The sequence below is a fragment of the Quercus robur genome, chromosome 5 (genome assembly GCF_932294415.1).
Source record: "Quercus robur chromosome 5, dhQueRobu3.1, whole genome shotgun sequence".
Classification (NCBI taxonomy): domain Eukaryota; kingdom Viridiplantae; phylum Streptophyta; class Magnoliopsida; order Fagales; family Fagaceae; genus Quercus; species Quercus robur.
Window position 1 is genome coordinate 60973351 of NC_065538.1, and position 144179 is coordinate 61117529.

The 144179-nt window shown below is 35.3% G+C and overlaps 2 protein-coding genes, 1 long non-coding RNA gene and 2 pseudogenes across 11 annotated transcripts in view; 3 read left to right on the forward strand and 2 right to left on the reverse strand.

The window, feature by feature from the left end:
• LOC126729132 (uncharacterized) overlaps window positions 1–2132 on the reverse strand; it is a 6754-nt gene extending 4622 nt beyond the window's left edge. The window contains exons 1-2 of the long non-coding RNA XR_007656521.1: window positions 1556–2132; window positions 1330–1437 (exon numbers count right to left, since the gene is read on the reverse strand). This is a non-coding gene — a long non-coding RNA (uncharacterized LOC126729132). The remainder of the gene's footprint in view (window positions 1–1329; window positions 1438–1555) is intronic.
• Window positions 2133–9925: 7793 nt separating this feature from the next.
• Window positions 9926–110443, forward strand: LOC126726546 (phospholipid hydroperoxide glutathione peroxidase 1, chloroplastic-like). Of its 9 annotated transcripts, none has more exons than XM_050431807.1 (6): window positions 9926–10290; window positions 10839–10915; window positions 11039–11100; window positions 11959–12077; window positions 12163–12330; window positions 41570–42020. In XM_050431807.1, exons 1-6 carry the CDS (start codon window positions 10033–10035, stop codon window positions 41669–41671), a joined length of 786 nt encoding a protein of 261 aa, XP_050287764.1. In that variant the 5' UTR covers window positions 9926–10032; the 3' UTR covers window positions 41672–42020. The 9 variants fall into 9 exon arrangements, with proteins under 9 accessions (XP_050287764.1, XP_050287767.1, XP_050287763.1 ...); XM_050431810.1 differs by having other exon boundaries at window positions 41585–42020; XM_050431806.1 differs by lacking the exon at window positions 41570–42020 and adding an exon at window positions 26943–27393.
• Window positions 64302–98932, forward strand: LOC126724712 (phospholipid hydroperoxide glutathione peroxidase 1, chloroplastic-like; annotated as a pseudogene).
• A 27861-nt stretch (window positions 110444–138304) lies between the features above and the next one.
• Window positions 138305–138904, reverse strand: LOC126728492 (PR5-like receptor kinase). Its single transcript, XM_050434302.1, has one exon. It carries the CDS (start codon window positions 138902–138904, stop codon window positions 138305–138307), a length of 600 nt encoding a protein of 199 aa, XP_050290259.1.
• A 4323-nt stretch (window positions 138905–143227) lies between these two features.
• LOC126728493 (wall-associated receptor kinase 2-like) overlaps window positions 143228–144179 on the forward strand; it is a 3105-nt pseudogene continuing 2153 nt past the window's right edge.

Genomic DNA, 144179 nt, shown 5'->3' on the forward strand with positions numbered 1-144179 from the left:
AAAATTTAATGAAATTCCAAACAATGTCTCTTACAAAGTGGCACTAATAAAATATGAGGTAAACTACCTCACGAAAATATAATTTCAATCCTGCAATCTTGTTTAGAATAACCAATTGAATGGTTCAGACCAAAAGATATTTAGCCCAAAGTCAAAGCATTCCTCAACCGTTAACATATTATAGCATTCCACCTATTTTATCATGGTACAAAATTTAAAAGAAACCCATAGTTCCTTTTCTTTTTGGATAGGTAATAATAATTTTAATGAAGAAAGACGACTTCATCTACAATGGAAACAGAAGCCTAAAAATTAACAATAATAATAAAAAAATAATAATAATTATACCTGCTGTAACTCTTATAAAGTTACACATTTTTTATACAGTAAATATCTAAAAGATGAGACTTCCAGTTATTCAATTCATGATACATGCCATGAAGGGGGAAGATTTTAAGAAGTTGGAACTACGATCAAGAACAACACAGTCAGGCCAAAAGGCCAGACTCAAAACAACAAGAGCCTCCAAAGCGGTTAACAGCATTAGCAACACCAAGTTCAAGCAGGCCAACAAAAATCTTAGTTCCAATTTACCACATTCATTATGTCATCAACTTATAATTTAAAAAAAAAAATATTGATAATAACTTTAACATCTTTTTCAATAATAAGACGAAAAATTCAAATAAGTAATAGTAAAAGAGAAGAGTGGCTCTGTGGAAGGAAAATGAAGAATCCTTTCTGCCATTTAATAAGTTCTTATAAAATTATATGTATATTCAGGTTTTTTTCATAGTTTGTCATGACAAACAATTGAAGCAGTTTCTGTTTCTTATACTGTATGTTAAAATTTTTGGAGACATTTGCAGGGGATGGGAACCCTATATAATAGTTGAAGTCTCTCTCTCACAGAAACATTTATACATACTCCCTTTCTACTTCAAGGAAAACATTAAATCTCAAACCATAACGCAGAGGCCACAAAATGAAGAGAAAATGCATGACCTAGGTATAAAATTATAACAGCACAAGCACACATGATTCACTATAATTTTGTCAAATGAAACTTACACTTACACCTACTGATCTCAAGTTCACATCAGCAACAACACAGAGGCCAGAAAATGATGAGAAAATGCATGACCTAGGTACGAAATTTTAACAGAACAAGCAAAACTGATCATTAACTATAATTTTGTCAATTGAAACTTACATTTACACCTATTGATCTCAAGTTCACATCATCAACAACACAAAGACACAAAATGAAAATATTTTTTCAATTAGCTAGGTACAAAATTACAACAGAACAAGCAAAAATAGACCTACCAGTAAGGGAACACAGTGAGGGGAGGAAGCAGAGGACGAAGTCGAGGAGGAAGCAGATGCTCTGTAATGGATGAGAGAGGTGGATGAGGATGAGAGCAAGGGTTCCATCTGAAAGAAGATGTGGGATTAAAAATTAGCCCTAACCTGGAAAGCAGTAAACTGATCTGAAATTGAATGGGATGTGAAAGAAAGCTGCAACAAGTAATTAAGAAATTGAAATATTTACCTGAAAGCCCTTCGGACTGTGTGAGAATGCAACAATTTTCCTTAACAACAGAGCTTCATAGGTGACGAATTAATTGTGAGAAAGGGATTACTGTGATTGATAGGGGTTATTGGTGATGCAGTGTGTGTAGAAGACGCGTGACCTTCGGTTCGGTTGATTAATGGCGTTGGGCCCATGAGGGGTGAGGTGGAATGGCACTGGGTGAAGGGAGGTATGGAGGTGGGTGGAGAGTTCCGGGTTCACTGCAACTGTGTGATCTTTGTAACAGTAGAGAGGATTTGGGGCGTGAGAAGAGACGAGAGTAATGAGAGGAGACAAATGACCAAAAAAAACTGACCAGGTGGGCCCCGTTTGAATCTCATTTTTATTACCGAAGTGCCACTGGAAAACAATTTTGTTGTTTTAAAATCTGCTCCGACTTGATTTCAAAACACGCTGTTCAAACATGGTTTTTGGAGCAACAATTTTCAAACAACCCAAAACACAGTAGGTTGACCAAACGCGTTTTTTAAAATTTTGGACACTAGTGTTCAGTGTTTAAACACTGAACACTGTGTTTTGGAAAGGGTGACCAAACGGCCCCACAATCACTCAAAGAAACAGCGGGAAGTATCCATCAAAAGAGAAAGACAATGGTGTCCTTCAATGATTTTCACTTGGACAAATTATCTAAACTCATATCAGCAAAAATGCAAATTAACCAAAAATCGTGTGGGCTTATATCTACTATATTTTAAAAAAAAAATTAATTATTGAATCCAAATTTCTTTACAATTTTTTATCGCTGAAAACTATGTCTATAATATTTTTACAACAAATCTTGTCATAAACTTAATGTTCAATAGTTAATTATTTGTTGATAAAATTTAATTTAATTATCAAAAATGAAAAGTCGAAGGATATATAAAATTGATACTCAAAAGTCCAATTCACAATGATATTTGTTTTTAAAAAATCAAATTATAAGAAAGAATAAAAAAGTAAGCAATCAAATTACAAGAATGGTGTAGATTTCTTGCTAGGAAGGAGGGGCAGTGAGCACTCAGTACTCTATTTTTTTGGAAGGTCCCAGGAGGAAATTTCTAAGTAACCTAAGCATTGACTTGGGTGTTTAATCCCTGTGCCTAGTGCAAAGGATTATTATCCTAATACCACTACAAAAGGAGCAATCAATCAACCAAGATCTTGAAGCACATCCAAACACAACAGAATAAATCTCTGTTGAGAAACATATATATAGTTTGCTCAAGACCAACTATAGTAGAGATACAAGGTTATTGGTAATTATTACGAATTTTCACTATCATGCATCAATTTGAGTGTATAAGCCTTTAAATAAAATGTCATTGGGATAAGATAAACTCTAATCTTAATTCTTGTATTTAATTTAAGAAATAAATTTAAAATAAATGTTTGTGACTAAATACATATTTCTATAAAATCCATAGTAACAAACATTATTTAAAAAAAAACATTATTTATATTGACATAACAACAAACATATTTGACTCTAATTTGATCTTAAAACAATTAAATTTATGGAACGATTATAAAATGAGATCATCTATATATACATATAAAACCGAAGCTTTTGAAACTCCCACAAATTTCCACATCAGCATAATATTAAAAAAAAAAAAAAAAACGTAATAAAACTTTTTGAAATCCCGACTCTGCCTTTCCCTTTCACGAAACTATGCTAAAGGCCAAACCGGCTCCCCAAATCCCAGATCTCCACCCTTGACAAACAAAATGCAGACCATCTCCTTCCTCCAAAACAAAAAAACAAAATCCCGATTATTAGCGAACTGAAAACCAGTGTAAGAAACCTCCTCCTCTCCTATTCCGGTATCTATCTCCAATGATCCAAAAAACCCAATCATTGCTTTGAGGTACGCTTCTTTTCAATCATTGTTTTCTGTTTTCAACTTTTCCGGTCCCAGCTCCACCAAACCCGTTTCCCATTTTTCAAATTTCAAAGCATTTGATAGAAGAAGAAGAGAATAAAGAAAATAGTGGATCTTATTGTGGGCAAAAGAAAATAAAAATAAAGAGAAGATGAAAGAGATGACAGAGAGATACGGAGGGCACTGTGAGAGAAAAAAAATATTTTTCTTTGGAGTTATGGAATTTTATATTTGTAGCTTTGGGTGATACCAACGATGGCAGAAATATTGCTTCAGCATCGGCGTTGAAATTCGAAGACTTTCAAGAAAAGAGTTTGGAACATTACACCTGGTGCTTAACATGGAATGCATGGAGGGATAGGAATGGGCTCAGTTTCTATTACTATAAGAGAAGAAGAAGAAGAAAAAGAAAAGAAGAAAGAGACGAAAAAGAGTTACAGTGAGAGAGAGGAGATAATAACGTAGGGAGGGTAGATTTTAGCAAAAGTGAAAGAGGGAGCTTCTTGAAGTTGCGTGATATATAAACACCATTCTATATTTACTAAATTACAAAAATACCAATTTGAGTATTAAACGTTGGTGGCCAACCAGAGAACTTGATTTGGCCTAAGCAGCTTTTTCAATTTTTTATTCTTTGCTTTAGTCATTGTCTTGGCCTGCTGCACTTTTGTAATTTTTTATTTATTTCCTTTAGTCATGCCTTATGTTCATGGCAGTGTTTAGCCTGCTTTTTGTCCTGTAGCCTGGGCGGATAGGCCTGTTGTGGCTCAGGACCCTATTCTTATACTTTTGTACTCTTGCCAGTTTTTAATATATCAACTCTACCTTCTTCGGTCAAAAAAAAAAAAAAAAAGAGATATCTTTTTACTCTGCATTAGATTAATAATAATAATAATAATAATAATATATTATTATTATAAAACGAATTTATATATATTAGCAATAACCCACAATATATATTAGCAATAACCCATAATATGTCAACTCTGAAATATTCTACAAAAAATGTTAAGGACACAATTTTTGTTTTGTGGCGTTGTGGGATTTTTAGTATCCTTAGCATTGCCCATATTCTATTCTAATAGACAAATTGAAATAGGCATCGAAATTACATTCATAACATTAGAATGAAACTTTTTAATATGTACATGTTATAGAAACTTTTTATTTAAATGTGTTACATTTAGTATTAATATTATTATTTTTGCTAGATTTTGTTACTGTCAAAAAAATAAAAAAAAATAATTCAAAGGTTTATGTATTATGTTTTCTTTTTAAGAAAATATACTATAGAAAATGCAATTATCTATGAATATATGTTTTAAACTATCCAATATACATTTTTTTTTTTTAGTTATACAATGTTATTAAGATTTGTTTCTTAAAAAAAAAAATGCTATTTATGACTATAACTTATTTTAGAATGAATGCAATGTCTATTGGATAGTTTATATCAATAATTTTCAAATGGCATCTTACATTGTATTATTAATGTCATTTCCTATTTAAAAGCATTTCATACATTTATGCTAAATATTCCTCTCTTTTTTTAGTTATTATTATGCTAACTATTTCAACTTAATATAATGATACTCTCTTCTAAACTTATTTTATAGTTTTTCCCGTGCATCGCACGGGTTTAGCGACTAGTTAGTTTTAAGCTCCTTCTTTTCGTATATCAATTTCATTCAAAGTGCAAATATTTCCATGCTTACCTACTTGCGAATAAGTGGAAGGTGTTGAATTTGATAGAAAATGTCTTTTTTTTTTTTTTTTTAATAATTCGATAATTGAGGAAGGGTGATTAAACCTTGAACATGTCTATTGAATATTGATATATTAGGGGGTACCGCTAAGCCAAGGCTTTGAAATAAAATTTCTTAATTAAAAATTTTTCATAAAACTTTGTAAACTCAATGCACATTGTCATGATAAGACTATAACAAACTTTATCTTTGACGTTTCTATGCCGCTCTTTGAGTTGTTGTCATTTTATCATTTTATTTGTGGTTTAAAATGGGGGAGAGTTAGTAAAAATCTAACTGACCCATTGGACAAACAAAAGATTGAAAAGAAGGAAAACAAATGATTTGACATTGTTAAACCTTCTTTTTCAATTCATTTCATATGCAAATATTTGTGGCCAGGCATATCTGCATCCGTGAGAATACAAAACGCAATATAAGATAATTTAGAAAAAGATTGACCAAGGCTTGGGTTGATCATGTTTGCTAAACGCACCATAACAAAATGCACTATAGTAATTTCATAATTTGGTGTATAGGATTCTCTCTCTCGCTCTCTCCATATATATATATATATATATATATATATATATATATATATATATAACGCACCATAACATAATTTAGAAAAAGATTGACCACCTAAAATAGAAATAATATCAATCAAACACACCCAAAATAATAAAATGACACTAGTTAATAGTAAAAGCCACCATGCCAAATATTCATATTTTAAACAATCATTAAAGGCTCTTCATCTATAAGCTCAAAATAAAAAAAATTCACAAAGATCTTCACTAGCAATGTTTCATTAGGTTTCCTTCAAAAGAAGAAATGCATTTTTGGACAAAATAGAGACATATCTTAACAAAATCGTTGCAGTTGAAGAATCTACTGGAGTTCTTGGTGGGGAAGACAAGAACGGCTTGGGAGGCATTTGCAAGAAATCAAGGCTTCCTTCCAACATATCCACCACTTTACTCATTGATGGTCAGTTTGAGGGATCAGTCTATATGCACCACAATTACTCACTATTATCATCTTCCTTGCACTTTCTTCATCCTCTTTGTTAATGAGGCCTTGCAATCCTAGTTCTTCATCTAGTTCAAGACGTTTGCAAATCCAATTTGGAAAATATATTTCACTAGTATGATCAACACTAAGATGAATATTCTTTCTTCCCCCAATCATTTCTAAAACCATCATTCCATAACTGTAGACATCTAAGCTATTCATAAGAAATTACTATTTCATGTAATAAAACATTAAAAAATTATAAAATGACTTCTTTTTTTTGAGATACCATAGGAATAAATATTACATTACTATTGTGGACCCTAAACCTTCTGTGACTAGGTGACTGAGCGAAGGATTTGGGCTCCCAATTAATTTATTTGTGGGTTTTCTAGCAATCTTATGGGTAGGACTCCAAGCAACAACTAGATAGTCCAAGATGTATCTTTTTTTTATAACCTCTAAACCTATAAACCTCACCTTCTCACAGTTATTCTTTCTCTCTTGTTGCTTACAATCCCTTCCTTTTGTGTTTCTCCCTCTCCTCCCTATGTTTTTCCTCTTGTTTTCTCCAATAGCCAAAAAAAATCCCCCTCTTTCCTGTCTTCCTTCCCCTTTTATAGTATTTCTTTAATGGGATTTTAATCATTATTGTTTCACCAATTTACATGAATTTCCATTTTCATTAGAATCCCAAGGAATCATCATTCCTTCTGAGGATTCTCTTGAAACTTATTCAGACGCCAAATAGCATTCAGTATCGGGTTCCCTAAAGGCACTAACAACTCTCGACTACCAACCTTAGCTTGGTCAATTCTTTGTCAGTCCCTCACTATCTCATCAGTTGGCACTAGGCCAAGCGCTATAGGGTTTCCCCTGAAAAATAATTTCTTTGTGCACCTTAACTCCTCTCCCTCTCTCTCTCTCTAAAACTTTTCTCATAGCAAAACGGTGACCTCCCATTTTTCTTTTGACTTGGGCTTAAGGCAAAAAAAATAAAAACAAAGAAAGAGGGGGATGGGAGGAAGGCCATTAGAGTGGAGGGGAGAATTTTGATCTAGGTAGTGGAGTTGTGTGGAGAAGTTGTGGAGCAACGATCTTGGAGGGTGGATGAGCACAACAACAGAAGGCAAGGACGATAGTGGCAATGGAAGCATGCTGTCAATTGATTTCCTCTCTCTCTCTCTCTCTCGAGTTTGTGTGGGACTATAGGTAGAGTTTGGTTTGGGAAGAAATTGGGTTTGTGGGGAGATATTAGAAAGAAAACAATATTCAAGATTAAATATTAAAAAATTAATGAAGTAATAATATTTAAAATGGGATATAGAGAAAAAATAAAGAGTCGGTTGAAAAATGTATTTGAAAAGTAAGTAGGTAAAAATGTTTGCTCTCCAGATAATGTGAAAATTTAACTACATTGCTAGAGATGCTCTTAGAATCTACCAAACATGCCTTAGAAATTTTTAGAATAACGAAAACACATGTTCTCACCCCTTTATGCCCCATATCTCCTATGTCCTACAATATAGTTACACATTGCCACAGATTAGAAACTACAAGTAATTAGGCTCTCAATTTCCTTTGAAGGGATTAACAAAATCTAATTTTTGCAAACCCATCTTTCTTGCTTGATTCATAACCTCCCTCACAAATAGGAACTTAATATTTTTCTTACTATCACAATACTGCAACTAATACTGCGGACAAAAATTCTTAAGCCTTTTCTAGACTTCGCCACAAATCCAACCCCCCCCCCCCCCCCCAAATGTACTCATCTATCTATATGTGCCTGCCACAATAATCAATGTTTGCCAATCTGCCATTGCTTTGCCTTTCTTGTTTCCATTATTATGGCCATTATATTGGTTCTCCCTTTGAATTTTACTCTTTGTAGATACCAACCAAAGACTTAAACATTAACAAAATGAGATTGTAACCCATGTTTATACATGAAAACATTCAGTAGTAATAATGATAAGGTGGTCATGTTGCTTCAAAATAGTATTCACTTCTTTTTTCTTTTTTTTCTTTTTTTATAGAGAATTTTATTCACTTCTATTTGATAATGTAAATGTGAAGTTAGATATTTGATAAGGACTTAATTACATATCCTTGACTATTGGTTAATAGAGAAGTAATTTCTTAAGTAATTCTTACTTTGATGGGCAAGTAGAGATAAATTGAACAAATAATTTAGTTTTCTCTCTATACCTATAAAAAATATCTTTAGTTTTTCTCATCATAGTGATTGAATATAAAGTATATAGTAAAGAGAGTCAAGAGAGAGAAACGATTCCTATAGATAATTATGTGTAAATTGAGAAAATTGAAGCAAGGAATCAAGCTAAGTCTCATAGTTATTTAATCATGTGTTGACGTACATGTGAAATTCATCATAGTTTTAGATCTCTTGAAATTTGATGTAGTTGTTAAAGGTTTTGTAACTGAATTGGCATCTCCCCATGCACAAAGTGCTTGGGGGTCTAGGGGGGAAAAGGTTCGAGCTACGCGGTTAGCAACATGTTGTAATTATTTCTCAAAAAAAAAAAAAAAAAATTTGACGTAGTTGTTAATGATCTAACAACATTAATAAAATTTACACTAACCAAAAATATGGTAATCTAATTTCATAGTTAGACTAAAATACATTTTTGGTCCTTAAATTTTGTAGTTATTTTTGTTTTGGCCTTTTATGTTTTCAAAATTTCATTTTGGCCTTTCATGTTTTATGTAGTTTTCTATTTGGCCCTTTATGTTTGACTTTGTTTTCATTTTTGGCCTTTATATTTCAAAATTTTCATTTTGCATGTATGATTCAATTTTATGTTTAACCCTTTATATTTGATTCAGTAATTAGTTTAATCCTACATGAAAATGAAAATTTTGAAACATAAAGGACAAATATGAAAACAAGATCAAACAATGCAATGGTCAATATGAAAACAAATTAAACATATAGGGCAAAATGAAAATGTTGAATTGTAAAGGACAAAAATTAAAACAATCTCAAACTTTAAAAGAAAATTGTATTTTATCATTTGCATTGCTCTTTATCGTCACTCATCAACATCAATTGATTTTTAGTATAAGTGAAGATTGAATTTTAGTCTCTTATTCTATAATAATAAACTTTATTAGCTGCGCTAACCCCTAACCCAAACTCACTTTAATTAATAATATAATTTTAGTTATAATAAAATCTTAAATTTATGGACATTTAGATAATTGAATTTTACATATTATCTTCCCAATTAATAAGATAAATAAAATTTGAGTAATGCTTTAAGTACAAATTATTTTAAAATATTCTCATAAACTACTGATGTGAAAAATTCTTAATAATTCTAACATAGACCTACCACTAACATCATACCTTTTCTTTTTAATAATTATTAGAAAAATGCTAAAACTATATCAAGTTGGTTATAAAAATGTTATGAAAAAGTTAGTATATATAACATTACTCATAATTGTTTTTATAAAGTTTCAATTTAGAATATTCGTTTTTAATAATTGTATTCTTTACCTCTAAATTAAAATACTAGTCGATTTTTGATGGAAGTAAGATTGACTGCAAATGTCTTACTCAACCATAAAATTTTAGGTTGCTTCGAATTTTGTCTTTACAATGTGACCCATGTGGGAGATGACATATAAAATACCACATGTAAGCACAAGCTCCACTGAAATAGCTACGGGACTCTGGAGTCCACGATTTACATTCAACTAACTAGCAAGCTCCTTGATTGATTACGTTGTGCAACTCCGAACTCCAAAACCAAAGTTCCAAACCAAAACAAACAGACAAAGAATGGCTTCCATGCCTTTCTCTGCTTCTCTTCATGCTTGCTTGCAACCCAAAATGATTCCAACTTCTCCAAAATGGACTTCAATTGCCTTATCGATCCCATCCATCAAAACCTCATTTCGGTCCTCCAAATCAGCCATTTCTCAACATGGGTTCTCCTTGCAATCCTCAACTTTTCCTGGGTTTCTTCTCAATTCTCGTTCTTTCTCAGTCAACGCCAGAGCCGCTACAGAGAAGACTATCTATGATTTCAATGTCAAAGTAAAAGTGTTTTGAGGAACAATAAAGAACTCATTTTTTGTTTGTTCCCTTTCACTTTTTTCTTTCTTTGTAGTTTTAAAATTATGGTCATTGTTTGAATTTGGACTCTTCTTTGATGTTTTTGAGTTCTGGCTTATGGGTATTGGGTGTCGAATGACTTACAAGCATTTGAGAGTATTTATGCCATGTAATTGAATGGGTGTGTGTATATAGGAGATTCAAGCATTTAATTAGATGTGACAAAAGGAAAATATCTAAATGTTTGAATTAGTGCACTTGGACAAGTAAGGAAGAAATAGCCAACTTTATAGCTGGCTCGCTGAGAAACGAAAGTCTAGAAGTTGGTGTGTGTGTGTGTGTTTTTTAGGCAAAAAAGTCTAGTTGTTTTGGATGGGTGTATACGTGAATTGGTATCAATGACTTGAAGTGAATTCAATTGTCATTACATTGCTAATTTCTTTATTGATTTAAAAAAGAATATGTACATGTGGTTTCTAATGTGGTTTCTAATAGTATATCGTGCTTATGCATGGAGATTGTTGATGCAGGATATCGATGGGAAGGATGTTTCTCTTAGCAAGTTTAAGGGAAAGGTTCTCTTGATTGTCAATGTTGCTTCAAAATGGTATGCACCCGTAATTGATGATTTGCAGCTTTGAAATTCTTTTGTTTAAACTATTGAAAATCCCTGTCTCTATGTCAGTCATTCCAATTTGTGATATAACTGGATTTTTTTTTTTAATCACAGTGGTTTGACGACTGGAAATTACTCAGAACTGTCTCATATATATGAGAAGTACAAAACTCAAGGTATACAATGGCAATTGGAGATAGTTCCCCGATGTATTTATAATTATTGTAAAGATCTTTGAAAAATTGGTACTTACACCCAATTGAACCATAATTGATGTGTCTGGCTGTTTATGTTTAACTTATCAGAAAATGTCTTCCTGAGTATGTATCCAAAGGCGCCCATAAATTTTAAGTTTCTTCTTTTTTTCTCCATATTCATAGCAATCGAATTGAAGATGGAGGAAACTCTAAAGTTTCAAGTATAAACAGGACAACATTGATAAAGTCTCCTAGTATTTGTAGGCATTTATTTTTATTAATCCTTAACATCCAGGTGCATATTTTAGTATAACAAAATCAAGCAAGTTTTCAGTGGCTGTCAACTATGTTTACCTTTAATGTTCGTGGATGTGGAGTTCATTTAAACATGTTGGGTTGTATTTCTGTATCGAGTTGTCATAAAAATATGCTATCAAGTCATCATGGCATCAACCCTCCCTGTTCCATTGCTGCATTTTGGTACATGTACTGCGAGGCATGAACTATATATTCATCAAAATATTGCTACTATATATCTCATACACAGCCAACACATGGTCCACAACTACGAGATGATAGTTGTGATAAATTTTATTGGTCCTGCAAATCTATGATATCTTTCGGGTATATCTGATCAATCATCGTTCTATTCAAACTTAGGACAACATAAGTCATTTCGATGTAATGCATATGAGAAGTTCCAGAAGAAAAAAAAAGATTTTGTGTTGATTATTGATAAATCCTATTGATCTTTTCTTTGACACACTTGGAAAATTTTTAAGGAAGAAATTGTTTTTCTCATAAATATAGTACTCCTAAATTGTTTTCTCATTGCAGGATTGGAGATTCTAGCTTTCCCTTGCAATCAGTTTGGTGGGCAAGAACCTGGATCAAACCCAGAAATCAAGCAGTTTGCTTGTACAAGGTTTAAAGCAGAATTCCCAATTTTTGATAAGGTGTGTCAAATGCATTGTTCTTCTCTCTATATATAACATAATGTGCTGAGAGCAGTACTCAGATACCATAAATTGTGCACAACAGGTTGATGTCAATGGGCCAAGTACAGCTCCAGTTTACCAGTTCCTGAAATCGAGTGCTGGAGGGTTTTTAGGTGATCTTATAAAGTGGAATTTTGAAAAGTTCTTGGTGGACAAAAATGGTAAAGTTGTTGAAAGATACCCACCAACAACATCACCTTTTCAAATTGAGGTATTGTTTTCCCTTTTTCTTTGCATTCGGTTCAGAAGTTTTGGAAGTTCCTTGTTATTTATATACCGGTTGAAATAACAATGGTGATGAATCTGTTTAGCCTATTTGAAACATACCAAGACTCCTAACTGTTAAAAAAACTAGTGTAATTTCTTTGGAGATATGGCCAAATGACACACTTTCATAATACAAGAAGGAAATATAAAATGGCTTATCAGAAAAAATGAAAAAAAGAAAAAAAAAAGGAGATATATAAAATGAAAAATTTTCAAACTAGGTCATGTTTGGAAGTTAACATGAGAGCTACCATCTTTTTTAGATCACCTGCTTATTGACACTTAGAGCTTTGAAAAAGAGTGTTACTAAATTTAAAAACATAATGATGTAGGACAACCTGGGCTTCCCACCTAGATTAGTCCTACCAAAGAACCTTAGGCTTCCCACCTAAGGTGTTTGGAATCACCACCAAACAAATAAGATGCAATCTCTGCAAATAATCTCAATAATAATAATAGTCTATCTTACGAAAGAAATCATCTGGAGCTTTATATGCAACTTCCAGGAATCACAAAGATAAAGATAAACTCTCCTAAACAAATCATAAACAATTTCAAATATTAATTTGATAATCCTAAACAATCTCAAATACTAATCCAATAATCCTAAACAAATGATAATGATAAACTACTAATCCTAACCAAACTCAAATACCAATCCAAACTAAACAAATAACTACGTTACAATATGAAATTATCCACTGAAAATATAAAATGAAATATTGAGATAACTTTTGGTATGCTCTTGCATTATACTCCCCTGGTTTAAGAAAACTCGACCTCAAGTTTTGTAGTGATGAAGAATTAAAACTTTGGTGCTTAATACTTCCTTTAGATTAGAAATCACCCTAGGAAGCGCTGAGAGTAGAATAACCTTCAATTCCATGACACCATAGAACTCCTCTGGAAACACAAAATCAATGTGTTGAACAGGCACAATTTTATCTTGAATCATAGTATCAACCTTTTGGACTTCAACAACCTGTAGATGTTCCTCAACCTCATGGATCATGAAGGGCTCAATACCACTTTCATCAGAATCAACCTCCACATCAAGTGCACCCTCTAAATCTTCGCTCACTTTTTGAAATTTCTCTTCTTGTGTAGACTCTAGAATAGGTTTTTCTTGCTGCATGAATGTTGAAACATCATCTATTGGCACTTGTACCTCTATTTCAACATTAGTCTTTGGTGGAACCTGAGCATCCTTTTTCTGAGTAGAAGAGTCTAGCAAAACCATTATTTTTCTTAAGTCTTGAGCTATGGTAGTGAGTTCTTGACAGAAGGATGAGGTGTTTTCTTGCTGAATACTGTCTCTGTGGTATAGAAAATTCCCAGGAGAGGATTGAGGTTGATAATTCTCTTGATAGCATTGGGGAACATATTTCTCTCTAAGTATTTGTTTCATTTCATTCCAATCAGTTATGGCAGGCTTGCTCCTTCCTTTGAGATTATTCTCAATACTACGCCAAAAGTCTCTAGCTCTACTTCTCAATTTCAACCTGGCAAACCTAACCTTATTAGCATCTGGCAGACATATTTGATCAAAGAATTGATCCATCTCATCTAACCAATTAATGAAGGTCCATGGATTTGGACGTCCATCAAATATTGGTGCTTCTGAGATTACCATGATTCATTGGAATGGACTTTCAACAATCTGAAATGAACATGGGCTTTGGCTGGTGCTCTGTACTGATCATTATGTGGGGCTTGATAAGCGTGGCTTGTAATTGAACTCTAGTGTCTGCTGGAACTTTTCTGCCTTTGACTTTTTTTTTTTTTTTTTTTTTGAAATACAATAAAGAAAGACTACAATATAAAACTAAAATTTGCTAGTGTCAAATAGTAACACGTCAAACTGAAACATTTAACACTGAAACTAAAAGAAACTAGAAACAGAGGAAAACTAAAAGAGAAGAAGTGGCGGAGCAATCACAAAACATCGCTGGAGTTGACGGCAAAGAGGCAGCATGGGCTCGTTGGCGATGACTATCAGCGGCACTCGAAGGTGGAGATCAGAGCTGGTGAGTCAGATTGCAGTGCTTCGTGAAGTGGCATGGCGGCGGGTAGTGTTTCGGCAGTGGGTTGTGCAATGGTGTCATTCCATTGGTGGGATCGGCAACATGGTGTTGGCTTTCAACTCTCTTGTTCTTAATCTGTCAGGTTGAAGTTGTGGATCTGAATTTTTATTTTATTTTATTATTTTTATTATTATTATTTTTTTTTGGTGGTGAGTATGGCAGTGGGTTGTTAGTCATGATTTTGGGTTGCTGAAAGGGGTGATCGGGTTGGGCTGTGATACCAAGTTGATGTAGGACAACCTAGGCTTCTCACCTAGATTAGTCCTACTGAAGAACCTTAGGCTTCCCACCTAAGGTGTTTGGAATCACCACCAAACAAATAAGATGCAATCTCTGCAAATAATCTTAGTAATAATAATAGTCTGTCCTACAAAAGAAATCATCTAGAGTTTTATATGCAGTTTCCAGGAATCACAAAGATAAGGATAAACTCTCCTAAACAAATCATAAACAATTTCAAATACTAATTTGATAATCCTAAACAATCTCAAATACTAATCCAATAATCCTAAACAAATGATAATGATAAACTACTAATCCTAACCAAACTCAAATACCAATCCAAACTAAACAAATAACTTTGTTACAATCTGAAATTATCCACTAAAAATATAAAATGAAATATTGAGATAACTTTTGGTTATGCTCCTGCATTACATAACATGTTTCAAATGCATCTAATGGTTTCCCAAATTTACTGGCCGAGGAAATTTTATTAGTATTCTAGTATATATTAAGGTTTCATATCCCTAATATGATGGTCAGGTGTTTACATTTGCTCTTCACTGCAATCCATTCAAAATATATGATTATTGATGGCATTTCACTCCTCCAAGTTGACTTTTAGTAAATGGATGAACCTTTTGGGATCTGGTATGAATTGTTGACTTCTATTAGAATTGTTGTTTACCAGGTATAAGTTTCAAAGTATTAATAACCTTCAATCCATAAGTACACATTATTCAGAACTTTATAATTTATGTAGTCAACCAAGACTGAGATTTAAGCCACTACAAAACTCTCTGGTTAGTTTACATTTAATAAGGCCGTTACTCGCCATTGATTTAATTTCCTCTCCTTTTTTTTGTTTTGTTGGGGGGGGGGGGGGGGGGGGAGGAGTTTGTTTTGATGCTAAAGGTAGTTAATTCACTTACATAGTTATCAAAGTAGCACCCTTAGGTAGAATCAGTTCTGAAATTGAAACCTTTTGTTCTTTTGTGACATATCAATGGTACTATGTGAGAGTTTAAGATACAAAGGCCAATGAATCATTGGTATCATGTGATGGCATGTGTACATAAAGGTTTTTTTGTGTTTCTGAGACTAATTGGCATGGAAACTTCAGATCAATTGTTTAGTTTTTGATAATGAGTGTGTATCCTGTCATATGTAAAGAGCACTGGAAGGAATTGTTGTATGCTTCTCTGATTCATTGCATAAATTATTTCAGAAGGATATCCAAAGGCATGCATGCATTATCTGTTGAATCAAGGGCAAAAGAATGTATGGGAATATGTAGATATCTGGATTAGTCGTTCATCTCATAGTTGTATTTTCTGTGAGTTATTGGTGATATATATATATATATATACACACACTTACAATTTACAGAGTTGGTTTCTTCCTTTCCTTTCCCGACCCCTAATTTTCTTTTGTGTTATTAGTAAAAATTGCTTTAATTTAAATCTACAGCAAGTGACTCTCTTGGGGTTTGTATTAACTTGCCTTATTTGTGAGGCTGAAAAGTGAAATTAAAAGTTGAATAAAACTTAGTACAGTTTCATAGATGTAGTATGTTATGAACAAATAATAAACTAACAACGAGTGTTTGTCTCTTAGTTTCTTTGTTACTAAGAGAGAGTGGTTTTCAACCATCTTCTCTTAGGCTGTAGAATTGTTGTCCCATTTATCTTGAAGGTGTTTAGTCCTCCAAAGGCAACAAGCATGTCTCTTGAGCTTATGGGTTCTTTCTTCGTGGTTTTATTGGGAAACAATAGTTTTTTATTTTTTCTTTCATGGAGAACTTAACAAAAAACTAGAGCAACCTTTCTCTCAACTAGAGCAACTTTTCTCTCAATGAAAGAGAAGGTGTAGGCTTCACCCTTAGAAATCAATTTCATTCTTCTAAGTTTATTATAGCTGCCAAGTTGTTGACGAAATATGTCTTAAACATGGATATGGTGGCTAGAACTTTTAGGCAGCTTTGGTGATCAACCGGTGGCTTTAAGATTCGTAGTCTTGAGGACCACATTGTTTTGTTTGTTTTCAGTAATCCTGTTGATGTGAATCAGATTATCCAAAGTGAACCATGGTGTTTTGACAAACACCTGATGGTTATGAAGAAGTATGACAATGACGGCCCGATATGTGATATCCTTTTACTCAAGCCACATTTTGGGTTCAAGTTCACGACATCCGTATCAGGTTTATGACCAAGACTGTGGCTGAAAGTATTTGTGATACTATTGAGCTAGTGTGTTGATCCACGGGATGTGCTAATAAGGAGGGAGGTAGTTTTATGCAGGGTTACTCTGGATGTTTCCTTGCCTCTATGCCGAGGTCGTGTGGTGACTTTGGAGAATGGGAACAAGGTTTGGGTTAGTTTCAAGTATGAACGACTGCCTAATATCTGTTTTTGGTGTAGTTGCCTAGACCATGATGATAAGGATTATGTGCTATAGATTCAAAGCAAAGGTACCCTATCTCCTGACCAGAGACAATATGGGCAAAGTTTACATGCGTCCTTGTAAAGATCCTATAACAAACCTATGGTTTTTGTCCCTAGTTATTATGATAAAATTGACAGTTTTTAAGGAGGAAGACAGTCGAGAAAGGTGGTGGCTCAACCTTGAGAGCGGAGGATGTTGGCCACACTCCCCCGGAGGTGAATCATCCAAATATGGCAATGGATACTCATGATGGAGCCACTAAAGAGGAAGATTATCTCTCCCAATCAATCTCAGTATCGGGCACTAACCCAATAGTTGGTTGGGATCAAGTTTCCTCCAAGTCCACTCCTCATATTGAGTCATTCCTCAATGGAGGCCAAATTCCAGCTTATGCTTCTATGTCTAAAAGAGATACTTTGTTGGGAAGTCCACGTTTTTGAATAAAATTTTGTAGTGAAAAATTCGGGCCAGTTTGAAGGTGGTGATCTTTTTTGGCTAAGTTGCAGGAAATTGATCGTGATCTTCAGAAATTTGATAATCTAGTGGGCAAGAATCCATGTGGTGATAATGTGGTGGTTGAAAAATCATCCCTTCAATCACTTGATATTCATCCTGATTATGGTGTTGAGTTCTTGGGGATCATCAAGGCAGGTGTGGTCAATAATTTGTCATGTGATAAGGTGCAGCAAATCAAGGGACCTACTAAAGATCTGGGCCTATCAGATGGAACCTTGGCCTATTTTGAGTTGCTAGCTAGGCCTAAGCTAGTGACTCCCACCATTCCTCACTTAAGCCCTTATGTTACTAAAGCCTAGAGATCCTCTCCAAGATATTTCAAACTATCTCTGGCCAAGAGTGAGGTAAAGTCTAAAGCGTTCCGCACTTTGGGGCTTAATCTCATCGTACCTATCCATTCGCCCTTGAACGAATACATTTGGGACTTTGCTGAATACATTTGGGACTTTGCTGCCACTAAGTAATTTAATAAGTGGGCGGAAGAAACTCCACTCAAGAAAGCAATGGGAATGGCTATAGGCAACTCCATCAAGGAGTATATCAATCGGTGTTTTGGCATCTCGCAGAAGATCATAAGCGACAACAATATATCTCGCTCATACCAATTTTCAGGGTCAAGCACTATGAAACATTAAGAAGCCTATGAACTATCTTATTATCCAAATATGGTGAGACCCTTACATGTGAAGGTGTAATGCCTTCAATAAGGTAGGGAAAGCCAATGCTTTCTCCCAATGAAAAACCTATAATTTATTCTTACGGCAATGCCTCTGCACGAGAGTGAAAATACTCTTAATAAGTTAAGGAAAGTCAATCACATACTCCCACAATGGTAAGCCTTATCTAATGGTTAGGAAGCCAATAATACGTTTTATTATGGCGATACCCCTACTTGCAAGGCACAACTAGCCCTCGACAAGGTAGGAAAGCCAATGCATCCTCAAAGGCAAGCCCTACCAAATGATTAGAAAGCTAACAAGATGTCATATTATTCATACGTGGCAAAATCCCTACATGCAAGGGTGAAATGCCTCCAACAAGGTAGGGAAAGCCAAAATTTTCTTATAGTTCAAGTATGATGATCCACTACATGCATGGACATAACCATCCCTCAAAATATGGGAAAGTCGTCGCAACAAATCCACACCTCATTGCCACATGATAATTCGTTATATGCGAGGATAAAACTCCTCCTCAAGAAAATGCCAAAACTGTGCATTCTATAAGTCGCTATATGAAAGAATGTGATATCTTCAAAATGTGATCTCAATACAAGCCACTATCTATGAGAACGCAATCAGCCTTTATAAAATGGTGACACACAAGTGCACCATGACTTGCAACACAGCCCATATGTGGGGGCTTGTTGAAACTAATGAAATAGCAACCTAACACATGTCAAGTATAAGTCTACTACCAAGCAGCAAGGCAAGTTTCAACATATACAAGTTGTTTGCGAAACTAAAATATGCCCATCAATAGAGCGCTGAAAAAACGGTGCACAAACGGCAAGATGTACATTGCACCAATACTTGTCCGCAACAACGTAGCAACCACGTGTCTACTAACTTGCCCAAGCAAATGTAATGACATATCAAACAAAATTCACTTCCAAGTATACACTAAACTAGTCAAGGCAAGATATCCAAATTGACAAAGTATTCACATCTTGTCGAAACAAGTCGTTCTCAAAATGATGTACACAACTCATCAATACATAGGCGAGTCATTCTCATGTGCTGATGCGATCATGAGTTTTCAAAACTATGCTACTCAATCACAAGCAAAACGTGCTCAAAGCCTATTAAGTAGAGATGCAAATCTATTCACATGGTACACCATACAAACAATTCACATCATTGAGGTACAAATCATTCTTTTCATTCCAAAATTCCAAATTATATGTTGAGACATCATATATGTGTTTCTTTGTACAATATACAAATTGTATCTACTAACCATGACAGCACAAGCTCAAAGTTTCAAGAAATACCACTAAAGAAGAGCTACTCTATACGTAAGTGAGCTATCTACAAAAGTGAAATACAGGAGAATATGTTTCCAAGGTAGTATCCCCTATAACACATTACAACTAACTCGAGTTCTCAAGGTTTCAACAAATTCAAGAAACAAAAGAAATGAAAAAGAAAGGGGGACTCAAAAAAGATCAAGACTTGCAATAATATCCAAATTTATTTCATTTGAAACACTCACTTGCAATTGATCTATCTCAGAATTCAAGCTCCAAGTTTCTATCTCTAACCAAAAAAATATGATTGTCAAAAGACGCAAGTTGAACTTTAAAGCCTCACTTGATCCATGTATCGACAAGGCAGTGGAGGTGTGTGTTACTTGCCATTGATTTATTTATTTTTTTTTTTTTATTATTATTATTTTTTTATAACTTTGGGGTGGGGGTTTGGGGGGGGGGGGGGGAGTTTGTTTTGATGCTAAAGGCAGTTAATTCACTGACATAGTTATCAAAGCAACACCCTTGTAGAACTAGTTTTGAAATTGAAACCTTTTGTTCTTTTGTGACATATCAATGATACTATGTGAGATTTTAAGATGCAAAGGCCGATGAATAATTGGTATCATGTGATAGCATGTGTATATAAATGTTTTTTGTGTTTCTGAGACTAATTGGCATGGAAACTTCAAATCAATTGTTTAGTTTTAGCTAATGAGTGTGTGTCCTATCATATGTAAAGAGCACTGGAAGGAATTGTTGTATGCTTCTCTGATTCATTGCATACATTATTTTAGAAGGATATTCAAAGGCTCCTCGCGGCATGAACATAGAGCTGCAAAGGCATGCATGCATTTTCTGTTGAATCAGGCAAAAGAATGTATGAGAATAGATATCTAGATTAGTTGTTCATCTCATAGTTGTATTTTATCTACGAGTTATTGGTGATATACTTAAAATTTACAGAGTTGGTTTCTTCCTTCCCTATCCCGACCCCCAATTTTCTGCTGTTTTATTAGTAAAAATTACTTTAATTCAGATCTTTAATTCAACTTGGTGTAATTTTAAGAAATTTTACACAACCCAATAATATGTTACTGAATTCATATTTGAGAAATCTCACCATTGGATTACATGTTCTATTTATTCTTAATATGCATGTCAATTTTCATGTCAATCAAATGCTATATACCATTCAATCAATAAATTCATATTTTATGCATTATTTTAAATTATAAAAATCTTGAATTTAAATGATTGATTGATGACATAGTTATTGATCTTTGATCATCTTAAAATTTGGCAAGCATAGAGAATATACGAAGATAATATTATCCAACAGTAGATTTTTCAATTAAAAAAATTTTGGTGTAACATACCTTAAAGTTACACTAGGTGTAACTTGAACCCATTAAAAAGTACTATAGTTTTATGAATTTGTACGGTCAGATCTCATAGTCTTAATACACAACTAATATGAATTGATAACCATTTATATTGTGGATTACTTGACTAAGCAAATACATTATGTTGAAATGAGAGGATCAATGATAATCAAAGTAATTTTTGCTAGCTTAATCAGTTTATGATTCTCTTCTGTTACCAATGATTCACATATAGAGGGACTCCTTCAGTATATATCTTCACAATCTATAGCTTAATCAAATGTTGTCTCTCAATAGAGAAAGTTAAAGTAACCACAAATAGCAAGATGGCAAGTTCATCAAATGTTCGACGCCAACAAGAAATGGACCAAAAAGGGTTCAAAGTTACTAATGATAGCCATGGTACCATCTATTGCAACTTTATGTTGTTTGCAGTAACTTCAACCTTAGAAGGTGATGCTTTGGCAATGAGATTGGACTTTTGAATGAAAATCCCAATGGCGACACCGCGATTGTCTATACCAAAGTCATCCTACAAGAAACCATAGTATAACACACTCAGTATACTATTATACTCTATAAAAAATGAAGAAAATATGTGACTTACCAAGTGATATACTATTATATGCGCTTAGCAATGGTGTATCTCCCAAAGTACACTTATTCTACGTAATACGACAATGCAACGCACTCAACAATCCCTATTGGCATGAAAAGGGGTTGGCAGTAATGTTGGCACTCAAACAAACGGAGCTGATGCCTGTGTAAAGCATCGAGTTCATCGACAATTATATAGAAGGAATAATGCTTGTAATATTGCCACAAGCAGCCTAAGCATTGCCACAAACATAAGCATCTTTGTACTGAACGAGAAGTACTCTAAGCATGATCAAAGAATAGATGCTTTATGGAATCACCAATCTCGGCTTTGCCAACACTCTCTAGTAACAAAGCTATGGAAAACATGCCTTATGCAATAGTCTTAACACTCAGTGCTTTACAATGGTGAAGAGGCCAAACAAGCAATGATAATACTCTAAACATGATATTTCTTGCATATGTGTAAGTTCCTAAGCATTTCAACACTCGACTACCCTTTTCAGCTTTAAAAACATCACGTTTTAATGCATAATGCTTGGAGCGAAGAGAGGGAAAGCTGCTGAGTGCGCCCCTCCTACCCTTTCGTAGTCACCAACAACCCTGTTTTCATTCCCGCACAATCAATGACACCTTCATGTGTCTTAATGTTAACACCCACCCCAATGGTGTCTCAACCAACTATTTCTTCATCATTACAACAAGCACAAAGCAACTACTTGTGACCCTAACTTCCATTTGCATTTTTCTCAAAACCACGATATAAGGGGTTGACAGCCCACATAGTGGCTACGCCTTATCTCTATACTACATTGACAAGTGATATCTTCACTTCATTCCATCTCAAATGCACTATTCTGAGCCGGCCAGAAATATCGCTTAGCGCTCATGGTTAAGGCTTCATCAGAAATATTTTCTAGCTAACACAATATCATCAAATTGGCCAATAAGCAAGCAGCTCATAAATTGACGCATGCTCGATGCAGTCCAATTTACATAGAGATGCAAGATAGCCTCTCGTTCATCATATTCTTCTCATATGGACCCAAGCGGAGCTTTCACTTTGCTTCCTCGAATTGTTAGCCAAGCATATTACTTATTCTATTCCCAACACCAAGGCTAACTCAATATCATATCAAGTGTGGTCGCTGATTTCTATGTCTTGCAACTATTGGAATCAATGGGGAGTCGATTTTGACATGAAATTAGGCTTCAATTAAAACAAGGACTCAACCTCATGAGTTGGTACCTTGCTTTGGGTCTGTGACTTCCCAAAGAAAATCCATCCTACACAATCAAGGACACAAATTATTCAACACATCGCCAAACATATCCAAAGAAAAAAAATTTTAATTTTGGTCTTCATGATCAAACATAACAAACTGTTCTTGAAGGAAACTATTCTTGGGTCCTTCACAAGAACCTGGTTGCTCTTTCACAACATTAGTGTCACCATCAGATATTGTCTCTTCTGCAACCACCTATAGATGCAAAGCTTGGATTAGTAATATATCATGGAGACACTAACTATAATTGGAATTCGTGGAATTCGTAATTGAGACTGTCAAAGACTCATAGGCATCAGTCGTCAGACACTAAATTTGCTTGTTAGGACTTCTGAGTTCTGACTATATTTGCTTGTTGGGACTTCTGAGAGAAGGTGATCCTAATGCCAAACGAACAATACTTCCTTCACCAGAGCTATAAAGTAGAGGAACATAAGTGGGCCCACCACTTACTAGCGTTAACGAATGAGCGAGCCACCCATTTGTTTTGGTATTATTCAGACTTCTACGCATCCAAGAACCATTAGGTCCACATTATGCTTTAGGCCTCTAATGAGCCAGCCTAGTTGTTAACAAATGAGCCAACCCAATTTTTAACAAGCTGCATTGACAAAGAAAAGGCTATACAAAATTACAAATGCAAACCTAAAGAAAAATAAAAAATGAAGGGAAAATGGCGTGGAGGCTATAGGTTATCTAAAGAAAAGTAATATAAGAACTAGTTTCATCATACGCACTTCACACGTGCAATGAGGCTTTTTTTTTTTTTTTTTTTTTTTTAGTGGTCGTAGCAAAAAAAAAAAAATCTATGTTTTTTTATTTTTTATTTTATATATATAATTTTTATTTTGAGAATCTAATTTAAAAGTGGATAAATATATTTAAAAATCAACAAGAGAGTGACCCTATTTTTTAGGCAATGTTTTAGTGGAAGTTAGGGTTGTATTTTTACCGGATTGTCCTTTAGTTTTGTTTCTACTTAAACATAGGGATGTAGGGGTATTTTAGAACAAAAAAAAAAAAAAATCCAGTTCAAATAGGAGAAGCCCTTTAAATAGCAGTATAGATAATATGATTCTTATATGTGAAAGCCTATCGACTGAATTGATACATGGACATGAAGCTTGAAGCTGGCAAAACACAACTTCAGTTGGTTACTACACAACTCTTCTTGGGTTTCTTGAATCGGTGACCTTTCTACAGGTGGACTCCACGAGTCATGATACTTCTACAAATGGGCTTCCTTGACCCATATTTTCTCAACCAAAAAAAAAAATGGAGCATTTGGGTAAACTAATTCTCAAACTTGCAACATTTTCAAGTAATGGGAAACATCTACTCACACACATGCTGCAAGCATCATGCATGCTCGAGGGGTTGATCAGTAGCGGATGATCAGTAGGGCTAAGGGGTGTCTTGGCGCAACCACCCCCCCCCCCCCCCCCCACAACAAAATTTTGAAAAAAAATTAATTATTTTTTGGAATTATCCTAAATAATTTGAAAATTTTTAAATGAACCTTATCATTTTGGCCCCCCATACCCAATAATATACATATATATATATATATATATATATATATATATATTTAAGAAAGTCTAAAAATAAACATAAAATTCATTTAAATAGAATACAATTCATAAATATATATGTCAAAAAATTACAATAATTAAACATTTAACATCTTTAAAATGAACACGTAGGTATTTTAACAATTACCTCAGCAAATGAAAGGGAAAAAAAAAAAACTAATTTTCATCCCAACACATCTAGGGCTTACTTGTGCTACAACAATAGAAAAATTGAAAGGTCAGAAGTTTTGTTGATTCGCCGCACCACCAAGTCCCCCACACATTTTGCAGAAAATTTTGCTCTTAGTGCTCTCACAGGTGATTGTCTCCCTCTGTCTACGTTGGCATTGGCCTTCTTCTTCTTTTGTTCGTTTAGTTCTTTTCCTTTTCCCACTACTACAATTTTGTGTTTACAATATAAAAAGTAAAAGTTCTGTGTGACTAGACAAGACAAAAAATAGTGAAAGACAAGCTTAAACCTTCTGTGGCCCTTCACCCCTATGTAGTGCTCTTGTTTTCCTTTATATTTCATTTGATTTGTTTTGATTTCCTTATAATATATTATTTGTTATTATAATAAATAATATATTATATACCGTATGGCATTATAATTTACAAATACTTGATTAGTTTGATTAAAATATACCATATATACTACTATATTAACATGCATTTAGTTGTTGCTTATAGTACATATTGAGTTATGAAGTATTGTACATTACTCCAAAAATATTTTATACATGGGCCCCCCAAAGATAAATTTCTGGCTTCGCCATTGGGGTTGATGTTAATTCTCATTTTCGCCTCACATTCTTTACAAGCCTGATTCAACCAAGCTCGACTTCTTTGAGAGCCCAATTCATGTATTATATTATATTTTAATCTTTTAAGCATGGTCCAATCCCATGTGACATATTGGGAGAAATTGATAAAATGTGGTTTGGAGGGTATAGGTCGGTCTTTTTTGGACCTTTTGCATTAGCCCAGACCATGCATGCTACCAAGTGGGTAAAAGACACTAGTAGCACCTCGAGCTCATGAAGGAGGCCTTGTATCTAAAATTTCCACCCCAAAAGAGCTTTTATGCTCTAGGTGACTGTGACCCAAAGTTTCTGCCCGAACCCATTTTTTCCTTTAAAAATATATGGCTCTCATAGGCCAACTCCAACTGCTAGCCCTCACTTAAGTGAGCCTCCCAAGAGTTTGAAACAACTAAAAATTAGGAGCCAATGGGGGCTTAGTCAAATCTTTCCTAAATTATGCATAAAGTAAGCTACCCTTTTACCCAACTAAAGCAAATTTGAACCAAAAATCAACTTAGCACTTTGGGATTCAAAACCTCTTCTATTGACCAAAAACAAATCACTTACAGAGTACCTTAAAACTCAATATATAAACCCCTATTTAGATTCAAAACTGGAGGAAAAAAGAACCAACCACGTTTTACCCTTAGAGTTGAAATTTTAGAGCAAAAGCACTTTATGCCAGTTAACATTCTCACAATTTCGAAGTTTGGGGGTGGAAATATGGGTACATGGGAACATTCCCTCTCTTCCTCACAACCTCTCTCAATTTCATTTTCTCGCTAACTCCAGGTTGAAGTTTTGAACCTATTGTGTTTCTAGTCATTTTTCAGCATTTTTGTTATTGGCATTTTGATTTCTCCCTTGTTAAAGCACCATTAGCCTTTGTTTGCTATACATCGTGAATTTTGGGCTTGAAACTCTCTAGAAATAATAAATTCTGAAGAACCCAAGGGGAGATTTGGCACTTTCTCGCATTTTTGGCCCTTAATGACCCAAGGGTGAAGATCAATTGAGAAGTGGCTTTTAAAGAATTTAATGAGTCAAAGATGTGTCGAAACATAAAAGGAAAGAGAGAAATTCATTTGAGCCAAAGATAGAAAAAATCCTGGTATGGAAATATTCTGACTAGTTTTGGTATTTTGGCCATATCTTTTTACTTTGATATTGGATTGATTTGATTCTTGTGGCCATGGAAAAAAACTTAATGATATAAAACCTTATAGTTTGTCAAAACTTCAGAATCTGCTGTTTTCAAGGCCAAAACTGACCTGAAAGTGACCCACGGTTGAAATAATGTTAACACAAAGATGTATTGAATATAATGCAATAATACCATATTTATTGAGGGAAAGAGAGATGGTTACAAATATATATTAATACAAGTATGTATTTATTGATTATATTTTTTATATAGTACCCCCAAGAGGTAGCAATTGAGTTACAAGAACATTAGCAAACCTATTTTTATTATAGATCACATGAGATTATGTTGACAATATCTTAAGATCAACCTATCATTGCAATTATTTGATTAGCAATATTAAATAGCTCCACTATATTGTAAGTGAGCTTTGATATTGGTGATTCACGTTTTGGGGGTTTCGCATATTCATTACTGCAGTTTGCAACTTTCACAAATGAATCCATAATTAACGTTTTCTCTTCACTGTAAGATTGTCCTCCTGCAGCGTTTCTTGCGGCTTTCATTTGCTCTTGTGCATCAGCTAAATTGGTTTGGCAATTTGAAAGTCGAGACCGATCCAGTGGGTCTGTGAGTGATGCAAGAATATTTGGGATTCGACTATCGGCTTCTTTGAATACTTTCAAGTTCAAATCAACAGTAATAATTCCCAGCATATATAGATTAGCTGTACTACTCTGTGGGTCTGAAAATAATTCTGACAAGCAAAACGCTTTGTCCCTCATCTCTTTGCAAATGCTTTCAATAAGGGCTTGATCTGCATTAGAAACATGGTAGAAAAGAGAGGTGACTAGTAGAGGGATAACCAAGATTGATAGGCAACTAATTGGAGATGCCATTTTCTTTTTCTTTTTTTAGTTCTTTGTCAAGAATGATATTGTTGGTATGGAAAACAATTCAATCGAGAAGTGGCTTTTAAAGAATTTAATGAGTCAAAGACGTGTGGAAACATAAAAGGAAAGAGAAAAATTCGTTTGATATTGTTAGTTCATGTATCTTTTGGTTTTCTATTTATAATATATTAGGTTGGCACCATAGAAAACCATGTGTACAGATAGATTTCTGTGTTTTCCAGTGTTTGACAGCATAAAAATAGATGAGTTAAAGGAAAACTATCTTTGATCAACATAAAAAGTATGACTTATTGTTAGAGATTGTTTTCCATTAAATATTTTTGGAAAACAACTATATCTCACAGCAAGCTAAATAAGGGAAGTTAAGAGGATGTTTTTCAATTCATTTAAAGTTTCTACCAAGCATTGGAAACTAAAATAGTTTTATAGAAAATGATTTTTAGAAAATGACTTGTTTAGCTTGACGTGAAAAAGGTTTTGCTTCTCTTCATGCTTGCTTGCAACCCAAAATGAATCCAACTTCTTCTTGAAAATGGACTTTAATCGCAACCCAAAATGAATCCTCATAGGCTAAGAAAGTATTGACCCCTTATGATGAATTAATCAATTAATTAGCCAAGTTAATTAATTAATTCAATTTGCATGCAATAAGCATCGTAGTACAAACAAATCACCAAATAACTAAATACTGTGGAAATTAAATTGACATGGTGATTTGTTTATGAATGGGGAAAACCTATACGGCAAAAACCCCACCGAGTGATTTTAAGGTCACCACTCCCGAGAATTCACTATTATTACAACAAGCGGTTACAAATAAAGGAATCTCAGTACCTTATACCAACCTATAGTTGAACCCTTATCCTAATACCCAATTGGACTTATTCTGTAGTGATAATCTCTCATTGTAATGCACGGCTCCCAGTACGTGACTAATCAATTTGATGCGCAAATCTCAGTACACGGCTTACTCACCAACTTGAGAAAGATGTTGGCTGCAAAGTTCTTCAGTTCATCACACGATAAAGATCACAAAACTCCTTGGTTACAACACCCTACGGTGTACAAACATAGTAGCTTCTTCAAAAGAAAGATGAACTAGGGCAAATTCTGTCTCCGGTCACAATTTGCATGAACACAACTTTGCTTCACATTTGCACCACCTTTGATGACCCTTAAAACAATCCTTATATATATTTAGGGTTGTGAGAAAAGAAAGCCCAAACATGTATTCATGGATTGGATTGAAATCAGCTCTGAAAAACTGAATTTCATAAACCTCAATAGATAGCTTATCTGTCGAGCTAGCTGTCGAGCATCGGACTTCAGCAACTTTTTAAATCTCGATAGATACTAGCTGTCAAGCTTTAAAATCCAGCACTTCTTCACTTGTTTCTTGGACAGACTTGCATTGCTTTAACACTTAATCTTGAAACCTTATTTCTTGAAGCATTAAACACATCCTAGATCTACCCAATTACAAGTAAAGTACGTTTTGTCAAAGGATTAGCCAATTCTATATTGACATATGTTCCTAATATTAAATCACATATATCCTAACAATCTCCCCCTTTGGCAATCCGTGACAAAACCACAACAAACAAATAAACATATGAGAGAATTCATAAATCACTCAACTTATACTCATTTGTTGAATACAATAAAATCTATCCTAACACAAACTCTTGAAAAACTTTGCAAGAAGAGTTTATGGCAAGAAGACTTTGACAACTTGTATTTCTGAAACACTTTAAACAAAACTTATCACGATATGTTAGTGTGAAACAGAAATAATAGATTGCATACAATATAAAAGAATCATGTGCATAAAGAGAGAAAAGAAACAACACATGTAAAGATAGGTGAATAACATACATTAGTAGATATAAACCAAATGTAAGTACAATGTATGTCAAATGGTCAAAGACCAATATACATAAGGTAAATGTAAAAGAAAGAAAAGAAAATACATAAAAACCTCACTACATCCTTCATAGACACTCCCCCTATCACAAAAATCTCCTATGCTAACTCTCCCCCTAACTCTCCCCCTATGTATATGACTACTCTCATATCAAAACTACTGCCCCTTTTTGTCACGAGTGACAAAGGGTAAGTACATCAAGTAGACATCTCGTCATCGCTGGGCGAGCTAACATCATCGTCCTCATCAACATCATCACTGCTGGAGCCATCATCACATTCATCCTCTGAAGCCAGTGGAGATGGAGAGGTATAAGTAGTGAAACCACCCATAGCAACCTATCATCACTGAGTGTGTCAAGGCAAGCATCCATACGCACAAGTTGTGCCATGATGGCCTTGAGAGTCACTCCACCCATAGCAAATGAAGGAGCGGAGGTGGATGGAGCAGTAGAAGCTGGAGGAGTCACCGTCTCGATTCGGGGCCGCCTCGGTCTAAGTTGTGCCTCGCTCCGTCTAACGATAGCAATGTCTATGGCACTCATAACTGAAAAATGAGGTGACTCAGGAAAGGATACAGAAAAATGGAGAAAAAGCCTCGTGATAGCGGAAGGAAAAATGAGCTTATCACGAGTCACCGTATCCCTATAGACATCTATAAGGGATAGAATAAAATGAGAAGGGAAGTCAATAGAAATGTCCTCTAAGAGGGATAACAAAAATCGATCACGAGGCTCTATAATAGAGTTATAATGAGACAAATGATGAAGAATGAATGTCATCACCATGTTAAGGAATCTCGAACCTTTTGCAAAGCCCGAGCAAGAGGTGTTTTGACGGTCACCCCAAGATGAGGGTGTCTTACAAAATAGAGACGAGAGTTCGTCTTTGGACATAGTCCTCAGACGATCGTAGCTAGGGTAGTCAGGATGTGCTACCCTAGGAACATGTAGTACATCGGATACAATATCCGGAGTAACTACAATGCGCGTACCTTAAACACGAGTGACAAAATGAGGTATAGAAGTGTTGAATCCGTGCATGTTGGAGTAAAACTCCTGTATGATCACGAAAGGATAGGTGACCGGGATGCTACACAATGACTTCCAACCTTGACTATAGATGACGGTGGGAAGGTCAGTATCGAAAAAATCGGATAGGATGACTTGGCGTTTCGAATGAATGCCTCGTCGAGAAAAGTTCTCCGAAAAGTCCTTCCGGGCTTTATCATCACAGAACCGTACGTGAGAAGGAGTGGAGTTAGAAGAAGTGGATGCCTCAAAACAAAGAGAGTTTTGGGATGGAGTGGATTTGCGTTTGGGTGCCATAGAGCAGACTAATGCAAGAGAGAGAGAGAGAGAGAGAGAGAGAGAGAGAGAGAGAGAGAGAGAGAGAGAGAGAGAGAGAGAGAGAGAGAGACACGCAGAAAAGCACCAAACAAATCAATATAAAAGAATATAAAGAATTGAAGGTACATATGCATGAAAGTGCATGAACATGTGACTTGCAAACTTAAAAATATCATGGGCTTAGCTCAATCCAAACCTACTAGCACACAACAATTTAACATAGTAATCACACATCTAAAATGCATGAACATATAGTTAAAATGCAAATGTGATGCAATGCATGAACATTTAGGATCATTTACACAACCTATCCCAAAAATTTCACCAAAACTTCATCATTTCGAAAAACCCCAAAAAAATTTCAAAAGCCCAAAAACCTAGGTCTAATGCATGAAATGCATGAAGAATGAAGGATTAAGGACCCTTACTAGTGAAGAAGAACAAGATCTAGGCCGAAAATCACTTGGGAAAGAAGTTTAGAGTGAAAGAGAAAGGTTTTGGGAGGTGAAGAGACAGGATCTATCGAGAGAGATTGGGGAGAATGAGAGAAAATTGCGTTAACTGGTATATATAGAAAATCATAAAGCTCAACAGATCGAGAGGTGTCGAGATTTAAAACGCGTGAAATTCCTGTCAAGGATCTGTCGAAAGTGTCCACATTAAAAGGATCTCGATGGATCGAGAAGCTATCGAACATCTATCTAGCATCCAGAAAGTTTCTCGATGGATCAAGTAGCTGTTAACAAGCTATTGAGAATGCGATAAAAAGAAGCCGAAAGGGCTTAATAGATAGTCTAGCTTTCGAGAGGTGTCCAGCAACTGTCGAGATTGCTTAAAAACAGTTTTTCAAGAAAGGAAAAACACAGACATGAATGCAATTAAGCATGCTATACAACCAAAGATCCAAATAACATTTTAAGCTCTCAAAATCATCTCTCAACAAGAAAAAATGTCAAGCACATAGATCCAAAACACACACACACACTAAACAGGTCTAACCAATTTTCTATTTCAAAAACAAGTTGAGACAGTTTAGTGAGCATACATTAACACATGTATTCCTTGTGATGGCCAAATCACATTGTACCTACACATGTATCAAAAGTAGCAAAGAATATTGCGTGTGAAAAACATCGCAAGATTGCATAAGTGTCTACATATTATGACTATTTGAGATATGAGAAAATCACTTTAACTCACACACAATCATAACTATTTGATGGGGACTATCACCTTCTAGGTACATCCTATAACTCCCACATCTCCTAGAATACATGCTTGCAATCATATATAAAGCATTTTGATTCTTTTTGCATTTTATTTTTCTTTGCATATTTTTCTTTTGAGCAAACCATGCATGAGCCTATAAGAGATAGAAAAGAAATATCCAATGATGTTAAACATTTGACATTCCACTTTTGCCATGCCGAAGCATACAAATGTCATTTCATGATTGGCAGGCAATAGTGGTGAGATGGTTATTTATGCCTTTCTCTTAGGATTTTTTAGTCATTCTCGTCAAAAAGAGTGATACGAGTGTTAAGTACAAGAGATTACTTAATCTTACTCATCATAAACACAAGCCACAAAACTCACTTGCTTAGTTGTACATAGAGATGCTCATCTAAGCTACAAATGATACAAAGTTTAGAAAACTTTGTTTCAATGGTCATCCAAGGTACACAAGTACCCAATGTACACATATACACACTGTTTTTGTATTTTTCTGATTTTTTAATTTTAATTTTTATTTTTATGAAAGGCAAGATAAAATAAAACTGAAAAATAAACAAACAAAAACATGTTAAGCAAAGCAATGCATAAAACTAGATGCAAATGCATGAGGAAGAAGAAGGAGAAGATGAGATTAGTCCATGGAGATAACACTAATGTTTTGGCGAAGGAATTCAAACCATTTGCTATCAAGAGGTTTGGTGAACAAATCAGCCTTCTGATCATCAGTGTGAATGAACTCAAGAGTAAGAGTACCATCTTTGACAAGCTCCTGAATGAAGTGATGTCAAATCTCTATGTGTTTAGTTCGAGAATTTTGAATCGGGTTCTTATGGATATTGATGGCACTGGTATTTTCACAGTAGATAGTGAGATGCTTTTGACAAATACCGTAATCATGGAGGAGTTTTTGCATCCATAGAAGTTGGGTGCAACTACCAACAGCAATGTACCTAGCCTCTGCAGTGGATAATGTGATGGAATTCTTCTTTTTGCTCATCCAGGAGATAAGATTATTACCCACATAGAAACAACTCCCCGAAGTACTCTTTCTATCATCAGCATTCCCAGCCCAGTCTGCGTCAGAGTACCCAGCTAAGACATCATTTGTGTCTTTGCTATACCACACACCAAAATCGGCAGTGGTTTTGGCATACTTTATGATTCTTTTCAAAGCAATCATATGAGACTCTTTGGGGTTAACCTGATATCTAGCACACACTCCTACACTGTAACTAATGTCAGGTCTACTAGCAATACGGTAAAGAAGACTACCTATTATGCTTCTATAAAGAGATGTATCAACATTCTTACCTAACAAATCAACAGTGAGTTTAACATTTGGGCTCATAGGGATTCTAACAGAACTAGCAGATTCCAAACCAAACTTTTTCACAAAGTTCTTAGCGTATTTAGATTGAGATATGAATATACCTGACTTTTGCTGACAAATCTGCAACCCAAGGAAGTGAGTCAGCTCTCCAATCATGCTCATCTCGAACTTGGCTTGCATGAGCTTTGAGAAACTATAAGCAAGTTCATCATTTGTCGACCCAAAGATGATATCATCAACATAGACTTGAGCAACTATCAGCTTACCTTCTTCCCTTTTGATGAAGAGAGTTTGATCAGCTTTTCCTCTTGTGAACCCATATGACACCAAATATTGTGTGAACCGATCATACCAAGCTTTGGGGGCTTGCTTTAAACCATAAAGTGCCTTTTTGAGGTATAATACATGATCTGGAAAGTGTGGGTCATTGAATTCTTTTAGTTGAGCCACATAGACATATTCCTTAAGGAATCCATTTAAGAAGGCAATCTTTACGTCCATTTGGTAAAACTTGAACTTCAAGTGGCATGCTAGGGCTAGGAGAATTCTAATGGACTCCATACGGGCTATGGGAGCAAATGTCTCATCATAGTCTACTCCTTCCATCTGAAAGTATCCTTGAGCTACAAAACGAGCCTTGTTGCGGATCACTTTACCCTCATCATCAGTCTTATTGCGGAATATCCACTTTGTGCCAATGATGTGCTCACCCTCCGATCTAGGTACTAGAGTCCAGACATCATTCCTTTGAAACTGAAGCAGTTCATCGTGCATAGCTTCAACCTAGCTTTCATCCTGAAGAGCTTCCTCAACTTTAGTGGGTTCAATTTGTGACAAATAACAAGAATAAGACACAAAGTTAGCAATACATTTATCAATTGTACGCTTCATTAGTGTAAGTTCATTCATGTTTCCCACAATAACTTCAGGAGGATGATTCAATTTGATCCTTGAGGAAGGTCATTTCTCTTTATGGGATTCGGAATCAGATGAAGTAGATATGTCTACTGAATCTTCTACAACACTTGGAGTACCGGGAGTACTTAGAGATGCGGGCTCTTGTTCGATAATTTCTTGAACTTCCTTGGGCTCGGAAGGAAGAATTTCTTTAGGGATTTCCTCACTAAATTTCTCAGAACCAAATTCTAAAGATTCATCGATAACAACATTCATAGTTTCCATTACCTTATTGGTTCTTTTGTTGTATTCCCGATAAGCCTTGCTTGTAGAGGAGTATCCCAGAAATATTCCTTCATCGCTTCAGGAGTAAAATTTTCTCACATTCTTTCTATCCTTGAGAACGAAACAAGTACTTTAAAAAATTTTGAAATACTTAACATTTGGCTTCCTTCCCTTCCATAACTCATATGGAGTCTTTTTGGTATCGGGTCTAAAATATACCCTATTAACCATATGACAAGTAGTGTTAACAGCTTCTCCCTACAAGTTTCTAGCCACACCATTGTTATGCAACATGGCTCTAGCCATCTCTTGAATAACCCTGTTCTTTCTTTCTACTACACCATTCTGCTGAAGAGTAATAGGAGCAGAGAATTCTTGAGATATACCTGATCTCGTGCAAAAGGACTCCATGTATGAGTTCTCGAATTCTTTACCATGATCACTTCGAATTCAATCAATCTTCAAGCTCTTCTCATTCTGCAATTTTTTGTGCACAAGGCTTCAATGTGCTCAGGAGCTTCAGACTTGGATCATAGAAGGATGACCCAAGTGTACCTAGTGAAGTCATTGAATGTTCAAATAGTGTGTAAAATACCTTGAACATTTAGACCCCCAATTTACAAATTACCAATTCAAGCTTATTATCAAACAATTTATGTGTGGAATATGAACATAAGCTAAACATAGATGCAAAGGCTCTTGAATAAGGATTTAAAGGCTCCTCGCGGCATGAACATAGAGCTGCAAAGGCATGCATGCATTTTCTGTTGAATCAGGCAAAAGAATGTATGAGAATAGATATCTAGATTAGTTGTTCATCTCATAGTTGTATTTTATCTACGAGTTATTGGTGATATACTTAAAATTTACAGAGTTGGTTTCTTCCTTCCCTACCCCGACCCCCAATTTTCTGCTGTTTTATTAGTAAAAATTACTTTAATTCAGATCTTTAATTCAACTTGGTGTAATTTTAAGAAATTTTACACAACCCAATAATATGTTACTGAATTCATATTTGAGAAATCTCACCATTGGATTACATGTTCTATTTATTCTTAATATGCATGTCAATTTTCATGTCAATCAAATGCTATATACCATTCAATCAATAAATTCATATTTTATGCATTATTTTAAATTATAAAAATCTTGAATTTAAATGATTGATTGATGACATAGTTATTGATCTTTGATCATCTTAAAATTTGGCAAGCATAGAGAATATACGAAGATAATATTATCCAACAGTAGATTTTTCAATTAAAAAAATTTTGGTGTAACATACCTTAAAGTTACACTAGGTGTAACTTGAACCCATTAAAAAGTACTATAGTTTTATGAATTTGTACGGTCAGATCTCATAGTCATAATACATAACTAATATGAATTGATAACCATTTATATTGTGGATTACTTGACTAAGCAAATACATTATGTTGAAATGAGAGGATCAATGATAATCAAAGTAATTTTTGCTAGCTTAATCAGTTTATGATTCTCTTCTGTTACCAATGATTCACATATAGAGGGACTCCTTCAGTATATATCTTCACAATCTATAGCTTAATCAAATGTTGTCTCTCAATAGAGAAAGTTAAAGTAACCACAAATAGCAAGATGGCAAGTTCATCAAATGTTCGACGCCAACAAGAAATGGACCAAAAAGGGTTCAAAGTTACTAATGATAGCCATGGTACCATCTATTGCAACTTTATGTTGTTTGCAGTAACTTCAACCTTAGAAGGTGATGCTTTGGCAATGAGATTGGACTTTTGAATGAAAATCCCAATGGCGACACCGCGATTGTCTATACCAAAGTCATCCTACAAGAAACCATAGTATAACACACTCAGTATACTATTATACTCTATAAAAAATGAAGAAAATATGTGACTTACCAAGTGATATACTATTATATGCGCTTAGCAATGGTGTATCTCCCAAAGTACACTTATTCTACGTAATACGACAATGCAACGCACTCAACAATCCCTATTGGCATGAAAAGGGGTTGGCAGTAATGTTGGTCCTCAAACAAACGGAGCTGATGCCTGTGTAAAGCATCGAGTTCATCGACAATTATATAGAAGGAATAATGCCTGTAATATTGCCACAAGCAGCCTAAGCATTGCCACAAACATAAGCATCTTTGTACTGAACGAGAAGTACTCTAAGCATGATCAAAGAATAGATGCTTTATGGAATCACCTATCTCGGCTTTGCCAACACTCTCTAGTAACAAAGCTATGGAAAACATGCCTTATGCAATAGTCTTAACACTCAGTGCTTTACAATGGTGAAGAGGCCAAACAAGCAATGATAATACTCTAAACATGATATTTCTTGCATATGTGTAAGTTCCTAAGCATTTCAACACTCGACTACCCTTTTCAGCTTTAAAAACATCACGTTTTAATGCATAATGCTTGGAGCGAAGAGAGGGAAAGCTGCTGAGTGCGCCCCTCCTACCCTTTCGTAGTCACCAACAACCCTGTTTTCATTCCCGCACAATCAATGACACCTTCATGTGTCTTAATGTTAACACCCACCCCAATGGTGTCTCAACCAACTATTTCTTCATCATTACAACAAGCACAAAGCAACTACTTGTGACCCTAACTTCCATTTGCATTTTTCTCAAAACCACGATATAAGGGGTTGACAGCCCACATAGTGGCTACGCCTTATCTCTATACTACATTGGCAAGTGATATCTTCACTTCATTCCATCTCAAATGCACTATTCTGAGCCGGCCAGAAATATCGCTTAGCGCTCATGGTTAAGGCTTCATCAGAAATATTTTCTAGCTAACACAATATCATCAAATTGGCCAATAAGCAAGCAGCTCATAAATTGACGCATGCTCGATGCAGTCCAATTTACATAGAGATGCAAGATAGCCTCTCGTTCATCATATTCTTCTCATATGGACCCAAGCGGAGCTTTCACTTTGCTTCCTCGAATTGTTAGCCAAGCATATTACTTATTCTATTCCCAACACCAAGGCTAACTCAATATCATATCAAGTGTGGTCGCTGATTTCTATGTCTTGCAACTATTGGAATCAATGGGGAGTCGATTTTGACATGAAATTAGGCTTCAATTAAAACAAGGACTCAACCTCATGAGTTGGTACCTTGCTTTGGGTCTGTGACTTCCCAAAGAAAATCCATCCTACACAATCAAGGACACAAATTATTCAACACATCGCCAAACATATCCAAAGAAAAAAAATTTTAATTTTGGTCTTCATGATCAAACATAACAAACTGTTCTTGAAGGAAACTATTCTTGGGTCCTTCACAAGAACCTGGTTGCTCTTTCACAACATTAGTGTCACCATCAGATATTGTCTCTTCTGCAACCACCTATAGATGCAAAGCTTGGATTAGTAATATATCATGGAGACACTAACTATAATTGGAATTCGTGGAATTCGTAATTGAGACTGTCAAAGACTCATAGGCATCAGTCGTCAGACACTAAATTTGCTTGTTAGGACTTCTGAGTTCTGACTATATTTGCTTGTTGGGACTTCTGAGAGAAGGTGATCCTAATGCCAAACGAACAATACTTCCTTCACCAGAGCTATAAAGTAGAGGAACATAAGTAGGCCCACCACTTACTAGCGTTAACGAATGAGCGAGCCACCCATTTGTTTTGGTATTATTCAGACTTCTACGCATCCAAGAACCATTAGGTCCACATTATGCTTAAGGCCTCTAATGAGCCAGCCTAGTTGTTAACAAATGAGCCAACCCAATTTTTAACAAGCTGCATTGACAAAGAAAAGGCTATACAAAATTACAAATGCAAACCTAAAGAAAAATAAAAAATGAAGGGAAAATGGCGTGGAGGCTATAGGTTATCTAAAGAAAAGTAATATAAGAACTAGTTTCATCATACGCACTTCACACGTGCAATGAGGCTTCTTCTTTTTTTTTTTTTTTTTTTAGTGGTCGTAGCAAAAAAAAAAAAATCTATGTTTTTTATTTTTATTTTATATATATAATTTTTATTTTGAGAATCTAATTTAAAAGTGGATAAATAAATTTAAAAATCAACAAGAGAGTGACCCTATTTTTTAGGCAATGTTTTAGTGGAAGTTAGGGTTGTATTTTTACCGGATTGTCCTTTAGTTTTGTTTCTACTTAAACATAGGGATGTAGGGGTATTTTAGAACAAAAAAAAAAAAAAAAATCCAGTTCAAATAGGAGAAGCCCTTTAAATAGCAATATAGATAATATGATTCTTATATGTGTAAGCCTATCGGCTGAATTGATACATGGACATGAAGCTTGAAGCTGGCAAAACACAACTTCAGTTGGTTACTACACAACTCTTCTTGGGTTTCTTGAATCGGTGACCTTTCTACAGGTGGACTCCACGAGTCATGGTACTTCTACAAATGGGCTTCCTTGACCCATATTTTCTCAACCAAAAAAAAAAAAGGAGCATTTGGGTAAACTAATTCTCAAACTTGCAACATTTTCAAGTAATGGGAAACATCTACTCACACACATGCTGCAAGCATCATGCATGCTCGAGGGGTTGATCAGTGGCGGATGATCAGTAGGGCTAAGGGGGGTCTTGGCGCAACCACCCCCCCCCCCCCCACAACAAAATTTTGAAAAAAAATTAATTATTTTTTGGAATTATCCTAAATAATTTGAAAATTTTTAAATGAACCTTATCATTTTGGCCCCCCATACCCAATAATATACATATATATATATATATATATATATATATATATATATATTTAAGAAAGTCTAAAAATAAACATAAAATTCATTTAAATAGAATACAATTCATAAATATATATGTCAAAAAATTACAATAATTAAACATTTAACATCTTTAAAATGAACACGTAGGTATTTTAACAATTACCTCAGCAAATGAAAGGGAAAAAAAAAATCTAATTTTCATCCCAACACATCTAGGGCTTACTTGTGCTACAACAATAGAAAAATTGAAAGGTCAGAAGTTTTGTTGATTCGCCGCACCACCAAGTCCCCCACACATTTTGCAGAAAATTTTGCTCTTAGTGCTCTCACAGGTGATTGTCTCCCTCTGTCTACGTTGGCATTGGCCTTCTTCTTCTTTTGTTCGTTTAGTTCTTTTCCTTTTCCCACTACTACAATTTTGTGTTTACAATATAAAAAGTAAAAGTTCTGTGTGACTAGACAAGACAAAAAATAGTGAAAGACAAGCTTAAACCTTCTGTGGGCCCTTCACCCCTATGTAGTGCTCTTGTTTTCCTTTATATTTCATTTGATTTGTTTTGATTTCCTTATAATATATTATTTGTTATTATAATAAATAATATATTATATACCGTATGGCATTATAATTTACAAATACTTGATTAGTTTGATTAAAATATACCATATATACTACTATATTAACATGCATTTAGTTGTTGCTTATAGTACATATTGAGTTATGAAGTATTGTACATTACTCCAAAAATATTTTATACATGGGCCCCCCAAAGATAAATTTCTGGCTTCGCCATTGGGGTTGATGTTAATTCTCATTTTCGCCTCACATTCTTTACAAGCCTGATTCAACCAAGCTCGACTTCTTTGAGAGCCCAATTCATGTATTATATTATATTTTAATCTTTTAAGCATGGTCCAATCCCATGTGACATATTGGGAGAAATTGATAAAATGTGGTTTGGAGGGTATAGGTCGGTCTTTTTTGGACCTTTTGCATTAGCCCAGACCATGCATGCTACCAAGTGGGTAAAAGACACTAGTAGCACCTCGAGCTCATGAAGGAGGCCTTGTATCTAAAATTTCCACCCCAAAAGAGCTTTTATGCTCTAGGTGACTGTGACCCAAAGTTTCTGCCCGAACCCATTTTTTCCTTTAAAAATATATGGCTCTCATAGGCCAACTCCAACTGCTAGCCCTCACTTAAGTGAGCCTCCCAAGAGTTTGAAACAACTAAAAATTAGGAGCCAATGGGGGCTTAGTCAAATCTTTCCTAAATTATGCATAAAGTAAGCTACCCTTTTACCCAACTAAAGCAAATTTGAACCAAAAATCAACTTAGCACTTTGGGATTCAAAACCTCTTCTATTGACCAAAAACAAATCACTTACAGAGTACCTTAAAACTCAATATATAAACCCCTATTTAGATTCAAAACTGGAGGAAAAAAGAACCAACCACGTTTTACCCTTAGAGTTGAAACTTTAGAGCAAAAGCACTTTATGCCAGTTAACATTCTCACAATTTCGAAGTTTGGGGGTGGAAATATGGGTACATGGGAACATTCCCTCTCTTCCTCACAACCTCTCTCAATTTCATTTTCTCGCTAACTCCAGGTTGAAGTTTTGAACCTATTGTGTTTCTAGTCATTTTTCAGCATTTTTGTTATTGGCATTTTGATTTCTCCCTTGTTAAAGCACCATTAGCCTTTGTTTGCTATACATCGTGAATTTTGGGCTTGAAACTCTCTAGAAATAATAAATTCTGAAGAACCCAAGGGGAGATTTGGCACTTTCTCGCATTTTTGGCCCTTAATGACCCAAGGGTGAAGATCAATTGAGAAGTGGCTTTTAAAGAATTTAATGAGTCAAAGATGTGTCGAAACATAAAAGGAAAGAGAGAAATTCATTTGAGCCAAAGATAGAAAAAATCCTGGTATGGAAATATTCTGACTAGTTTTGGTATTTTGGCCATATCTTTTTACTTTGATATTGGATTGATTTGATTCTTGTGGCCATGGAAAAAAACTTAATGATATAAAACCTTATAGTTTGTCAAAACTTCAGAATCTGCTGTTTTCAAGGCCAAAACTGACCTGAAAGTGACCCACGGTTGAAATAATGTTAACACAAAGATGTATTGAATATAATGCAATAATACCATATTTATTGAGGGAAAGAGAGATGGTTACAAATATATATTAATACAAGTATGTATTTATTGATTATATTTTTTATATAGTACCCCCAAGAGGTAGCAATTGAGTTACAAGAACATTAGCAAACCTATTTTTATTATAGATCACATGAGATTATGTTGACAATATCTTAAGATCAACCTATCATTGCAATTATTTGATTAGCAATATTAAATAGCTCCACTATATTGTAAGTGAGCTTTGATATTGGTGATTCACGTTTTGGGGGTTTCGCATATTCATTACTGCAGTTTGCAACTTTCACAAATGAATCCATAATTAACGTTTTCTCTTCACTGTAAGATTGTCCTCCTGCAGCGTTTCTTGCGGCTTTCATTTGCTCTTGTGCATCAGCTAAATTGGTTTGGCAATTTGAAAGTCGAGACCGATCCAGTGGGTCTGTGAGTGATGCAAGAATATTTGGGATTCGACTATCGGCTTCTTTGAATACTTTCAAGTTCAAATCAACAGTAATAATTCCCAGCATATATAGATTAGCTGTACTACTCTGTGGGTCTGAAAATAATTCTGACAAGCAAAACGCTTTGTCCCTCATCTCTTTGCAAATGCTTTCAATAAGGGCTTGATCTGCATTAGAAACATGGTAGAAAAGAGAGGTGACTAGTAGAGGGATAACCAAGATTGATAGGCAACTAATTGGAGATGCCATTTTCTTTTTCTTTTTTTAGTTCTTTGTCAAGAATGATATTGTTGGTATGGAAAACAATTCAATCGAGAAGTGGCTTTTAAAGAATTTAATGAGTCAAAGACGTGTGGAAACATAAAAGGAAAGAGAAAAATTCGTTTGATATTGTTAGTTCATGTATCTTTTGGTTTTCTATTTATAATATATTAGGTTGGCACCATAGAAAACCATGTGTACAGATAGATTTCTGTGTTTTCCAGTGTTTGACAGCATAAAAATAGATGAGTTAAAGGAAAACTATCTTTGATCAACATAAAAAGTATGACTTATTGTTAGAGATTGTTTTCCATTAAATATTTTTGGAAAACAACTATATCTCACAGCAAGCTAAATAAGGGAAGTTAAGAGGATGTTTTTCAATTCATTTAAAGTTTCTACCAAGCATTGGAAACTAAAATAGTTTTATAGAAAATGATTTTTAGAAAATGACTTGTTTAGCTTGACGTGAAAAAGGTTTTGCTTCTCTTCATGCTTGCTTGCAACCCAAAATGAATCCAACTTCTTCTTGAAAATGGACTTTAATCGCAACCCAAAATGAATCCTCATAGGCTAAGAAAGTATTGACCCCTTATGATGAATTAATCAATTAATTAGCCAAGTTAATTAATTAATTCAATTTGCATGCAATAAGCATCGTAGTACAAACAAATCACCAAATAACTAAATACTGTGGAAATTAAATTGACATGGTGATTTGTTTATGAATGGGGAAAACCTATACGGCAAAAACCCCACCGAGTGATTTTAAGGTCACCACTCCCGAGAATTCACTATTATTACAACAAGCGGTTACAAATAAAGGAATCTCAGTACCTTATACCAACCTATAGTTGAACCCTTATCCTAATACCCAATTGGACTTATTCTGTAGTGATAATCTCTCATTGTAATGCACGGCTCCCAGTACGTGACTAATCAATTTGATGCGCAAATCTCAGTACACGGCTTACTCACCAACTTGAGAAAGATGTTGGCTGCAAAGTTCTTCAGTTCATCACACGATAAAGATCACAAAACTCCTTGGTTACAACACCCTACGGTGTACAAACATAGTAGCTTCTTCAAAAGAAAGATGAACTAGGGCAAATTCTGTCTCCGGTCACAATTTGCATGAACACAACTTTGCTTCACATTTGCACCACCTTTGATGACCCTTAAAACAATCCTTATATATATATTTAGGGTTGTGAGAAAAGAAAGCCCAAACATGTATTCATGGATTGGATTGAAATCAGCTCTGAAAAACTGAATTTCATAAACCTCAATAGATAGCTTATCTGTCGAGCTAGCTGTCGAGCATCGGACTTCAGCAACTTTTTAAATCTCGATAGATACTAGCTGTCAAGCTTTAAAATCCAGCACTTCTTCACTTGTTTCTTGGACAGACTTGCATTGCTTTAACACTTAATCTTGAAACCTTATTTCTTGAAGCATTAAACACATCCTAGATCTACCCAATTACAAGTAAAGTACGTTTTGTCAAAGGATTAGCCAATTCTATATTGACATATGTTCCTAATATTAAATCACATATATCCTAACAATCTCCCCCTTTGGCAATCCGTGACAAAACCACAACAAACAAATAAACATATGAGAGAATTCATAAATCACTCAACTTATACTCATTTGTTGAATACAATAAAATCTATCCTAACACAAACTCTTGAAAAACTTTGCAAGAAGAGTTTATGGCAAGAAGACTTTGACAACTTGTATTTCTGAAACACTTTAAACAAAACTTATCACGATATGTTAGTGTGAAACAGAAATAATAGATTGCATACAATATAAAAGAATCATGTGCATAAAGAGAGAAAAGAAACAACACATGTAAAGATAGGTTAATAACATACATTAGTAGATATAAACCAAATGTAAGTACAATGTATGTCAAATGGTCAAAGACCAATATACATAAGGTAAATGTAAAAGAAAGAAAAGAAAATACATAAAAACCTCACTACATCCTTCAGAGACACTCCCCCTATCACAAAAATCTCCTATGCTAACTCTCCCCCTAACTCTCCCCCTATGTATATGACTACTCTCATATCAAAACTACTGCCCCTTTTTGTCACGAGTGACAAAGGGTAAGTACATCAAGTAGACATCTCGTCATCGCTGGGCGAGCTAACATCATCGTCCTCATCAACATCATCACTGCTGGAGCCATCATCACATTCATCCTCTGAAGCCAGTGGAGATGGAGAGGTATAAGTAGTGAAACCACCCATAGCAACCTATCATCACTGAGTGTGTCAAGGCAAGCATCCATACGCACAAGTTGTGCCATGATGGCCTTGAGAGTCACTCCACCCATAGCAAATGAAGGAGCGGAGGTGGATGGAGCAGTAGAAGCTGGAGGAGTCACCGTCTCGATTCGGGGCCGCCTCGGTCTAAGTTGTGCCTCGCTCCGTCTAACGATAGCAATGTCTATGGCACTCATAACTGAAAAATGAGGTGACTCAGGAAAGGATACAGAAAAATGGAGAAAAAGCCTCGTGATAGCGGAAGGAAAAATGAGCTTATCACGAGTCACCGTATCCCTATAGACATCTATAAGGGATAGAATAAAATGAGAAGGGAAGTCAATAGAAATGTCCTCTAAGAGGGATAACAAAAATCGATCACGAGGCTCTATAATAGAGTTATAATGAGACAAATGATGAAGAATGAATGTCATCACCATGTTAAGGAATCTCGAACCTTTTGCAAAGCCCGAGCAAGAGGTGTTTTGACGGTCACCCCAAGATGAGGGTGTCTTACAAAATAGAGACGAGAGTTCGTCTTTGGACATAGTCCTCAGACGATCGTAGCTAGGGTAGTCAGGATGTGCTACCCTAGGAACATGTAGTACATCGGATACAATATCCGGAGTAACTACAATGCGCGTACCTTAAACACGAGTGACAAAATGAGGTATAGAAGTGTTGAATCCGTGCATGTTGGAGTAAAACTCCTGTATGATCACGAAAGGATAGGTGACCGGGATGCTACACAATGACTTCCAACCTTGACTATAGATGACGGTGGGAAGGTCAGTATCGAAAAAATCGGATAGGATGACTTGGCGTTTCGAATGAATGCCTCGTCGAGAAAAGTTCTCCGAAAAGTCCTTCCGGGCTTTATCATCACAGAACCGTACGTGAGAAGGAGTGGAGTTAGAAGAAGTGGATGCCTCAAAACAAAGAGAGTTTTGGGATGGAGTGGATTTGCGTTTGGGTGCCATAGAGCAGACTAATGCAAGAGAGAGAGAGAGAGAGAGAGAGAGAGAGAGAGAGAGAGACACGCAGAAAAGCACCAAACAAATCAATATAAAAGAATATAAAGAATTGAAGGTACATATGCATGAAAGTGCATGAACATGTGACTTGCAAACTTAAAAATATCATGGGCTTAGCTCAATCCAAACCTACTAGCACACAACAATTTAACATAGTAATCACACATCTAAAATGCATGAACATATAGTTAAAATGCAAATGTGATGCAATGCATGAACATTTAGGATCATTTACACAAAACCTATCCCAAAAATTTCACCAAAACTTCATCATTTCGAAAAACCCCAAAAAAATTTCAAAAGCCCAAAAACCTAGGTCTAATGCATGAAATGCATGAAGAATGAAGGATTAAGGACCCTTACTAGTGAAGAAGAACAAGATCTAGGCCGAAAATCACTTGGGAAAGAAGTTTAGAGTGAAAGAGAAAGGTTTTGGGAGGTGAAGAGACAGGATCTATCGAGAGAGATTGGGGAGAATGAGAGAAAATTGCGTTAACTGGTATATATAGAAAATCATAAAGCTCAACAGATCGAGAGGTGTCGAGATTTAAAACGCGTGAAATTCCTGTCAAGGATCTGTCGAAAGTGTCCACATTAAAAGGATCTCGATGGATCGAGAAGCTATCGAACATCTATCTAGCATCCAGAAAGTTTCTCGATGGATCAAGTAGCTGTTAACAAGCTATTGAGAATGCGATAAAAAGAAGCCGAAAGGGCTTAATAGATAGTCTAGCTTTCGAGAGGTGTCCAGCAACTGTCGAGATTGCTTAAAAACAGTTTTTCAAGAAAGGAAAAACACAGACATGAATGCAATTAAGCATGCTATACAACCAAAGATCCAAATAACATTTTAAGCTCTCAAAATCATCTCTCAACAAGAAAAAATGTCAAGCACATAGATCCAAAACACACACACACACTAAACAGGTCTAACCAATTTTCTATTTCAAAAACAAGTTGAGACAGTTTAGTGAGCATACATTAACACATGTATTCCTTGTGATGGCCAAATCACATTGTACCTACACATGTATCAAAAGTAGCAAAGAATATTGCGTGTGAAAAACATCGCAAGATTGCATAAGTGTCTACATATTATGACTATTTGAGATATGAGAAAATCACTTTAACTCACACACAATCATAACTATTTGATGGGGACTATCACCTTCTAGGTACATCCTATAACTCCCACATCTCCTAGAATACATGCTTGCAATCATATATAAAGCATTTTGATTCTTTTTGCATTTTATTTTTCTTTGCATATTTTTCTTTTGAGCAAACCATGCATGAGCCTATAAGAGATAGAAAAGAAATATCCAATGATGTTAAACATTTGACATTCCACTTTTGCCATGCCGAAGCATACAAATGTCATTTCATGATTGGCAGGCAATAGTGGTGAGATGGTTATTTATGCCTTTCTCTTAGGATTTTTTAGTCATTCTCGTCAAAAAGAGTGATACGAGTGTTAAGTACAAGAGATTACTTAATCTTACTCATCATAAACACAAGCCACAAAACTCACTTGCTTAGTTGTACATAGAGATGCTCATCTAAGCTACAAATGATACAAAGTTTAGAAAACTTTGTTTCAATGGTCATCCAAGGTACACAAGTACCCAATGTACACATATACACACTGTTTTTGTATTTTTCTGATTTTTTAATTTTAATTTTTATTTTTATGAAAGGCAAGATAAAATAAAACTGAAAAATAAACAAACAAAAACATGTTAAGCAAAGCAATGCATAAAACTAGATGCAAATGCATGAGGAAGAAGAAGGAGAAGATGAGATTAGTCCATGGAGATAACACTAATGTTTTGGCGAAGGAATTCAAACCATTTGCTATCAAGAGGTTTGGTGAACAAATCAGCCTTCTGATCATCAGTGTGAATGAACTCAAGAGTAAGAGTACCATCTTTGACAAGCTCCTGAATGAAGTGATGTCAAATCTCTATGTGTTTAGTTCGAGAATTTTGAATCGGGTTCTTATGGATATTGATGGCACTGGTATTTTCACAGTAGATAGTGAGATGCTTTTGACAAATACCGTAATCATGGAGGAGTTTTTGCATCCATAGAAGTTGGGTGCAACTACCAACAGCAATGTACCTAGCCTCTGCAGTGGATAATGTGATGGAATTCTTCTTTTTGCTCATCCAGGAGATAAGATTATTACCCACATAGAAACAACTCCCCGAAGTACTCTTTCTATCATCAGCATTCCCAGCCCAGTCTGCGTCAGAGTACCCAGCTAAGACATCATTTGTGTCTTTGCTATACCACACACCAAAATCGGCAGTGGTTTTGGCATACTTTATGATTCTTTTCAAAGCAATCATATGAGACTCTTTGGGGTTAACCTGATATCTAGCACACACTCCTACACTGTAACTAATGTCAGGTCTACTAGCAATACGGTAAAGAAGACTACCTATTATGCTTCTATAAAGAGATGTATCAACATTCTTACCTAACAAATCAACAGTGAGTTTAACATTTGGGCTCATAGGGATTCTAACAGAACTAGCAGATTCCAAACCAAACTTTTTCACAAAGTTCTTAGCGTATTTAGATTGAGATATGAATATACCTGACTTTTGCTGACAAATCTGCAACCCAAGGAAGTGAGTCAGCTCTCCAATCATGCTCATCTCGAACTTGGCTTGCATGAGCTTTGAGAAACTATAAGCAAGTTCATCATTTGTCGACCCAAAGATGATATCATCAACATAGACTTGAGCAACTATCAGCTTACCTTCTTCCCTTTTGATGAAGAGAGTTTGATCAGCTTTTCCTCTTGTGAACCCATATGACACCAAATATTGTGTGAACCGATCATACCAAGCTTTGGGGGCTTGCTTTAAACCATAAAGTGCCTTTTTGAGGTATAATACATGATCTGGAAAGTGTGGGTCATTGAATTCTTTTAGTTGAGCCACATAGACATATTCCTTAAGGAATCCATTTAAGAAGGCAATCTTTACGTCCATTTGGTAAAACTTGAACTTCAAGTGGCATGCTAGGGCTAGGAGAATTCTAATGGACTCCATACGGGCTATGGGAGCAAATGTCTCATCATAGTCTACTCCTTCCATCTGAAAGTATCCTTGAGCTACAAAACGAGCCTTGTTGCGGATCACTTTACCCTCATCATCAGTCTTATTGCGGAATATCCACTTTGTGCCAATGATGTGCTCACCCTCCGATCTAGGTACTAGAGTCCAGACATCATTCCTTTGAAACTGAAGCAGTTCATCGTGCATAGCTTCAACCTAGCTTTCATCCTGAAGAGCTTCCTCAACTTTAGTGGGTTCAATTTGTGACAAATAACAAGAATAAGACACAAAGTTAGCAATACATTTATCAATTGTACGCTTCATTAGTGTAAGTTCATTCATGTTTCCCACAATAACTTCAGGAGGATGATTCAATTTGATCCTTGAGGAAGGTCATTTCTCTTTATGGGATTCGGAATCAGATGAAGTAGATATGTCTACTGAATCTTCTACAACACTTGGAGTACCGGGAGTACTTAGAGATGCGGGCTCTTGTTCGATAATTTCTTGAACTTCCTTGGGCTCGGAAGGAAGAATTTCTTTAGGGATTTCCTCACTAAATTTCTCAGAACCAAATTCTAAAGATTCATCGATAACAACATTCATAGTTTCCATTACCTTATTGGTTCTTTTGTTGTATTCCCGATAAGCCTTGCTTGTAGAGGAGTATCCCAGAAATATTCCTTCATCGCTTCAGGAGTAAAATTTTCTCACATTCTTTCTATCCTTGAGAACGAAACAAGTACTTTAAAAAATTTTGAAATACTTAACATTTGGCTTCCTTCCCTTCCATAACTCATATGGAGTCTTTTTGGTATCGGGTCTAAAATATACCCTATTAACCATATGACAAGTAGTGTTAACAGCTTCTCCCTACAAGTTTCTAGCCACACCATTGTTATGCAACATGGCTCTAGCCATCTCTTGAATAACCCTGTTCTTTCTTTCTACTACACCATTCTGCTGAAGAGTAATAGGAGCAGAGAATTCTTGAGATATACCTGATCTCGTGCAAAAGGACTCCATGTATGAGTTCTCGAATTCTTTACCATGATCACTTCGAATTCAATCAATCTTCAAGCTCTTCTCATTCTGCAATTTTTTGTGCACAAGGCTTCAATGTGCTCAGGAGCTTCAGACTTGGATCATAGAAGGATGACCCAAGTGTACCTAGTGAAGTCATTGAATGTTCAAATAGTGTGTAAAATACCTTGAACATTTAGACCCCCAATTTACAAATTACCAATTCAAGCTTATTATCAAACAATTTATGTGTGGAATATGAACATAAGCTAAACACAGAATTGATAAAACAATCTAAACCAAATAAAATCATAACCACAGCATAAATTAAATGGCAAAGATTAAGGGAAGAGAGATGCAAACACAAAGACAATATAGCAATGTGTTATCGAAGAGGAAACCGAAATTCTAGGTGTAAAACCTCTCCGCCACCCTCCAAGCAGTAAATAATCCACTAGAGAATCAAGTTGGGATATACATGAACAGCAAAAGACCTTATAAGCCTAATCTATGCTTTGTATCTAAGCACTCCAAGCTCCTACTCCAACAAGATTACGTTGAGCCTTTGTCTTCTCTAGCTTACCAGATTCCACTATAGCCCATAACAACAACCAATATCAATTGGTCCCTTTCTAACTGCTTTCCAAGTACCAAAAAGCCTTCTCACAGATATGGGTATGATGAGAAAATGTTTTGGCTAATGTACCTCTCAAGGATGTAACAATGGAGAGGGTGAGAGTTGAGGAATTTGAAGAGTCACTATATAAAGATTGTGGATGAGTTAATCTTGTTTTTTTCTAGGGTTTCTCTCTCAAAATTCTCTCTGGAAGCTCTCTACATTTTTTGGGTATAAGGGGTATTTATACTTGTGTGAGAATGGAATGCGAAGAGTCAGTTTTTCAAAACAGAGCTAGCTAGCGACTTAGCCTCGCGACTTGACTGAGTCGCGAGTTCAAGCTGCAAGCTAACTGAATGGCCAGTCTGGACTTTTTGTCCTATAGTGCTACAGTTGCATGGCAGTTCAGCTTCTCTGCATGATTCACTCGTGTGCATCATCTGGTGGCTTGCCAGTCGCGAGCCACCTACGAGATCCAGTCGTGAGTCCTTGCTTCAATGCACAGTCTTGAGCATTTCTTCACACTCTCTCACACACTACCCTTACATGATTCCCACCTAAATACAAGGTTTCTAAGTGTTGAATTACAAGCAAATTGGCATGGAATAAAGCCAATAAAATGGTTGATTAAATTCAACCTTACAGTCATCTACCACAACCATGATGTATCTCTTCCCACCAAGAGACTCGGTTCTGGTTGGACCAATGAGATCCAGATGCAGTAGCTCCAATGGTCTGGATGAAGTGGATGTTTGAGTGCACGGATGTTTAACTTTCGTCTGTTTTCCAAGTTGACATGGTCCACACATCACATTGTTCACTCTACTGAGTTTTAGTATCCCTAAGACTAACTCATGCTTAGATACTATTGAAAGATGTTTGTAACTAGCATGTCCCATCCTTTGATGCCATAGATCTTCATTTGGTAAACGAATGCTATTGCACACAATATTGGCATTAGGAACCAAACCATAACAATTGTCAAGTATGCGAACACCACTTATGAGTTTCTTCCTAGGCTCATCCATGACAAGGCATTTTCCTTTTGAGAATAGTACCATGAAGTCTTGATCACATATCTGACTTATGCTTAGCAATTTCACTTTCAGACCTTCTACATATAGCACATTTGCAATGTTTGGCAGTCCAAGTAGAGAGATGATTCCCTTTCCTTTAATGTGTGATTTGCTCCCACCGCCAAAAGTGACATTACCACCTTTCTTAGACTTGAAAACCTTGAAGAGAGATCGGTCTCTAGTCATGTGTCTTGAGCAGCCACTGTCAAGGTACCACAAACACATGTTCATAACCTTAAATGCAGACTTCATCATGAAGCACACTTCGTGCTTAGACGACAGATCAATGGGAATGGTGTTTTCTCTCATCTGCCTTTTTTTAACAAAGCCTTTAACTTTCACTCTTCTTAGACGAACTCCTTTGCACATTTTCATTCTGAGACAATCTAGTTTCTTCTTTGTCAAGCTAAGATCTTTTCCAATAGTCATCATAATAGCATTCAAATAACTTTCAGTCTTGCATTTTCTTATACACTCAAACAAGTAGAGATTAGAAAAACAAGATGTATTTGAAAACAAAGATCTCTTCAAGCTGGTTGCAGCCATAAAAACAGGGGTCAATTGATCACACAACAAAGATTAAAACCTAATCAGAGTGTGCCTGCTCTGATACCACTTGATAGGCCAAGAAAGTATTGACCCCTTGTGATGAATTAACCAATTAATTAGCCATGTTAATTAATTAATTCAATTTACATGCAATAAGCATGGTAGCACAAACAAATCACCAAATAACTAAATGCAGCAGAAATTAAATTAACATGGTGATTTGTTTACGAATGTGGAAAACCTACACGGCAAAAACCCCACCGGGTGATTTTAAGGTTACCACTCCCGAGAATTCACTATTATCATAACAAGCGGTTACAAGTAGAGGAATCTCAGTACCTTATACCAACCTACAGTTGAATCCTTACCCCAATACCCAATTGGACTTGTTCTATAGTAACAATCTTTCCTTGTAATGCACGACTCCTAGTACATGACTAACCAATTCGATGTGCGGATCCCAGTACAAAGTTTACTCACCAACTTGAGAAAGATGTTGGCTACGAAGTTCTTTAGTTCATCATACGACGAAAATCACGAAGCTCCTTGGTTACAAAACCCTACGATGTACAAACACAACAGCTTCTTTAAGAGAAAGATGAACTAGGACAAATTCTGTCTCCGGTCACAATTTGCATAAACACAACTTTGCTTCACAATTGTGCCACCTTTGACGGCCTTTAAAATAATCCTTATATATGTTTAAGGTTGTGAGAAAAGAAACCCCAAACATGTATTCACGGATTGGATTGAAATCAGTTTTGAAAAATTAAATTTCATAAACCTCAATAGATAGCTTATCTGTTGAGCTAGCTGTTGAGTTTTAAAATCCAACACTTCTTCACTTGTTTCTTGAATAGACTTGCATGACTTTAACACTTAATCTTGAAACTTTGTTCCTTGAAGCATTAAACACATCCTAGATCTACCCAATTACAAGTAAAGTGCGTTTTGTCAAATGATTAGCCAATTCTATATTAACATATGTTCCTAACATTAAATCACATATGTCCTAACAATCCAACTTCCCAACACCAAGGCTAACTCAATATCATATCATGTGTGGTCCCTGATTTCTATGTCTTACAACTATTGGAATTAATGGGGAGTCAATTTTGATATGAAATTAGGCTTTAATTAAAACAAGGACTCAACCTCATGAGTTAGTACCTCGTGGTGGGTCTGTGACTTCCCAACGAAAATCCATCCTACACAATCAAGGGCACAAATTATTCAATACATCGCCAAACATATCCAAAGAAAAAAAAAATTAATTTTGGTCTTCATGATAAAACATAACAAATTGTTCTTGGGTCCTTTGCAAGAACCCAATTGCTCTTTCACAACATTGGTGTCACCATCATCAAACATTGTCTCTTCTACAACCATCTTGGGATGCAAAGCTTGGTTTGAAATTTCCTCTTGGATTAGTAATATATCATGGAGACACTAACTATAATTGGAATTCATAATTGAGACTGTCAAAGACTCATAGGCATCAGCCATTAGACACTAAATTTGCTTGTTGGGACTTCTGACTATATCTGCTTGTTAGGACTTTTGAGAGAAGGTGATCCTAATGCCAAACGAACAATACCTCCTTCACTAGAGCTTTAAAATGGAGGAACATAAGTGGGCCCACCACTCAAATAGAGGAACATAGAGGAACAATACCTCCTTGGAACATAGAGGAACAATACCTCCTTGGAACATAGAGGAACAATACCTCCTTCACAAGATCCCAAACTTGATTGGAATACATAGAATCTAATTCAAATTTCATAGCTTTGACCCAATGATGTGCATCTATATCATTCATTGCCTCTTCATAAGTGTAGGGATCCAATTCAACCTTTTCTGAGATAGCTTCATAAGTTTCTCCCAAACCTATGAATCTTATAGTAGGCCGAACAATTCTCCCACTACGACGAGGCACCTGTGTACTAGACACCTCCTGAGTAGTATCTTGTAGTGTATCTAATACAGCCATATCATCCTTAGTTTCATCCATTGGTTGTTCTCTTACAGGTTCATTCATTTCAGCCAATACAACTCTACTTCTAGGAATAAAATTATTCATATAGTCATTTTCCAAGAATTTAGCATTTGTACTAACAAAAACTTTGTTATCTTTACGACTATAGAATAAATAACCCTTAGTTTCTTTTGGATAACTTACAAGAAAACACACTTTTGATTTTGGTTCCAATTTATCCGGCTTCCCTTTTAACACATGTGCAGGGCAACCTCAAATGTGGAGATATTTCATACTAGGCTTACGCCCATTCCACAATTCCATGGTTGTTTTGGGAACAGATTTTGATGGAACTAAATTCAAAAGATGTATTATTGTATTTAAGGCATAACCACAAAAAGAAATCGATAAAGTTGAGTAACTCATCATGGACCTAACCATTTCTAAAAGAGTCCTATTCCTTCTTTCTGCTACACCATTCTGTTAGGGAGTTCCAGGTGCAGCCAATTGGGATACAATCCCATTTTGAGTTAAGAAATCGTTGAAATCCCCAAGAAGGTATTCACCACCACGATCAGATCGAATGACTTTTATGCGTTTACCTAATTGATTCTCAACTTCAGCCCTAAACTCTTTGAACTTTTCAAAGGCTTCAAACTTCCGTTTTATTAGGTACACATAACCATATCTTGAGTAATCATCGGTAAAAGTGATGAAATACTCATAACCTCCTTTTGCTTAGGTTGACATAGGACCACATACATCAGAATGCACTAGCTCTAGCAAATCTTGGGCTCTTCTACCTTTTGTATTAAAAGGCCGTTTGGTCATTTTACCTTCCAAACAAGATTCTGAAATTGGAAATTCATCAAAGTCCATGGGCTCTAAAAGTCCATCTTTGATCAGTCTTTGAATCGTATTTGAATTAATATAACCCAAACGCAAGTGCCAAAGATATGCATCACTAGTAGAAGGAAACTTTCTTTTTAATGATTTCACATGGGAATTATTATCTAATTCAGAATTATATAATTCATGCTTATCAGGAGTTAAAATATAAAGACCATCCACAATATTGCCAGAACAGATTAACACTTTATCCTTCTTTATTACAACATTGTCTTTTAGGATAACACAATATCCATGTTTACCTAAGTAAGTAGCAAAAATTAAATTCTTATGAACATTAGGTACATACAAACAGTCTTCCATTATTAAAACTTTAGATTTAAAACATAAATTTTAAACACCAACAGCTACAACCGGAATTCTGCTCCCATCAGCGAAAGTAAGAAACAACTCCCCTTCTTTAAGCTTTCTAGTCTCCTGGAACCCCTGCAAGGAATTGTAGATATGATTAGTACAACCTAAATCCACACACTAGGAATCCGTGGGATTCTGTACCAAACATATTTCAAGAAGGAATATATTATTCATACCCTTATTCTTGGCAGCCTTAAATATTGGAAAATTCCTCTTCCAATGTCCTTTCTCATCATAATGGAAACACTTTCCTTTGATCTTCTTTTCTTTGTCAGCAACCCCTAAGGCAATTTGTTTACCCTCTTGCTTGGTGAAGTCCTTCTTCTTCTTCTTCTTACCCTTGCATTTCAACTTAGGTTGAGAAGTAGAAGCTTCACCAATATTGGCTTCAACATTGGAAGTACCAAGAATGCCTTCTATCGCTACCAATTCATTCATTAATTCAGAAAATGTATAAATCTTTTTGTTCATATTATAGTTAAGTTTGAATTCCTTGAATAATTCTGGTATTGACTGGAGTATCATATCCACTTGAGATTCTCCATCAATATCGGCACCTAAAACTTCCAATGTATTTAGATTAGAGATCATTGTAAGACAATGCTCCCCTACTGAACTATCTTCAGCCATTTTGGTATTATAAATTTGCCTCATGGTCTCTTGCCTTGCAGAACGGCCTTGCTCACCAAACATCTCCTTCAGACTTAGCATAATGTCTAAAGCTAGTTCCACATCTTGTATTTGATGCTATAGAACATTTGAAATAGATGCTAGGATGTAGCACTTGGCCATCTCACTAGATTTCTGCCAACGATCATATCGTTGTTTTTCCTCAAGAGGAGCATCTAATGAAGGAAAGCTAGGACATGGTTTAGTAAGCACATATTTGTGCTCTTCAGCAGTAAGAACAATGTCCAAATTTCTTTTCCAGTTAACATAGTTGGAGCCAGTCAGTTTGTTTTGATTAAGAATAGTTACAAGTGGGCTAAATGATGCCATGTTCAAATCTGAAAACAATAAACATGAATATAATAAGTAAACTGGACATTATCAATTTAGCATATAAACATATAGTATGGAACCTTAATAAAACCATAATATAATATATGCAACGACAACCCAATCCCGCAATTAATATTCCTCGAAAGCGAGGTCATACCAATCACTATGATCAAGCGAGAATTATTCTCATTATTAACGCTATCATGGTAACTCTTACCAAACAAAAATAATTTGCCGCTTTTCCTTCATCCTCTAAGTAATAATGACATAGCTCTGAAGGGAGGTTAACATTAAACTTAGTCTAGTGTACACCATTGACTGAATTCTATGTGAGTCATTAAGTAACTCCACGGAAGCGTAGTCGCTCTTAATGTAAAAACACATATCATCCATCATTAAGAAGTTTAACCTGTAGTACCATGAATTAAACACCCTCTGAAGGGAGCAAGGCATATACGCCAAGGTGAGGTGCTTAATCACACTACAATAAACCAACAATGGAGGCCGTGAGATCCAACCCTTGTATCTCTCTCCCACTAGATGTTTTAAAGGAAAGGTTTTTAATTATAAAACATGCATAATCTAATTACACATAGCCTTGCCATTTAAACATGTGAAAACACTTAGAAAAATTTCTGATTTTCATTCTTTCGATTGATCAAATGTGCCCTTTGATCGATCGAAAAAATTGAAAAATTCAAACTTAACCACTTGACTTGTTCGATCAATACTCGATTGCCTCTCGATCGATCGAAAAACAAATTCGATCGATCGACTAGCAATCAAAAATCAATCTATTTAAAATGTCTGATCACTGTTTCACTCAATCGATCGAAACTGATTTTCAATCGATCAAAACTCGTGAAACTCAAATTTCCAGAAATTTTCTAAGGCAGTTTTCTAGGGTTTTTCTTGAACAAACAACTAACATACGAACATGATAGTCAGAGAATGATATCAAAACTGAATTTCATTGATGCTATAGCCTTAAAGATCAATTTAACATACTTAAATTCAAATTTAAACAACATCATAACACTAATATCAGTTTTTATCAAATCATAGTTTCAACAACCTTGCAGAAAATTAAATGTGTAATCTTCTAACAACATGAAGCTATAATTTCTAATTCCAAAATTCACAAAACATGTTATACAATTCGAAATTGAAAACCGCTCTGATACCATTTGATGGAAAAATGCATGTGTGCAGCGGAAAATTAACGGATCTACTTCATTCAAAATTGATAACATGTGTGCAGCGGTGTGTTGAATTTCAAAACAAAGATTGTAAGCACTTGGGAATACTTTTAATTTTCACTCTAATTCCACTAACGCCCAAGATGTGTGGTCTCTCAATTAGTAATGTGAATTTGTTCAAGAGAGAATTAGAGAGTGTCCAACACTCACATACACCATTTCATACAAGTTGTTCATTCTTAAAAATTTGTATGTTTCTCTCTTAATAACTGATTATCTAATTAGGCTAGCCTTTTGGGCCTTTCCAATTGAGCTTTAGTATGTGGCTTGGAGTGGGACTAAAAGGGACCAATAAGACACTAGCTCCAATGGGCCTTGGACTTTTCTGTCAACTCTTGACAAGTCCAAAGTTACCATTAACTATATTTAATACCACTATATAAATATAGTTGCACTCTAGGTCTTATCTATAAATCATATCCCAAGACTTTATTGTACATGCAACCCCTTCATAAAATATTCGTATTAATACAAAATCATAAATGTAGACTGCCACTTTGTAAATTACCACATCTCAATCCTTGAGTATCCGGTTTAATCATTTTAAGTTATTCACCATATATTTATGAAATCCAATTTCATAAATATATACTTTAGTAATTTCTTACTAAAGTGGTTAGGCCTAACTCTTTGAATAACTAAACCCATTAAACTTATCTCAAATGAATATTTTATATCTCCGTTAAGAGACTATGAATTCCATCTTGAGAATATATGTTCCATCAATACTAAATGTGGTTGTTTAACATACTGAGGTTTTGATCGTAACTTTAGATCTCACTCTTGATATATCAAAGCAACCTGCACCTCATGATCAGGTCCATTATTCTCTCAAGATTAAGAGTTCATGTTAATATAAGTCGTGAGATTTATTATTCAATTGACAGTCATTACGAGAATAATAAATCTCATAGCAGTCCAGTTCAATATATCTTAACTCTTAAAACATATCAACATATCAACTAGAAGTCACCACTTCCATGATCAAGATAAATCATCTTAGTTGATATGTTATAGTCTTTGCAGATGAAACGCCTAATTTCATCACCGACTACGAACTATATTTTGAGTTTACAAAGAACTTGTGATTTATATCTTTTGTGAATTTTCACATAAACCACATACTATGCATCTCATGGACTATATAATAATGTCCGAATATTTATGTTGCCATTATTTCAAATAATAATAAAACAGCTTTATTAATTACAATATTAAGTCATACATCATGTCATACATAATGTCATACATAATATTACATATAGCATCAAAAAATAGGATTTAAGGACACTAATCCTAACAATTGGCTTATCCTTTGACAAAACACACTTTACTTGTATTTGGGTAGATTTATGATGCGTTTAAATACTTCAAGATCAAGTGTTGAGGGCTTCAAGTCTGTCTAAGAAAACAAGTTGAAAGTGCAGAGTTACTAAAGCTCGACAGCTAGCATGTGTCAAGATTTAAGAAGTTGTTTCAGCCCCGTGGCTCGACAGCTAGCTCGACAGATGCTCAACAACTTCGATTTGTCAAGGTTTACAAAAACAAAATTTCTGATATGTTTTTCTTGGAATCCGTGAATGTGTCTTTGGGCCTTCTTTTCTTCTAACCCTAGACATATAAAATGATTGTTTTAAGGGTCGTCAAAGAGTTCACAAGTTGCACAAGCATTGAGCAAACTCTATTCAAGCAAGTTGTGACCGGAGACGAAGTTCTTGCCCTAGTTCACCTCTTTCTCTTGAAGAAGTTGCTATGTATGTGCACCGTAGGGTTTTGTAACCAAGCATCTTCTTGATCTTCATCGTGTGGATGAATTGAAGAACTTTGCAGTCAACAACCTTCTTAGTTGGTGATTGAAGTCACGTATTGGGATCCGCGCAATTGGTTAGTCACGTACTTGGGAGCCGTGCATCAAAAGGGGAAACTGTCACTACAGAACAAGTCCAATTGAGTATTGAGGTAGGGGTTCAACTGTAGGTTGGTAAGGTACTTGGGATTCCTTTTCTTGTAACCGCTTGTTATGATAATAGTGGAGTTTCGGGAATGGTGACTTGAAAATCACCCGGTAGGGTTTTTGCCGTTAGATTTTCCCCATTTGTAAACAAATCACCGTGTTATTTATTTTCCGCTGCATAATTAGTTTATTGGTGATTTGTTTGTGCTACCACACATTTTCATGTTAATTAACTTAATTTATTCACTTGGTTAAATTAATTGGTTAATTTATCACAATGGGTCAATTCGATTTTGGCCTATCAAACCTAGAAAGTGACCGAAATACTCTTAGAACCTAAAAATGACTAAAATGACCTTGAAATCTAAAAAATTACTAAAATGATCTTGTAACCTAAAAAGTGACAAAAATATCCTTAGGATCTAAAAAATGCCTATAATGTACTTGAAACTTAAAAACTGACCGAAATGTCCTTGAAACCTAAAAAAATGACCAAAATACCCCCCCCCCAAAACCCTCAAAAATTACCAAAATACCCTTAGAAACAAAATAACCTTGATGCCATCGAAACCAAAAAAAAAAAAAAAATGACTAAAATGACCTTGAAACCTTTATTTGCAAGACCAAAATAACAATAAAAATTTTATATAACCACTGTACTTGCTTTCCGCCCCCAAAAGTCTCGGTGGAACTTTTAAAATTTTCTTTTGTCATTTAATTGTTGTATTTTGTTGTATACTTATTGTAATTTAAAAGATGACAAGTTATTTGTAAAAAAAAGCTATCTAGTATACACACACACATGCATGTATTTATGCATGTGTGTGGGAGGTTTGTCTTAACTAATATATTTAGTACCACTAATAATTACTTGAGATAATGAAAAAGCCATTGGTAACCCAATTGACAAGATAATGACTAAAAATCAGTCATCATAAACAACTAATAATTTGCTATTGGTAACAACTTGGACTTGCAAATTATGAATTTATCATATAACTAAAAATAATTTTTATTGTTCCATCATAATTATTATCAATGGAGAGGACATTCATAATTGATCTAGATATTATGGACAATCATGCACATTCTTGCAAAAAGATTATCTTACATGAGAAGTCATTTTTTCTAGGTATAAGACAATTCACTAAATCATAAAAAAACCTCTCATTCATCCATTGAAAAAATTCACTAAATCATAAAAAATCTCTCATTCATCATTTTATACAAATCACTGTCATTTGGGTGATCAAAAATAATCATGTGGTGGAATTTTTTTAGCATTTTCTATAATTTCTTTGGATTGTTGTTCCTTTTCCGTTGAAGCATTTTCTATAATTTTGGAACATTGTTCCTTCTCCGTTGAAAGCACTAAATTTGATGCCAACTTGTATTGCAAACGTTTCGACCAATTCTCCTACAAAAATTAGACACTATTGATAAAGAAGTGGTTTAAACAAATTATGTGACAACTAGAAAATTTACTTCCAAGAAATATACCAAAAAATGTAAATTGGTGTTGAAAATGTGTATACATGTGTTTAATAACATACATGCCGCAATCATGACTGAAATATGAAAACTGTTAAAAAAAAATAAATTAAAATGACAACAACCAATAGCAATAGATTAGAACTAATTTTTGGTGGCTAGAACTAAACCAAATGCAAAGGTATTAGATCACATAGAGAACCACACATTGATAACCATGTTGCAACCAATCCTATAAAGGTAGCTGTGCCATTCACCTATTATGTTTGCAAAGACATTTTCCCTTTTCCCACTTAGGCATGGAAGAAATATAACAATTACAAGCAATCCTAGCAAGAGTGAAGCATGCAAACAAGAAATGTTTTTGCTGGATCCCTTTCCTCACCCTTCAGAATTACAAATTCAATATCAAGAAACTAATTTTCTCTTCTCATTACTTATGATATAAGAACTATAAAAACAAAATTTGAGAGTACAAGGCTTCACAAGCATATTGTTCCTCAATCATTCAAAAAATCACACTAAATTCACTCACAAGTCTTGTAGAATTTGAAAAAAAAATTGTGTGAAATCGAATAATATGTAGAACTTCTTCAAGCTAGATGAGGGCAATTCACAAACCAACTTGAGCAAATTTTTATAGCCAAATTTTTGATCATGTGAAATTTTCCAAGTTTTTTGTTGTAATATATTAAATATGTTGCTTGATGAAATGTTATATTCTATAGGATGATTGAATCTTAGTATGTTTGTTGTGGCAGCTTTACAAATTTGATGCTATAATCAAGACAACTTCTATTGCTATGCAGCAGACAGGGAAGAAAATTGATTCAGTAACTGCTTATGACTACCGATCAATTATGGTGCCCCTGCTGAAGTCATTAATGTAGGTTTGTGTTGGATTCTCCTCACAGTTTTGCTGAAAATTCTATATAGTTACCTTCTTTCCTTTCTATGATTTAATGTTTTTAGAGTAGTATTATTTTTTTATAGGTACGCCTAGAGGATTTGGCTTACAAAGATGTTGAAGAGAGGTCTAAGGCTGCAACATAAGTGTTGTTGTCAGCACTTGATCTTAGTGACAAGAAGGGTACTCACAAAGGAGGAGGTGGGGCAAGACAAGGATAGGGAAAATCCAAGGCTAAAAGGAAGAAAAAGGTTCACAAAAAGACAAAGGAATTAAAGGTGTTATACTTTTGGTTCCTCTTTATGGTAGTAAAGTTGTCCAAATCTACACGTATATAAATTCACTAGAAAAAATGGAGAAGGGGCAGGAACTAAAAGTGGGAAACATGTTAAATCTCAATATAAGATGACAGAAATTGTAGAAATATACTTGAAGAATTGGATTCTAAAAAATTAAGATATAGAGGAACTACAATTAAAAGGTGAAACAAAACTGGAACTTAGTGTAAAAGAAATGGATATTTTAGAGGAACCAAGTTTGGAAAATGTGGATCAAGAATAGTAGTAAATAAGGATCTGTAAGAGTAATAAACTGCACAATCTAATATATTTGAAATACAACAGACATTGAATGCAGGCACTTACTGAAAGTGAACAACTAGTTAATTGCATATAAAATATGCAGAGAATTGTAAACCTCAATTGTCTTTCCTTCTTACTTTGACTTAGTCTCAACCTAACCTCTGCATAGGGTTTAAACTACTAATTGTTAAACAAAATTTAGGCAGCTTAGTTATACTGATTACAGTAGATCTGGATAATTTATATGTTTATTAATTAAAAGGTATGAAACCAGCAGCACATTATCCATATAGCCACAAACTATACAATTGAGGCCATATAACTTAAGATACACACCTACCTAGTTCAATTAATTAAATAAAGTAAAGCAAATATCTTGTGAATAGACCAAGTAACCACAAATTCTTTATCAAGCAGAGTAAAGCAAATATCAGATTTCTTCAATATTGGGTATAAAAAAAAAAATAAATATTCAAGTAACCACAAATTCTCTCATTACTTTCTTCGCCCAAAATCAGACTTTTATCAAGTAGACTAAAATCGAGAATTATAATAGGAGAAATTAGGGTGTCAAATGGGTGGATTTGGGTGGGTATAATTGGGTTGGGTATATAAAACTCATTCACCCATTAAAACCCATTTAACTAATTGCTTCTAACCCAAACTCAACCCAACCCAATTATAATGGGTAAATCTCAATCCACCCAATTACCCAATTATCAAAATTACCAAAATTCCTATAAACACATTAACAGCTCAGCAGTAGGAAAATGGTCCACTGTTTGGTTGCTGAGAAAAAAAGAAAAAATAAATAAAAGAAGACAAAACCTCTATTCCGCGTTTGGTTGCCGATAAAATGATAGAGAAAATAGGAAGAGAAATAATAAAAAAAATGAGAAATCCAGATCTCTCATTATTCAAATGCCAGTAAAACACCAACATTAAAATTAAGCAAACATCATTTTCCTTCCATTACCTCCACTTTCTCAGCAACCAAACAGAGGAGCGCATGAGCGAAGAACGTGCCTACTCTTTGCGGCGAAGAAGCGTAGGGAGAGGAGAGCTTGGCGATTTCGAGGAGGAGATCGGTGGCGTCGTCGAGATTTTCCATGGAGACGCACTCGACTCATTCTCGTCGTGGTGTAGTTCTTTGACGAGCGCTTTCTCGCCGGAAACAAAGGCTTCGTTGGAGAGATTTCTACACTTCGTTGTTGTGGTGGTTTCGTCGCCGGAGCTGTCGTCGCGGTCCACGTGCTTTGGATTCATGTTAGATACTGGAGATTGTGGAACCAAGCTCTGAAGCATGATCGATCGACTAAACAGTGACCAGATCATTTCTCAGAGACCAAATAGTGCAAATGGTCAATAGAAAGAAAGAAAAAAGATTACTGGTTCTCCAACTAAAACATGATTGGAGGTCGAGAAAATAAGGGAAAATGAAAACCCTGTGGAACACTAAAATGTTTGAGGGCTAGTTTTTTTTTTTTTTTTTTGGAAAGGCTTGGGTTGAATTTGGGTATATTGTATTTGGGTTCAATGGGGTTCAATGGCTTTTTAGTTAAAACCCAATAATTATTGGGTCTAATTGGGTTGATGCCCATTTAACCCAACTAATAATTGGGTGGATTTGGATTAATTAGAGTGGGTAGGCAAATGGGTTTGTGCTTACTTTGCCACCCCTAGGAGAAATAGAGAAAGAGAAACTTGTTTGATGGATTCAATGCCAGAGAGCAACCGAAATTAAAAGGCTCAATTTCTTCTTTTGTGAGTCTTCCTTAGTAGTTGTCTAGGTTTATTGTGGCTAATTTGGAAGAGAAAAAGCGTAGAAAGAGAGGGTTTTGTTTAGTCACCGTTTAGGTTTCTAGCGGCTGTTTTGGAAGGGAGGAGGGTGTGGAAGAAGAGTTAGAAGACGAGAAAGAAGCGTGCGAGTGCAAAAGAAAATTCTGCTTCTTCTTCTTCTTTTTTCTTTTTTCTTTTTTGTTTATATATGTAACCTGTTCTACTAATAACCGGTATCTACTGAAATTAAATGAATGGTCAAGATTAGAACACCAATAAATTAATGGATTAAATTAAGTGGGTACTGTACTCCCTAGAAGGTGATGCTTTGGCATATTGGACTTTTGAATGAAAATCCCAATGGTGGCACCATGATTGTCTATATTGAAGTCATCCTACAAGAAACCATAGTATAACGCACTTAATATACTATTATACTCTATAAAAAATGAAGAAAATATGTGACTTACTAAGTGAGTTACTATTATACGTGCTCAACAATGGCGTTTCTCCCAAAGTACACTTATTCTACGTAATACAATAATGCAACACACTCAACAATACCTATTAGCATGAAAAGGGGTTGGCAACAATGTTGGCACTCAAACAAACGGAGCTGATGCTTGTGCAAAGCATCAAGTTCATTGACAGCTATATAGAAGGAATAATGCTTGTAACATTGCCACAAGCAGCCTAAGCATTGCCACAAACATAAGCATCTTTGTACTAAACGAGAAGTACTCTAAGCATGATCAAAGAATAGATAATTTATGCAATCACCAATCTCGATTTCGTCAACACTCTCTAGTAACAAAGCTATGGAAAACATGCCTTATGCAATAGTCTCAACACTTGATGCTTTACAATGGTAAAAAGGCGAAACAAGCAATGATAATACTCTAAACATGACATTTCTTGCATATGCGTAAGTTCCTAAGCATTTCAACACTTGACTACCTTCTTCAGCTTTAAAAACATCACGTTTTAATGCATAATGCTTGGAGCGAAGAGAGGGAAAGCCACTAAGTGCGCCCCTCCTGCCCTTTCATAGTCACCAAGAACCTGCCACTGAGGGCGCCTCTCTTGCCCTTTCATAGTAACCAAGAACCCTATTTTCAAAGCCAGACAATCAATAACACCTTCAAGTGTCTTAATGTTAACGTCCATCCCAATGGTGTCTCAACCAACTATTTCTTCATCATTACAACAAGCACAAAGCAACTACTTGTGACCGTAACTTCCATTTATGTTTGTCTCAAAAACACGATATAAGGGGCTAACAACCACATAATGGCTACGCCTTATCTCTATACTACATTGACAAGTGATATCTTCACTTCATTCCATCTCAAATGCACTATCCTAAGGCGGCCAGAAATATCGCTTAGCGCTCATGGTTACAGCTTCATTAGAAATATTTTCTAGCGAACACAATATCATCAAATTGGCCAATAAGCAAGCAGCTCATAAATTGACACATGCTCGATGCAGTCCAATTTACATAGAGTTGCAAGATAGCCTCACGTTCATCATAATCTTCACATATGGACCCAAGCCGAGCTTTCACTGTGCTTCCTCGAATTGTTAGCCAAGCATATTACTTATTCTATTCCCAACTCCAAGGCTAACTCAATATCATATCAAGTGTGGACGCTGATTTCTATGTCTTGCAACTATTGGAATCAATGGGGAGTCAATTTTGACATGAAATTAGTCTTTAATTAAAACAAGGACTCAACCTCATGAGTTGGTACCTCGCTCTGGGTCTGTGACTTCCCAAAGAAAATCCATCCTACACAATCAAGGACACAAATTATTCAACACATCACCAAACATATCCAAAGAAAAAAAATTTTTAATTTTGGTCTTCATGATCAAACATAACAAACTGTTCTTGGGTCCTTCACAAGAACCCGGTTGCTATTTCACAACATTAGTGTCACCATCATCAAACAGTGTCTCTTCTGCAACCACCTTAGGATGCAAAGCTTGGATTTGTAATATATCATGGAGACACTAAACTATAATTGGAATTCATAATTGAGACTGTCAAAGACTCGTAGGCATCAGCCGTTAGACACTAAATTTGCTTGTTGGGACTTCTGACTATATTTGCTTGTTGGGACTTCTAAGAGAAGGTGATCCTAATGCCAAACGAACAATACCTCCTTCACCAGAGCTTTAAAATAGAGGAACATAAGTGGGCCCACCACTCACTAGTGTTAACGAATGAGCGAGCCACCCATTTGTTTTGGTATTACTCAGACTCCTATGCGACCAAGAACCATTAGGTCCACATTATACTTTGGGCCTCTAATGAGCCAGCCTAGTTGTTAACAAATGAGCCAGCCCAGTTTTTAACAAGCTGCATTGACAAAGAAAAAGCAATACAAAATTACAAACGCAAAGCTAAAGAAAAATAAAAAACGAAGGGAAAATGGCGTGGAGGCTATAGGTTATCTAAAGAAAAGTAATATAAGAACTAGCTTCATCACACCCGTTTCGTGCGTGCAATGAGGCTTTTTTTTTTTTTTAGTGGTCATAGCAAAAAAAAAAAAATCTATGTTTTTTATTTTGAGAATCTAATTTATAAGTGGATAAATAAATTTGAAATCAACAAGAGAGTGGCCCTATTTTTTAGGCAATGTTTTAGTGGAAGTTAGGGTTATATTTTTACTAGATTGTCCTTTAGTTTTGTTTCTACTTAAACATAAGGATGTAGAGGTGTTTTAGAACAAAAAAAATCTGGTCCAAACGAGAAGCTCCTTAAATAGTAGTATAGATAATATAATTCTTATATGTGAAAGCCTATCGGCCAAATTGATACGTGGACATGAAGCTTGAAGTTGGCAAAACACAACTTCAGTTGGTTACTACACAACTCTTCTTGGGTTTCTTCAATCGATGACCTTTCTACAAGTGGACTCCACGAGCCATGATACTTCTACAAATGGGCTTCCTCGACCCATATCTTCTCAACCAAAAAAAAAAAAAAAATGGTGCATTTGGGTAAACTAATTCTCAAACTTGCAACATTTTCAGGTAATGGGAAACATCTACTCACACGCATGCTGCAAGCGTCACGCGTGCTCGAGGGGTTGATCAGTGGCGGATGATCAGTAGGATTGAGGGGGGTCTTGGCGCCCCCCCCCCCCCCCACCCCCAAAAAAAAATTTTGAAAAAAATTAATTTTTTTTGGAATTATCCTAAATAATTTGAAAATTTGTAAATGAACCTTATCATTTTGGCCCCCTATACCCAATAATATACATATATATATATATATATTTAAGAAAGTCTAAAAATAAATATAACTTTCATTTAAATAGAATACAGTTCATAAATATATATGTCAAAAAATTACAATAATTAAACATTTAGCATCTTTAAAATGAACACATATGTATTTTAACAATTACCTTAGCAAATAAAAGGGAAAAAAATTCTAATTTTCATCCCAACACATCTAGGGCTTACTTGTGCCACAACAATAGAAAAATTGAAAGGTCAGAAGTTTTGTTGATTTGCCACACCACCAAGTCCTCCACACATTTTGCAGAACATTTTGCTCTTAGTGCTCTCATAGGTGACTTTCTCTCTCTGTTTATGTTGGCATTTGCCTTCTTCTTCTTTTGTCCTTTTAGTTCTTTTCCTTTTCCCACTGCTACAATTTTGTGTTTACAATATAAAAAGTAAAAGTTCTGTGTGACTAGACTAGACAAAAAATAGTGAAAGACAAGCTTAAAGCTTCTGTAGGCCCCTTGTGCTCCTGTGTTCCTTTATTTTTCATTTGCTTTGTTTTGATTTCCTTATAATATATTATTTGTTATTATAATCATCAATATATTATATACCGTATGGCATTATAATTTACAAATGTACTTGATTAGTTTGATTAAAATATACCATATATGCTACTATATTAACATGCATTTAGCTGTTGCTTATAGTACATATTGAGTTATGAAGTATTGTACATTACTAAAAAAAAAAAATTATTCCATAAAAAAAAAATTATACATGGCCCCCCCAAAGATAAATTTCTGGCTTCGCCATTGGGGTTGATGTTAATACTCATTTTCGCCTCACATTCTTTACGAGGCTGATTCAACCATGCTTAACTTCTTTAAGGGCCCAATTCATGTATTATATTATATTTTAATCTTTTAAGCATTGTCCAGTCCCATGTGACATATTGGGAGAAATTGATAAAATATGGTTTGGAGGGTTTGGGTTGGTTTCTTTTGGACCTTTTGTATTAGACCAGACCATGCGTGCTACCAAGTGGGTAAGGGACACTGGTAGCACCTTGGGCTCATGGAGGAGGTCTTGTATCTAAAATTTCCAACCCAAAAGAGTTTTTATACTCTGGGTGACTGTGACCCAAAGTTTTTGCTCGAACCCATTTTTCCCTTTAAAAATATATGGCTCTCATAGGCCAACTCCAACTGCTAGCCCTCACTTAAGTGAGCCTCCCAATAGTCTGAAACAACTAAAAATTAGGAGCCAATGGGGGCTTTGTCAAATCTTTCCTAAATTATGCATTGATAGGCCAAGAATATATTGACACCTTGTGATAAATTAACCACTTAATTAGCCAAGTTAATTAATTAATTCAATTAACATGCAATACGTGTGATAGCACAAACAAATCACCAACTAAGTTAATATGCAGTAGAAAATAAAGTTGACACGGTGATTTGTTTACAAATGGAGAAAACCTCTAAGGCAAAACCCCACCGGGTGATTTTAAGGTCACCACTCCCAAGAATCCACTATTATCACAACAAGTGGTTACAAGTAAAGGAATCTCAGTACCTTATACCAACCTACAGTTGAACCCTTACCCCAATACCCAATTGGACTTGTTCTGTAGACAATCTCTCCTTTTCAATGCATGGCTCCCAGTACGTGACTAATCTATTGATGCACAGATCCAAGTACGTGACTAACCACCAACTTGAGAAGGTTGTTGGCGGCAAAGTTCTTTAGTTCATCAACACAATAAAGATCACGAAACTTCTTGGTTATAAAACCCTACAGTGTACAAATGCAACAGCTTCTTCAAGAGAAAGATGAACTAGGGCATATGTCTTCGATCACAATATGCTTGTGAAAAACATTTGCATCAAGTTACACTTACTTGCATCAACTGTGACAGTCCTTAAAATAATCCTTATATATGTTTAGGGTTCTGAGAAAAGAAAGCCTAAACATGTATATACGGATTAGTGTGAAATCAAATCTGAAAAACTGATTTTCGTAAATCTCGATAGATAGGTTATCTATAGAGCAGCTATCGAGCATCGGGCTAAATAAGCCTTTAAACCTCAATAGATGCTATCTGTTGAGCTAGCTGTCAAGCTTTAAAATCCAGCACTTCTTCACTTTCTTCTTGGACATATTTGCATGGCTTTAACACTTGGACTTAAACTCTTGTTCCTTAAAGTATTAAACACATCCTAAATCTACCCAATTACAAGTAAAGTGTGTTTTGTCATAGGATTAGCCAATTCTAAATGACATATGTTCCTAACATGATTCACATATGTCCTAACATGCATAAAGTAAGCTACTCTTTTACCTAACTAAAGCAAATCTGAACCAAAAATCAATTTAGCACTTTGGGGTTCAAAACCTCTTCTATTGACCAAAAACCAATCACTTAGAGTACCTTAAAACTCAATATATGAACCCCTATTTAGATTCAAAACTAGAGGAAGAAAGAACAAACCATGTTTTACCCTTAGAGCTGAAACTTTAGAGCAAAAGCACATTATGCCAACTAACATTCTCACAATTCCGAAGCTTGGGGGTGGAAATATTGGTACATGGGAACATTCCCTCCCTTGCTCACAACCTCTCTCAATTTTATTTTCTCGTTGACTCCAGGTTGAAGTTTTGAACCTACCGTGTTTCTAGTCATTTTTCAGCATTTTTGTTATTGGCATTTTGATTTCTCTCTTGTTAAAACACCATTAGCCTTTGTTTGCTATACATTGTTGTTGGGAAATCTAGACCCCGGTTGATAGAATTAACAAGTTTTATACCTAAATTGTTAATTAGATTTATTATGAATAAAATTTGTTAAAACAAACAAACATCAATATCATGTCAAAAACATGCAGCGGAAAAATAAATAAGACAAGATATGATGACCTAAGAAAACCAATGAAACAAACTAGTTTCACAGTAAAAAACCTAGGGGGAAACCTTTCCGAAAAGCAATTCACTATAGTAAAGAGAAGTTTCAGATCTAGTACAAAACATTTGTCCCTAGACTCTACAATCTTCGTAGATGAACTCACAACAAAAGCCTTCTACTGCTTCAGAATCTTTGAACTCTTCAATATATAAACGCCACCCTTTTTGCATGGATCCCAGTACGTGACTAACCAATGATGCATGGCTCCCAGTATGTGACTAACACACCAACTAAAAGAAGATGTTGGTTGCAAAGCTCTTTACTTCATCAACAATGAAGATCAAGAAGCACTTGGTTACAAAACCTTAAGGCGCAAAGACGCAGTAGCTTCTTTCGGAGAGAATAAGGCATCGGTCACCTTTTGCATATGTTCTCCCTGTATTCTCTTATGTGATGGCCTCTGAAATAAGCCTTATATATGTCTAGGGTTGTAAGAAAAGAAACCCTACACATACATGTTAGCATGGGCTGAAAATCAAATCTAGAAATCTGAATTTCATAATTCTCGATCAATCAAGCAGGTGTCGAGCAGGTGTCGAGGGGACAGAAATTTTCTCGATCAATTGACCTAGCTATTGAGAGGTGTCAAGATTGCGATAAGAAGCAACTGAAGAGCTCGACAAATAAGTCAAGTGTGAAGAGGTGTCAAGCAGCTATCGAGCTTTAAAATTCAGCACTTTCTCACTTGATTCTTGGACAGACTTGCATGGCTTTAACACTTGAACTTGAAACAAGGTTTCTTGAAGTATTAAACACATCCTAGATCTACCTAAATACAAGTAAAGTGCGTCTTGTGAAAGGATTAGCCAATTTCATAAAATAGTGACATATGTTCCTAACAAGTGAATCACATATGTCCTAACAATCTCCCCCTTTGGCAATCCGTGACAAAACCACAAAAAACAAATGAATATATGAGAGAAGTCATAAATCACTCAACTCATATTCACTTGTTGAATACAATAAAATCTATCATAACACAAACTCTTGAAAAACTTTGCAAGAAGAGAGTTTATGGCAAATAGACTTTGACAACCTGTATTTCTGAAACATTTTAAATAAAACACATCAAGGCATCTTTGTGTGAAACAGAAATAATAGATTGCATACAATATATAAGAAACATGTGTATAAAGATAGAAAAAAATAACACATGTAAGGGTAGGTGAAAGAAACATAAATCAACATATAAAGAAGAAAAATTACAATGTATGTAAACATGGTCACAAGACCGGTGTACAAGAAGAAGGGGGTAAGCACTCCCCCTATCAAGATGAAACACATCTCTCCCTTGCAGAGGCATGTATTTCTCCCCCTAACATGTAGAATCTTAGAAAAAAGAAAAAAAAAACCATAAAAACCATAAAGTCTCCACAATTTCTCCCCCTTTTTGTTATGATTGACAAAGGGTACAAGAAGCTAGAAAGCTTCACCCGAGAGACATAAAAATGATCAAGGGGGCATAAGAAATCTATATAAATGCATGAATGTAATGAAACAAGATGTTATAGATGACAAGATAATAGAAGGATGCAAAATATGTGAAAAAAAAAAACTCTCAACAAGAAAAATGTTATGCACATAGATCCCAAAACACACACACACTAAACAAGTCTAACAAATTTTCTATTTCAAAAACAAGTCAAGACAGTTTAGTGAGCATATATTAACACATGTAAAACCTTGTGATGGCCAAATCACATTGTACCTGCACATGTATCAAGAGTAGCAAAGAATATTGCGTGTTATGTGTGAAAAACATCGTAAGATTGCATAAGTGTCAACTAATTATGAATATTTGAGATATGAGAAAATCACTTTAACTCACACACAATCATAACTGTTTGATGGGGACTATCACCTTCGAGGTACATCCTATAACTCCCACATCTCCTAGAATACACGCTTGCAATCGTATATAAAACATTTTGATCTTTTTGCTTTTTATTTTTCCTTGCATATTTTTCTTTTTAAGCAAATCATGCATGGGCATATAAGAAATAAAAAAGAAATACCCAATTATGTTAAGCATTTGACTTTCCAATTTTGCTATGTTGAAGAACACAAATGTCATTGATGTCTCACTTTTGCTATGCCGAAGAATACAGATATCATTTCATGATTGGCGGGCAACAGTGGTGAGATGATTATTTATGCCTTTCTCTTAGGATTTTCTAGTCCTTCCCATTAAAAAGAGTGATACGAATGTTAAGTACAAGAGATTACTGAATCTTACTCATCACAAACACGAGCCACAAAGCTCACTTGCTTAGTTGTACATAGAGATGCTCATCTAAGCTACAAAAGATACAAAGTTTAAAGAACTTTGTTTCAATGGCCATCCAAGGTACACAAGTACCAATGTACACAAAACACACATTGTTTTTGTATTTCTCTGATTTTTCTCTTTTTATTTTGAAAAACAAACAAAATAAAGACTAAACAACCAAATAAAAACAGACAAACAACATGAAAGCATGAAAGAAATATGCATATGCATGAAGGCATGATAGAAAGGTGCAGATGAATGAAAGCATGATTCCAAAAGCAGATAAGAAATCAAGCAAAGGGAGTCCTACTTTAGATAGAAAGAATTAAAGCAGAGGACAAACAAAAAAAATAATTAAGTCTTAAGCTCCTTTCTCACCTACACAGCACGAGTCTTTGGCCGTGAAGATGAAAAGGCACGTGTCCTAGTATGTCTACTAAAGGATATAGAAGAATTAAAATTCTCCTAAAAGTGAGTTAAAAAGCTCATAGCTTTTAATAACTCTCCAAACAAAGGTGTATGTCCTTAAGAGGAAGCCTATGACCATTTGGACAATTACTTATGAGGATACAACTTAAAGCAATTAGGACGAATGTGTCCAGAAACACCACAATGGTGACAAACATGATGTCTAACAAAGGATTTAGAATTAGCCAAAACAGTTTTGGATTTCATACCTTTATCACCTATCTCAAATTGTGGCATAAAGACAGTCCTTAATCCAAAAGCCTTGGAAGAGGAGGGGCTGGAGGAAACAGCATATCCTAAGCCAGTTTTATCAGAACTATGCTTTTGAGCACTCAATACCTCATCAAACTTTGCACTAGACATCCTCTCTATTTGAGTTCTAGCTTGACTAAGCTCAACCTCAAGATTCTTGACCTTCTCTTCTAATGAGGTGTTCTCCATAACAAGAGTCTCAACTAACCTTGTAGTCTCATCTTGTTTGACTAACAGATCAGCTTTTTCAGTTTTTACCTCATTGAGCTCTTTTCTACAAAGATGAGAAGTATTCTCAGATTTTATAAATTCAGTGCATAGCTTATCATAGGCTTTGTAAGGTTGAATTTAGTCAACCATGTGTTGGCTTTATTCCATGACAAATTTGCTTGTAATATAGCACTTAGAAACCTTGTATTTAGGTGGTAATCATGTAAGGGTAGTGTGTGAGAGAGTGTGAAGAAATGCTTAAGACAGTGCAGTGAAGCAGAGACTCGCGGCTAGGACTCGCGGGTGGCTCGCGGCTTGCAAGCCGCCAAAAGTTGCTCACGTGCAGAGTATGCAGGGGAGCTGAACAGTCACGCCATTTGGAGCACTACATGACAAAAATCCAAATTGGCCATTAAGTTAGCTCGCGACTTAAACTCGTGACTCAGTCAAGTCGCGAGGTCAAGTCGCCAGCCAGCCCTGTTTTTGGAAAAATTGACTCTTCGTATTCCATTCTCACACCAGTATAAATACCCCTCATTCCCACAAGATATGTGTGGCTATTTAGAAAGAAAAACCCTAAGAGAGGTTTCTTCAAAACACCCACCCAATTAGAGAGAGCTACTCATTCTTAGAGAGAAATCTTTGTAGTCTCTTCTCATTCCCTCTCTCATTGTCATACCTATTAAGAGGAGATTTCTATCCAAACACTACCCACACCCATTCAGAGTGTTGAGTGTCTTTGGAGCTTTGGGAAGCATTGGAAGATGCCAAGGATGGCGGATGCTAAGGTCTAGTAGCGGAATCCGGGAAACTAGAAAAGAAAAAGGTTCGGCGCAACCTCGTTGGAGCAAGAAGCTTGGAGGGCTTAGGTACATCGGGTAGATTAGGCTTGGAGGGTCTATTGCTGTTCATGTATCCCAACTACATTTTCTAGTGGATTATTGACCGCTTGGAGGGCGGCAAAGAGGTTTTACGCCGAGGGCTTCGGTTTCCTCTTCGATAACACATCGTGTGTTGTCCTTGTGTTTGAATCTCTCTTCCCTTTATCTTTGCCTTTTATTTTCTGCTGTGGATGTGATTTATAATTGGCTTAGATAGTTTTTACCAATTCCATATTATAGCTTATGTTCATTTTCCGCACACTAGTTGTTTGACATAAAGCTTGAATTGGTTAAGTTGTAATTTGGGGATCTAAACGTTCAAAGGTGTTTATACACGTTTTTGAACTTTCAGGCTTTCTAAAGGGTCATCTTCTTGGGTACTTCATCATTAGAAAAATCCTCACTGTCACTAGCACTCTCCAGAATCACCTTATCAGTTAAGGCAACAAAGGCCATAACGTGACTACATTCACCCACATACTCATCAGAAGAGTCAATCTTAGCATCACTCCAAGTAGCAACCAACCCTTTATCTTTTGACTCCTTGGTCTTTTCCTTCATAAGGTAGTTTGAGCACTCTATCCTCCTATGACCAAAACCTTTGCACTCATGGCATTTGATGAGGGGTTTTTCATTCTTGCCCTTCCTTGAGGATTTAGATTTCCTAGGAGGTTTACCTTTATCCTTTTTCCTAAATTGAAGAAGATTGATAATCTCATCAGTTATGAAAGTTAGATCCTCATCCTCATCTTCATCTTCATCTTCATCTTCACTTTCATCTTCATCTTCAGAGTCCTCAATCTCTTCCTCTATACCCTTAAGAGCTAAGATTTTACTCTTTCCACCTTTTCCCATTGAGCCTAATCCCATCTCATAGGTTTGAAGGTTCCCTACAAGCTCAATCAAAGGAAGTTGATCAATGTCCTTCACTTCCTCAATAGCAGTGATCTTGGCATGGAATCTTTCAGGTAAGGACCTAAGGATTTTTCTATCAATTTTGGATTTCGTAATAGATTCTCCAAGATTGAAAGTAGAATTCACAAAATCCTTGAGTTTAGCTTAGAACTCATTAAATGTCTCATCCTCTTCCATCCTTATTTCTTCAAAACTACTAGTGAGTCTTTGAAACTTCACAGTCTTTATTGCCTTGGTACCTTCATAGGTGGTCTCAAGAATGGTCCATGCTTCCTTAGCAACTTCTGTGGATGATATTTTCTTGAATTCCTCATTGGTCACCCCACAAAACAAAGCATTCAAGGCCCTACTGTTGAAATTTGCCACTATGATTTTTGCATCATTTCAATCCACGGGCGCTTCCTTTGGCTTAATCCAGCCAACTTCAATAGCTTGCCATACCTGTTCACCTAGAGCCTGCAAAAAAACTTTCATATGAACTTTCCAGTACGCATAGTTAGTTCCATCAAATAAAGGAAGAATCAAAAGAGATTGTCCACGATCCATGACAACAGGGGTCAAGGATCACACTCAAGAAATTAATCCAGTTAAAGTGTACCTGCTCTGATACCACTTGTTGGGAAATTTAGACCCCGGTTGATAGAATTAACAAGTTTTAAACCCAAGTTGTTAATTAGATTTATTATGAATAAAACTTGTTAAAACAAACAAACATCAATATTATGTCAAAAACATGCAGCGGAGAAATAAATAAGACAAGTTATGATGACCTAGGAAAACCAATGAAACAAACTAGTTTCACAGTAAAAAACCTAGGGGGAAACCTTCCCAAAAAGCAATTCACTATAGTAAAGAGAAGTTTCAGATCCAGTACAAAACTTTTGTCCCTAGACTCTACAATCCCCATAGATGAACTCACAGCAGAAACCTTTTACCGCTTCAGAACCTCTGAACTCTTCAATATATGAACGCCACCTTTTTTGCACGGATCCCAGTACGTGACTAACCAATAATGCACGGCTCCCAGTATGTGACTAACACACCAACTAGAAGAAGATATTGGCTACAAAGCTCTTCACTTCATCAACAATGAAGATTAAGAAGCACTTGGTTACAAAACCCTAAGGCGCAAAGACACAGTAGCTTCTTTCAGAGAGAATAAGGCATCGGTCACCTTTTGCATATGTTATCCTTGTATTCTCTTATGTGGCGGCCTTTGAAATAAGCCTTATATATGTTTAGGGTTGTGAGAAAAGAAACCCTACACATACATGTCAGCATGGGCCGAAAATCAGATCTGAAAATCTGAATTTCGTAATTCTCGATCGATTGAGGAGGTGTCAAGCAGGTGTCGAGGGGACAAAAATTTGCTTGATCAATCAACCTAGCTATCGAGAGGTGTCAGGATTGCAATAAGAAGCAACTGAAGAGCTCGACAGATAAGCCAAGTATGAAGAGGTGTCGAGCAACTATTGAGCTTTAAAATTCAGTACTTTCTCATTTGATTCTTGGACAGACTTGCATGGTTTTAATACTTAAACTTGAAACAAGGTTTCTTGAAGTATTGAACACATCCTAGATCTACCCAAATACAAGTAAAGTGCGTTTTGTCAAAGGATTAGCCAATTACATAAAATAGTGACATATGTTCCTAACAAGTGAATCACATATATTCTAACAATTGTGAATTTTGGGCTTGACACTCACCAAAAATAATAAATTTTGAAGAACCCAAGGGGAGATTTGGCACTTTCTCGCATTTTTGGCCCTTATCGTAAAAATGGCCTTGGCAAAGTTACACTAGGTATAACTTGAACCCATTATAAAGTACTATAATTCAGTGGACTTTTACAGTAGGATCACCTAGTCCTAATACACAAATAATATGAACTGATAACCATTTTTATTGTGGATTACCAAACAAAGTAGATACATTATTTTGAAATGAAAGGATCAATAATAATCAAAGTAATTTTTGCTAGTTTAATCTCCTGTTACCAATGATTCACATATAAAGGGAATCCTTCGGTATATATCTTCACAATTTATAGCTTTGTTAGCTCTATGCCTAACCTAATCTATCACTTCCCAATAAGACCTTGCAATCGAAGCCATGAATGCACCTTCGAATTTCTGTAGTGGATCACGATAATTAGAGAAGTAAACCTTAGTTTGTTCCTTATCCACTGGATCTGTGAGTTTTTTTAAGAATTTATGGGATTCAATCATACGTAGCTTGTACTATGTCAACAGTTATTGCAATTGAGAGTGAGACAAGACGATATTAGTTGTAGTCCTCAAATTTCTTACAAATGTTTGTCCGTCTGATAATAGCTTAAAAGTACAATATTATCTTACTTTTGGTAGGCATCACATTTATTTTGAGTTTATTCCCACAGTTACACATAAATATGAGAGTTTTCTAGTTTCTCTAAAATAATCTCATTTCATGTATTTCTTTTGTAGGAGATTAAAACTAACAAGCTAATCATGCAGACATGAAGCCAAGAGAATCCAAGGGTGAAGATCAATTGAGATGTGGCTTTTAGTATGTTTGGTTGGGATGAAAACGAGGATGGAAAATAGGAAGAGGAAAATAGGGTTGAAAATGGCATTTTCCACAGTTTGGTTGAAGAGAGAAAACAAGAGAGACAGAAAATAGGAGGGAAATTTTCCCTCCGAGCCCTCCTTTTTTTATCCTCCCAATTTGGGAGGAAAATGAGGAGGGAAAAGTGCTGAAAGATGCACTTTACACAAATACCCTCAGTTTAAGTTGCATTTTTTTTTCTTTTTTCTGGGCAATCATGTTGCTAGTTGTCACTTTTTTTTTTCTTTTTTCTTGGGCATTAACATTGCCTCTTTTTTTTTTCTTTTGATTTTTTAGGGCTTAGGCATGATAGTTTATTTTTATTTTTACTGGAAGTGATTTTTTTTGGAACTTTTTTATTTTTATAAAAAATTTTGGGTGATTGCTCTTTTTTTGTGTGGTTATTTGTCACTTTTTTTTTTTTTTAATTTGGTATCATTCTTTAACAATGGTATATGAGTAAATTTTCAAACTCATTTTTTTCCATCCCTCCACTTTTCCACTCCCAACCAAACAAAAATGAGAGAAAATAAAATCTTTTCTATCCTCCTACTTTTCCATCCTCCCACAATTTTCTATCCTCCCACTTTTCCACCCCTCCAACCAAACGGACCCTTAAAGAATTTAATGAGTCAAAGATGTGTGGAAACATAAAAGGAAAGAGAGAAATTCATTTGAGCCAAAGATAGAAAAAATCCTGGCATGGAAATATTTTGACCAGTTTTGGTATTTTGGCCATATCTTTTTACTCCGATATTGGATTGATTTGATTCTAGTGGCCACGGAAAAAGGACTTAATGATATAAAACTTTATAGTTTATCAAAACTTCAAAATCTGTTGTTTTCAAGGCCAAAACTGACCTGAAAGCGACCCACGGTTGAAATAATGTTAACACGAAGATGTATTGAATATAATGCAATAATACCATATTGATTGAGGGAAAGAGAGATGATTACAAATAAATATTAATACAAATATGTCTTTATTGATTATATTTTTTATATAGTACCCCCTTAGAGGTAGCAATTGAGTTACAAGGACCTTAGCAGACCTATTTTTATTATAGATCACATAAGATTATATTGACAATATCTTAAGATGAATCTATCATTGCAATTATATGAGAAGAAATATCAAATAGGTCCATCATTTTGGTAGTGAGATCTAATATTGGTGATTCATGTATTGGGGGGTCCTCATATTGAGACTTACAATGTGCAATGTTCGAATATACATTCAAAAGTAAACTTGCCTCTTCCGTATAAGATTGTTCTCCCGCAGCATTTCTTGCAGCTTCCAAATTCTCGTGTGCAATAGTTAAATTGGTTTGGCAATTCAAAAGTCGAGAATGATCCACTGAGTCTTTGAGTGAGTTAAGAAGATTTGGGATTCGACTATCGACTTCTTCGAATACTTTCAAGTTCAAATCAACAGTAATAATTCCCAGCATATATAGAGAAGCTGTACTACTCTGTGGGTCTGATAATAAAGCTGACAAGCAAAACAAATTGTTCGCGGACCTTTTGCAAACACTTTCAATAAGGGCTCAATCTGCATTAGAAACATGGTAGAAAAGAGAGGTGACTAGTAGAGAGATAACCAAGATTGATAGGCAACTAATTGGAGATGCCATTTTCTTTTTCTTTTTTTAGTTCTTTGTCAAGAATGATATTGTTGGTATGGAAAACAACTCAATTGAGAAGTGGCTTTTAAAGAATTTAATGAGTCAAAGATGTGTGGAAACGTAACAGGAAAGAAAAAAATTCGTTTGATATTGTTGGTTCATGTATCTTTTGGCTTTCTATTTATAATATATTAGGTGGCACAATAGAAAACCATGTGTACAGATAGATCTCTATGTTTTCCAGTGTTTGGTAGCATAAAAAAAGATGAGTTAAAGGAAAATTATCTTTGATCAACATAAAAAATATGACTTATTGTTAGAGATTGTTTTCCATTAACTTTTTTTGGAAAACAACTATATCTCACAACAAGCTAAATAAGGGAAGTTAGGAGGATGTTTTTCAATTCATTTAAAGTTTCTATTTCTACCAAACATTGGAAAATGAGATAGTTTTATAGAAAATGCTTTTTAGAAGATGACTCGTTTTCTAGAAAACATCATTGCTGAAACAAACAAAGCGTATGTTGACATCGAAAACAACTCTATTTCATGCCAAGTTAAATAAGGGAGGTTAAAAGATAATTTTCGTTTAACTCATTATTTCTAGATACTACTAGACAGAAGATAACGCGAAAAACTATTGAAATAAATGTAAGGTTGAATTTATTCAACCATCTAATTGGCTTTATTCCGTGCCAAATTTGCTTGTAATTCAGCATTTAGTAACCCTGTATTTAGGTGGGTTTGTTGTAAGGGTAGTGAGTGAGATAGAGTGAAGTTTGCTCAAGAGTGTGCAAGAAAACAAAGACTCGCGGCTGGGACTCACAGGTGGACTCGCGGCTGCAAGCCGCCAGAAGCTGCACACGTGCCAAGCATGCTGGAAGATGAACAGTCATGCTAGCTGGAGCACTACAGGATAAAACAGGACAACTGGCCATACGGTTAACTCGCGACTGGATCTCGCGACTTGGTCAAGCCGCGAGGTCAAGCCGCAAGCCACCCCTGTTTTGTAAAACCTGACGTTTCACATTCCTCTCCCACTCCAGTATAAATACCCCTTTAACCCACGATTGAAAGAGAGCTTCCAGAGAGAATTTTAAGAGAGAAACCCTAAAGAAAAACCAGATTGCTTCACCCACAATCTCTACCTTAGAGTCTCTTCAAATTCCTTACTCTCTTCCTCTCCATTGTCAAATCCTTGAGAGGCATTATACCAAACCTGGTTCTCACCATTATCATCTCTGTGAGACAGTTGTTTGGAGTTCTGGGAAGCAGTTAGGAAGGAACCAATCTTCATTGGTTGATGCTATGGTCTAGTAGCGGAATCCGGGAAGCTAGAAAAGAAAAAGGTTCGGCGCAACCTCGTTGGAGCAAGAAGCTTGGAGGGCTTAGGTGCACTGGGTAGATTAGGCTTGGAGGGTCTATTGCTGTCCTTGTATCCCAACTGTATTTTCTAGTGGATTGATTACCGCTTGGAGGGCGGCGGAGAGGTTTTTCGCCGAGGACTTCGGTTTCCTCTTCGATAACACATCGCGTGTTGTCTTTGTGTTTGCATCTTCCTTCCTCTCTATCTTTGCCTTTACATTATCTGCTGTGGTTTTATTTTGTTATGGCTTAGATAGTTTATAACCAATTTCATATTATAGCATGTGTTAAGTTTTCGCACACTAGTTGTTTGACATTTTGTTTGAGTTGGTTAAGTTGTATTTTGGGGGTCTAAACGTTCAAAGGTGTTTTGTACACGTTTTTGAACTTTCAATAAACAACATTAAAATTTCTAGAAAAATGAATCATTTATCAAAAATAATTATTTTTAAAAAACTATCTCATTTTCCAATATTTGATAACAACCTTAAAATTAGTTGGAAAATTATTGTTTAATTCCCTTTATTTAGCTTGGTGGAGATAGAATTGTTTTTCAAAAGAAAACAACTCCATCTATATTTCAATTAACTTTTTTTAGCTTGACGTGAGAAAGGTTTTGCTTCTCTTCATGCTTGCTTGGAACCCAAAATGAGTCCAGCTTCTTCTTGAAAATGGACTTTAATTGCAACCCAAAATGAATCCAACTTCCCAACACCAAGGCTAACTCAATATCATATCATGTGTGGTCCCTAATTTCTATGTCTTACAACTATTGGAATTAATGGAGAGTTGATTTTGATATGAAATTAGGCTTCAATTAAAACAAGGACTTAACCTCATGAGTTAGTACCTCTTGGTGGGTTGTGACTTCCCAAAGAAAATCCATCCTACACAATCAAGGACACAAATTATTCAACACTATTAAGGACATAATTTTATGCAATTGGCATATCCTTTGACACAACGCACTTTACTTTTATTTGGGTAAATCTAAGAAGGTTCAAGATGATCATTACAAGTGGTTAAATTGAAGACATGAAGATTACTCAAGAACCGTTCAAGAAAAGTGCAATCTATAGGTCTCGAGACCTCCTCGGCAGAAGCTTGATCTGTCGAGATTCATTAAAGCTCGACACATGTCTCGATTTATCGAGCTTACGGGATCCAGACTATAGCCAGCAACGTTTTTATTTTAAAAGGCTATTTGTTTATGGGTTTGTATAATCCTTATACGACTAGGAAAACCCAAGGTTTGTGGGTTTGTATAATCCTTATTGGACTAGGAAAGCCCAAGGTTTGTGTAAACCTATTTGGAATAGGAGAGCCCATTAAGCTCCTATTTAAAAGGAGGTGGAAAAAGAAACACCTAACCCTAGAGAGCTTCATAAGGTTTTCTTTTTGAAACCCTAGCCTCCTCCTATAGAAGAAAGAGTTCTTGCTGCATTTCTTGTACGCTTTTGGGTTCTGTAACCAAGCAAAATCTCTTGCACCAACATTGAAGATCTTATTGGTGTTTCTATGTGAAGCTATTGCAAATCAACTACAACAATCAAAGGGTTGTTGTGGAGTTAGTCACATACTAGGATCCGTGCATCATTAGTTAGTCACGTACTAGGAGCCGTGCATTGAAATGAGAGATTGCCGCTACATTACAAGTCCAATTGGGTATTGGGGTAAGGGTTCAACTGTAGGTTGGTATAAGGTACTAGGATTCCTTTACTTGTAACCGCTTATTTTGATAATAGTGGATTCTCAAGAGTGGTGACCTTAAATTCACCCGATGGGGTTTTGCCTCAATGGTTTTCCTCATTCGTAAACAAATCACCTGTGTCAAATTTATTTTCCGCTGCATTTAACTTAGTTGGTGATTTATTTGTGCTACCGCACGTATTGCATGTTAATTAACTTAATTAATTGGTTAATTTATCATAAGGGGTCAATACATTCTTGGCCTATCAAACACATCGCCAAACATATCCAAAGAAAAAAAAATTTTAATTTTGGTCTTCATGATCAAACATAACAAACTGTTCTTGGGTCCTTCACAAGAACCCGGTTGCTTTTTCACAACATTAATGTCACCATCATCAGACATTGTCTCTTGTGCAACCACCTTGGGATGCAAAGCTTGGTTTGAAATTTCCTCTTGGATTAGTACTATATCATGGAGACACTAACTATAATTGGAATTCGTAACTAAGACTGTCAAAGACTCATAGGCATCAGCCATCAGACACTAAATCTGCTTGTTGGGACTTCTAACTATATTTTCTTGTTAGGACTTCTGAGAGAAGGTGATCCTAATGCCAATCGAACAATACCTCCTTCACTAGAGCTATAAAGGTTGGCATGAATAGAATTATTTTTCACTAAGATAGGTTGACATGGAAAACAACTCTATTTTGTGCCAAGTTAAATAAGAGAAGTTAAAAGATAATTTTCCTTTGACCCATTATTTCTAAATACTACTAGACACAAGAAAACACACCCAAAAAAAAAAAAACCATCGAAATAAACAACAATAAAATTTCTAGAAAATGAATCATTTCCCTAATATAGCGTTTGGTATGGGGGAATTCACATTATCCCTGGCATCTAGATTCGTAGGAATGTAATTTCTTGCAATCTGGATGCTTAGGAATGTAACGATTCCTATGTTTGGTTTCATTGGGAATCTCTTAAGATTCATAGGAATGTGAGATAATAATGTTTAGTTTATTCCCAGGAATCTTAAATGAATTATTTATTTTTCCCATTTTATCCTTCGATTTGAATATGAACTACCATGTCCTTTAAAAAAATCTTCCTCTAAATAAATAATGAAAAACAAAATATAAACTATTAATAATTTGTTGACCCACACACGCACAACAGCAAAAGTGAATACTTGGCAATAATGGAGGGTCTCCTTCAAACCTTTTTTTTTCCACATGTGAAACCTAAATAGAACTTTGTTAAAGAATATATCAATAGAGTTGTCTATCCTATTTATGTTATTTTGGCGGGAAAAGATAAAGACAAGGGAAAAGATATTGATGATTTGTTTTATATTTCATCTTAATGGCTTAAATGATAAGGAAAAATGGTTCAAAATTTTCAATTTATAAAAAATACAATTTCCTTTAAGTTTGGGAATCTGGATATCCACCTAGTTTAAAGGGAATCCGCATTCCTACTGAGAGGGTTTAAAGGGTGAATCCAGATTTCCCTGACATCTCTGATTCCCTAGCGTGATTTGCAACCAAACATGAGAATTTTTAAACAGGCCTGAGAATCTTAATACATTACCACGTACCAAATGCCATATAAGCATTGCTTTTAGAAAATTATCTCATTTTCCAATATTTGGTAACAACCTTAAAATAATGAGTTGGAAAATTATGGTTTAATTCCCTTTTATTTAGCTTGGCGAAGATAGAATTGTTTTTCAAAAAAAAAAAAAAAAAACTCTATCTATATTTGAATTACCTTTTTTTAGCTTGACATGAGAAAGGTTTTGTTTCCATTATTCCCAGATTTTTTGGGACCACTCAAAGACTTACCCATAGTAAAAGAGCCTACAGTAGAAGAAATAGAAATAGTGGGGCAATTATCAGTAGATGCGTAAACAACTCCTGAAACCCCTGCCACTTTCACGATGAATTATTAGAGACCATTATAATTGGATTAGGAAGATTCCCCTTTGAGAAAGAGAAAACCTCTTGGCCTCCTACCCCTACGAATATCATCGTCAAGACCTCCTCAAAATTCCAAATTTGAAACTCGAAAAAGTAGTAACTTCCCTTACCTTACCTGTGAGCAACCCACTACGGTTATCCATCATGGCCATCTCCTCCACCAGTTGTTTCTACCATATGCAAAACCTGAACAGATAAGTCCACTGGTGTTGGTGCCTTCATAGGTTGCTCAAACTCATTAGCCATTGAATTTTGATTATTGTTGGGTTGAGATAGCTTGATCCCGGATAATTAATTCAATTACCCAATTTGATTAATTAGGTTCAATTGCATGCAAATCATGAAGACATCGACAAATCACCAAATAAACTAAGTGCAGTATAAAAATAAATTAGACACGGTGATTTGTTGACAAGTGGGAAAAACCTCTGATAAGGCAAAAACCCTAACAGGTGATTTTAAGGTCACCACTCCGAATAACCCACTACTAATCAACAATCAAGCGCTTACAAGTATAAAGAATCTTACCAACTACCTTGACATATCCTAAAATACCAACCTACAGTTGAACCTTCACCTCAATACCCAATTGGACTTGATCTTGTAGTAGCCTTCTTTCCCTTGATGCACAAATCTCAAACCTATAACTAACCCTTTGCACGGATCCTAGTACATGACTAACTCCAGCAACTTAAACAGATGTTGTTGGCTGCAAAGTTCTTCACTTCATCAATAATGAAGGTCTGGAAGTACTTGGTTACAAAACCCAATAGCGTACAAATGTAGCAGCTTTTCACAGAGAAAATAAGTCTCTTAGTCTCTGTATTCGTGTTTGACAGCTTTTATAATAAGCCTTATATATATCTAGGGTTATGAGAAAAGAAACCCTAAACAAATCCATAAGCCTGGGTTGAAATTCAAATTTGGAAAACTGAAAATCGTAGTTCTCGATTGATCAAGCTTCTATTGAACTATCTATTGAGTTGCACATTAAGTCTCAATAGCAGACATCTATTGAGCTATTTGTCGAGACTTAATGAATGGCTTTTCTTCACTTTTTTCTTGGACCAATCTTCATGACTTTCAATACAAACACTTGATATGCTTTGAACAACATATTTCTTGAAGTATTAAACCCAACTTAGATCTACCTTAGTACAATTAAAGTGCATTTTGTTAAAAGATTAGTCAATTACATAAAATATGACCATAACAATTACCTCTTGGAGAACCATCCCTAATCCATGCATGGACCAAATTGTTGTTGATCCGTAAATAACTTTGAATCCATAGTTCCGTTCGCAATCCTTATTGCGACCACACTAATCTCTTCAGCAGTCTTATAGGACAAGTTTAGTATCAGTAGATTATGGATTTGAACCCAAAATTGTGTTAAAGTAAACTGAATGTCATCTGTCAAGGGAGTAACACCATCATAACACCAGGGACTAATCAAAAGACCATGGTCCACACCAAAGAACCTTTTCTACATCACATTCTAACTCAAAAATAAAAAGCATTATTTTATGATCACCTGCATCCCTAACTTGATAAACCTCTCTTCGAACGAAAAGTTCTCGCCATAACTTCAACATTAGTGAAAAACTTCTTCATTGTGGAAAAGTATATATTGACAGCCAAATTAAGACAACTAACCTCCAACTCAGATAAAGAAAGTGAGAAAGTTTGTCCCAGTCTTTTGTAATTCCATCCATCATATGACACTCACTGTTAATTATTAAATCTAATGCTCTTAAGAAACAATATTATTTTGTATTGTTTTGTCTTTGTTGGTAGATGATTACATTGTACGTTTTTAGACCCCTTAAACACAAACAGATTAACCTAGTTATTAAGCCAAGTGATTAACTTAGGTAAATTATTCAGATTTAGGTTAACACAAGTAAATCATATCATTGAAACAGTGTGAAAAATAAAGAATACAACGATATGATAACCTAGGAAAACCAAATCGGTAAAAAACCTGGGGAGGATTTAACCTAGCTATCCTCAAAGTAAAACATATCTACTATGAAAGAGTTGAAGTTTTACAATAGCGACTTAGACCACTAACATCCTATTGCTATCTCAAGTAGAAAACTTACTACCATGACCACGTGACAGCTCCGAGTCCACGGACTACTTCTTTCTTGGATTCACAGCAACCACAAGTACTCCCACTTGTGTTTTTCTTTAAACTCTTTATACAGCAACTGAAACGATCACCAAGCTCTCGACATCAATTTTGATCTTGATAACCCTAAGTATGTATAAAGGCAAACACCTCTAAATCTCACAAGAGATTCATACACACAGCATGAACAACAACCATAAAACATGGCTAGGGTATTTCCTTTTATACTTAAGGCAAAACATAAAACCCTACACGTCATATGGGCTTGGGCTGAGTTGGAAAATTCTACAAAAAAACAATCTACACAAGCTTCGATCAATCGAGTCTAATTTTCGATCAATCGAGCCTTGCAGAAAGTGAACAGTAATTTTCTGCAATTACTCGATTCCAACTTTACAATAAGCATACTTTGAGCAACCTAATTCTAGACTCTAAGTTTTGATCATAGTTTGCCAACATTACACATTGAAGTTCTAATACATTTAGATCCTAAATCCTTAGAACCTAACATACATCTTAGTGTATTAAGAAACAATGATTTTGTGTATATATCTTGGTTGATATTTTGTTAATACTGTATGGATAACTACTTGGATTTTTTTTCTTACACTTCGGCCCCCTAGCTTGAAATTCTAGGTCCGCCTTTCTTCTCAATTCTCGTTCTTTCTCAATCAACACCAAAGCCGCTATAGAGAAGACTATCTATGATTTCAATGTCAAAGTTAAGTGTTTTGAGGAACAAAAGAACTCATTTTTTGCTTGTTCCCTTTCACTTTTTTTTCTTTCTTTTTGGTTTTAAAATTATGGTTATTGTTTGAATTTTGACTCTTCTTTGAGGTTTTTGAGTTTTGGTTTATTATTAGGTGTCAAATGAATTACAGACATTTGAGAGTATTTATGCCATGTAATTGAATGTGTGTGTATGTATAGGAGTTTCAAGCATTTATTTAGACTAATTGCAGACCCACGTGATGCGTGAGAATATAAATATTATGTAATGCAATGTAATATATAAAAAGTAACCATTATTTTAAGTATTGTCTATTTAAATATATATATATATATATATATTTCTACAAGTATTTTTTTTTTTTATCTTTTTATCTCTACAAATATATCATTTTATTAATTTTTTTTTTTTTTTATGTTTGACTAATATTTTTTTGTAAGGTGAACCATATTCATCTAACTTCTATTGTAGTGTATTATATTTGCTTAATATACAACTAAACTTTATATGTTTCAAATTTATTATTCAAATTTCTCATCTCTTAAGGAATAAGGAAATTATCATAATAATCAAAACTCATTACAAAATTACAATGTTATCTTAGCCAAAATTAAAATGAAAGTAAAGGAATAAATAATAGGCTTTTTAATAATTTATTACTCAAACAATTGGTAGGCATATTCAAATTCCTGTTTCCAAAAAAATTAAATATTAACACAAACTAAAATTCAATCAAAGCTATAAAAGGGAAAGAGAAGACTTTCTGTTGGTTTTTTTTTTTTTTTTCTAAAAAAAAAAAGGCACACACACACAAAATACCAAAGCACATATTAAAAAAAAAAAAAAAACCATCAACCTTAATTAGAGTTATAAGAAAAAACAAAAATTCACCGAGAGAGAAAGAGATAGAGTACTCACAGTTTTGTGTGGAAAAAATATAGATTGAATGGGAAAACAATATCAAATTTATACAAAATAAAATGGGTAGAAGAAGAGCCAAAATATAAAAAAGAGGAAGTATAACAGTAAAATAGTGAAGAGATAAAGACACAAAAAGGAAAGTGAAAGGTTGGAAGAAGTGTAACAGTAGGTATGTGAACTAATAGGGAGAAGAAGAGTTTTTTTTTTTTTTTTGAAAATAGGGGGAAGAAAAGTTTAAATAGAGAAAATATATATATATATATATATATATATATATATATATATATATATATGAATGACGTAACTGCTGATATGGCTCAATAGGAGCGTAGCAATAATAAATGCTACTTCAGCTTTTAGTAATATACAGAATAGATGTGACAAATGGAAAATATCTAAAATTTTGAATTGGTGCACTTAGACAAGTAAGGAAGAAATAACCAACTTTATAGCTGGCTCACTGTGAAACGAAAGTCTAGTAGTTGGTGTGTGTGTGTGTGTTTTTTTTTTAGGCAAAAAGTCTAGTTGTTTTGGATGGGTGTATATGTGAATTGGTATCAATGACTTGAAGTGAATTCAATTCATTACATTGCTAATTTCTTTATTGATTTAAAAAAGAATACGTACATGTAGTTTCTAATGTTGTTTGTTTAGAAAGGAAAATAGTGTTGTGAACTCTAGCATGGACTTACAATTATAAGATTCATAGGCTGCTCTATCTCTCTCCCATGGGGGCTGGTTATATCTTCAAAAAAATTTAGGACAATTGAATTTCGGGAAGAACATGTAAAATAGTATATCGTGCTTATGCATGGAGGTTGTTGATGCAGGATATCGATGGGAAGGATGTTTCTCTTAGCAAGTTTAAGGGAAAGGTTCTCTTCCTTGTCAATGTTGCTTCAAAATGGTATGCACGCCTAATTGATGATATGCAGCTTTGAAACTCTTTTGTTTAAACTACTGAAAATCCCTGTCTCTATGTCAGTCATTTCAATTTGTGATATAACTGGATTTTTTTTTTTAATCACAGTGGTTTGACGACTGCAAATTACTCAGAATTGTCTCATATATATAAAAAGTGCAAAACTCAAGGTATCCAGTGGCAATTGGAGATAGTTCCCAGATGTGTTTATAATTATTGTAAAGATCTTTAAAAAGTTGGTACTTACACCCAATTGAACCATAATTGATGTGTCTGGCTGTCTATGTACTTTTCAGAAATGTCTTCCTGAGTATGTATCCAAAGATGCCCATAAATTTTAAGTTTCTTCTTTTTTCTCCATATTCATAGCAATCAAATTGAAGATGGAGGAAACTCTTCAAGTATAAACAGGACAACAATGATAAAGTCTCCTAGTATTTGTAGGCATTTATTATAACTAATCCTTAACATCCAGGGGCATATTTTAGTGTAACAAAATCAAGCAAGTTTTCAATGGCTGTCAACTATGTTTACCTTTAATGTTCATGGATGTGGAGTTCAGTTAAACATGTTGGGTTGTATTTCTGTATCGAGTTGTCAGAAAAATATGCTATCAAGTCATCGTGGCATCAACCCTCCCTGTTCTCTTGCTGCATTTTGGTACATGTACTGTGAGCGTGAGGCATGAACTATGTATTCATCATAATATTGTTACTATATATATCTCGCACACAGCCAACACATGGTCCCAACCACGAGATGATAGCTGTGATAAATTTTATTGGTCCTGCAAATCTATGCTATCTTTCAGGTATATCTGATCAATCATTGTTTTATTCAAACTTAAGACAACATAAGTCATTTCGTTGTAATGCATATGAGTAGTTCCAGAAGAAAAAAAAAATGATTTCGTGTTGATTATTGATAAATCCTGTTGATGTTTCTTTGACACACTTCGAAAATTTTTAAGGATGAAATTGTTTTTCTCATGAATATAATACTGAAAGTTCAAAAACGTGTACAAAAACACTTTTGAACGTTTAGACCCCCAAAAACCAACTTAACCAACACAAGCAATATGTCAAACAACAAGTGTGCGGAAACTTAACATATGCTATGATATGAAATTGGTTAAACAACTATCTAAGCTATAACAAAATAAACCACAGCAGATAATGTAAAGGCAGAGATAGAGAGGAAGGAAGATGCAAACACAGAGATAACACCCGATGTGTTATCGAAGAGGAAACCGAAGACCTCGGCGAAAAACCTCTCCGCCGCCCTCCAAACAGTAATCAATCCACTAGAAAATACAGTTGGGATACAAGGACAGCAATAGACCCTCCAAGCCTAATCTACCCAATGCACCTAAGCCCTCCAAGCTTCTTGCTCCAACGAGGTTGCGCTGAACCTTTTTCTTTTCTAGCTTCCCGGATTCCGCTACTACACCGTAGCATCAACCAATGAAGATTGGCTCCTTCCTAACTGCTTCCCAGAACTCCAAACGACTGTCTCACAGAGATGATAATGGTGAGAACCAGGTTTGGTATAATGCCTCTCAAGGATTTGACAATGGAGAGGAAGAGAGTGAGGGAATTTGATGAGACTCTAAGGTAGAGATTGTGGGTGAAACAATCTGGTTTTTCTTTAGGGTTTCTCTCTCAAAATTCTCTCTGGAAGCTCTCTTTCAATCGTGGGTTAAAAGGGTATTTATACTGGAGTGAAGAGGAATGTGAAACGTCAGGTTTTTCCAAAACAGGGGTGGCTCGCGGCTTGTCCTCGCGGCTTGACCAAGTTGCGAGATCCAGTCGCGAGTTAACCGTATGGCCAGTTGTCCTGTTTTGTCCTGTAGTGCTCCAGCTAGCATGACTGTTCATCTTCCAGCATGCTTGGCACGTGTGCAGCTTCTGGCGACTTGCAGCCGCGAGTCCACCCGCGAGTCCCAGCCGCGACACTCTGTTTTCTTGCACACTCTTGAGCAATCTTCACTCTATCTCACTCACTACCCTTACAACAATCCCACCTAAATACAGGGTTACTAAATGCTGAATTACAAGCAAATTTGGCACGGAATAAAGCCAATTAGATGGTTGAATAAATTCAACCTTACAATCTCCCCCTTTGGCTATTCCGTGACAAAACCCTAAAACAAACTCTAGACTTAACATGTGAGTTGGGAACAGTTGAACAAAACTCACTCACACCTAACTCTAGAAGCTGTGAAGCACTTGAATCATATGAACAGAAGCTCCTGAAACACAACAATACACCATGATCATTGTAAGCAGAAAATTATAAATGCATATGAAACAGGCAATGTGAGATCAAGCAAAGATGGAGTTAATAAACAAACCATGGCTTGATCAACCAAGTGAACACCACAAGGTAGTGATCACAGTGCTCATTCACACTTGGAATGAACACAAGGACATACAAGTTAACAAGCACAAGGCAAGACACTTGTATGCTCAACACTCAACCAATGCATAGCACACAAGGCATATGCATCTAGGAACAATCCTACAAGGGCACAAGAGTGACAGTACATAAACCAAAATGCAGAACATTTAGATTAAAGTACTGATTTCAACATAGCATGAAGGCTGCACTTAAGCAAGGTACATACCATAAAGCCTACAAACTATGCATAAACCAATAACCCTAAAAGCTTACAAAAGCATATGGTTACAAACCAACAAATACCTGAATAACAGTTTTACAAAACACAATATATCAACTTAAAGAGAAGAAAGAAACAAAAAAAATTAAAGACACTCCCCCTTAGATAAAGACGCTCCCCCTTAGGGTAATATCCTCCCCCTTGATTATGCCTATCACTCCCCCTTTTTGTCATGGAATAGGCTAGTCATCCTCTTCTAGCTTTCTCTGAATTTGATCTGAACTTATTGGGATCGAATCGCTGTGATGAAGAGCGAGTCACTTTCGGGAGAGGTGTGACTTCATCAACATCAATTACGGGTTCCTTCCCTTTGGAAGAACCTCCTTTCACAGCAGCCTTTTTGAATGGAGACATGACCAGTCTGTATTATAAACAAGGGAAATGACAGAACACAATCCAACAGACTATATCAGCAGTGGGTTAGTGAAAATTTAGGAACAATGAAGAAACCCTAACAGCTGGATGAGTATGGTCAGAAAGTAGCAATGAGGGACACCAAAGGCCCAAATTAGAACTACACAGTATAAAGAGATCAAATATAACCACATAATCAGCTGAAAAAGGACCAAAATCAACACCACATCAACAAGATACCACACAGGATCAAAGTGAAACATGATAGCAACAGCAGATCAGACAAAACTAGCTAACCCTAGCTAAGCACAGGATAAAGAACACAACCACCAACATGAATAAGCTCAAACACAGAAACATAAGCACTCAAGCGAAGCTAGAACAAAGAATAATAGTTGAGCTAAAAAACCATCACAAAATCACACACAAATGTGAAATAGCCAGAGGGAAAACCAAAAGAACAAGTAAAATAGAGTGCAGGACAGAAAACCATACCTGTTAGGCGACGATTTTGAGCTGAAAAGAGACAAGTAAGGGAGATCGAAAATGGAGGCACGGTGATACAGGGTAAGAGCAAATGAGAAAGACAATGAACAGTCACAAAAAGATCGAGGGAAAAATGAAAAGTTTAAAAACTGCCCCTGTTTAACCAAAACACGCGATTTTCGCGACTGGAACGAGTCGCCAAAAAGTCGCCAGAGTAAGCCGCCAAAACACTAAAGAACAAAAAGTTGAAAAATTTTCTAAGTGTTTTTCGCGACTGGAAGGTCTACCCGCGAGTGAGTCGCGAGCTGAGCCGCGAAAATCTCTGAGTGAATCTCGCGACTGGACCTTCCACTCGCGAACAAGTCGCCAAAACTGACCAGCGAAGATGCGACTGAGGCTCGCGACTTGACATACCCGCGACTGAGCCGCCAAAACAGGGCAAAACTGTATTTTTGAAATTTTCAGATTTTTCCAACAAAATACTTTCCAAAAACACCTAAAACACTCAAAAATCTTTTTGTGCTTGAATTAACAAAGATTGAGCATGTGAAAACACATTTTATCAAGTACAATCACACAAATGAATATGGCATTTATTGAACATAAACTTGTGTGTTGTGTGTGGATATCAACATTGAGATAGTCCTTTGTCTAATGTGAAGCTTCAATGATCAATTCAACCAAGGCATACACAATTAGCACTAGATCATGTGACCAATCTCAATTATAGAAATATGTATATATGACTTCCCACACAACTTGATAACATAACTTGGAGCTTTTCATTTGACTCCACTTTCGATCATAACATTTGATCTTTTTTATCTTTTTGAGGAAATCATCTCTCATTGTGAGAGGGATATATAACATTTCTCTTTGAAGAACAGGCCTTTGGCCCTTTTTGAAAGAAATTTCACTTTTAATATAAGGTCGCTTACCCTTTTTCCTAGTCAAATACTAGAATGTGCGACAGGCTTTTGCAGCTCAATATCTCTTTTCATTTGGAGATTTACATTTGGTGAGCTCTTTTTAGCAAAACAAAAATAAAAAGTGGGAAGATATATAGACACAAGTCTATGCATGTCTCAAGATCAACATAACCATTCACTAATCATTCATGACAAGTTTGAAGATCTATTTACAACAATCACATAGAGTTCAAGATTTTTCCCACAATGATATGAGTGCATGAAAACAAGCAATGCTCGAAAATGCACAAAGCCATTAGCACAAAGGTACAAGGCAAAACAAGTTTTGAGACAAAACTCAACAAAGTCAATCAAGCCTTTTGATTTTCTAATCTTTATGTGATTTTTGGATTTTTGACACGAAACAAAAATGATTGAATCAAACACAAAAAAAAAAACCAGCAGTATACACAAAGGAACAAACAAACAAGAAACAAGTTGCAAAAAAAATGTGTGCCCCAACACAGACAGATATATCATATTATAAAAATGTGAAGCACACAACACACAAGAGAGTCAAGGAATTGTACCGACACCAATGGTCTTACGGAGTGATTCAAACCGTGGACCATCGAGAGGCTTGGTGAAGATATCCGCCTTTTGATTGTCGGTGTGTATGAACTCAAGACACACAACTCTTTCCTCTACCAAATCCCGAATGAAATGGTAACGTATCTCTATGTGTTTGGATTTTGAATGCTGAACAGGATTTTTGGAAAGATTGATGGCACTGGTGTTGTCACAGAAGACACACATCGTTTCTTGAGGAATTCCATAGTCATGAAGTAATTTCTTCATCCAAAGAAGCTGAGTGCAGCAACTTCCAGCAGCGATGTATTCTGCTTCTGCAGTAGATAGAGACACGGAATTCTGCTTCTTGCTCATCCACAAAACAAGATTGTTACCAAGATAAAAACAGCCGCCTGAAGTGCTTTTCCGATCGTCTACACTGCCAGCCCAGTCAGCATCCGAATACCCAGCAAGACACGCATTTTAGTCTTTTGAATACCACAGACCATAGTTTGCAGTACCATTCACATATCGAATGATTCGCTTAGCAGCAGTCAGATGAGATTCCTTCGGATTAGCTTGGTACCTGGCACAAACGCCCACACTGAAAGCAATGTCCGGTCTACTTGCTGTAAGGTAGAGCAAACTTCCTATGATGCTCCTATACAATGTAGGACTTACTTCAACTCCTGATGAATCCACATTCAGTTTAGTGGAAGAGCTCATGGGAGTGGAGGCATGTTTTTTGGAGTCTAGTCCAAACTTCTTGACAATATTTCTGGCATACTTCTCTTGAGATACAAATATACCCTCCTTCTGTTGTTTGACTTGAAGACCCAAAAAGAATGTGAGCTCCCCCACCATGCTCATCTCAAACTCCTTCTTCATCTCCTCAGAAAATTCAGTAGCACGGTCTTCGATAGTTGCTCCAAACACTATGTCATCAACATAGACTTGTGCCACAAGGAGATAATCTTCATCATTTTTGACAAATAGAGTTCGATCGGCGTACCCTCTCCTGAAACCTCTATCTAGAAGATAATGTGTAAGACGATCGTACCAGGCTCTAGGCGCTTGTTTTAAACCATATAGTGCTTTCTTCAATCTTAATACATGATCTGGAAAATGAGGATCCTCAAATCCTTTTGGTTGCTCAACAAAAACCTCTTCATTTAGATATCCATTCAGAAAAAGCACACTTAACATCCATTTGATAAAGTTTGAACTTCAAAGTGCACGCAATGGACATGAGGATTCGAATGGATTCGAGTCTTGCCACCGGAGCAAATGATTCATCAAAATCCACCCCTTCTACTTGTGTGTATCCTTGAGCCACCAACCGAGACTTGTTTCGAATTATCTCTCCATCTTCATCAGTTTTGTTTTTAAAAATCCACTATGTGCCTATAACATGAACGTTCTCAGGCCGTGGAGCAAGTTCCCACACGTCATTCCTCACAAACTGATTCAGCTCTTCATGCATTGACTCAACCCAATTCTCATCTTGAAGAGCCTCTTCAACCCTTTTTGGTTCAAACTGTGCAAGATAACAGTGATATGTTACATGATTGGCTAGCAGAATATTTCCTTTCCTGAGGCGAAGACCGTCATCAAGTGATCCTATGATATTACTTTCCGGATGATTCTTGATAATTCTTGAGGATGGCCTTTTTGAAGTGGAAACTTCATCACTACGAGAGATAGGAGGATGAACTTCTGGAGGAGTAAGAGGACTTGAAGTTCTAGACATCGATCTCGTTTCCCTTCTTGGGTTGATGGGAGTCGATTCTACTTCTGGTATAGGTTCTTCACCTTCTATATCCAAAGCTTCTACCTCAACATCAGGCTCTTCGGTGCTCGGCCCTTCTACATCATCAATCATTTCCACCTTAGGTAAGGCATCATCAATCTTGACATTTATGGATTCCATCACAGTCTTTGTTCTCTTGTTAAACACTCTATATGCTCGACTTGTAGTGGAATAGCCAAGAAAAATACCCTCATCACTTCTTGCATCAAACTTCCCAAGATTCTCTCGATCATTTAAGATATAACATTTACTTCCAAATACCCAGAAATACTTCACTTTAGGCTTCTTCTCATTCCATATCTCATATGCAGTCTTCTTTGTACCAACTCGAAAGAAAATCCTATTGCCAATGTGACACGAGGTGTTGACAGCTTCTCCCCAAAATTTTTGAGGTATTTGCTTGTTAAGCAACATGACTCTTGCCATCTCCCGAATCACATGATTTTTTCTCTCTACCACTCCATTTTGTTGTGGAGTTTTGGGAGCTGAAAACTCTCTTTTAATACCATTCTTCTCACAGAAGGACTCGAATCTTGCATTCTCAAATTCTCTCCCATGATCACTTCTAACTTTGGCTATTGGAATCCCCTTTTCATTTTGTAGTTTCTTGCACAGAATCTCCAGCCTCTCACAAGCTTCTGATTTTTCTCTAAGGAATTCAACCCAAGTGTATCTTGAGTAGTCGTCCACAATGACCATAATATATCTTTTTCCCCCTAGGCTTTCAGTTCTGGTGGGCCCCATCAGATCAACATGAAGTAACTCCAAACAACGAGAGGTGGCTATCACATTTACCTTGTGATGACTTGCCTTAGTTTGCTTCCCCATTTGACATGCACCACAAATGGTCTTCTTTACTTTTCCAAACTTAGGAAGTCCCTCGACTGCTTCAAGTTTGGAGACTTTTGCTACTTGTTTGAAGTTGGCATGCCCAAATCTGTGATGCCACAGCTCCAACATATCCACCCGAGCACTTCTACACGATATTGGTGCCGTGGAAACTATTCCATAACAATTATCCATAGTCCGATTTCCTTCCAAGACCTGAATCCCCTCTTTATTGATGATCAAACATCCTTTCTTGGAGAATTGTACCAGGAAGTCGTCATCACAAATTTGAGTGATGCTCAGCAAATTCGCCTTCAGCCCTTTTATGAACAGCACATCTTTCAACAGAGGCAAACCGGGTATCTCAATGGTTCCTTTGCCTAGGACTTGAGCATGGCTTCCATCCCCAAAGGTCACATAGTCACCTACCTTTTCTTTGAGTGACTTAAACAGTGACTTATCCCCTGTCATATGGCGAGAACACCCACTATCAAGATACCACAAACATGCATAAAACACCTTTAATGAGGTATGCACAAATAGGTTCACATGTGACAGACAATCTTGACCTTCAAACACAAACTCATCATCAGGTTTCATGCTACTTTTAGATTGATTTTTCATTTTCAGATTCTCAATCATCTCACACAACATTCTATTCTTTCTTTTATATTTCTTAATCAATGATTTTGATTCAGATATGCTACTGTGTAAGACAAGATTCTGATTCTCAAGATATTTCAGCATGTGAACAAAAACTCTAGCATGTTTCTTAGTTTTTAATAACTCTACAAGATCATCAGTAAGACACCATTCAGACATGTGCATAGAGACATTTTCACAAACACTTGAGCTACAATTCAGCATGGTATAAATGAAAACAACAACCACAACTCAGGGGTCTAGGATCACACTGAGGTAATAAAACCAACAGCAGTGTACCCGCTCTGATACCAATTGAAAGTTCAAAAACGTGTACAAAAACACTTTTGAACGTTTAGACCCCCAAAAACCAACTTAACCAACACAAGCAATATGTCAAACAACAAGTGTGCGGAAACTTAACATATGCTATGATATGAAATTGGTTAAACAACTATCTAAGCCATAACAAAATAAACCACAGCAGATAATGTAAAGGCAGAGATAGAGAGGAAGGAAGATGCAAACACAGAGATAACACCCGATGTGTTATCGAAGAGGAAACCGAAGACCTCGGCGAAAAACCTCTCCGCCGCCCTCCAAGCGGTAATCAATCCACTAGAAAATACAGTTGGGATACAAGGACAGCAATAGACCCTCCAAGCCTAATCTACCCAATGCACCTAAGCCCTCCAAGCTTCTTGCTCCAACGAGGTTGCGCCGAACCTTTTTCTTTTCTAGCTTCCCGGATTCCGCTACTACACCGTAGCATCAACCAATGAAGATTGGCTCCTTCCTAACTGCTTCCCAGAACTCCAAACGACTGTCTCACAGAGATGATAATGGTGAGAACCAGGTTTGGTATAATGCCTCTCAAGGATTTGACAATGGAGAAGAAGAGGGTGAGGGAATTTGATGAGACTCTAAGGTAGAGATTGTGGGTGAAACAATCTGGTTTTTCTTTAGGGTTTCTCTCTCAAAATTCACTCTGGAAGCTCTCTTTCAATCGTGGGTTAAAAGGGTATTTATACTGGAGTGAAGAGGAATGTGAAACGTCAGGTTTTTCCAAAACAGGGGTGGCTCGCGGCTTGTCCTCGCGGCTTGACCAAGTCGCGAGATCCAGTCGCGAGTTAACCGTATGGCCAGTTGTCCTGTTTTGTCCTGTAGTGCTCCAGCTAGCATGACTGTTCATCTTCCAGCATGCTTGGCACGTGTGCAGCTTCTGGCGACTTGCAGCCGCGAGTCCACCCGCGAGTCCCAGCCGCGACACTCTGTTTTCTTGCACACTTTTGAGCAATCTTCACTCTATCTCACTCACTACCCTTACAACAATCCCACCTAAATACAGGGTTACTAAATGCTGAATTACAAGCAAATTTGGCACGGAATAAAGCCAATTAGATGGTTGAATAAATTCAACCTTACAATTACTCCTAAATTGTTTTCTCATTGCAGGATTGGAGATTCTAGCTTTCCCTTGCAATCAGTTTGGTGGACAAGAACGTGGATCAAACCCAGAAATCAAGCAGTTTGCTTGTACAAGGTTTAAAGCAGAATTCCCGATTTTTGACAAGTACAACTCCAGTTTACCAGTTCCTGAAATCGAGTGCTGGTGGGTTTTTAGGTGATCTTACGAAGTGGAATGTTGAAAAGTTCTTGGTGCACAAAAATGGTAAAGTTGTTGAAAGATAGCAACCAACAACATCACCTTTTCAAATTGAGGTATTGTTTTCCCTTTTACTTTGCATTCGGTTCAGAAGTTTTGGAAGTTCCTTGTTATTTATATACCGGTTGAAATAAATTTATTGGCAATGGTGATGAATCTGTTTAGCCTATTTGATACATACCAGGACTCCTAACTATTAAAAAACAAGTGTAATTTCTTTGGAGATATAGCCAAATGACACACTTTCATAATACAAGAAGGAGATATAAAATGGCTTATCAGAAAAAGAAAAAAAAGAAAAAAAAAAAAAAGAGAGAGATATAAAATGAAAAATCTTCAAACTAGGTCATGTTTGGAAGTTAAAATGAGAGCTACCATCTTTTTCTAGATCACCTACTTATTGACACTTAGAGCTTTGACAAAGATGTTTGTTTTTAGACCCCTTAAAAAACACTCAGATTAACCTAGTAAATTAGCCAAGTAATTACTTAGTTAAATTTCAGACCTAGGTTAACACAAATATATCATATTAATGTAAAGTGTGGAAAATAAAGAACACAAAGATATGATGACCCAGGAAACCAAGCTGGTAAAAACCTGGGGAAGATTTAACCTAGCTATCCTTAAGGTAAAACTGAATCTACTGTGAAAGAATTGAAATTTACACAATAGCGACTTAGACCACTAACATCCTATTACTACATCGAGTAGGAAACTTACTACCACGACCACATGACAGCTCTAAGTCCACGAACTACTTCTTTCTTGAATTCCCAGCAAGTACAAGCACTCCCGCTTGTGTAACTTTAAGCTCTTATTGCAGCAATTGAATCGATCACCGAGTTCTTGACATAATCTTGAATCTTGGAAACCTTAAGTATGTGTGAAGGCAAACACCTCTTGATCTCACAAAAGATTCACACACATAGCATAAGGAGCAACATAAAAACATGGCTAGGGTTTTCCCTTTTATACTTAAGACAAAACATAAAACCCTACACATTAAACGGGCTTGGGCTAAGTTGGAAATTCTGCAAAAAAAACAATCTACATGACTTTCAATCGATCAAGTCCAATTCTCGATCGATCGAGCCAGGCAAATTTAACCAATAAATCCTACTGAAAGTTCAAATAGTGTATAAAACACTCTTGAACGTTTAGACCCCCAATAGCAAAAATACCAATTCAAGCTTTATGACAAATAATAAGTTTGTGGAAAATGAACACAAGTTATAAACAGAATTGATAAACAATCTAAGCCAATTAAAATCACATCCACAGCAGAAAATAAAAGGCAAAGATTAAGGGAAGAGAGATGCAAACACAAGGACAACACAACAATGTGTTATCGAAGAGAAAACCAAAACCCTCGGCATAAAACCTCTCCGCCGCCCTCCAAGCGGTAAGTAATCCACTAGAGAATGTAGTTGGGATACATGAACAGCAATAGAACCTCTAAGTCTAATCTACCCAGTGTACCTAAGCCCTCCAAGCTTCTTGCTCCAACGAGGTTGCACCGAACCTATTTCTTTTCTAGCCTCCCGGATTCCGCTACTTGACCATAGCATCTACCAATGTGAAATTGGTTCCTTCCTAACTGCTTCCTAAAACACCAAACAGCCCTCTCACAATAATGAATATGGTGAGAAAAGATTTTGGTAAAAAGCCTCTCAAGGATTTAACAATGGAGAGGTAGAGAGTAGAGGAATTTGAAGAGTCCCTTATGTGAAAATTGTGGATGAATCAATCTTGTTTTTCTCTAGGGTTTCTCTCTTAAAATTCTCTCTGGAAGCTCTCATTCTTTCGTGGGTATAAGGGGTATTTATACTGGGGTGAGAATGGAATGTGAAGAGTCAGGTATTTCAAAACAGGGCTGGCTCGCGGCTTAGCCTCGTGGCTTGACTGAGTTGCGAGATCTAGCCGTGAGATAACTGAACAGCCAGTTATCCTATTTTGTCCTGTAGTGCTCCAGCTAGCATGACGCTTCAACTTCTGGCATGCCTGGCACTTGTGCAACTTCTGGCGGCTTGCAGTCGCGAGTCACCCACGAGATCCAGTCGCGAGTCTCTGTTTTTCTTGCACACTCTTGAGCATTTCTTCACACTATCTCACTCACTACCCTTACAAGAATCCCACCTAAATACAGGGTTACTAATTACTGAAATACAAGCAAATTTGGCACGGAATAAAGCCAACAAGATGGTTGATTAAATTCAACCTTACACCTACAGTACACTCGATTCCAACTTTACACATAAACACACTTTGAGCAAGTCTAAAATAAGACTAAAACCTGTTTTGATCATGGTTTCCTAACATTACAAAATGAAGTTCTAATACATTAGTTCCTAATTGCTTAGAACCTAACAAACTCCCCCTTTGGCAATCCGTGACAAAACACAAACTTAACAAAAAGCTCAAAGTTTACAAAGAACAGCCCATAATAGCAAATATTGCCCATTACAACAAATTCAACCTAACTATTATCTATCAGTTGCAAGTATAGACAGCAGCACGACTAAATCAACCTGTATATTTCCTGAAACACTCAACAAACGCATAAACGCATGTATGGAAAATACAAGTAAAACATAAATAACTTCTTGGTTTCACATAATACAAAATAAAGACATATATCATGAACAACCTCATAAATATAACTTAATAAGCAATGGGAAACAAGAAACATATATAATCAATGTATCTCCACATATCATGAATAATCCAATCAAAACAAAGAATACATCAAGAGCCAAAAATGTAAATACACAATGAAGCACCTAGATACAATCTAATAGCTCCACAAGCTCCACAAATACAAAAATCTCCCCCTAACTACAAAATCCTCTACAAATGTACTCCGCCTTTTTGCAACGAAATGCCAAAAGGCAATCAAAATCCATCATCAAAAGGAGGTGGCAGAGGCGACCATCTCAAATACTCCAGATCCGCTTGCAAAGTACGAAACTCATCAAGCATGTCCACTAAAATCTGACCATGAGCTGCCTGAACGATCATGACAATCTCCAACATACATTGAATGTCTGAATCATCAGAGGTAGAGGGTGGAGGAACAATAGTAGTAGCAGCAGCAGAATCTATAGACTCCTCAGCCATAGTATCACCTGTAGAAAAGGAAGGAAGAGGTGCAACACCAGAAGGCTCAACCCTAGGATGTTTAGAGCTAGCTCTCAACTGAGTAGTCCTCTGCCTAAAAAAGGTGGCACCTATGGAAGTGACTATGTGAACAGGCTTAGACGCGGGGAAATCCTCTAACCCTAAATGTAACAAAATCCTATGGATAAAGACAGGAAAGAAAAGAGCATGAGCAGTAGAAGAACTCCTATAAACCTCATTCACAGAAAGAAGAAACAGATGAGGGAAACTAATAGGAGCATCAATAACAAGAGCATACAAAAATGCACAACGCTCTAAAGGAATGGTGTGTAGATGAGAGATAGGCCACAAGAAATGACAAGCAATCCTAAAGAAGAGATAATGAGTCTCAGTGAGCTCAGCAATAGTGATCCAATAATCAGAACCCCATCGGATAGAAGACCCAGTGTTATATGACATGATGTCATCAAGGGGTGGAGACTCATCATAGGGGTAGACAGGATGCTAGACCACCGGTACCCCAAGAGCAGCAGCCACTACCGAAGGAGTAATGGTGTACTCTTCACCTTGTAGAAGAACTCCTATAAACCTCATTCACAGAACGAAGAAACAGATGAGGGAAACTAATAGGAGCATCAGTAACAAAAGCGTACAAAAATGCACAACGATCCAAAGGAATGGTGTGCAGATGAGAGATAGGCCACAAGGAATGATAGGCAATCCTAAAGAAGAGATAATGAGTCTCAGTGAGCTCAACAGTAGTGATCCGAGGATCAGAACCCCACTGAATAGAAGACCCAGTGATGTACGACATGATGTTATCAAGGGGTGGAGACTTATCATAGGGGTAGACAGGATGTTGGACCATAGGTACCCCAAGAGCAGTAGCCACTACCGAAGGAGTAATGGTGTACTCTTCACCTCGTATTCAACTCTTTACTAAAGTGTTGGAATCATAGACGTGGATAGAGAGGTTCGAGTAGAACTCTCTAATTAGGGTAGATGGAGGTGGATGATCAATATCCAACAATGGTAGCCAGCCCCTACGCTCAAATTAGCCCTAATGGCAGGATCAAGCTCATCTAACAAAACTTTTCTCTCAACCCAAATGTTTCTCTTAAGGTTCAACTTCTCAAAAGTCTCTTGGTGTTTCTCACTCAGGAAACACTCACTCTCAAAGGAAAGAGAAGATGAAGAGAAAGCTTTCCTATTGGCTCTAGTCTTCCTAGACATAGTGCTAAGGATAGGAAGGACACACAGAAAAGGACCAAAAAAAAGAAACAAGAGAAAAACCAAGGGCAGACTACAAGTTAGCACAAAAAAATATAGAAATAACAATCTATATGATGCGTGAACAGTATAATGGCATGATGCATGGTCTAATGCAGTGAGAATAAGTTCAATTGAAGTTTAAAATCACAAAATTGGCTTGAGCATAGAGTTTATAACAAAAACCCCAAAATTTGAAAAACCACTTGTTCAATTTTAAAGAAATTGACCAATTGATCATTAGACAATATAAATAACACAAACTAATGATCATATGAATCAATTCAACAAGCCAATTACATCAATTTAAACCTAATTGAACAATATTCCCAATTCGGGTATATTCAAGCCCTAGAATTTTCAATTTCTCACAAATCACCAAATTGATCAAATTAAACCAACAAGAATAGTTATATAACATCTTATAACAAAAACCCATTGATCAATTTTAAGAAAAACAGCTTAAAATCATCAAAAATCCCAAAACTCCATTGGTTCGAAATTTTCCCAAAATTGCATGATTTAATGCATGAAACATGAAAATAAATGCAAAAGGAAGGGTAAAAAGGTCTTATAGGCCTTAGAGGAGAAAAACCTTGCAAAAATTTTGGAGGAAAACAACAAAAAATTGCTTTGGTCGCCTTGACTGATCGAATGAGAGAGAAAAGTGTTTTGAAAAAGTTTGAAATAGTGAAAAACATGTGAAAGCATAAGTTTTTAAGAAAACTCTCATCGCAATTTTCGATTGATCGAAAAATAGATTCGATCGATTGAAAATGCTTCGATTGATCCATTAGCAATCAAGCACCGATTGAAACAGATAGAGGCTAACCAAAATTTTAATCGCAATTTCGATCGTCGAAAAACAGGTTCGATCAATCGAAATTCTAGAAAAATCAAAGGTTTGAAAAACAAAGCAATTTTATGCAAAAACTCCTCAAAGCATTGAATTTTAGGAATAAAATGTATGAGTATGAGATGAAATGCTTTTCAAAAACACATGAATTGAACCTAGTTTTTCCAAAATTAAGATTTTTAATCAATTCTTCTTAAATTCTCAAACATTAAACATGTTTTACATAAGATTCAAGGAATTTTCAAACTTGGTTGGTCAAACCAAAAACACACACAATAACATGTACAAAGTTTAGCAAAGAGTAACTTGTATAGTGTGTGCAACTAGCAAAAACTTGAGATACATATGAGGTGATATGAAAATATAAATCAAGCACAATTTCTACAAAATTCATCACATAGATTTGAAAGAGACTATCACCTAAAGAGTTACATCATATAACTCTCACATCTCCTAGAATAAAAGCTTGCAATTATATAAGTTTCTTGATTTGCCTCATAGTATACACACCAATTTTATTTTATCAGAAACTTATCAATAATAGCCAGGATAATGTACACACCAATTTTATTTGATTGTGAAGTTATTAAAGCCCAATAATGTACACACCAATTTAAGCATTTAAACCGAGGCTACAACTTATGTTCTTTTTGTGCATGTGCTACACTTTCTCGAACACAAAATCTTACGATATGCATTAAGGTGTTCATGATTGGCTAGTAAACAGTGGTGAGATGGTTATTTATCCTTTCTCAAAAAGTTCAAGTCCGACAATCAAAAGCATGTGACTTTAAGATCAAGATCATGTGATCAAAAACTATAAATATCATCCCACACAACATGCACTACAAGGCTTCAACTAGTAAGGTGCAATAAATAAGCTCATTCAAGCTAAACAAGGTACAAAAACATGTCATGTAAAAATAAATTGACTAACCTTATTTTCAAAACCAAGAAAATAATACAAAAACACATCTTGCTTCCTTTTATCTTTTTTTTTTTTTTTTTTTTTTGAAAAGAAGAAACAAAATCAATCCTAGAATGAAATGCATGAGTGTTATGCAATGCAAATCTTAGAAAAAACAAGGAAAAACAAAAACAAAACAAAACAAAAAAACAAAGAAGAATGGTCACTAAGAATAGAGCGATGAAGCACAAAGACCATGAAAGCCAAGGATGATCAGGAACACAGAATCACACCAATTACTTGACGAAGTGACTCAAACTTACTTCTATCAAGAGGTTTGGTGAAGATGTCAGCATTCTGACGTTCAGTAGGAATATACTCAAGAGACACAATATTTCTTTCAACAAGATCTCTAATGAAGTGATATCTAATTTCTATGTGCTTAGTCTTAGAGTGTTGAACAGGGTTCTTAGAGATATCAATAGCACTAGAATTATCACAATAAACAACCATGGTATCTTGTGATATCCCATAATCACTCAAAAGTTTTTTCATCCAAAGAAACTGTGAGCAACAACTTCCAGCAACAATATATTCTGCCTCTACAGTAGACAAAGACACAGAATTTTGCTTTTTACTCATCCAAGGAACAAAATTGGCTCCTACATAAAAGCACCCACCAGTGATGCTTTTTTTATCATCCGCATTACTGGTCTAATCAGAATCAGAAAATCCAGCAAGAGACAGATTAGACTCTTTGCTATAAAATAATCCATAATCACAAATTCCACCAACATATTTTATGATTCTTTTAACAGCTTTCAAATGTGAAACCTTATGATTAGATTGAAATCTAGAACAGACACCAACACTAAAAGCAATATCAGGCCGACTTGCAGTCAAATACAAAAGACATCCAATCATGCTTCTATATAATGTAACATCAACAGACTCACCTGATGGATCATTAGTTAATTTTGCATTTGTAGCCATTGGTGTTCTAGCATGGGCAGCCTTGTCCAGTCCAAATCTCTTAACTAGATTTCTTGCATACTTTGCTTGGTTAATGTAGATTCCTGAGTCCATTTGCTTCACTTGCAATCCCAAGAAATAAGTTAGTTCACTAACCATACTCACTTCAAACATTGCCTTCATTTTATTTGCAAAAGAGTGAGCAAGAGAATCATTAGTAGCACCAAAAACAATATCATCAACATAAATTTGAGCTACAAAAAAACTATTCTTATCCTTTCTTATGAAGAGAGTAGTATCTGCAAATCCCTTTTTGAATCCATGCTTAGTGAGATATGCAGTCAATCTATCATACCAAGCCCTGAGAGCTTGTTTCAAACCATAGAGGGCTCTCTTCAGCTTGTGAACATCATCCGGTCTGTGAGGATCAATAAAACCCTTTGATTGTTCAACATATACCTCTTCTTGCAACATTCCATTCAAGAAAGCACTCTTGACATTCATTTGATACAACTTGAAATTCAGATGGCTTGCTATGGCCAAAAGCATCCTAATGGATTCTAGTCTTGCTACCGGTGCAAAGGTCTCATCAAAATCAATCCCTTCCACTTGTGTGTAACCTTGAGCAACAAGTCTTGATTTATTTCTAATAACTGTACCATGTTCATCTGACTTGTTCTTAAAAATTCACTTAATTCCAATCACATTTACTCCCTTAGGTCTAGGAACTAATTCCCACACATCATTCCGAACAAATTGGTGAAGTTCTTCATGCATGGAATTAACCCAATCAGTATCTTAAGGTGCTTCATCCACCTTTTTTGGTTCAAATTGGGATAGATAGCATGAGTGAGTAATCACATTCAAGGCTTTTGATCTCAATCTCATGTTATCATTTAGACTACCCAATATATTTGTGGCAGGGTGATTCAACTTAACTCTAGAAGATGGACCTTTAACCAGAGAAGTGGAGGTACCTTTCTGATCTGATGGAGGACTAAGCTCACTTTGTTCTTGTTGAGTTTCATGAACTAGTGTGGATGGTTCTAAACTTGATGGTACTGAAACTGTATCATTCAACAACAGCAACTCTTCCTCACTATGCTTTCCCACATAATCAGCAAGAAATGAATCATCAACTTCTATATTCCTTTCTTGAACTAGAGAATTGTTTTCTGAAAGACTTTCAGAACTTAATTCATCATTGATCACAACATTGGAAGATTTTATGACTGTTTTGGTTCTCAAATTGTACACTCTATATGCTCTACTAGTGGAAGTGTATCCTAGAAAGTATCCCTTGTCACTCTTTGTATCAAACTTTTCTAGGTTCTCTCTATCTCATAGAATGTAACAGTCACTGCCAAATATTCTAAAATATTTTACCACGGGCTTCTTTCCTCTCCAAAGTTCATAGGGAGTTTCCTTGGAATCAGGTCTGAAATACACTCGGTTGAGTGTATGACAAGCAATGTTAACTGCTTCTCCCCATAAGGATTTGGGCATCTTTTTATTGTGTAGCATGACACGTGCCATCTCCTGAACAACCCTATTCTTCCGTTCCACTATTCCATTCTGTTGTGGTGTCTTGGGAGATGAGAAATCTTGATGCATGCCTTGATCATTGCAGAAGGTAGCCAGCTTCGTATTTTCAAATTCTCTTCCATGATCACTTTTGATTCTGGCTATCACAGTACCTTTCTCAACTTGCAATTTCTTGCACAAATGTATCATCTTATCAGAAGCCTCAGCTTTATCTCTCAAAAGCACAACCCATGTATATCTAGTAAAATCGTCTACAACAACTAGAATATACTTCTTTCCACCCAAACTCTGAACTCTAGCAGGACCCATGAGATCAATGTGCAACAACTCAAGAGGTCTAGAAGTTTGAACCTCAGTTACAAACGGATGCATGGACTTCACTTGTTTACCCATCTGACATGGTCCACATATGCACTTTTCTATCTTCTCAAATTTGAGCAAACCAATAACTGTATCACACTTAGAAATCTTCTCAAGTTGCTTGTGACTTGTGTGTCCCAACCGTTGATGCTATAAGTCAACTTGATTGATTTTTGCACTAAAACACTTGTTGCTTATACTTGGTGTTATACCATAACAGTTGTCAGTTGTCCTTACACCAATACACATACAGTCACCTCCTCCATCAAGTATCTCACACTCGTACTTAGTGAAGAGAACATTCAAACCATTATCACAAATCTAACTGATGCTAAGTAAATTAGCCTTCAACCCATCTACATACCAGATATCTTCAAAACCAGGCAACCCTGGAATGTCCACAGTTCCAATGCCTCTGATCACAGATTTGCTTCCATCTCCAAATGTGATTGTCCCAATCTTTCCTTCAAAGAGTGTCTTGAACAAAACTTTAGTTCCTGTCATGTGCTTGGAACAACCACTATCCAAATACCAAAGACAAGAATCACGTGCCTTTAAGGCGGTTAAAGCAGTATAACACACATAATTATCATCACAAGTAATTATACCAAAATGCTCAAGGAAAGATTCAACAAAAACAACAAGAGACAAAATCAACAAGTAGACAAGATGGCATATAAGCAATAAGATCTTCCAAGTATCCATGACAACAGGGATCAAGGATTAGCTCTTAGATCAAAAGATCTACAACAAGAGAGCTATCTGCTCTGATACCACTTGTTTGTTTTTAGACCCCTTAAAACACACTCAAATTAACCTAGTAAATTAGCCAAGTAATTACTTAGTCAAATTTCAAATCTAGGTTAACACAAATATATCATATCAATGTAAAGTGCGGAAAATAAAGAACACAAATATATGATGACCTAGGAAACCAAACCAGTAAAAACCTGAGGAGGATTTAACCTAACTATCCTCAAGGTAAAACTAAATCCACTATGAAAGAATTGAAGTTTACACAATAGCGACTTAGACCACTAACATCCTATTGCTACCTCAAGTAGGAAACTTACTACCACGACCACATGACAGCTCCGAGTCCACAGACTACTTCTTTCTTGAATTCCCAGCAAGTACAAGCACTCCGGCTTGTGTAACTTTAAGCTCTTATTGCAGCAATTGAATCGATCACCAAGTTCTTGACATAATCTTGAATCTTGAAAACCCTAAGTATGTGTGAAGGCAAACACCTCTTGATCTCACAAAAGATTCACACACATAGCATAAGGAGCAACATAAAAACGTGGCTAGGGTTTTCCCTTTTATACTTAAGACAAAACATAAAACCCTACACGTCAAATGGGCTCGGGCTGAGTTGGAAATTCTGTAGAAAAAACAATCTACACGACTTTCGATCAGTCGAGTCTAATTCTCGATCGATCGAGCCAGGCAGATTTAACCAATAAATCCTACAGTACACTCGATTCCAACATTACACATAAACACACTTTGAGTAAGTCTAAAACAAGACTAAAACCTGTTTTGATCATGGTTTGCCAACATTACAAAATGAAGTTCTAATACATTAGTTCCTAATTACTTAGAACCTAATAAAAGAGTTTTACTAAATTTAAAAACATAACATGTTTCAATTGCATCTAATGGTTTCTCAAATTTATTGGCCGAGGAAATTTTATTAGTATTCTAGTATATATTAAGGTTTCATATCCCTAATATGATGGTCAGGTCAGGTGGTTACATTTGCTCTTCACTGGACATTCAAAATATATGATTATTGATGACATTTCACTCTGCCAAGTTGACTTTTAGTAAATGGATGAACCTTTTGGGATCTTGTATGAATTGTTGACTTGTGTTAGAATTGTGGTTTACCAGGTATAAGTTTGGAATTATTAATAACCTTCAATCCAAAAGTACACATTATTTAGAACTTCATAATTTATGTAGTCAACCAAGACTGAGATTTATGCCACCACAAAACTCTCTGGGTTAGTTTACATTTAATAAGGCTGTTACTCGCCATTGATTTATTTTCTTCTTCTCTTTTTTTTGTTTTGGGGGGGGGGGGGGGGGGAGTTTGTTTTGATGCTGAAGGCAGTTAATTCACTAACATAGTTATCAAAGCAGCACCCTTAAGTAGAATCAGTTCTGAAATTGAAACCTTTTGTTCTTTTGTGACATATCAATGATATTATGTGAGATTTTAAGATGCAAAGGCCAATAAATCATTGGTATCATGTGATGGCATGTGTACATAAAGGTTTTTTGTGTTTCTAAGACTAATTGGCATGGAAACTTCAAATCAGTTGTTTAGTTTTTGATAATAAGTGTGTGTCCTGTCATATGTAAAGAGCACTGGAAGGAATTGTTGTATGCTTCTCTAATTCATTGCATAAGAAGGATATCCAAAGGCTTCTCGCGGCATGAACATAGAGCTACAAAGGCAAGCATGCATTATCTGCTGAATCAAGGGCAAAAGAATGTATGGATATATGTAGATATCTGGATTAGTCATTCCTCTCACAGTTGTGATTTCTCTATGACCTATTGGCGATATACATATCTTACAATTTATAGAGTTGCTTTCTTCCTTTCCTTTCCCCATCCCCAAATTTCTGCTGTGTTATTAGTTAAAATTGCTTTAATTCAGATCTTTAATTTAGCTTGGTGTAATTTTAAGAAATCTTACACAACCCAATAACATGTTATTGAATTCATATTTTAGAAATCTCACCATTGGATTACATGTTCTATTTGTTCTTAATATGCATGTCAAAATTCATGTCAATTGGATGCTATATACCATTCAATCAATAAACTCATCTTTTTGCATTATTTTAATTTACAAAAAATCTTGAGTTTAAATGATTGATTGATGACATAGCTATTAATCTTTGATCATCTTAAAATTTGGCAAGCATAGAGAATATACGAAGATAATGTAATCCAATGGAAGATTTTTCAATTTAAAAAATTTTGGTGGTCCAACATAACTTAAAGTTACACTAGGTGTAATTTGAACCCATTAGAAAGTACTATAGTTTAGTGAATTTGTACGGTTGGATCTCCTAGTCCTAATACACAAATAATATGAATTGATAGCCATTTTTATTGTGGATTACCTGACTAAGAAAATACATTATGTTGAAATGAGAGTACCAATGATAATCAAAGTAATCTTTGCTAGCTTAATCACTTTGTGATTCTCTCCTGTTATCAATGATTCACATATAGGGGGACTCCTTCGATATATATCTTCACAATCTATAGCTTTGTTAGCTCCATCCCTAACCCAATCTATCACTTCCCAGTAAGACCTCGCAATTGAAGCCATGTATGCACCTTTGAATTTCTGTAGTGCATCACGATAATCAGAGAAGTAAACCTTAGTTTGTTCCTTATCCACTAGATCCTTGAGTTTTTTAAGAATTAATGGGATTTGATCATAAGTAGCTTGTACTATGTCAATGATTATTGCAATTGAGAGTAAGGCAAGATGATGTTAGTCATAGTCCTCAAATTTCTAACAAATGTTTGCCCATCTTTTTAAACATTTGCATGAATATTGTAGGGACCATGTCACCTGTATATAATAGTGACGACACCATTTTTTTAGTCAATATTGACAGAAGTCACTCCTAATTAAAATATATGATATATAAAAATTAAATTCATCACATATATGTGATAAAATATGGTATAGAAGTGAAAAAGATAAAGAAAATTATAAAAATAAAAAGAAATAATATTAACACAAAGATGTATTGAACATAATGCAATAATACCATTTTTTTTTTTTTTATGAAAGCAATAATACCATATTGATTGAGAGAAAGAGAGATGATTACAAATCTATATATATAATAATAGGTAAAACTGAGAGAAAATCCAATTAGATTTCAAACTGAAATTTAATTAGCATCTAATTTTGCGCCACATGTCTCGTCTAATCTAAGTTTTTAAAATTTTGTGCCAAGTGAGTTAATTCAATGTAAAAAGAATTTCAATTAGAGTTTATTTTTGCAACATGTGTCCCGTCTAATCTAAATTTTTTAATTTTTGTACCAAATGAGTTAATTTAGTGTAAAAAATGAAAAGTCCAATATAAGTAAACCATAAAAAACATAATATTTGAATGATTTTCTATTTATGAGTCTGTTTTTTTTTTTTTTTTTTTTTGCAGAACTAAAAACAATTCAAGTTTATAAGTCATCTCTCTCTCTCTCTCTCACTCTATATATATATATATATATATATATATATATATATATATATATATATATTAATATTAATAAGTAAAACTGAGAGAAAATCCAATTAGATTTTACATTGGAATTCAATTAAAGTCTAATTTTGTGTCATGTCTCCCATCTAATCAAATTTTTAAATTTTTGAACCAAGTTAGTTAGTTCAATGTAAAAATTAAATTTCAATTAGAGTTTAATTTTACGACACGTGTTCCATCTAATCGAAGTTTTTTAATTTTTGTGCTAAATGAGTTAATCTAGAGTAGAAAACAACGAGTCCAATATATATAAATCATAAAAAATATAATCATATATCAAACACGATATATAAAATTAGAGGAAGAGAGAGTTTGAATGATTTTATATTTTAAAGTTTGAATGATTTTATTTATAATTTTGGAATCAAATGTGGGACTATATCATAAATATCTATTCAAGTGAGTTATTGTGTACAAAAACCAAAGAGTCTAGAATTAATTAACATAAAAATATATTTTTTTTTAAATGAACAATTTACATTTTTTACCTAATAACATTCTTACAAGACTTTTTAAAGAGTTAAAATATATTTATATATATATATATATATATATATATATATATAAATATAAGAATGACTATCAATAATATTTAAATTATATATGTAAGATTATTATACTATGCATCTTAATGTGTATTTTTTAAGTATATTGAATGCAAAAGTAAAAGAGTTTAGATCTAATTAGATTCTAAATTATATATATGTTTTAAATATATCCGTGCATACGCACGAAGTTACAAGCTAGTAAATATTAATACAAGCAAGTCTTTATTTGTTTATATATATATATATATATATATATATATATATATATATATAATAACACCATGAAGTTGCAATTAAGCTACAAAGATCTTGGCAGACCTATTTTTATTATAGATCACATAAGATTAAGTTGACAATATCTTACCAAAACATTAACATAGAAATTATAACGAAAGAAATATCAATTAGCCCCCCCCCCCCATTTTGAAAGTGAGATCTGATATTGGTGATTCACGTTTTGGGGGGCGATCGTATTCATCATAACATTCTCCAATTTTAAAAAGTTCTTCTATAAGTAAATCTTTCGCTTCCAAAAACGAGTGCTTCCTCGCAGCCGTGTTTGCATCATTCAATTTCCCATGTACATAATCTAAATCGGCTTGGCAATTCTGAATTCGAGTCTTATCCAATGGGTCTGTGAGTGTTTTAAGAAGATCTGGGATTCACCTAAGGGCAGCTTCTACTGCATTCAAGTTTAAATCAATAGAAATGAGTTCCAGGAAAGTTGGACTAGCTCTAATACTACGTCCGTCTGCAAGTAAAGCTGACATGCAAAACTCATAGGCCATGGAATTTTTGCAAATGCTTTTAATCAAGGCTCGATATGCATTAGAAACTTGGTAGAAGAGAGAGGTGACTAGTAGAGGGATTACCAAGATTGATAGGCAGCTAATTGGAGACGCCAATTTCTTTTTCTTTTTCTTTTTTCTAAGTTCTTTGTCAAGAATGATATTGTTGATTTATGTATCTTTTGGCTTCCTATTTGTAGTATATTAGGTTGGGATGAGATAAAGTTATTTTCCACTAAATATTTTTGGAAAACAACTCTATTTTACAGCAAGTTAATAAGAGAAGTTAAAAGATAGTTTTCTTTTGACCCACTATTTTAAAATACTACTAGACACAAGAAAATGCGGAAAACCATTGAAATAAGCAACATTAAAATTTTTGGAAAATGAATCATTTCCCAAAAAGATTTTTTTTTTAGAAAATTATCTCATTTTCCAATATTTGATAACAACCTTAAAATGAATTGGAAAATTATCATTTTATTTCCTATATTTAGCTTGGTGGAGATAGAATTGCTTTTTAAAAGAAAACAACTCTATCTATATTTGAATTACCTTTTTTTAGCTTGACGTGAGAAAGGGTTTTTTTTCATTTGTTTTCTAAATGTACAAAACAACTCTATCTCATGCCAAGCTAAATAAGAGAAGTTAAAACCACTATTAGATGGGTACTTTACAGGTATGTATAAATTCTGCTGAATACATTGCTGGTGTTTTGCTGGAAATGTTTCCTCTTTTGGGTATTTATATATTTGGTCCATGATTCTATTATAATACATTTTTAGTAAGCAAAAAGATGTATGGTTGATAGTTAAGGAAGATTTAGAGATCTAGTCAAGGTCTCATTGTGTTGTGACTTAATCTTGGTGAGCAGGAAGAGTATTTAATGCTCTACTCAGGCAGCTGACAGGGGAATATTTGTTCTAATTATGTCAGATGGCAACTGAGTATTAAAGATATTATGAACATTTTATATTTGAAGATTAAAGATAACCAATCAGATTTAGCCATATGTTTGAGTTGGATTTTAGCTTAAATAGAAATGTAGTTTATGTGAAATAATATGATTAGGTTTCTAAATTGGTATATGAATAGCTGGAGATTGAATGAATAGTTAATTGGTTAGCATTTAGATTGCTGAAGTTTTTGAGTATTTATTATATGATGAGTATTAAGTTTTAGTCAAAGAGCAATGGAGAGGTTTTATCATTTTAAGTGTTATGTGATAAGAGAGGCTTACTAGATGTTGCTTGCTACACACTGACCCGCCAGAGTTCAAGGAGTTGAAGAAGACATGCCATGCAACATGTTTCTTTTATCATTTTTAAATTACTGGAGCTTTATTGAACATAACTTCTTGGCCCACCAAACAACACCTCCCAAAGAGACTCATGAGCATAAAATGAGATGATTTACCTTGGGTTTTGATGTCATTTTGTGTAAATATGGGTTTTCATTGAAGAAGCTGCTTCCCATGAGTATGAGATAGGTATTATGGGTCGTGAGTTTTGATTCATTGCTTAAGCCTGATCCATAAATTGATGTTGATGATGTCGTGGTTTATGAACCCAATTGATGAAGAGGAAATGTCGATCATGAATTCGCCTCTTGAAGTGAAGATCTTGTGGGCCATGTGAGCCCAATCCTTAGAGTTGAATAAAATATGGGCCTTTTGGGTTTTAAAGGAGATTTACCCAAAATCCATGATAATGTTGACATGGCACGGGTTACCAATGAAATGATGCCATGTGGCATGAAAAAAGAGTCCTCAACACATCTTTACTTTAAGTTGATGAATTTTTGTATTCTTTAAAACTCAACTTTCTAATAGGGTCATATTTTTCATGTGTTGACATATCCTTTGACAAAACGCACTTTACTTATATCTGGATAATTCTAAGTGGATTCTAGAATATCATGAAGTACACTGGTGGCTCCACATGCAAGTCAGGGTGGTCACAAGACCACTCTAACTTGCAAAAAAAATGTATATATACACTTGCCAAAAAAATTATATGCTAAACTAACCTATTGCGACTACCCTAATAAAAATGTTGAACATCCTGACTTGAGAATTACAAAAATTTGGGTTTAATAAAAATAAAAATAGTGCTACATTCACAATATTTTTCATAATAATTTACACAACAAATCCAATGTGATAAACTGTTACTAATTTTAATTTGGGCCTAATACTAATATTATTTTTTTACCCACCAATAATAGCTTTTTACATAAGATTTATTGTAAAAATGTTGTAGACATAGCATTACTCGAAATTAATTCTGCCCCCCCAAATATAATCCTTTATCCCTTTTATTAAGGGAAAAAAAAAGATTAAACAACAACAACAAATATTAGCTCAAATAACAACAAGTATAAACCAAACAAAAACAAGACAATACCAAACAATAAGTGAACAAATTATTCAATAAAAAGCCTATTATAAACAAAAAGATAAAAATCACTAATCATTCAAATTTGTATCTTGTTCAACCTATTAAATAAAAATAATCTCTAATTTTATTTTTCCTTCAAATATGGTACTAAGAAAAATATTTTGGTTGTGAGTTCTCCTTGATGGTGACGACAATTATACTCTTTTTGGCTTTGCAGTCACAACAATTTTGCTCTCCTTAGCGACTCAACTCATAGGTTTAGCAAATATTCAAGTTATATCTTTATTAAATTTTTTTATAATTTAAATTTCTTAGTGACCACCCTGAAAAAAATTTATAGACTTGCCACTGATGAAGTATGTCTTGTTGATATGTCAAGTGGTATTATTGAAAACATGAAGACTACACAAAGAAACAAGTGAGAAAAGCTAAAAAAAGGGACCTTGACACTAACTCGACACCCACTCAATACCTAGCTTCTATCGAGAATTAATGAGGAACCTCGATACAAGGTTGGTACCTCTTGATCTATCGAGTTTCACAAATCTAGAATTTCCAGATCAGCTTTTTGGCCCATGATTACTTGGACTTCTAAGGTTTCATTCACTAAAATTTTATGGTACATAAAAGGTTTATTTTAAAGACATCACAAGATACAAAGACTCAATTAGAGAATCTATACACTTATTGTGAAGCTACTTCGTTATTATGCGCTTTAGATTTGTGTGACCAAGTGCTTCATTCTCTACAAGTGTATTGAAGAACTTTGCATCAAACAACAAGTTTCAAGTTGCTGGGAGTTAGTCACGTACTAGGATTCGTGTAGATAGAAGAAGTCTCTACAAAATCAAGATCAATTGGGAATTGGCATAAAGATTCTACTATAGGTAGGTACTTTGGGATAGACCAGGTTTGTGGTAATATTCCTTGTACTTGTAATCTCTTGATTTTAATTAGTAATTCTTGGAGTGGTGACCTAAAAATCACCCGGTGAGGTTTTGCCTTGTGAGAAGTTTTTCCCATTAGTCAACAAATCACCGTGTCAATTTACTTTACGCTGCACTCTAGATTATTTGGTGATTTGTTCGTACCTCCACGATATTGCATGTAATCTAACCTAATTAATCAATTTAAGTAATTAAATTAATTAACTAGGGTCAATTTATAACCTAACACTTTCTATTGATGCGATTTAGTTTTGTGTTTTAAGTTATTATATTTTTTTGTTCTATTTGATTGTTAAATGTTATCCTATTGCATTATAGAGATGGTATATAAGAATATAACATTATTCTGTTACATAGCATGATTTGAATAATTTGGTGTTTATTGTTAAATATTATATTTTTACTATTTTTCTTCTTATCTTATTTTATTCAATATTTAAATTAAGCCAAATCCACAATATCATTAAATTATTTATATTTTCTCTTATTTTTTATTTTAAATAAACTAAACACATTATATTTTACTTAAATTCAAATAAATAAAAATTGTTCTCATAAGGTCTTCTCATGAAACATTACAATACATCAAAAGAAAAATGTAATACAAAACATATGCCAATTCAGAAGCACTAAATTAAAAAAATTAAAAAAAATTAATAGGATATCAAACCAAACATAACATTAACAAAGTAATAGTTATGGATATACTAACTTAATGGCCACAAAATGGAATGAAAAATAAATAAATAAATAAACGTTACAACGCATATTTAGTACTTTAGAATTATCATCAAATTTGAGAAAACAATGGGATCATCATATTATTATTATTATATAAAACCGAAGCCTTTGACTTTTGGTTGACCTCTCCATAATTTTCCACATTAGCATTTTTTATTTGAATTTTTTTAATTTGATTTAATTATTTTGATTTTATAGTATCAAATTGCAGAAAATTTATTAAATTTCTTTTAAAAAATTAAATTTAGTTGTTTGATGCCATATAACCACTAAACTTAAAGGAAACCTAAATTATCACCTAATCAGGGAATTTTTAGATAATCCTAACAAATTATATAATAACTCCATTAATATAAATCTATCTGAAAAAACGGAATATATCTCCATTAATGTGATCATTTATACGTTGATGACATTTTTTTTTTTAAAATCTATCATATTTCCTTATATTTATCAATCACGTTTTTTTTTCTCTTCTTTTTTCATTTTTTTATATTAACATTGATTAGAAATTATAATTTCAATAGGATTTAGACTCTATAATTATATCAAATGAGACTCAACAAATATATATAATTTTTAATTTCAATAGGATTTAAATTTTATATCAAATGGACTCTACCAACATATTCATCCTTTAAAAAAAATTATATAACAAAATTTGATTAGGAATCCATAACCCTATATTAGATTATAAATAGTTTGTTTTAGGGATTATTTGTTACAATTTCAACTCAGCTTTTCATTTCTATATTATATTTTAAATAGTTTTTTTTTTTTTTTTTTGGGATTATTCTTCCAACACCACTCTATTGTACAGTCTCTTGCATTGACTTTGGTTCTTAGAGTACCTTCAAAACAAAAGGTATGTAAAGTTTTCTTATCAGCTTTAATGTTAACATATATGAGAGATATTTTGGTTAATTAGAAAAAGTTTGATGAAACATAAAAGGAAAAAAAAAAAAAAAAAAAACTAAAGAACGCACAATCTGGAAAAAAAAAAAATAGTGATTGTATTAGGCAGAGGCTTTTGGAGATTGTTGTTTTTATTTTTGGAATTATTTACGATCATGTGTATACATGTATTGGGTTTAATTGAATTGGAATTATCTTTGAAACTTTGGTTTTGATTGAATAATGAAAATGGCAGAAGAAGAATGTTCTAATATTTGGAGTCTTTTGTATATGTGTTGTTGTAGTTTAAACTTGGTATTTGAATTATTAAATTGTTAATTCACAATTTCATTATTCATCTAGTAATCATGAATAATAATATTGCTATTTCCAACCATCATGATATGGTATCAATGATGTGATCATTCTGAATGCTTTCCTTTATGTGACGTTTGGTACAGGGTAATGTTTTAAGATTCCCAGGAATGTTTAAAAATTCCAATGTTTGGTTGCAAATCACGCCAGGGAATCAAATGCCAAGGGAATCTGGATTCCCCCTTTAAACTCCTCTCAGTAGGAATGTGGATTCCTTTAAAACAAGTAAGTATCCAGATTCCCAAGTTTAAAGGAAATTGTATTTTTTATAAATTGAAAATTTTAACCATTTTTCCTTATTATTTAAGCAATTAAGATAAAATATAAAATAAATCATCAATATCTTTTCCCTTATCTTTATCTTTTCCCACCAAAATAACATAAGCAGGATAAACAACTCTGTTAGGACATATATGTTTCACATGTTAAGAACATATGTCATGATTTTATGTAATTGGCTTATCTTTTGACAAAACACACTTTACTTGTATTTGGGTAGATTTAGGATGTCTTTAACTACTTCAAGAAACCTTGTTTCAAGATCAAGTATTGAAGCTTTCAAGTCTGTTCAAGAAAACAAGTTTAGATGGCAAAATCATTAAAGCTTGACAGCTGCATCTATCAAGCTTAAGGAAGCTGTTCTTCATTTGGTGTGCTCGACACTTGCTCGACAGCTGCTTGACACCTGCTATCTGTCGAGATTTAAGATTGTCAGAATTCCAATCTGATTTTCTTGGGATCCATGAATGTGTCTTTAGGCTTTCTTGTCTCCTAATCCTAGACATATAAAAGGATCAGTTTAAGGGCCGTCAAAGTGTTCACAAGTTGCACAAGCTTTGAGCAAACTCTGTTCAAGCAAATTGTGAACGGAGACAAAGTTCTTACCCTAGTTCATCTCTTTCTTTTGAAGAAGTTGTTGTGTATGTGCACCGTAGGGTTTTGTGACCAAGCATCTTCTTGATCTTCATCGTGTGGATGAACTGAAGAACTTTGCAACCAACAACATTCTTAGTTGGTGATTGAAGTCGCGTACTGGGATTCGCGCAATTGGTTAGTCACGTACTGGGAGTCATGCATCTGAAAGGAGAATTGTCACTATAAAACAAATCCAATTGGGTATTGGGGTAAGGGTTCAACTGTAGGTTGATAAGGTACTTGGATTACTTTACTTGTAACCGCTTATTGTGATAATAGTGGAGTTTCGAGAGTGATGACCTGAAAATCACCCGGTGGGGTTTTTGCCGTTAGGTTTTCCCCATTCGTAAACAAATCACCGTGTTATTTATTTTCCGTTGCATCATTAGTTTATTGGTAATTTGTTTGTGCTACCACGCGTTTGCATGATAAATTGATTAATTAATAACTTGGCTAATTAATTAATTAATTTCTATCACAAGGTGACAAGGGGTCATTCAGTTTGTGGCCTATCAAGTGGTATCAGAGCGGGCACACTCTGATTAAGGTTTAATCTTTGCTGTGTTGATCCATTGACCCCTGTTTGTCATGGATAGAGGACAATCATTAATCATACCTCCTTTATTTGATGGCAATAACTATGCATACTGGAAAGTACGAATGAGAGCTTTCTTGCAGTCTTTAGATAAGAAAGTGTGGCAAGCTGTGGAGATAGGCTGGACTAAGCCTACAAAAGTGCCAGCCGACTGGGATGATGCCAAGATTAAGGCGGCAAACTTCAACAACAGAGCATCGAATGCATTATTCAGTGCTGTCACCAATGAGGAGTTCAAGAAGATATCCTCAACTGAAGCTGCCAAGGAGGCTTGGACCATTCTCCAGACAACCTATAAGGGTACTAAGGCTGTCAAGGACTCAAAGCTTCAGAGGCTCACTACAAGTTTTGAAGAGATAAAGTTGGAGGAGGATGAGTCTTTCGATGAGTTCTATGCCAAGCTAAAGGACATAGTGAACTCAGCCTTCAATCTTGAGGAAACATTCCTGAACCCAAGATTATGAGGAAAGTGCTCAAATCTCTGCCCGAGAAATTTCATGCCAAGATTACGGCAATAGAGGAATCAAAGGATATTGACAAGATTCCTCTGACTGAGCTGGTTGGAAACTTGCAGACCTACGAGCTAGGGTTGATAAGAATAGGCAAGTCGGGTAAAAGCAAGAGTATGGCACTGAAGGCCAAGAGCAGTGAAACAGATGAATCTTCTAATGATGAAGATTCCAGGATGAAGTCCTACATTACCAGGCAGTTCAAGAAGTTTATGAAGAACAGCAATGGAAAGGGTTTCGACAAGGACCACAGGTAATCCAGTTCTTCTCAGTTTAAAGGCCAAGACAAAGGGAAGAATGATGCTAAGGAAGGTGGTCAGTACACTGTTCCCTCAGGACCTAAGTGCTTTGGGTGTCAAGGCTTTGGTCACATGAAGCATGAGTGTCCTACATACCTCAAGAGCATTGGAAAGAGCAAGGCACTTGCTGTTACCTTAAGCGACACTGAGCTTGAGGATGATTCCGACAATGAGGATGACGGAATCTTAAATGCCTTCACAGCCACGGTCAATCCTACTGATGGGATTGCTGAAGATGTGGTTGAAGAAGAGGAACTAGTGGAATCCAAATTTGAGAAGATGGATGATCAAGATGACATCCATACAGCCTATGAGAAACTATACAAGCTTTCTGAGAAGCATGAGAAACTGTATAGGCTAACCACCAAGAAGCTCAATGATGTAGAACTTGACCGTGAGAAGCTTTCCACAAAATTTGATGAGGCTAATCAAACTATTGGGGTGCTGAGGTTTGAGAACAATTTCTTGGCTAAGAAGACCAAGAAGCTTGAAACAGAGCTATGTCAAGTCAGAGCTCAACTGGAAAGGACTTCAAGCACAAAGCTGGATGAGAGGCTAAGCATTCAGAAATCTGCTTCAGATCGAATAGGCTTAGGGTACGGTCTTTCTTCCTCTAATATTGCTTCTTCTAATACTATTGTTTTTGTTCCTCCTGCTAATAATGTTAAAACTGAGAACAATGAGATTAAAACTGAATTAGCTAGTGAGAACTTAGACAAGGGTAAATCTATCTTAGGAGCACCCCCTAAGTTTGAGAAGAAAGATGTTAAAAACCCTAGAGCTAAGAAGGCTAACTCTCAAAAGAAGCAGCATCTCTGTCATCATTGTGGAGCTACCGGTCATACTCGACCAAATTGCTACAAAAGAAGGCTAAACAAAAAAAGCAGCATCTTTGTCATCATTGTGGAGCTGCCGGTCATACTCGACCAAATTGCTACAAGTGGCTTGCCACTCAACAGAGCAACGACATGATAGCATCTGGGAACCAGAATCAGCTTCAATCCTCTCTCGCTCCCCTTGGTGATCTTCCTAAAGCCCTCATGTTCCTTTCGAGCTTGAACGGTTTTAATTCTTCCCCTTCACCATCGGTTCAAGGGTTTGCTAGATGGAAAGGTTCTTCCAAGGTATAGAAGGAAAAGGGCTCTAAGTGATTCTGTCACTTTTCTCTCTCTCTTCTTGTTTTTGTGTGTGCATTACTTATGTGTTTTGCTTTCATGTTTTGAGTCAGTCTAGTTTTTATGCTTTGTTTGTTTAACATGTTTTTGTTTGTTTTTTTTTTTTTTTTTTTTTTTTTTTTTTTTTTTTTTTCCAGTTTTTGCTTTGTTTTGTTTTTCTTTATAAAAATTAAAAAAAAAATTGAAAAATCAGAAAAATACAAAAACAGTGTGTGTTTTGTGTACTTTGGTACTTGTGTACCTTGGATGGCCATTGAAACAAAGTCTTCTAAACTTTGTATCATTTGTAACTTAGATGAACATCTCTATGTACAACTAAGTAAGTGAGTTTTATGGCACGTATTTGTGATGAGTACGATTAAGTTGTCTCTTAAACTTAACACGCAAATCACTCTTTTTGACGAGAAGGACTAAAAAATTCTGAGAGAAAGGCATAAATAATCATCTCACCACTGTTGCCCGCCAATCATAATATGACACATGTATGCTTCGGCATAGCAAAAGTGCAGTGTCAATGACATTTGTGTGCTTAGGCATAGCAAAATTTAAATGTCAAATATCATTGGGTATTTCTTTTCTCTCTCTAATAAGCCCATGCATGATATGTTTAAAAGAAAAATATGCAAAGAAAAATCAAAAGCAAAAAGATCAAAATGCTTTAAATATGATTGCAAACGTGTATTCTAGGAGATGTGGGAGTTATAGGATGTACCTCAAAGGTGATAGTCCCCATCAAGAAGTTATGACTGTGTGTGAGTTAAAGTGATTTTCTCATTTCTCAAATCGTTATAACATGCATACACTTATGCAATCTTGCGATATTCTTTCACACACAACCCACAATATTCTTTGCTATTCTTGATACATGTGCGGGTACAATGTGATTTGGCCATCACGAGGTTTTACATGTATTAATGTATGCTCACTAAACTGTCTAGACTTGTTTTTGAAATATAAAATTGGTTAGACTTGTTTAGTGTGTGTGTGTGTGTTTTTGGAGATCCATGTGCTTAAATTTTCATTTGAGAGATGTTTTTGAGAGCTTAATATGTTGATTGGATCGTCGGTTGAGTTACATGTTGGATTGCATTCATGTCTGTATTTTTCACATCTCGAAAAACTGTTTTTTAAAAGCTGGCTCGACACCTCCTCGATACCTCCTCGATAGCTAGCTATCTGTCGAGCTTCCTAAAGCTTTTTCTTATCGCAATCTCGCCTGCACCTCGATACCTGGTGGACCGATCGAGAATGGGTCTGTATGCTCGATAGCTTTTTGATACCTGGTGGATCGATCGAGCTTCTGTTCTTAATTCTGATGAGTTGATCCTCGATACCTCCTCGACACCTCAGCTATCGACGAGCATTTCCTCAACACCTCCTCGACAGATCGCTCGATACCTCTCGATACCTACATCTGTCAAGATTTATTGGCTTTCTTATATAAGGCCTCTGCGCGATCCGGTTCTCATTTCCATCGATCTCTCTCTCTCGATACTTCTCTGTTTCTCTCCCAAAAACACTCCAATCTCACTCCAATCTTGGTTCTCAAGGATTTTACAAGGTTTTTCAAGTTTTTCTTCACTTGGTAAGCTTCTAATCCTTTCTCATTCATGCAGTTCATGTTTTGAAACCTAGGATTTGGGGTTTTTCAAAATTGATGAGCTTTCATTGAAATTTTGGGTCGGGTTTTCACTTAAATGTGTTTAAAACCTCATACATTGCATCACATTAGCATTATAATGGTATTGCTATGCATTTAGATGTGTGCTATATGTTTGTGTGCTGATAGATTTGGATTGGGCTGAGCCCATGATGCAATTTCTTTTGCACGTCCCATGTTCATGCATTTCCCATGCATACGTACTTCTTTTCAATATATCTGATATATTTGAAACTGTTTGGGACTTTTCTGATTGTCATTCTTTCTCTCCCTCTCTGTTAGTTTACGTTAGTCGTGTCTATGGCACCTAAGCGTAAATCCACTCCAACCCGTAACCCTCTTCGTTCTGGTGCTTCTTCGCCATCTGATCCTACTCTATCTCATATCTAGTTCCATGATGATGATGCCTTTAAGGCATTTTTGGAGAACTTTTCTAGACGAGGCATTCATTCGGAATGCCAAGTCATCTTGACGGATTTTGCAGACACCGACCTTCCCTCTGTCATTCACAGTAGGGGATGGGAGTCACTGTGTGACGTCCCAGTCACCTGTCCTCTCGTGCTTATCCAGGAGTTTTACTCCAACATGCACGGGATTGATCGGTCAGTACCTCTTTTCTTCACTCGCGTTTGAGGTACGCGCATTCCTATCACACCGCAGTTAGTTTTGGATGTGCTTCGGGTCCCTAGGATAGAGTTTCCTGACTATCCTAGTTGTGAGCGTCTGAGGACTATGTCCAGGGATGAGCTTATGTCCGCTTTCTATGAGCACCCTTCTTCTTGGGGTGAGTGTCTGTTTACACCATGTCGACCTTTTGCTAAAGGTCCTAGATTCATGAACATGGTGATGACTTTTGTTTTGCATCCCCTCTCTCACTATAACTCCATCACAGAGCCTCATGCTCGATTTTTGTTGTCTCTTCTTGAGCATCTTACCATAGACTTCCCTTCTCATTTCATTTTGTTTATTATAGATGTTCATCTAGATTCGGCATCCCGTGATAAGCTCATCTTTCCTTCCGCTATCACGAGGATCTTACGCCATTTTTCCATTCCTTTTCCCTCTTCCGACCATTTTACCGTCATGTGTGTCATAGATTTCGCTACCGTTAAACGTAGCAAGGCCTAGCTTCGGTCGCGATAGTTGGATTCAGCAGCTCCTTCCTCCTGTTCCGCTCCATCCCGTTCAGCTCCATCCACATCGGCTCCTCCATCTTCTTTGGGCGATGTGTCTTTAGGAGATATCATAGCGCAGCTGCAGCACATGGATGCTCGCCTCGATACACTCTCTACGGAGTTGTATCAGGTGAACGTTCGTGTCGGTCGTATTGCAGGACGACAGGCGTCCATGGGTGGTTTTGCTCCTGAGGCTACTCCTTCACCACCTTCTCCCATGGCTTCTGCTTCTGAGGATGAGGATGATGATGATGACGATGATGCTTCGGATGATGCTGATGGAGATGCTAGCTCTGTCGATGAGATGTTTACTTGACACTTTTACCCTTTGTCATTCGTGACAAAAAGGGGGGAGTAGTTTTGGTATGAGAGTAGTCCATCTTAGGGGGAGAGTTAGTATAAGACCATTTTGTTAGGGGGAGTGTTGATGCTTTTTGAAGGATGTAGTGAGGATAGTATGTATCTTTTCTTTTCTTTCTTTTTAGATACATTACTCTTGTACATGAGGTCTTGTGACCATTTATAGACATACATTGTACTTATCTCTTTCTTTATATTGATGTATGTTTTTCTTTCACCTACCCCTTCATGTGTTGTTTTTTTTCTCCCTTTATACACATGTTTCTTATACTTGTATGTAATCTATTATTTCTGTTTTACACAAAGATACCTTGATGAGTTTTGTTTAAAGTGTTTCAGAAATACAGGTTGTCAAAGTCTACTTGCCATAAACTCTCTTCTTGCAAAGTTTTTCAAGAGTTTGTGTTAGGATAGATTTTATAGTATTCAACAAGTGAATATGAGTTGAGTGATTTATTACTTCTCTCATATGTTCATTTGTTTGTTGTGGCTTTGTCACGGATTGCCAGAGGGGGAGATTGTTAGGACATATGTGTTTCACATGTTAAGAACATATGTCATGATTTTATGTAATTGACTTATCCTTTAACAAAATGCACTTTACTTGTATTTGGGTAGATTTAGGATGTCTTTAACTACTTCAAGAAACCTTGTTTCAAGATCAAATATTGAAGACTTCAAGTCTGTTCAAAAAAACAAGTTCAGAGTGCAAAATCATTAAAGCTCAACAGCTGGCTCGACAGCTGCATCTATCGAGTTTAAGGAAGCTGTTCTTCATTCGGTGTGCTCGACACCTGCTATTTGTCGAGATTTAAGATTGACAAAATTCCAATATGATTTGCTTGGGATCCGTGAATGTGTCATTGGGCTTTCTTTTCTCCTAACCCTAGACATATAAAAGGATCAGTTTAAGGGACGTCAAAGTGTTCACAAGTTGCACAAGCTTTGAGTAAACTCTGTTCAAGAAATTTGTGACTGGAGACGAAGTTCTTGCCCTAGTTCATCTCTTTCTCTTGAAGAAGTTGTTGTGTATGTGTACCACACGGTTTTGTGACCAAGCATCTTCTTGATCTTCATCGCGTGGATGAACTAAAGAACTTTGTAACCAACAATCTTCTTAGTTGGTGATTGAAGTCGCGTACTGGGATCCGCGCAATTGGTTAGTCACGTACTGAGAGTCGTGCATCTGAAAGGGGAATTGTCACTACAGAACAAGTCCAATTGGGTATTGGGGTAAGGATTCAACTGTGGGTTGGTAAGGTACTTGGATTCCTTTACTTGTAACCGCTTATTGTGATAATAGTGGAGTTTCGGGAGTGGTGACCTGAAAATCACCCGGTGGGGTTTTTGCCGTTAGGTTTTCCCCATTCGTAAACAAATCACCGTGTTATTTATTTTCCACTGCATTATTAGTTTATTGGTGATTTGTTTGTGCTACCATGTGTTTGCATGATAAATTGATTAATTAATAACTTGGCTAATTAATTAATTAATTTCTATCACAAAGGGTCATTCAGTTTGTGGCCTATCAAACTTTGTTGATATATTCTTTAACAAAGTTCTATTTAGGTTTCACGTGTGGAAAAAAAAAGTTTGAATGGGACCCTCCATTATTGCTAGGTATTCACTTTTGCTATAGTGTGTATGTTGCTCGAAAAATTACTAATAGTTTATATTTTTTTTTTCATTATTTATTTAGAGAAAGTTTTTTTTTAAAGGACTTGGTAGTTCACATTCAAATTAAGGATAAAATGGGAAAAATAAATAATTCATTTAAGATTCTGGGAATAAACCAGATATTATCATCTCACATTCCTAAGAATCTTAAAAGATTCCCAATGAAACCAAACATAGGAATAGCTACATTTCTAGGCATTCAAATTGCAAGGAATCACATTTTTAGGAATTTGGATGCCAGGGGTAATGTGGATTCCCTCGTACCAAACGCCACATTAGAGTTCAGATACAGTTTATTTTATGATTAAAAAAATTTAAAATTAAAAGACTTTTGAAGTTATGTTTTTTTTTTAATAAAATTATTGGATATGTTTGATCTTAAATAACTTCTATTAAACTCTATCCTTTATGCCATCATTAAAAAGAAAAATCAAATAGATAGGTATTAGGATATTATTTGGAACTATCATAATGGACTAACGTATTACACATGGTTCGGATCTAACTGTAACATCATATACTATAAAATAAAAATTGTGTCTTTGGTTATCTTCTCTTTGCAAAAAATGGTTAAATTCTCATTAATTGTGATAGTTCACTTTTAGGTAAAATAGAAACTCTATTAAATAAGTTTTAAGAAATTAAAAATTCTATGTCAAAAGATTTCCAAAACATTAGATTTTATTTTAATTATTTTATATTATAAAAGAATAAAATTTATACATTACATACAATAATTACTTCAGTTACCTTCTAAATGATGGAGGATATGAGAATGCACTTTGTAGATCTACTATCAAGCTAACATAGATTAGATTGATAGTGGATAGTAGATAGTAGATTTGATTGTAGTTGAGTATTGTGTGAAGTTATCACCATAGAATAGCCCATGTCGGGATGTGTTATGTGGAACCAATGATATGAAAGAAAAAGAATTTTTCTAAACCATTATATTGAACAAAAACTTACTTATTTTCATTCATTTTCAAGTTATACATTTTTTTAAGTCAAGTCATAGACCTTTAAGTAAAATAAATACTTTTAATTTTTATTTAACTATCTCGTACATCGCAGGAGTTAGCAACTAGTTATTATTATTATTGTTATTGTTATTGTTATTGTAGTTAACACGCCTTGGATCATTAGGGCTAAACAAGGGTGACGAATTTGGGAATATGCAGCTAAGATATCCACCCATGGGGCCCTTAAATCAGGCTGTTATACACTTAGCCAAATATGACCAAAATGCCATAAATGGAAAGACTAAGAATTATAGATTACAATCATATACCTTTATAATATCTTGTGTAAAACATATTATGGCCTTATGGGATGCGGATGGAAATTAGCACTGTTTTATTTAGCCCATCATTGTTGTGGAATTTCTTGATGTTGATATGAAACAAATTGATAATGAAAATCTTCCATGTTTCTTTTATATATGAACAAAATGGTGGATTCATAAATATTTGTAAAGTATAGGAAAAGTCATAAAATCTTCAGTTTAGCATATTGTTGCATCCCATGTGTTTGGTAAAATTCATTTTAGACATCTTATATTTTATTCTCAAATCAACATCTCTACTATCAAATTTCTTATTGATCTGAGCATTCTCGGTAAGCTTCTATCTTACTTAGCTAATCATCTTTAGGAAAAGACCAAAAAGAGAACAAGACAAAATATAGTTTACTAGAGAACATCATTATGCTATTAATGTTTTTATGTATAGATACTTGAGTAACTTGATTTTTTTTTTTTTTTTGGGCACTTATTATTATTCCAATTATCCTTATATCTAGCTCCTTAGAACAATTTTTGGGGTTCAAGACTTCAAGTGATAGCCTAGTAGTAACGGCATCATTTGTGGTGTCCCATTATTTACTTAAATATTTCATATACACAATGCCTATTTCATTTAACAATTTTGGATTAATATTTTGCTTTTTCATTTTCTCCTTTTAGTCTCTTTGTAAGTATTCAAATTGCACAACTTCTATTACAACAACTAGCACCAGATTAAGTTTACATTGTGGGAACAACAAATGCAATGCCTACGGTGCCCCAACTCAATTAGAGAATCTATCATCAATATCATTATATGGATCAGGCTTAAGCAAAGAATTTTGAGAGTTGACACAATATAGAGTAATTAGTCACTGCTCGAGAAGTATAACAAGTATAGTTTGAGCTTAAATTGCTGTGGGTTTAGGATCCCAGAGGTAATTCATGAACTTCGTTGTTTGGCGAGCCCATTGGTCTTACCATTTTCTTACAAATGTTATGTACATGTGCAAAGAACATAAGGATATTAACAGGATGGGAGAACAATTGTCGGCCCTAGCTTTTTTTTTTTTTTTTTTTTTTTTTTGATAGAACTTTGCCCTGGCTTTGGATCTAAGAGAGATGTATTTTTTTTTTCAAGTAAATATTATGTATTGTAAGTAATTGGCTTTTTTTCACCATTTATTGGTATTGAGAAATTACCTTTTGATTGTGAACTTAGTAGAGGGCACAAACAAATTTTTGAAATTATTTCATTTACTAACTAATTGGTATATACTGCTTTGTTTGATTATTTTCTTTCTTGAATTTTAGAATTATTTTTATTTTTCATGTTGCATTGAATTTTTTATTTTGATTTTTTATATTTTTTATATTATTCTCTTTTATATTTTTTTATTTTTGGTCATTTGATAGGGCAAGTTAGCTAGGAGTGATATAGATAATTTTGATTATATTTTAGTAACCATTAAATTTAATTATCCAAACATTTTAGTTGGGAGATCGTGAAAAAGAAAAATATAAGGCAAGTCAAAATTTTCATAACAAATAAATTTTATGAAGCTTTTTAAAAAAAAAAAAATTCCAAACAAAATGACTGCAAACATATCAAAAGGCAAAACATTTTAGGTGGGTTTGTGGGAGTTATGTAAGGACAAGATAGGAAACCTACACATATTGTAGAAGAGAGCTTTCATGTGAATTTCTCATAAGATAATTTTCCTCATTTCTCATTTATCCATTACATATAATCTTTAAAAAAAAAAAAAAAAAAAAAAGGCTCTAAACATAACAGATTAATTGCAAATGTTGTAGTCAAACCATTGTAAGGCTCAATAAAAGACGTGGAATCATAATCTTTAATAACTAAGTCATTAAAGTAATATTCCAAGTGAATTTGCATCCAAAACACATTTGCATCCAAGTGAATTTTTAAAGTAATATTGCAAGTGTTATTATGCAAATCACATTATGAAGAACAAAGAGTTTTTATTGTTTTCCTTTTCCTATTTGAATTAGGATTTATTTGCTCTAGTACTTTGAATTAAAATCCTTTTCCTAGTTGAATTGGGATTTTAATTGTTTTTCTTTTCCTAGTTAAATTGTTTTTCTTTTCTCAAGTAGAAGTAGGTTTATTATTTCTTTTCCTAAAAGGAGTAGGAGAAATTCTATTCCTATAAATACTCTTTATAGAAAGGTTATTTATGTTATGTGTGTTTTTTAATAAAAGTTTGCTAGAGAGGTTTTCTCTATTTTGCCTACTAGCCTAGTGTTCTTGTAGAACTTAGGTTTCGTGGAAGAGTTGTAGTAATTGTGTGTTATAGATTCTGCTTCTACACGTCTATGCTGCATCAGTTATGTATAAGAGGAGATTATTTCAATAGCTAAGTCAAGAGATGTGATAGTATTTTGCAAATGAAATTGTATTGAATACAAAATTTTATCAATGAAATTTTATTTGTCCGGCACAACTATGCAAAGTAAATATTGATAATGAATTGTATCGAGATTGCATGGGTTAAAGACTTAAAGGTACAAATTAATTTTAGTAATGCACCAAAAAAGTGCGTTGATTCAAGTTAATTAAGAAAACTAGCATCTGAGCACGCGCGTGACTCTTCTATTTTTTTGATAAAATTTAATAATTTGTATCAATTATAATTTAGAATTACTACATTTTCCAATCACAAAAATACCTAGGGATGTGATGAAAAATTTATTTCACCCACAAAAGCATAATACTCATTACACCCCTAAGTATTTTTGTGACTGGAAAATATAGTAATTCTAAATTATAATTTATGCAAATTATTAAATTTTATCCAAAAAAATAGAAGAACCTCTGAGCACGTGTACTCAAAGGCTAGTGAGGATTGATGAATGAAGGTAAAGAGGATGAGTTTGTGTTTGATGTATTTGGTGAAGTAGTGATTGAGGTGGATGGGTTTGTATTTGATGTACTTGATAAAGTAGTGGTTGCGGTGGATGATGCTGATTCGGCCATATTGTGGGTCTTTAATGCTCTAATACCATAAAAGAGCAAAGTAATAGTTTGCACAAATTTTGGGCGAATGAATTTTCCTCTTTTGCTATTGTTAATATATATAGTACACTAGATATACATGATTTAAGTAGATCAGATAGAGTACAAGTATTTGAATTGAATTAAATTTCTATCCCTATTATCTCTCATCGTGGTGTAGCTTGTTATCTTGATAAGGCTCATTTGAATTTTGATCATTATCTTCACCTATTGCTCCAATAATAGATTCATAAAATTTGGTGTTCGTTAATAGTGGGAAGAGATTCTTGCTCATATTCATAAAATTTGATAAACAAATATTCAACAATTACAAATTCAATGCAATTTTGTATTCTTTCTTAAATTTTTGTACAACTCCATATCATATTTTGAAAGAATAAAAATCAAATAATAGAATATATTAAATACAACTTAACTTAGCAACAACATCCAAATTACTTTTATTTAGGAAGAGGGGCAAAAATATAAATAACAAAATCATATAACATATTTTTTTAAATTAAAAAATATATTTAGTATAGGTGTGTTGGGTCAGGTTAGGCCGATTTGTAAATCTTATGACCCAAACCCAACCCGACCCACTATAAATAAATAAAAAATAAATTCGTGATTCAACCCGGTGGGTTGGGTTGGGTCGGGTTGGTTTTTATGGGTTGGAGTTCACTGAACACCCCTACTAATTAGAAACCTAAACAAGATCCCATGTCTAGTTGCTTATGGACTGTCATTAATTAAATGAGATATGACCTAACATAAAATTCACTATGTGACCCAACATTAACCCACACGCACCATTCCCTCTCGTTTGTGTGTGCTTGTTTCTTAAAATAAAAAAATAAAAAAAGTAATTGTCTCGCATCACTTAAAAGAATGTGTTGTGTATAGTGTAATTTGTTCCACCCTCCCTTAAAAGTTATTATGACTTTTGAGTGAAATTTGTAGTGTGCCTTTATATTAGAACATTTTCCCCTCTCCCTTATGTTTGTGTTTGTTTCTTAAAAAAATATAATCTATATATATATATATATATAATAGGTAAAGCAGAGAGAAAATCCAATTAAATTTCAAATTGAAATTCAATTAAAGTCTAATTTTGCGCCACATACGTCATCTAATCTACATTTTAAAATTTTTGTGCCAAATTAGTTAACTTAGTGTAGAAAATGAGAAGTCCAATATAATAAACCGTAAAAAACATAATCATATAACTAAAAAAAATTCAAATTTATAAATCATCTATATATATATATATATTAATAGGTAAAACTCAGAGAAAGTTGAATTAAAATTTGAAATTATAATCCAATTTTGCACATGTCTAAATTTATTTAAGGACTACACCATAATTATCCACTTAAGCATGTGCTATGTGTCTACTTAAGTTTTTTAATCTTTGTGTCAAGTGAGTTAATGAGTGAAAAATACTAAGAATCTAATATTAATAAACTATAAAATTAAAATAAAAAATAAAAAATAAAAAAACAATTACATATACTCAATAAAAATCACTACATGTTTCTCAAAAAATAAATAAAATAAAAATCACCACATGTTCTATCTTATTAAAAATTAGAAAAAAAATGATCATAAAGTAATACTAAATTTAGGTAAGAATTTTAATATGTGACTTGTAGGGACACGATTTGTAATGACCCATGAATGACGTTGGGCTCATATGCAAAGGGCCCCAACAATATGATTTGTAGAGAGTGGGCTTGAAAGGCATGACCTTGGGCACAGGTGGGCGGTTTAATCGTGGCTTCTATGGAAACTCTTATTGGGGCGGGCTTGGCTTGACTAGCTAAGCCCTCCATTAATACGGGTTGTAGGACTTAAGTCCTCAGACGACGTCCGAGGAGCCTTGTATCCTTCCTTTTCTCCCTTTCGCCCCCCCTTTTCTTCTAGGGGGTTTTCCTTTTTATACTAGCGTTCGTTTCCCCCTTTAGAGTCCACGTGTAAGTTTCACTTTCTGGGGTGCAGACCTGTCCTGTCAACCCATACCTAGAGTGGTTTGGGGTCGTTGGGAAAGTTAAAGGGCATGGTTTAGAGTATGGGCTTGTTAGATACAAGGTTTTGTATTATGATGTTGGCAGCTTTTTCCCTTGCCCTGCCCCTATACTCAGTTTGCCCTTTTCTTCAGGCATTTCGTGAGGTGCCGAGCATAAGGTTGTCCTCAACAATGGCTCTCCTCGGCTTGGGCCTTGGGCCCTAATGTAGAGTGGGCCTGGGCCGCGAATTCTCTGGCCCCACAATAGCCCCTCAAAATCCTGCTGCCCGACTTTTAGTCGGGGAGGAGAGTTTTGGTAATGTTGGGCTTACATCATAACTTGCTCAAATTCTGTACTCTACTAATATTTGTGTTTTTCCATTTACGTGGAGGACGTGCCAAATTAAGAGACATTCCTTTACCCACTCACGTGGAGTCCTTTGACGCTTCAATACTTGAGGCGCGCCTTCACGAGGATCTTTAGATCCTACGGTTGCGAATGGCGTTGGAAATTGAGCCAACTCTGCCTTGTCCGTAGCATTCCTTGGAAAGCTGCACAAATTGAATGCCACCACCTTACCTTTTATATAAGTAGGATAGGAGGTTATTTTCCTTACATACAAACCTTTCGATTCTCTTCAAAATTATAATCCTTCAACTATAATCACAGTTTTCGTATTCAGTGCTATTCGCCCTTTGTGCAATATGTTTGAAACACGGACAGGGGTAGAGGAACTACATCCGCCACAGAGGCACCGGGTCCTTTCGAGACTCAAAGTGGCGTGGTCTGGGTAGGGGAGGCACAGATTCAAGATAATCTTCCGTCTTGACAAAGGGGGAAATGGTATTTCTCCCTCTTTTAGTCAAAATCCGAAGTAGGTACTGGTTGCACCAGATTCTTGGTGTGTCAGAAGTAAAGTTTTCCGCCATCAGCGCCATCTGCTATATCGCAGGCGTGGTTACGTGGAGGCCCATCAACTTCCAGCTGCCTGCACCTTTTCTTCAACGGTGCTGGCCTCAAGTTGGGTTCCCTGCACCTTTTCTTCAGCTGCGCTAGCCCGAAGTCGAGCTCTCTGCACCTTTTCTTCAACGGTGCAAGCCCCGAGTTGGGCTCTTTGGCTGCCTGAGTTATAGGCATGTAAAAGTATTGAGGAATGGCTTCCTTAGACGAAATTTTGAAGCGGCAGCACGTCTCTTCTCTGCACCTCTTCTTCGGCTTTTTCTTCATTCCCTTGTATCTTTTCTTTTCGTTTGTGTAGTTAGTTTCAGTATGAGCTTATTTAAGCTCTTTCATTGTACGCTGTACTGTTTCTTTGTCTTAATAAAAGATGAATTTATTTCTTTTTAAATATTTTTCCTTTCTGCAATAATTATTTTGTGAATGGGTGTGCTACATGTGTGTTTTCCTTCAATGATACTTAGAGCAAGAAACCTTGAAACAGAACCCTACTAATTCTAATTTATCAACATTACCAGGCGTAATAATGATAATTCCCAGTAGATTAAACTCATGAAACTGACCGAGATAACAGCTGAATACTCCATAATGCATGCAAGGCGACCGTCCGAGAACGATAAACTCTAAATAACTCATCCGAAAGGATAGCTAAGCGGTGAGGGACTTTAACTGTGTTTTGACAACGTATGACCCTATATTGCAGTTGCACCAATTCCTTTGGTACTGAGGATCCGAGAGTAGGCTGGGGAATCCATGCAGTTTTGGGATTAGCCCAACTATCGATGGGGAACTCTTTCCCGGGGTAGATTCTAAGGGCCATATAACGTCCAGGTTATGTCCAAACCCCGTATTGTCTCTTCTAAGTAGTTGGTTTCCCCAGAGGCTTGAGTCTGAGGACCATACAAGGCCTTGGTTCTATCCAAAACTTGTAGTTAAACTTGTAGTTTTTCTTCTAAGTAGTTGGTTTCCTCAGAGGCTTGGGTCCGAGGACCATACAAGGCCTTGGTTCTGTCCAAAACTTGTAGTTTTTCTTCTAAGTAGTTGGTTTCCCGAGAGGCTTGGGTTCGAGGACCATACAAGGCCTTGGTTCTGTCCAAAACTTGTAGTTTTTCTTCTAAATAGTTGGTTTCCCCAGAGGCTTAGGTCCGAGGACCATACAAGGCCTTGGTTCTGTCCAAAACTTGTAGTTTTATTTATTAATTTAATTTCCAAAGGTTAGCCCCTTGACAAAGGTGGGGAGGGGTTAGCTTGATGTTGGAAGCCCCTAGAATTGCCTGTGCCCTTGGCACTGCCCGGCACAGCTCCTAGTGAAAACTTATGTTGGAACAACAACAACATGTCGCTGGAAATGAAGGCACCCTCGCAAACCTTTGCTTGACAAAGGCTCAACTCCACCGCCACCTGAGCCAACGCACAAGCCTTCCCCACAGATGGCGCCAATTGTAGGGGCACGATTTGTAACGACTCATGAATGACGTTGGACTCATATGCAAAGGGTCCCAACAATATGATTTGTAGAGAGTGGGCTTGAAAGACATGACCTTGGGCACAATTGGGCGGTTTAATCGTGGCTTCTGTGGAAGCTCTTATTGGGGCGGGCTTGGCTTGACTAACTAAGCCCTCTATTAATACGGGTTGTAGGACTTAAGTCCTCGGACGGCGTCCGAGGAGCCTTGTATCCTTCCTTTTCTCCCTTTCGCCCCCCTTTTTCTTCTAGGGGGTTTTCCCTTTTATACTAGCGTTCGTTTCCTCCTTTAGAGTCCACGTGTAAGTTTCACTTTCTGGAGTGCAGACCTGTCCTGTCAACCCATACCTAGAGTGGTTTGGGGTCGTTGGGAAAGTTAAAGGGCATGGTTTAGAGTATGGGCTTGTCAGATACAGGGTTTTGTATTATGATGTTGGCAGCTTTTTCCCTTGCCCTGCCCCTATACTTAGTTTGCCCTTTTCTTCAGGCATTTCGTGAGGTGCCGAGCATGAGGTCGTCCTCGGCAATGGCTCTCCTCAGCTTGGGCCTTGGGCCCTAATGTAGAGTGGGCCTGAGCCGCGAATTCTCTGGCCCCACATGACTAATTATATTTACTTTTTAAAAAAAATTGACTAATTATCTATATTTTATGATAAAAATTTTATTTAATTTTAAATGTATCTACATGTATGCATAAATGCATGTGTTACATGTTTAAAAATAATAATAATAATAATAATTTGACTAATTATTTATATTTTTATAATAAAAATTTTGTTTAATTTTAAATGCATCCATGCGTTTGCATGGAGGTACATACTAGTAATAATAATAATAAAAAACTAACATACACATGTTCTAAACAATCTAACATTATCTATTCTTCCCATAAAAAATAAAAAATAAAAAATAAAAAGTTTAAATATAGTTTTAAAATTCCCCCCCCCCCCCCCCCCTCGGGCCCAAAGAAAAAAAAATTATTGATATTTTTTTAGAACTGCACTTCCTTTTTCTAAAAACTTAGACTTCCTCCCTTTTAATTGGCCTAGCCCAACTAGCAACTATCAAACTCAAAAACTTAACCAAAAAAAACTTAAAATAAAAATAAATAATAAAAAAAACTAGTTAGCCCAATATTAGAGTACTAGCATCAGATGTTCTAAATGAATATATTTAGTATTTAAAACATTAAATACCAAAAACACTATTGTATGAGACATTTTAAATGCTATGTTAAAGTAGCAAAAATAACTTTTGGTTTGTGAAATTAAATTTTTTTGGCAACAGCTGATGCTCTTAAGAAACAATATTATTTTGTATTATTTGTCTTTGTTGATAGATGATTACATCTTAATATGTTAAGAAACAATAATTTTGTGTATTTATCTTAGTTGATATTTTATTAGTACCATATAGATACGTACTTAGATTTTTTTTTCTAACACTTGGGTCTTGTAACTTGAAATCCTAGATTTGCCCCTACCCCCAATTGTCCTAAGCCAATGAAAAATGGAATATTTATGTCATGATGAAAAAAGCAATGCTAGGAATATATAATTTTTCATAATTTGTTATCGTGAGATGTGTATATAACTACTGTACATACATATTTTAAAAAGTTGTAAAATTTTTTGAGTCTCCAACTCAAGAAAGTCTAAAAACACCGCACACAAAAAATAAAAATTAAAAAAAATAAAAATAAAATTGACACTTGTTGATGTGACATATTGTTATTTTTAAATTAAAAAAAATTATACGAATGGTGAACTAAGATAAAAACTAGTGAATGTTTGCCAATTCAACAAATATGTAAAAGGTTGTTAAATCTTTTTGAAAATTTCTAATCCACAAAATTTTTCATAACTTTTTGTCACAATTGTGATATGGCAAAGTGTGATTGGTGAAGAGAAAATACTGAGTCTATATATAAATGATGGTTAACCACTCACACTTTGTCACGTTATAGTCGTAGTAAAAAAAAAATGGAATAATTTGTAATTTAATTTTAGAACTATAACTATTCTTTCTTCTTTTTATTTTTCAAGGTAAAATGCAAAATACACCCCTAATGTTTGGGGTTACTTAGATTTTACACCCTGAAATTTGAAAAGCTGGATTTTACACCCTGAAATTTACTTCCGTTAGCAAAATTAGACCCTCCGTTAGTGGTTTGCTGATGTGTCCGTTAAGTGCCACATCATATTGTGACATTTGCTAGTTTGACCAATTAAATAGTAACATGTGTTATTAACTATTTAATGTCTTTAACTAAAATTAAAATAAATCTATATTTTTTATAGCATTTCTGATTTTAGAGACCCTTCCAAAATTTGTACAAAATAGTTCTGGAGCTATATATCCTATAGTCCCTCTTGCTCCCACCATTGATATGATGCAATCTTCTCTAGAGCATATTTTTGCAAGGCCAAAATCAGAAATCTTTGGGCAAAAGTTTTCATCCAAAAGAATGTTGTGAGGCTTTATATCAAAATGCAAGATTCGTGTGTTGCAACCTCTATGCAAGTATTCTAATCCCCAAGCAATACCAATTGCAATTTTATATGATGTTTCCCACGCCAATTGACAATCAACATTTGTGGAAAAATCTTTATATATGAACTTTTCAAGAGATCCATTTGGCATAAACTCATAGATCAGAGCTCTATTAGGATATTCAAAGCAAAAGCCCATAAGAGTGACAATGTTAACATGAGAGGTTCTACAAATGCTTGCAACCTCGTTTAGGAATTCCTCTCCATTACCTTTTGATTCTTTCAAAACTTTGATGGCCACAAAACGACCAGCTTTTAACTTTCCCATGTATACACCACCATAGCCCCATTGCCCCAGTTTATATTTGAAAGTGTTGGCCATTTTCTTTATATCTGAATAACTATATCTTCTAATACCAAGTGGACCGTGATTCCTTATAAAGGCCTCTACACTCTGATAGGTTAGAGTTTGCTTTTTCCAAAGACAAATAATTTTAGTAAATGAGAGATATCCCAAGAAGTAGCAAATTATGACCACCAGAACTCCAATTCAAGCAAATGAAGTGACTATAATCAAAGAATATATATCACAAAGTTATATGGTGCATAAAATAGTGTAGCTCAAATTGCTGGCTCAGAATCTCTTGAACTTTTAAAATTTGAATTCAATTGTGGTAACACCAGACTAGCAATGAAGAAAAAAAAATGTAAGAATTACTTGGCATTGGAGTTAGGTTTGGTTTGATTGGAGAAGAAATTAGGAACATTAAAAGATTATCTATTGTTGGTCAAAAAAGATTATCTATTGTTGGTCAACAAAGATGCATCATTAATTGCGATTGAAAATTTGAAGACATCTCTTTTAAAATCTTCTAATGGCTTCTCTGAATGAAAGATAATAGAGTAATTTGAAAACTTATCATTGCATGAAAAATATATTTTGGTACATACTGTAAAGCTTTGATTATTAGCCATACTCGAGAAGAAAATCATGATAGCTTGTATTTGGCACTTAATATGTGTTGAAAAATAAAATATATTACTTGTAAGATGGAATAATTTAATTTCCTTGCAAACTAGAATATTTATTGCAACACGATATCTGATTGAAGAGGCATCTTCCCTAATGCTATCACTTGTACTACCCTGCTTCTATTATTCCCAGCACAACAAAAATTTGAAACTAATTCGAATCAGGTAAAGCTACTTCGTTTAAGAGTGGATTACGGCATGGAGCAGAAATAGCAGCACATGTATAAGGAATATAACTACAACCAAAAAATATAAAGAAATTGGTGTCAAATGGGAGCTGACATATTTTCATGAATATATGTCAGTGTTTATCCAAACATTTTTACATTACTCTATACCCATAACTTTCGTACCTTTGGTACACTAATATTTTCCTTTGTTGTCAGTCTTACATTGACCCCCTTTGATATAACACTGGCGACAAACTTCAGTCACACGCACTTCAAGTAAAATCTCCGCAGATAACAATCTAAACAAGTCATTACTTTTATATTGCCCGTTCAATGGGAGCTGAATGATTGGACATTTAGGTGGAGTGAAGCTTAAATTATAATGTGGAGGACCATAATAGATGTCATAGTTACTGCAATTTGTTCTATTAAAACCTGTAGAGGAGGAATATTGAGAGTGCGGTTGCATTTGAACAGGGTCAGGTTGCCTGAGACTCGTTGAAAATAGATGAATGGAGAGCTGGGACTGGGAAGTGTCCAATTTTTTAAGGATTCGCAACTATTGAAATCCAACACAGACTGCAATTGTGGGTCCTTAATTTGTATGGTATTAGCCTTAGAGATGGTTTCAACATCGTACAGTACTGTTCCATCCCTCTCCAGTTTGATCTTCGGGGTTTTCATTTGATGTGGATCTCCGCAATCATGTAAGATGAGCAAACCGCATTCTGGGCTTGTGTCATTGGCGAATGGAAAATCAATCTTGCCGACTTTTCCGCAAACAGAGGGTGGACAGCCTGGGGGTATATCTCTTCTTCTTCAGCCGAATAAAGCAATACAAGGTGTGAGAGAAAAAGGAAAACAAACAGAAAGACAGAAGCCATTCCAAGATTCCACTCACCACCAAGAATAATATCTTTACTCTAAATTAAAACCAAGTTCTCCTATCACGAGGTGAGAGAAAATTAAGATCAGAAAAAAAGAAAAAAAAAAAAAAAAAAAGGAGGTAGTCCATTACTGAGAGAAGTGGTGATCCCGTCTTGCTTACTGGGAAAGATGAAGCTTCCGGACCACCTTTTCCTGCCAGATAGCGTGCGATCACTCAGCAATGAACACTAACTGAAAGCGGCCGAAAGGAAACAGAGGCCATTCCACACCAGAGGCCATTCTATTTTCACAATGCTTTTTGACATGGAAATGGTATTCTTGTGGAAACGGGCAGGAAATCATACTGAACTATCCAATAGCATAAAACTTGGAAGTTTCTTCGACTCTTCTCTTCTCTGTAGTAGACAAGAATAAAGAAAAAGCTTTGCACTTGTAACAATTAAAGAGCACTTGCCTCTAATACCTATTCTTTGCCGGTTTCCACTTTTGAAGCAAGTGACAACTCTCCAGCAATAGAGAAACACTTGACCGCTTCAATGCATGCCTTTCACGAAGGATTTATAGAGCATCGTCAAAAAAGACACGGTGTCGAACGATTTTCACGTGGACAAATTATCTAAACTTATGAGCGAAGAATATAAGCATTCTACTTACGTTTGTCACGAATTGAATTATAATCAAATTGTCTTATCAGTAATTGACTATTATACAATTCAGATAATTTTAAATTCACCTAAAATAAAATAAAGGATTTGGTTATATCAGCAAAAATGCAAATTAACCAAAAATCATATGGGCTTATATCTACTATATTTTTTTTAATTAATAAATTGAACGAAAATTTTTTTATAATTTTTTCACTCTGAAAAATGTTATATTCATAATATTTTTATAACAAATCTTGTCATAAACCTAATGTTCAATAGTTAATTATTCATTGATAAAATAAAATTTAATTATTAAAAATAAAAACTCTAAAGATATATAAAATTGATACTCAAAATCCAATTCACAGTGATATTTGTTTTTAAAAAAAATCAAATTATAAGAAAGATTAAAAAAGTAAGCAATCAAATTATAAGAATGGTGTAGATTTCTTGTTAGGAAGGAGGGGCAGTGAGCACTCGGTACCTTCTTTTTAGGGTCCCAGGAGGAAATTTCTAAGTAACCTAAGCATTGACTTGGGTGTTTTATCCCGGTGCCTAGTGCAAAGGATCATGATCCTAATACTAGTACAAAAGGAGCAATCAAGCAAGATCTTGAAGCACATCCAAACTCAACAGAATAAATCTCTGTTGAGAAACATATATAAAGTTTGCTCAAGACTACATGCCTCATTTCCTCAAGTTTCAAAATATAGAAATTCCATTTTCCATTATTGTAACTTCCCCCACTCATCATCACTCGCTTCCCTAGCAAAGAAAAGCCTACAAAAAAAAGGTACAAAGTGTTGGAATTCATGCACACATCAAGCTTCATCAATGGCGTGAACAGATCAGAGATGAAGAAGAGAGAGAAATATCTGAATATGCATTGAATTCTCATTAATCAAATAAACAATAAACTCTGTTTCTTATAAAGGAAACAGATTGACGGGAAAAGCTAAACAAAATAACCAACTAACAAAACAAACCAATGAAAGAAAGCCATCTATCATCTACTCCTAACTAACTCCTCTATGTAGTAAACTACATGTAGCCTAGTAACTTACTAATACATAAATGACTTGTAGTTCAGCTTTATGTACAAACATACAGTACTTGATTTACACTACAGATTACACTAATGAATTACAAACTATCATCTAACACAAAGTTACTTAATTCAACGCAAAAAAAGTGTTATAGTCGTAATGCACAAGGTACTATTGCCCTAGGTAACTGGCATGTAAGGCACTACTCTTCACATTGATCTTACTATGGGCAACAGAAGCAGCTAGCGGTTGTTTATGATGAGCTGCCTTCGAAAAATTGTAGTGATATTGACCAGACCTGTGGCAGCCTCAATATTCCATTACCCATTTGGCACAAGGGCAGGATGTTCCATGAATGAAGATTTCCTCATCACTTGCAATCGCTCCCTCAGCGTTTTTGCGTAAGAGAAATATAAATGTGACACATATGGCTGTGGGGTGAATTACGTGTCTTTCTCTTCGATCCATTTGTCCAAATTCCCCATTTCCAGCACTCGAAACAAGATCAAGGCCATTGGTTCTGACACATATATATGCTTTGATAAAAGGTTCTAGTGGGACAGCATACACAACTGGGTGCATGTCTCTATGTTCTAAAATCAGTGACGTGGTTGAGGGGTCTTGCTCTGGCATTGGTTGTTGCCAGACTGCTATTTCAAAGGGAGTCATGGATAACAGAATCGATGTCAGTAGCTATTCCAACCACACAAATATAAGTGAATTCAATCCTTGCAGCTATGCTTTTATACGTAGCAGAAGAAGAAACTTACAATTTTTCATCAAAAGATCTGCAAGATTTTACATGAGAAGACCCAGATGGTGCTCAATTGGTAAATAGGGAATCAAACTTGTAGTGAAGCTAAAAAAGATCATCCTCCAAAGTTCGCATGCAAAAATAACAGTGATTGTCATGACTCAGACAATGGTCCAGGGTATTGGTGCAATTGTTCTAAGGGTTTCGAAGGCAACCCTCACGTACCTTCCACGTGGCAGCCAAGGTTACTGCACCAATTTCAATATACAATGTTTTATTGACTATAGAATACCCTTGTTTTTTTCAATGGATTACTGACTTTTTTATCCTGATTTTAAAAATCTATTTCTACATATTTTTACAGATATTAATGAGTAAGAGCTAAGGTTGCGTTTGTTTCATGTAAAATATTTTCCAAAAAATACTTATTTTTCGGAAATGCTATTTTCAGAAAAGGAAAATATTTTTAAGTGTTTGATTGTATTTCAGAAAATGTTTGTGAAAAATATTTTCTGGTGTTTGGTTGTGTTGTTGAAAATACCATAAAAAACACATTTTCTATTTGTTGCTCACATTTTCTCACATTTTCTCAGTTGCCAAACAAATATATAATTTCTTTCCTCAATCCAAAAACACAAATAAAACCCAGAAAAAAAAAATTCATAATCCGGTCAAATTGAGAGAAGGAAGAGAGAGAGGCAATTGGGTTCGATGAGAGGCGAGATCGCGCGGCACAGTGGTGCTGCGATCGTGATCAGGGACGACGAATCTAGGTCAAGGACGATCGGTTTTGGGGTGCGACGAGAAAGATCGGTTTTGGGTGGATCGGTGCGGGGGTGCAACTATCTCGCCGATGGTGCGATCGGCGCGATGAGAGTCTGAGATGGTGCAATCGAATGGGTTTTCTGGGTTTGACGAATGGGTTTGAGCATTGCTCGACGAACGAGCTCGGTCTTGGGTTTTCAGGGTTCATTAGAGTTGGTTTCTGGGTTCGGTCTCTCTCTCTCTCTCTCTCTCTCTCTCTCTCTCTCTCTCTCTCTCTCTCTGCGTGTGGGCACGATCTCCATCTCACTCAGCTCTCTCTTTATTTTCCGGAAAATGATATTTGAAGGTAAAATAA

Bases quoted from the DNA above. Each gene is read 5' to 3' on its own strand.
- LOC126726546 (XM_050431807.1), top strand. From the start codon at position 10,033: ATGGCTTCCATGCCTTTCTCTGCTTCTCTTCATGCTTGCTTGCAACCC. The intron at 10,291-10,838 runs GTAAAAGTGTTT...TTGTTGATGCAG, and splicing joins TCTATGATTTCAATGTCAAA to GATATCGATGGGAAGGATGT. The intron at 12,078-12,162 runs GTGTGTCAAATG...TGTGCACAACAG, and splicing joins AATTCCCAATTTTTGATAAG to GTTGATGTCAATGGGCCAAG.
- LOC126728492 (XM_050434302.1), bottom strand. From the start codon at position 138,904: ATGGCCAACACTTTCAAATATAAACTGGGGCAATGGGGCTATGGTGGT.